At 32.8% G+C, this 144,179-nt stretch overlaps 6 protein-coding genes across 6 annotated transcripts; 4 read left to right on the top strand and 2 right to left on the bottom strand.

The window, feature by feature from the left end:
- Nucleotides 1–91,013: 91,013 nt before the first annotated feature.
- On the bottom strand, nt 91,014–91,985 carry LOC140431229 (uncharacterized). Its single transcript, XM_072519163.1, has one exon. It carries the CDS (start codon nt 91,983–91,985, stop codon nt 91,014–91,016), a length of 972 nt encoding a protein of 323 aa, XP_072375264.1.
- A 13,369-nt stretch (nt 91,986–105,354) lies between these two features.
- Nucleotides 105,355–109,183, top strand: LOC140431228 (uncharacterized). Its single transcript, XM_072519162.1, has 2 exons — nt 105,355–105,553; nt 107,994–109,183. The coding sequence occupies exons 1-2, from the start codon at nt 105,355–105,357 to the stop codon at nt 109,181–109,183; spliced, it is 1,389 nt and encodes a 462-aa protein (XP_072375263.1).
- A 3-nt stretch (nt 109,184–109,186) lies between these two features.
- On the top strand, nt 109,187–109,849 carry LOC140431227 (uncharacterized). The gene has a single exon (XM_072519161.1). It carries the CDS (start codon nt 109,187–109,189, stop codon nt 109,847–109,849), a length of 663 nt encoding a protein of 220 aa, XP_072375262.1.
- Nucleotides 109,850–110,114: 265 nt separating this feature from the next.
- Nucleotides 110,115–111,239, top strand: LOC140431226 (uncharacterized). Its single transcript, XM_072519160.1, has one exon. It carries the CDS (start codon nt 110,115–110,117, stop codon nt 111,237–111,239), a length of 1,125 nt encoding a protein of 374 aa, XP_072375261.1.
- A 12,343-nt stretch (nt 111,240–123,582) lies between these two features.
- LOC140431225 (uncharacterized) lies at nt 123,583–128,847 on the top strand. Its single transcript, XM_072519159.1, has 2 exons — nt 123,583–123,942; nt 125,218–128,847. The coding sequence occupies exons 1-2, from the start codon at nt 123,583–123,585 to the stop codon at nt 128,845–128,847; spliced, it is 3,990 nt and encodes a 1,329-aa protein (XP_072375260.1).
- Nucleotides 128,848–132,446: 3,599 nt separating this feature from the next.
- On the bottom strand, nt 132,447–134,185 carry LOC140431224 (uncharacterized). The gene is made up of 2 exons (XM_072519158.1): nt 134,173–134,185; nt 132,447–133,135 (listed from the first exon to the last, which is right to left on the bottom strand). The coding sequence occupies exons 1-2, from the start codon at nt 134,183–134,185 to the stop codon at nt 132,447–132,449; spliced, it is 702 nt and encodes a 233-aa protein (XP_072375259.1).
- Nucleotides 134,186–144,179: the final 9,994 nt, after the last annotated feature.

Here is a 144,179-nt window from a genome sequence, read left to right as displayed (position 1 = left end):
TGGATAATATACATTTTAAAATTTAGTTGGAAAGTTAAAATTTTGTTAGTAACATCTTTTCATGGTATGTTTGACTGATCCATAGAGAACAGAAAAAAAAACAAAAATAGTGTGATTGAAAAGTAATTAGGAGTTCTTGCTATTATATTAATGGAAGTAGTATATTAAACCTGTCTTGATAGTATGCAACATGTTTTGTATGCAGGTGTATTACGGTGTGTATATGTAAAAGTAAATCTTTATTTTATTTTTGATGTTTTGTCAGTAGGTAACAATAAATGTTGCTCAATTTATCTATGTCTGACTTTTTATTTATACAAGACGTATTAGATTTTATGAAACACATTTCCAAGAAAACACGTTTTGAATGGTTTTTTTCCTTAGCCAGAATACAGAAATCTTCGAAATTAATGTATACACCAATAGCTTAGGTGTGAGAACTGGAATATAGGGTAGGCAACCATACGTTATTTTAGATTGTGGTAGCTCTGATGTGTTCTGTGTCAATGTCTGTGTCAGTTGTCGGACCTCATTATTATGAAAATTTTGGTTGTCAGAAAATTGCAAAGGAAAAGGAGAACCAAAAATGGGTTTATTCAAAAGCCCTGTAGGATAGGAGTTCTCTTGTAGTATAGATCTCAACTTTTTTAGTCCCTTGTCCCTGAACTCGATGTGTGATAAGTTGATAACCCTAGTTTTAAGGGCCAAAACCAAATTTGTTTTCATCTTAGATGGATGTTGAGAATAAAAGTTTATGAAACGGTTACTAAAACAAGATTTACGATACCACTCCGTCCTTAGTATGCCATCACTGCCACGATGTATAAGCATGTCTAAAAACGGAATCATATTATCAGCTTCCTTCTCAACCGTAAACTTTAAGTGTTCACACTGGTTCTGCTAGCGTAGATTTCCTAAAACAATGGGCCAACTTTAACATCAAGCTTGCATCACTCAACAACAGAAGGATTTTCCTTCTAAAATGTAAAAAAATCTTTGTTTTCCTGTACACATAGAGAATGGAAAGTTTAACATCAATAGCTTGTTACATCATAAAGTAGGTAAATTAGGTAGTAAAATTCAAAACTTTAATTCAAATTTAAAAACTAAAATCTTAAACTTGGAAATTTCAGTAACAATAAATGATATTACATACATAGAAAAGAACGTACATCAATTAAAAAATATATTTTAGAGCAGCATTTACCTACTCCTTTACTACAAGAATTCTATAGAAGACAAAAAATCAAATACAATAAAGTTTTTTTCCACATTAGAAATAACAATATCAAAAAATTTAACAAAATAAAAGTAGAACAATTTTCAAAAATAACGCTCCAAGAAAAATGGTTCAAAAATCTAACTAACATCACTTTTCCTTATAATGTCACAAAACTTTTGTCTTTGGGTCCAAAATTTGGCCTATTCCCTAGTGCTAGAGATTTTAAAATGTCTTCTCTTCTCTCAGATATTGAGATTCTTATTTCTGGTCTAGAACCCCAAGAGAAGGACATCTTGAGATCTTAAAGCACTAATGTTATTACTAACTTTCTACACAAAACAAGTAAAGAAGGACACTTTTTGAATACAATATACAATGAGTGCAAACAATTTTTAAAATCACATCCAAAAATTTACATTGTTAGAAGTGACAAGGGAAATGTAACAGTGACAATGTATAAGAATGATTACATTGAAAAAAGCAATAGTTTACTAAATGACACAAAAAGTTACATCAAACTTAAGAACAGTCCAGTGTGCACCCTCCAACAAAAGGCAAACAAGCTGGTTTCGGATTTAGCTTCTTCCAAATCCATAACAACAGAAGTTGCAAAATCTTTGAAAATTTACAATGCAGTTGCACCCAGGTTTTATAACTTCCTAAAGTGCACAAACCCACTTTTCAATGAGGCCTATTGTCTCTTTCATTGATGCTCCTAATAGAAAACTTGCTAAACATTTTACAGATATCCTCACAATTTCCTACAACGAATCCAATGAATTTTATATTAGAGATTCTTTCACATTTAGTAGCTTCATTAATAATGTTAAAGTTCCGAATAACTATATACTAATTAGTTTAGATGTTGTGTCACTATTTACAAACCTACCACTAGATGCTATTCTCAACAGCATCAAAAATAACTGGAACAGCATCTCTCTGTATATCAAGATCAGTTTAGATGATTTCTTAAGAATTTTAACATTTATTTTTGACTCTAACATCTTTTTGTTTAATGGTAATTTTTTTAAACAAATTTTTGGCACTCCAATGGGCAGCAAAATATCCCCCATACTATGTAACTTTGTATTGGATGAACTTATAAGAACATATAAGGAAAAGATACCTTTTCACATACCTTTTATCAAACGATATGTAGATGATTTGATCTTATCGGTCCCTGAAAACAAAGTAACTGATGTTCTAAACACTTTTAACGCCTAGTGTGAACACTTAAAGTTTACGGTTGAGAGAGAAGCTGATAATATGATTCCGTTTTTAGACACGCTTATACATCGTGGCAATGATGGCATGCTAAGGACGGAGTGGTATCGTAAACCTTGTTTTAGTAACAGTTTCATAAACTTTTATTCTCAACATCCATCTAAGATGAAAACAAATTTGGTTTTGGCCCTTAAAACTAGGGTTATCAACTTATCACACATCGAGTTCAGGGACAAGGGACTAAGAAAGTTGAGATCTATACTACAAGAGAACTCCTATCCTACAGGGCTTTTGAATAAACTCATTTTTGGTTCTCCTTTTCCTTTGAAATTTTCTGACAACCAAAATTTTCATAATAATAAGGTCCGACAACTGACACAGACATTGACACAGAACACATCAGAGCTACCACAATCTAAAATAACGTATGGTTGCCTACCCTATATTCCAGTTCTCACACCTAAGCTATTGAACATTTTCAAAAATGTTAGTGGCTTAAAAATTGCAACTAAGAATGTGAAAACAGTGTCGAAGTTGTACATAAAGACAAAGGATTCTTTCACAATACAGGAGTCATCGAATGTTGTTTATTCTATACCGTGTGCCAATTGTAAAAAAGTGTATATCGGAGAATCATCTCGTAATTTTCACAATAGAGTAATATCACATCGCAGCGACATAAAAACCAAAAAGATAAACGCATGTGCGCTCACAGAACATGCATTAACTTTAAAACATGAATTTAATTTCGAAGATTCCTGTATTCTGTCTAAGGAAAAAAACCATTCAAAATATGTTTTCTTGGAAATATGTTTCAAAAAATCTAATACGTCTTGTATAAATAAAAAGTCAGACATAGATAAATTGAGCAACATTTATTGTTACTTACTGACAAAACATCAAAAATAAAATAAAGATTTACTTTTACATATACACACCGTAATACACCTGCATACAAAACATGTTGCATACTATCAAGATAGGTTTAATATACTACTTCCATTAATATAATAGCAAGAACTCCTAATTACTTTTTAATCACACTATTTTTGTTTTTTTTTTCTGTTCTCTATGGATCAGTCAAACACACCATGAAAAGATGTTACTAACAAAATTTTAACTTTCCAACTAAATTTTAAAATGTATATTGTCCATTATTTTAAATGTTATATTTTATATGTGTGTTTTTAATGTTGAGTGTCGTAGCTTTGCAAAAATAAATTCAACGACTAGTAAGTTGTAATGACAATTTGAGATATGTTGTAAATATTTACACTTTCTTCTAATTACAGTGTCTTGAAGAAGGAATAAAAGAATTCCAAAAGCTCGACCAAAAGTCAAAAGAGTGTTTCTATAACATCCCGGCCAAACCTACTGACTGCAGCCCTAATAAACTGCGTTGTTTGTATATATATATATATATATATATATATATATATATATATATATATATATATATATATATATATATAATATATATATATATATATATATATATATATATGTATATATATATATGTATATATATATATATATATATGTTGGAAATATCGGGTATGTGGTCTATATTAAATAAAAATCTTTGTTTTTTCTAAAGCTCAATATTTCGCCATTTATTTAATAGCTTCATCGGGAGTAACTGTAAAAAACAAACATTTCAAAAACACTGACGTACACTTAGATTTACAATACTTACAGAAATTAAAAGATTATACACATAAATAAAATTGAATCATAAAATAACATTATTGTTGATGAAACTGTACATTTAATAAAATGCATGTTAAAATTTAAAATATCTTTGAGCACGTTCGTTAACAATAAATAAGATGGAACAAGTAAAAATTATTTTAAAATGCAAAAAATAACAATGTAAGAAAACATTAGAGGAATAGTATTTCTTTAATTCATCATTAAGGCTAGTTAGTATGATTAATCATTAAGGTGAGTGTAGTTTTAAATTTTGTTTAATATATTGCAATATATGTTGCTTAATTGCCCCGTGTCTGTTTTATAATTTAAAGTTTGTTTATTTTTGTTAATGTGGTACATCTCCAAAAATAACCTATTTTTGTAATTTTCAGTCTGTGCCAAAATACGAGCATTGTTGTAGTCTAACAGATGACCGGTGTTTTTGTAGTGCTCGACAACTGCGCAAGAATTTTTTCCTAAGCGGCAATCACTTTTATGCTGTGTGATACGTTGTTTTAGCCACTGCGATGTATGGCCAATGTAGCTTTACTCACATCCTAGACACGGTATTTCATATACCACATTACTCCTATATAAGGTTGGTACTGGGTCTTTAATTTTAGAAAAAAGTTGTTTGCTATTTATGGTATTGTATTTAGCTATATTAATATTGGAAACATCGTTAAATATGGATACGACAGACTGAGTTAGACGGTTAATAAAGGGGAGTTTTTTGTATTTGATTGACTCATTGTTAGAGTCAAGGACAGGACCATCATAGAAATTACTGCTGTAAATGAGTTTTTTTAAAATATGTTTAGGATAGCCGTTGTTTAGAAAATTTTTGTATAATATGTCCAGTTTTTTTTTGTAACAAATTATCATCAACAATGGATATTACCCTGTTTTTCATACCCAATACTGTATTGGTGGTGTGGTTTGAAAAGTAATTCATATACCTTCCCGATGCTGTTGGCTTTTGGTACCAATCCAATGGCAGAATATTGTCATTTGTTCTTATTACCTTTGTGTCTAAAAATGGTATACTAAGATCTGTCTCGGTTTCAATTGTGAACTGAAGATGTTCATTAAATGAATTAAAAATGTTTAATGTGGTATTGATGTGATAAGATGGAACTGCACATATGATGTCATCGACATATTTATATATAAATGGTTATTCGAAAGGTAATTGTGTGATCACATTGTCTAAGAGATGATCAGTTACAATAGTAGCAAGGATGGGACTAATTGGGGAACCCATAGGTGTTCCAAAAATTTGGGAGTAAAATTTTTCATTGAAACTGAAATAAGTGTTATTAAAAATGAACCTGAGAATTAGTAAAAAATTACCTTTAGATAATGTAGGGTAGTCTTTTATAAGGTTCCAATTTGATTCTATAATGTCCGTGACCATATTTAATGGAATGTTTGTAAATAAAGAAACCACATCCAAAAAAATCAAAACATAATCTTTTGGTAACCGCATTCCCTTAACAGCATCGACAAAGGTAAATGTGTCCTTAGAATTATAATTATTGCGATATTCAAAGGCATCATTTAATATATCAGCAAGAAATTTAGAAATGTTGTACGTAGTGGACTTTAAAGAACTTACAATAGGCCCGAGAGGAACGTCCAATTTATGGATTTTAGGCAAACAATAAAGTTTAGGAGAACATGAGTCATAGATTGTTAACTTTTTTGCAAATTGTTCAGTAAGTTGATGTTGGTTTTTTAATGTTTTTATTAAGTCATTATATTTTTTCTGTATCACTGTAGTAGGGTCTTTGTCCAAACGAATATATGTCGATCTGTCGTTTAACAACGTTAATGTTTTGTCGATATAATCATGTTTGTTTATAGCTACCGTACATCCACCTTTGTCAGATTGGAAAATATATATGTCTGAATGCAACTTCAAATATTTTTGAACATATTTAAACGTTTTGTTTAATGTTGTGGGGGGTTTAGATGTTGAATTGTGTAGATAATTAGTTACTACATTTGTTACTTGTGCCCTAAGTAGATCCTTGGATTCAACTGTCACCTCATCGATGATATTTTCTACATCTGCTAAAAAAATATCTAACTTAAAATCTAGGGGTGTACACTCAACACTAAATTTCGGACTAAGAGAAAGAAAATCATACATTTCTTTTGACAGAAAGTCAACGCTCGACAAGTTTTTAAACCATTTGTCATTGTTTAAAAATAAGTGGTTAGAAAATAAGTTATTAGTTAGATGTTCAAACTTTTTTATGTTAGTAAGCTTAACTTGGTTGAAAACATTGGAAAAACTATTTTTTAACCTTTGTTCATATTCAGTTAATATGTTGTTAGGAACAAATTGTTGTAACTCACACTTAATTTTATTCATATCACTTTTCGCATTTGAGACATTAATAAAAGTTATTTTTATTTCTAAATTCAATGTTTTCTTATGGATCTCATTAATGAATTTATCTACCTTATTATTTAAAAAATTGTCATTACCTGCGTATAATAAGCTTCTTAGATTAAAAACACTGTTACGAACGTGCTCAGGTGTAACATTAGATGTTCTACAACGTAATAAAAAAATTCTCCTATTATTCAATTTTGCTATCCTTATGTTTAACTTCGCCCATTGTTTCATTAAAGTTGTAATGTTTGTTTCATATATTTGGCTGATCTCTTGATAAAAACCCATCATAAAATATTTTTAATTTTTAATTTTTAATTTTAATATAATTTTTGGTCGAAATAATCACGTTAAATATATATATATATATATATATATATATATATATATATATATATATATATATATATATATATATATATATATATATATATATATATATATATATATATATATATATGTAAATACTCTTTTTTTTTGGGTGTGGTAGTCAATAAAAACAGAGCTTTGCTAAGGCGTACTATTTATTCTGAATCCAAGCTTTCGGTGGTTTTTTGCCACCTTTATCAAGGTCTACAAAGAAAATTACTATGTTTTAAACAGTTTGAATGGTGCCACTGTTTAAAACATAGTAATTTTCTTTGTAGACCTTGATAAAGGTGGCAAAAAACCACCGAAAGCTTGGATTCAGAATAAATAGTACGCCTTAGCAAAGCTCTGTTTTTATTGACTACCACACCCAAAAGAAAAGAGTATTTACATATATTTTTTCCAAACTAGTCAAAAATTTTGGACTACTTTTTCTTATATATATATATATATATATATATATATATATATATATATATATATATATATATATATATATATATATATATATATATATTTATTTACGGTAACAATTGACTTCCCACATGTAAAGTTGTAGGTTCAATTGGCTTCCGCTGGTCAATTGGCATCCGGTATTCGGATGCCAATTGACCTCTTCAAAATAATATCAGAAACGCATAGTGGATGATATTATAAGGCTCTTTACGCGATATGAACCCGGAATCCAATTGGACCGTTTTTTGATTCGTAAATAAATCGTAGTTCGAGGCAAAAAATAAGCAGCGCCACCATCGATTTGTGTATATTGAGTTGAAGCGATATTCATGTCGTTACAGCTTAGCGGTTCAATTGGCATCTACAGGATGTGATACGATTTTGGAAGCCAGTTAGTCACTTAGATTGTCTTAGATTCCAGGGTTATAAAGGTTCGAGTAACATCTGGTCGATTCGCGTTTGAGTTTAATTCTTAGAATGGATATTTTTTGTTTAGTTTTTGGATTTACAATATATTATTGGTTTTATCTTACTTTCTTGTTATCTGCAGTCTTTTATTCTTTTTGAAAGGTTTTATAACCTTATTTCTCAGCGCCATGTGTATAATTTTTTGAAGCCATTGCTAAAACGTTGTGTATTAAAAAGCATTTAATGTTAGGGGTTGTAGATGCATTAAAAATGTTGTGAATTTTGAAAATGTGGTTTGGCGCTGTGTTAGTAAGATTCTTTCGTTAAGATGCTTAGTTTTTATCTATCTCTGGTTATGCTTTGTCTTTTTTTCTGTGAAAATATTAACTAATATTATAAATGTGAGTGTAAGGTGTTTGTCGGCTTGTTTTTTTTCAAAAAAAAGTTGTATTTTCAAGGGATACTTCTCGGCAGAAGACGCCATCACAATCGAATCGAGGATAAAAGCTAGTATTTTATATGTAAATGAGAATGCAATCCACACTTAACTGATCAACATTTAATATGTCATCACAGGTGTTCCGTGTGCAATGCTGCTAGGTCACCTATGTGATCAGTTAAGAGTGGATTGCATTCTCATTTACATTTGAGATTCAGAGGACCTTGTCCCCTTAAGCAGAACGGACAACTTTCCAATGGAGAAGCCAAGCGTCACTGATGAGGTCTGGCGGACCGAAACTGCTGTTTGGCGTTTCACACTTGATGGGTTGTGTTGATCTGCGACCATTGGATCAATAGTATAATTCAATGCCAGTAGGTGTATTACCCCTCGGAGTAGTGGTTTTTGTTGATCCAAACATAATTGGTTGGGTTTCGGTGACCTAAACCGATCAGCAAAGGGCTCTTGTTGTTCCAAGTTGTACATGGGTGACCTGGCAGCATTGCACACGGAACACCTGTGATGACATATTAAATGTTGATCAGTTAAGAGTGGATTGCATTCTCATTTACATTTGAGATTCAGAGGACCTTGTCCCCTTAAGCAGAACGGACAACTTTCCAATGGAGAAGCCAAGCGTCACTGATAAGGTCTGGCGGACCGAAACAGCTGTTTGGCGTTTCACACTTGATGGGTTGTGTTGTTCTGCGACCATTGGATCAATAGTATAATTCAATGCCGGTAGGGGTATTAGCCCACGGAGTAGTTGTTTCTGTTGATCCAATCATAATTGGTTGGGTTTCGGTGACCTAAACCGATCAGCAAATGGCTCTTGTTGTTCTTAATATATTTAAATGCTGGTGTTATTCTTTTCTTTTGATCTGTCTGGCTATTTTAGTTAATATATTACCTGTATATGACGTGATCGAGCAATATATTGTATTGGGCTTTTTCTCTTGTGGTGGGAAGATTGATTTAAGGGCTTTCTTGAGTAGTTTTTGCTGTAACATTTTGTTTATTATGTGTTCGTTGTATCCAATATTTATTGCTATAAGTTTAATGATATTCAATTCTACTTCGAAGTTATTATTTGACATTGGGATTTCTGTCAATCTGTGGAACATACTATAGTAGGCTGCTAATTTATGTTGTGCAGGATGGGATGAAGTACTGTGTATGGTTGTGTCAGTATGTATAGGTTTATGAAATACAGAGAACTCGTGTTTGTTTTCAATTCTTATAATTTTTAAGTCTAGAAAATTTATTGACTGGTTTTGTTTTATTTCTCTTGTAAATTTAATATTACTATGGATTGAATTAACGTATGATAAGATTTGGCCAAATTCATGAAACATAAAATAATGCAATGTCAAAACATGTAGCATGTTATTAATTATTCATACTTTATATGGAGCTGCAGAGATTACCTTTAGATATTTATTTAAAACATCATGATTCTCAATCTTCTAAAGAGTTTGAGAAAGTCCTAACAGAAACCGAGAAAATTTTAGTTCACTCTTTAAAACGCATAGTAATAAGAGGTAAGAGAGGTAGAGGCGTACCTGTTCTGTTTGACAAATTGACCAAAAGTGGAGTTGACACTTTAATTAAATATAGGAATAATTTTTTTACCTCTTACAACGAATACCTATTTGGCATACCGAATACTATTAACTGCATCAGTGGATATCATGTTCTCAGAAAGCATGCTTCTAAGATGTTGAATGATGCAAACAAAATCACTACCCTCACGTCAACTCGCCTCAGAAAACACTTAGCAACAATAATACAAATTTTAAAAATGGAAAAGGGTGAACTAGAACAACTAGCAAAATTTATGGGGCATACCTCAAAAACTCATGATGAGTGGTATCGTCTCCCGTCAGACATTTACCAAACCGCAAAAGTTTCCAAAATATTATTGCTCGCTCAAAACACTAATATTGACCAATATAAAAATCGAAATTTAAATGAGATTGAAGTCGATAACGAGATATTGGAAGACGCAGAAGAAGCTGATAGTGACGAAGAAAATACTAATCAACCTATTCTTCAACAAAATGAAGTAAACATCCCGTCACAAAATAGAATACAGGAGAAAGGTAAACGTATTTTAGTTCCATGGACAAAAGAGGAAAAAGAACTTACGCAAAAATTCTTTGCACGTCATATTAAGAAGAAAATTCCGCCAAAAAAAATGGAAGTTTTAAATTTGGTAGAAAAGTATCCAAATGTTTTTAAAAACAGGAAATGGGACACAATAAAAGTATTTGTACAAAATAAATATAAATCACAATAATTCATTCAAGTGATTACGAGTTTCAATAAAATATTCTATTACAATCCTATAGTTTTAATGTATCCTTCATTACTTTCTTATTGAATTAAACCTAATTTTATTAACGTTTTAAAACGTCGTCATATTAATATTTTCTCTTGGATTTTGTAAATCCAATGAAATGTTGTAGATAGAATTTGAGGTTGGACAAACATTCATTTTTTCTTAGCTGTTCTAGTTTTAAAATAAAGTTTCTAACTAGTCTATGTTTCTAATGGTAATAGTGGGTTTTGTACAATTGCTAACGTATAGACTTTACCTATTTTACGTTTTTATCGAGGCTATTTTTTTTTAAATAAACCCGGTGTGGTCAATGTTGATTATTTCCATACGACATGTGAGTCCTAAAGTAACGGATAAATTCAATATTTTTGTAACTAAAAATATTTTGACGAAATCCTCGTACAGGTCGATTTTTGTTTTTTGTTGTGCATTTTTTCAATATAATCTTTTTATACAGGGCGTGTCGTGTAAGAGTGGCCAATACCAACTTTCTTATTTTAAATACAACACCCTGTATATTATTATATTTTTTGATTTCTAAGAATATTCTAGATAAAATTTATATTCAATCTTCTATTCCTATCTTTAACTGTTTTTGAGTAATCGAGGTTGGAAAAGTGACAATTGCTCACAAAATCTAAACAGTTCGATCTAGAGTAAAATGGTTTTTATATTAAGACAAAAGCTTTTTGTATTTACAAAAAGCTTTTGTCTTTATATTGATTCAGGGTATACAGCCAACTATTGGATTTGGTCCATTTTAATTAGTTTTTATATTACTATCTTAGTTTTTAATATGCTATCTAGTGGTATTAAATAAAAATAAAATACGAAAATTGTCGTGGTCGGCCCTAAATTTCAAAATTTGTCATTTTGAATATAATCCTATCATCTCTGGGTTTGATACCACTAGATAGCATATTAAAAAGTAAGATAATAATGTAAAAACCATTTTACTCTAGGTAGAACTGTTTAGATTTTGTGAGGAAAAATACACGAAATGTCACTTTTCCAACCTCGATTACTTAAAAACGGTTAAAGATAAGAATAGAAGATTAAATATAAATTTTACCTAATATTCTAAGAAATTCAAAAATATAATAATACACAGGGTGTTGTATCTAAAATAAGAAAGTTGGTATTGGCCACTGTTACACGACACGCCCTGTATAAAAAGATTCTATTGAAAAAAATGCACAACAAAAAATAAAAACCGACCTACATGAGGATTTCGTCAAAAGATTTTTAGTTACAAAAATATTGAATTTATCCGTTACCTTAGGACCTCACTGTATATAAATCACAATGGATCATTTTATGTACCATTATAGGTATGTGCCATGTATAGCCTTGATAAAGACTTAAAATAAAGTAAAAACATTGGCAAATTTTAAACATTAACTAGGTTTTAATTGTCCCTAACCCACTATTACCATTAGAAGCTATTAAGTGGACACTACTCCTAAAACTTTGTTTACGTTGTAAGCTATGTATCGCCATTTTAAAAAGAGAGACCAAGAAATTTTGTAAATTATATGTTTGCAACTGTGTTTCTTACAAAAACCTTTTGTATGTATATAACTTCTTTATTATTCACTTCTAATGAAGTTAAGAGATAAAATACTGATTCTGAATTTTGTTTAAAAGAAGTGTAATACCTTTAAACATTTGATTTTCAACTTCTTCAAAGTTACAGTAATTTCAACATCTTTTCAATTCTTGAGTACTTCAATTCCCAAGAGATTTCAGTAATTTTATTTTATTTTTTTCTACGTAGGGCAAACACAACCATGAGATATAATCGAGACTCCATATATTTCAAACTAGGTTGATTTTGATAAAATTGGTTTTTGTTAGGTACAGATAATAATTACCTATGTAGTGCCTTCATAACAGGTAATTCTTATTTTTATGTTACAGCCTTAAAATAAAACATACATTATGTCGAATAAATTTTGATATATTATTTATTAACAAACGGTTAAAGAAAAACAAATATGTGTTAAAATACGACTCTTTTTTAATTATTGCTTTTCATAGTATATGGACATAATATTTTATCTCTTTTTAATGTAAAAGAATCTGGTTCGTTTTGATTGTGCATCTATTATTATATAATACCACATCAAACCAGATTCAGTGACGTACGAGAAGTATGGGCAGAGGAAAGAAAAATACACACAGTTGTAAGAAGTCAGATACCAAAAAATAAAGGAGAAAGTTATGTGCACTTTGCGTTCGGCAATAATGTGCCTGTTGTCTTAAACATCTTCACTTGCAAAAATTTTCACAGTGAGTGTTATCAAATGGTCGTATACTCTTATAAGTACTTTTGTTTGCTTTCTAAGTATTTTTCATGGACTTTGAATTTGCTAAAATATTGGAAAGTGTCATCGAAAATGCAAATCGAAGAGAAATACGAACAAGAACGAGAAAATACAGCCCATATAGCCCATAATGCGACGTAACAGCCCAAGACATGAAGTTACAATCATTGTAACATTTAATTTTAACATTTAATCCTACTATACCAGAATTTCTTTAGTAATACCAAATAATTCATTACAACAGAGCTCTTTTACTCAGGGAATAATCAGACTAGAAGTTGTTAAAAGACGATAAAACATTTTTAAATTACTGAGCTTAAAAAATGTAAAATAAAAGTATTTAGCAAATTAAATCAAATTTGAAGCTGTCATAATTTTAAAAGAAAAATATTCAATCTCGAAAAAAGCAATAACTACCTGCCTACAATTTATGGATAAAGAGTAATATACTCTAACAAGTTAAATTTTTAAACATCCGTTTCGACAACAAAATATTACAATGACTGAACAGATGAATTGACTCAGGTAGAATTCCACCGAAACCTTTAGGTATTATTGTCGACTTGAGTCATAAACCAATGGATGCTAAAGGTCCAAAGCCAATCGATGCCAAAGAAACCGCAACAGCGATTGATGCCAATTGGTACCGCAACAGAATTCGCTGTATATTGTGGCCCGTGAATATTCACGGATGCCAAATGGGAATACTTTTCGTCCAGAAGTCAATTGGTACTACAAAGAAATATATATATATATATATATATTTACTGCAACCTTAGAAAATATCTTCCGGAAATTAGACTGGAACAACCAAGGTCTATGTATAGATGGAGAATACCTAAACCATCTTAGATACGCTGATGGCATCATTCTAATTGCTAGAAGTCCTGAAGAATTACAACTAAAAATTAATGACCTTAATACAGCCAGCAATAAGGTAGGCCTAAAAATGAACCTAGCAAAGACTAAAATAATGTGCAATGATCTGATCGCCAACGTGGAAATAAAAATTAATGAAACCTCGCTAGAAGTAGTAGACGAATACATATACCTGGGACAGCTCATACATAAATCAGGATCACTACTTCCGGAAATCAACAGATGAATAAAACAAGCGTGGTCAGCATTCGGAAGAAATTCCATAGTCTTCTAGTCCAAAATGCCACTATACCTCAAGAAGAGAGTATTTGATCAAAGAGCAATGGAAAGATGTATGCTAGGGATAACAAAGAGGGATCGTAAAAGAATTGAATGGATACGGAGGCAAACCCAGGTGACTGATGTAATCCAAAGAATAAAATCCCTGAAATGGCAATGGGCAGGACATATAGCAAGAAGAACAGACAACAGATGGACCACTAGAACAACTATGTGGTACCCCAGGAACGCTAAGAGACCAAAGAGGCGCCCGAATCTTAGATGGGATTATGATATAAGAAAATTAACAGGACCAACGTGGTCTCGAAAATAGCACAAGATAAAAAAATATGGGAGCAAATGAGCGCAAATTACAAGAACAACGAATAACTAAGACATCGTCGAATAATAATAAGAATATAGAATAACATTGAAATAAGGGAGGCTGCACCGTAATTGGAAACATTTGATAAAGCTGCACATGATGATGATGATGATTTGCAATAAATGTATGGCGTATCCATTTGGGCCTTTCAAATATGGCAAAGAGAATAGTTTTACGTATCGATTGAAAGCAGCGTTGCCGAAAATATTGATTAGAAAAGAATACTAAAGCAGAAATAAAATCCTAACAAATCGAATTCGTTGTTTGTACATCACAATACAAAGAATTTGATCGTAAATTCATGTAACAGATGTTGCATTCTTTCACGACCACTATTTTCGAGCACTAGTTTCAATGATATATTCCCACTCCAAGCACACTCCCATTCACACGTTCTCAGCTTCTTCTTTATCGTGATAAATCACTCGCACATCTCACTTCTGCGTGTTTTATGTGAAATATCCTTTCAATATTTCCTTTTTTATGGTTTTTTTGCTATAAACATGCACACATACAAAAGCTATATAGGACCGACATTTCTAGTAATGGTAAACATAAAGTTAAATTTATTAATTCATTTTACTTCTATACTCCTGAATGTAATAATTAAAATTTTATTTTTCTAATTTATTTTTAGTTTGATATAAAACAGAAAGAAATTCACTTGTTTTTCCTGCATTGAGCTAATTTTATAAAAATATATTTATTGCATATTCAAATCACTTTTTTTTGTTTTTCTTAAGTGGCATTAGGGAGGAATCCCATGCAGCCAAAATCATTAATTATATTATTTTAATAAAAAGATTTTACAGGGATTACACTCTTCTAGCCCAGGACATCAGGGCATTTTTGTGTTGACAACACAAGGTAGACCTCGGATGGTGTGGGTATAAACATTTAGGAGAAACATGAGGAGTAAAATAAAAATGACTTATAGTTGAATTTTCGCTTAAAAGATCTTGGTTTGCTTACAAAATCCAACTCGTGCAAAAATTAAAACTACACGATCAACTAGCAACGCGTAGATTCTGTGAATGGGCCCAACGGGATTGTTTAGCGATGAAGCTCACTTTTGGTTGAATGGCTGTGTCAGCAAATAAAAATGCCGTATTTGGAGTGAAGATAACATGGAGAACGAAAAAGCAGATGGTATAGAACAACTAGAACACGTTTTGGTATACCATAAACGAAACCGTTGTGTTGTGTGTTATAAGACCTTAAAAGAATCACATGACAGGAACACTGCAGCGAATACTTGTTCCCGATCAGTTTGGCAATGCAATGGGTGTAATAAGAATTATTGTATTCCTTGTTTTTTTCAGGAACATAAGATGAACAAGAAATAATATTTTTTTCGTAATTTTACATGTTTTGTTATAATTTACTAATATTCCGATGTTTCATATGCTTATTATAGCTTTCCACTAAAACAGAATTTTTACTATTTACATTTTTTTATTCACCTTACCAAAAATAGGTTCATAAAATCAAAACAAACATCCGGCGCATATCAGCCTCTCGTTAAGACGGCTCTTTTTGTATTTCTGTTTTTCTATTTCTATTTTGTATTTCTGAACCGTTTTGTAATACACGCCGTCTAAGTGAAAGTATACCATGTGGTACACTATTTGTGCCACGCCGTCCAAGGATCAAATCGAGTGTGAGACACGTATTGTCTCATGCCGTACGCAACGTGTTAAGGTCTGCTTGTCATTAGCCTAAATTCAGTACTGAATTTAGTACTAAAATAGACATAGTTATGCAGAATTGATTCATCCAACACTATCATAATTTTGAGATAATTAACTTTAAAGAAAATTTAAAATAACTATGTTTATTATTGTTTATTGCATCTTATGTGCGTATTTTAAAAAATCAGGTAATTTATTTTTTCGTTAAATAAAAAAAACATTTGGATCATTTCTGCACAATTGTGTTTCTTGTGGTATAAAGCAAATTTTATTATTTGCAGATATGATCCAAAGCGGTGGTTGTCTGTATAACTGTCAAATTATATTTGTTTTTACCAAAGTCTGTACATAAAACAAAGATTTATTTTTGGTAACATATCTTTATATTATAAAAACATTGAAATATTTAAGTTACGAACGAAGAAACATTATTCTGTAGAACTTTCTTCCAGGGGAAAATCTAGTTCATTTCCATACCCATTTATGTTATCGAGAATATTTTTGTTTCCTGTTAACTGTTTTGACAGTCCTTTTGGAATAAGATCTAACAACGACTTAACGTATTCTTACCTTGGAGCTGAAATCTCTTTACCATTAGGCCATAGACGCAAAAGATTTTCTGGAGTAAATATTTACGTCAAAAGTTTACTTTTAGAATTTTTTTTTATATCTACTTCCACAAATTCACTATCGAACGAATTTTTCATGAAAATGGAATACGGGTTTTCTTTTTTTTTAATTTATTTGGTCTTAACCCAATTTATGGGCTTCTTATCTGTTAATAATTTTCTATTGACGATAAGTTTTTCAAGTTTATGTGTACTATAGAAATTTTTCGTTGTTCATTCTAGTAACCAAAAATTGGTTTTTTCCTTTGAAACGAACGCATGACATCCATGAACTCTTCTGGTGTATAAATTCGCTGCTGAAACTTAAAAGCTGATTCTATTTTGCAAAAATCGGTGTCATTTGGCAAGTAGGAATGACCTGGTTGTAGAAATCTTTGTGAAATTTTCTGTAAACTTGGATGTTTTGACAAAAAGAGTTTCAATAGCAAAACGATTTTAATATTTCTATTTTGCCCCCCACATGAATCGCTCCAAAGTATTAAATGTTTCACATCAGGTTTCAGGTATATTTCCATTTGATTGATTAAACAACTTCCAGTTTATCTTTTCCTTCCATCCATACATAACAGTAACCTTTGTCTTCTGGTCCTAAGTGGATACCACAATTATATACCCATAGTTTTCGTTTATAAAAAACGATGTTTGTAGGTATTCTTAGAAGTGGGAGAGTTTTCTGTAAATCAAATGTGATGCATTCCATTTCCTAGGACATTTGACTTTCTTTTAGATCGTCCCTCATTTTTGCTCTTGCATTTTGCCAAAGTTCAACATGTTTCTGATGTTCGTCAGTTAAATAATTTCTCTCTTCTTCAGTTGCAACGTTTTTTATTTTTGTGTTAAATAAATCACATTTTAAACAAGTATCTTTGTGAAGCGATTTCGTTCGTAAATTAAATTTGTTTAAGTAAATAGATTTTTTAAACAAACGAAACACATTTTCTTACAGGATACTTTTCAACTATCATTGCAGTATACAACTCATACAGTTTTCTTACAGTCAGATTTGGCTGAAGGAATAAGGCATCAGAGCAATTTCCTCTTCTGTAATGTGATGTGTAGACTTCGGCAAATATGCATATTGCATATTTTGCATATTGTGCATATTTTATGCAAATATTTCATATTTAGGCATATTTGTATAAAAGTTTGCATAAAGTGCATAAAAGTTCAGATTTTTATACTGTATTTGAAAATTTTTAAACATACCAATTTATTTCAATTCTTGTATAAAATTTTGTAGTCATTTTAATCAAGAAATGATCTAAGTACGTAATCTTTACAGGTACAAAACATTTACAATTTCAAAGAAGATCAATTTAAGTAGCCCTCAACATTCTTAGAAAGTCTCGGTCACTGAGGCATTCAGTTATTGGATACTCGCTAAGGGTTCGCTCATTTGCATTTTATCATCTAATCCCCAAATCTATCTACAATTTATTGTATCTTAACAGCAGGTAAACGGCTAATAGTTTTGTTCCTAATTTAGGGATTTTCCAAAATCTCCCAGTTTATTGAATTAGGTACCTAAACATTTCTAATTTGATGCTCAGATTTTTAAATCATTTTTGTTTTGATATTCAAAGCGTAAACACTCGTTGTGCGTAACAAAAAGGAAGATTGTGATTTTATAATGCCTAAAACAACCAGTGCTTCAACTTGGATTAAACCTTATAAAGAGCTGTCTATGGATATGGGAAAAATCTACTGTTCAGTCTGTGGCAAAATTTTAAGTATCTAATATTTTTTATTAAATATCTAATATTTCATACATACAGGGTGTTTCCAAATGACACTTACAACGTTTGACTGTAGATACTTCTCGAAAAATTGAACAAAACGATATAGTTAATGAGGGGTCAAACTTATTTACTTTTCGAGATACAGGGTGTTAAAATTAAAAAAAATTAAATTCTTTTAGTTAATAACAACAATAACTTTAAAACCAATAAACGTATTTACTTGAAATTTAGTACTCGTAGGTTGTTTTTAAATGAAAAATAGCTTCCTTTAGTGAGAAAAAATTGTCCATGGTACAATACAATGGTGTGTATTTAGAAAAATTTTTCACCTTTACTATTTTTTATGAAGTCAGCTATTCTAAAACACAATTATTTTTATTGTAATTGAATTAACAAAAAAAAACTTTTGTTGAATTTTGAAATAAGTTTTATGATGTACTAATGGTTAGTAACAAAAACTAATTTGTGGATTAATACTGCATTTAAAACACTTAGCGAGTGTTTTTTTTCCAAACCAGTTATTTGATTAACCAAAAACACCTTGTATATTTTTATATTTTAAAGGTTGGGTTAAAATAAAGGTTTTTATTTTTATTTATATATAGCATGTGAGAAGAAATTTCAGATAGACCAACATGTGAGAACTGCTTCACACATTGCAAAAAAAGGAAAAATAGGAGGAAAACATCAAACTTCAATGGATAAATGTTTCCAATCTACTTCAAAAAAATAAGATGAGCAAGAAACTTTTAATGAAGACTTGTGTCGCGCATTAGTGTCTGCAAACATACCGCTTTCAAAATTAGCAAATGTAAATTTTAGTTCGTTTCTAAAAAAATATTGCAAACTTAATGTTCCAAGTGATCGGTCTCTAAGAAGAAATAATGTGAACGGGCTATACTCGTCGGTGTTAATTAATATTAAGGAAGAAATTGCAGATAATTATTTTTACATATCTGTAGACGAAACCACTGATTCCTCAGGAAAGTATATTGCTCATTTATTGATTGGTGTTCTTAAAGAAGATACCTTACCAAAATCTCATCTTATTTCATGCCAGCAACTTGAGAAAACAGATGCTTTAACAATTTCGCGTTTTATACAAGAAACATTAGCAACTTTTTTTCTTCCGACAACTATTCCTTCTAATAAATTACTGCTTATTTTATCGGATGCTGTTCCTTATATGGTGAAAGCAGGACAAAATTTAAAAATATTTTTTTTTTTTTTTCATTTCTATTCGAAAAGCCAACGAGTCAACACCTCGGCTTCTTCAAATAGTATTTCTTATAAAAAAAAACTTGTCAGTTAATGTGTTTTGTTATCAAGTAATTATTGAAAGTGAAAAGTTTTTTGTGAAACAACTTGGTATGTAAACTTTATAATTGATACAAACACAATAAATAGGCCAGGCATTGCGCCTGATTTTCATTAAATATTTTGGCATCCAGAATATTTAAAAATGCTTCTTCAACCCACCGCTCCAAGCTACGCAGCTGTTACCACATCAAAAACAACAAAACCTACACCGGCGACCACATCATATCCTAGCAGAAAGCAAGCAATAGTATTAAATGCTCTTCCGGATACAGCTCTTCGATTACATTAAGGCGATCGGTGAAATCGTAACACCAAAGCGTATTACCCACGCTTCCCGCATATTTAACCAACGCATTTGCATCTTTCTTGCTTCTATTTCTGACGTCGATATTCTTCTTAAAAACAATCCCACCGTTTCCGTTAAAAATGAAATTGTCCACATCCGCAGACTCATTTCCCCAACTAAAAGATTGTTAATATCTAATGTATGTCCATCGATTCCAAATCAACTTATCGAGCAGGCATTAAAAAACGAACTTGGTCTGCAACTAGCCTCACCTGTATCTCAGATTCGTACAGGCTCATCCGATGAAGATTATTCCCATATATTAAGTTTTTGACGGTCTATCTACGTAATACCAGATAAAGACAATTTCGAAATACAAACCTCCGTATTAATACATTTTGAAAACACTTCCTTCCGAATCTTCGTTACATCAGACAAACTAGAATGTTTCCTTTGCCAAAAAGCCGGACATACGGCTGAAACCTGCCAAAACCCACCGGATACCATTACCCACTCCCGTTTCGCCCAAGTACCTAATGAATCCACCAACAATAGCCCCACCGCACCTTCCGGCACCTCTCACACTTCTGACCCAAATTCTGCCTCCGACAATTTATCCAACATCACACCTCTGCCTTTAGATCAACCTCAACCTACACCTCCTACTATCGCCCTCCTGAAAAGAGCCCATTCAACTGACTCAAGCCTCGATTCTCCCCCTGTAATTGCCATTTCAGATCCTACTACTCACACTCCAATAGATCCACATTCCCTCGATGACACCTCCTTCCGGGCCCCCAAATCAGCCCCTAAAAAAAATCGAAAACCAAAGATACAAAACCATCGGCCACTATCAGCCCGTCTGCCCGCTTAATCATAGAAAATCTTATAGCAGCAAACCCATCATCCTTTTCAATTAACTCGCTACAACTAATTGCTTTCTTGGAAAATTCTTTCGACTGCCATGACCCCTTAGCTGAAGCATACCAATTTACTACGAACATTAACGCCCTTCTTGATGACCTTAAACAAATATACCATAATATCTCTGATAGATCACTTAAAAATCGTATAACTCGCCTACAAAAAAAATTAAGGCTACGATGAATCTAAATGATGTTATTGACACTGTTAGTCTTGCATCTGTTAGCTCTAATGACAGTGACCCATCCTTAAACAAAACCGACCTGCCTTAATTTATAACTTTTATATTCACTATAATTCAATGGAATTGCGACGGATATTATCCGCGCTTAGAACGTCTGCAGCTACTGATATCTCTCCACCACCCCACCTTCATTTGCTTACAGGAAACTAACTTCACGTCAACTAATCTCCATACACTCAAAGATTTTGAAGGGTATCATTACATCAGATCTGTCTGCTCCAGAGCTAGTGGAGGTGCATCTATATTTGCTTCTAAAGACCATTACTCCACTCTTCTTCCTCTGACTACCAATCTCGAAGCCGTCGCCATCACTACTTACTGCCCTAACAAACTTACAATATGCTCTATATACATCCCTCCTGACTACATTCTAAAGGAAGAAGAACTTCTTGATTTAGTATACCAACTCCCCCAACCCTATATAATTGTAGGAGACTTCAACGCCCACAACACTATGTGGGGCTCCTCGCGTACATTCGGACGTGGTAAAGTTGTTGAAAATATTCTTGATTGCACTAGTTCATGTATCCTTAATACGGGATCACACACCCACTTTAACATTGCTTCAGGTGCTTTTTCTGCCATCGATCTAAGCATATGTGATCCCAAATCGGCCCCCAAATTATCCTGGCAAACAGCGGACGACCTTCACGACAGCAACCATTTCCCTATAATTATACGTGACAACACCTATGACCAAGTTTCAGTGAGAAGTTATTGGCGCTTCAACAAGGCTAATTGGCCAGAGTTCTCCAAAAAATCGGAATCCCTAATATGTAAATTACCTAACTCTAATAATATCGATGATTCCATAAAACTATTCTCAGATGCCATAATTAAAGCAGCATTAACTCATATTGGCAAAACTACAATTAGCTCCCGACATAAAGTTGTTCCTTGGTGGAACTCTCAATGTGAACTCGCAATTCGACAATCAAAGACTGCGCTCAATCAATACCGCAAACATAAAAGTCCTGAAAATCTAATTAAGTATAAAAAGCTGAAAGCCAAAGCCAAATACGTTGTCTAACAGAGCAAGAAAACATCCTGGCATAACTATGTATCGTCTTTGAATGATAACACAAATCCCTCCCAAATGTGGAAAAAAATCCGACAAGTTCAGGGACAAAAAACTAACACCAAAATTACCCATTTAATCTCTAACAGCACTTCTTCTAGCAACAGCCAAATTATTTGCAATACCCTGGCTAATACATTTGAGGAACAATTTCACAACAAACTCAAACCCCTAATTTCATCCTCTACACAAGAACCGCTCTCCTACAACCTCACTTCACAGCACTTACAAGATATCGACAATATTAATTCTCCTTTCTCACTTTCTGAACTTACATGTGCTTTATCCTCATGCAAAAATACCTCTGCCGGCCCTGATGATATCCCTTATATTTTTCTTAAAAACCTACCCAACCGCTGCCTCACTTTCCTGTTAGACATATATAACTCTATCTGGTCTTCTCAAATATTTCCTACTCAATGGAACACATCCGTAATTATACCTGTCCTAAAACATGGCCAAACACCAATCTTTCCTCAGTCCTATAGACCGATTTCTCTCACTTGCACCATGTGCAAATTAATGGAAAAGATGATAAACAGACGTCTTTTATGGTTTATTGACAAACACCAAATTTTACCTAAAGAACAATCCGGTTTTCGCCGACATCGTTCCACAAGCGATAACCTCGTCCTCCTTCATACCCACATCGCCGGAGCTATTAATAACAGTCAAGAAGTGATTGCCTGCATTTTTGATATTGAAGCTGCCTTCGATAAAATACATAGACAGGTTATTCTCGATAAACTATTATTATATGGCCTTAATGGTAATATTTTTAAATTCATCAAGCACTTTCTTAGCTCTAGATCTTTCAGAGTCTCTGTAAATGATTGTATATCATCACCACACATCCAACAAGACGGAGTCCCTCAGGGCTCTGTATTAAGCCCCACATTGTTTATTTTATCAATTAACCATATATGCCACAGTCTTTCCTCCCCAGTCAAATTTACTTCATATGCTGATGACCTTGTAATTTATTGCCATGGTGTTGCGACCACTACTACTTGCAAACTTCTCCAAACATCTGTGGACTTATTACAAAATAGATTGACTGCCATCGGCCTGTCCCTCTCATCTACAAAATCACAACTCATTAAATTTACCAGAAAAACACTCTCCACTGCCCCTAAAATCTTAGTGAATAACCACCCTCTCCCAGTCGTTGATCACCGCAAAATTCTAGGACTAATATTCGACTCCCGACTTTCTTGGAAACTACATATTCAGGAAACTAGAGCAGAGTGCCTAAAACGTTTAAATATTATCAAAACACTTTCCCACTACCAATGGGGCGCTAACGAATGTACACTATTAAAAGTATATAGGTCTCTCATTCGCTCTAAACTCGATTACGGCAGCTTTATATATATGTCAGCATCCAAAACATCTTTACAAACCCTTAATTCTGTGCATAATACTGCTATCCGCCTCTGTTTAGGAGATTTTCGTAGCAGTCCAGCTGAGAGCCTCTACCGCGAAGCCAACGAACCTCCTCTTTGGCTTAGGCGCCAATATCTCCTCCTTTCTTACGCTGCCTCTACTTCAGCTAACCTTTCTAATCCAGTACACACACTGCTGACATTACCCAACTATACTAGTACTCACCCTCCTGCTCCACGCATACACACTATCGCCCTCTTACTTCCAACTTTAATACCACATATAAATTTATCCCTAACTAACCCTCTCCCGATCCCGCAGAACTCTTTTTGGACCAAAACTTTACCGAAATTTAATGTGTCACTTACTAAGTTTAGTAAGGCAGAAACCAACCAGGATTTGATTAGGAAATCCTTACTAGAAATTCTTAATTTTAAGAAATTCGATCGGGTACTCTACACTGACGCATCAAAGAGCGAAATGGGGGTTGGTTGTGCGGTTACCACTACGGAAACACTACCACAGCGTTCACACTGGTGAACTGTATGCTATTTACCAAGCCTTCAAACTCTGTACAGCACCCAATCAACATATTGCCATCTGTACAGACTCCCTTGCCTCTATCCAGTCCATCAATAATCTATTTACTAATCACCCTCTTGTAGAAAAAATCCATGATATTTACCAAAATCTTATCATCCACGACATCCATATCACTATCATATGGATTCCCTCCCACATCGGGATTATGGGTAACGACAACGCCGATCGCTTTGCCAAAGAAGCTGCTGTATCCAATTGTACACCACGTAATATACAAATTGCCAGTGACCTAAAAACTAGTATAAAGAAACTCGTACGAAATTACTGGCAGAATCATTGGAACCAATCCACTACATTTTTACACCAAATAGATCAGACGATTGAGCGGTTCGTTATCCCTGGTATAACTAGAAATGAGATGGTTGTTGCTAGAAGATTGCGTATTGGTCACACCAGATGTACACATGGTCACCTAATGAATTCTGCACCTAAGCCAATCTGTCACTATTGCCCATCTCCACTAAGCGTTCTACACATCCTTGTGGACTGCCCTCACTACAATAAACGACGCCAAGAACTGGGCATGGAAGGCGACATCAAAGATATATTATCGAACCAGAGCCAAGTCATCACAGCTATCCAGTTCCTGAAGCTAGAAAACTTATTAAATAGTATATAACTATAGTATATAATATGTAATTGTACCTTTATAATTGTATCCACGGTGCCTCGTGCTAATGGCCGAAGCTGTCACAAGCACGTTAAATTAAATAAAAAAAAAAAAAAAATATTTTTCCCAGATTTAATACATGTTACTTGTGTAGCGCATGGATTAAACAGAGTTGCAGAGGAAATACGAAAAAAGTTTCCTCTTGTAAATACCATGATATCCAGTGTCAAAAAAGTATTTCTTAAATCTCCTATAAGAATTCAACTTTATAAAGAAATGCTACCTAACATTCCTCTTCCACCACAACCTATTTTAACGCGATGGGGAACATGGTTAGAAGCAGCTAATTTTTATGCAGATCATTTTGTTAAAATAAAGAACATAATTGATACGTTAACAGATGAAAGTTCCCAATCTCTTTTCGTTTCTAAACAAACTTTTCAGAGTAACTTGCTTCAACAAGAACTTTCATTTATAAAATCAAATTTTAGTTTTGTTCAAAAAACAATTACTCAGTTAGAATCACCAAAACTGTCATTGTTCGAAAGTACAGCATTAATAAAAGAATTTGCGTCATGTTGTCGGAACGTTAGAGGTAATATTGGAAAAGATATTTTAAAAAAAATTGAAGCTACTATGGAAAAAAATAAAGGTTACCATATTCTTTCTGAAGTAGTCAGTGTTCTAGCTGGAAATATTTCGGAAACAATTAATTTAGAACCAAATGTTTTGGTTAGTTTGAAAAATGCTCCCGTTACATCAGTTGATGTTGAACGAAGTTTTTCCATATATAAATATATGTACTCAGACAGAAGCCACAAGTTTTTGTTAGAAAATTTTGAACACCACTTGATCATTTATTGTTACCATAATTCTAAATAAGTTTATTCATACTTAAAAATGATGTAGTTACTTAAAATAAATGTAAATCTTAATGAATAGTCGGAAATATTTAGTTATGTACACTTTTTTTTTTAAATAAAATTGTTACTATTTTACGATTTTTTTATTTATTTGTATGCATATTTTGTAAAATATTTGCATATTTTCGGGTAAACATGTGCATATTTATGCGCATATTTTCTACATTTTTATTTGCATATTTGCCGAAGTCTAGTGATGTGTAAGTTGGAATTGACTTTAGATGACGTATTACAAGTTTGAGGTCTTCAGAAGGAGTTTTATTCCAACCTCCCTGCTTTTGTCCTCTTTGATCAACAATGCTATCAGAGCGAGCCATTTTTTTTAAAGATGCGGTATTTTTTTGGAGAGAAATACCTTCACTTTTTGGGGATATGTTTTTACGAACATATCACAGCACAACAGAGAAAGAAACGAAAGACAGCAAAGAACAAACAAACTAGACCTGGAAAAACTGAAGACTCAGGAATGTAGAGAGAAGTTCGAGCAAGAAGTCACAAATGAGCTAAGGACACAAGAACTGCACTCCATAGAGAGCAAATGGAATAATATCAAAACAGCAGTGCTGACAGCAGCAGCGTCCACCGTGGGAAACAAGAAAAAGAAGAGAAGAGGAACATGGTTTGATGACGAGTGCAGGCAAGCGATAGAAGAAAGAAACGAAGCGCACAAAATGTACATAACAAGAAGAACACGGGAAAGACGAACATCATTTGAAGTCGCAAGACGAAAAGCAGACAAGATATGCAGAAACAAAAAGAGAGCCTATGAAAATGGACAAATAGAAGAAATGGAACAAAATTTCAAAAAAAAACGAGACTAGAGGAGCTTACGAATACCTAAAAAAGATAAAAAGTGGATATAAACCTCAAACAAGTCTATGCAAAGATGAAAGTGGGCAAATAATCAGTGACCAACAGAAAGTCACAGAAACCTGGAAGCATTATTTTCAGACCCTACTTGGAACACAAGTAGATATGGAAGATGAAATGGGTACGAACCATGTAGAAGAGAACGAAGTTGAAGTAGAAGCTCCAACCATAGAGGAAGTTCTCGAAGCTATTAAGGCCCAGAAAAACAATAAAGCCCCGGGAGTTGACGAGATTCCAGCAGAACTGTATAAGGTAGGTGGCAACCACCTATCAAGTCATATCCACGCGCTTATCAAAGAAATATGGCAAGAAGAGAAAATACCCGACGAATGGAAGAAAAGTATAGTATGCCCAATCTATAAAAAAGGAGACAAACTCCAGTGCAAAAACTACCGTGGAATTTCTCTACTATGTACAGCGTATAAAGTCCTCACGTATATTATAAACCAGCGACTCCAACCACTAGCAGAAAATATTATTGTAGAATATCAGACGGGCTTCAGACGGGGAAGATCGACAATGGATCAAATATTTACAGTCAAGCAGGTCTTGAGCAAATCGTGGGAACACGACATTGATGTTCACAACGTGTTTGTAGACTTCAAACAGGCATACGATTCAGTCAAAAGAGACAGACTATACTATATATTGGCAGAATTAGCAATACCACATAAGCTGATTAGACTCATTAAAGCCACAATGGATGAAACTCAGGCATGTGTACGAATACAAAACAACCGGACAGACTTTTTCAAAATCTCGCAGGGACTAAAGCAGGGAGATGGGCTGGCACCAACATTGTTTAACCTGGCACTGGAGTATGCGGTTAGGCAAATGCAAACTGGACGAGAAAACCTACTGACCAATAAAACGGTTCAACTGGCTGCCTACGCCGATGATATTAATATTATGAGTAGAACATCAACAGGAGCACAGGAAGCATACGCAGAGTTAAAAACACAAACGAAAAGGCTAGGTCTGGAAATTAACACAGAAAAAACAAAGATAATGGTACAGACGAGAAGAAATATAATCCCACAAAACATTAAGCATGAATATGACATTGAAACGGTTGGAAAGTTTACATACCTGGGAGTAGAAATATATGCCGATGGAGCAGAGGATGGAGAAATACGAAAAAGGATAACGCAGGCAAACAAAGCTTATTTCGCCCTCTCCCATATATTTCGGTCTAAAAGTGTCCACCGAAATACAAAGATGAGAATCTATAAAACTTTAATTCGGCCAATAGCATGTTATGGCAGCGAAGCATGGGTCCTGAAAGAAACATCCAAAAACAAACTCGACACATTCGAAAGAAAAGTACTGAGGAGAATACTAGGACCTGTGAGGGAAAACGGAATCTTCAGAATTCGATATAACAACGAGCTCTATCAACTGTATAAGGAAACATCCCTGTCAGACTTCATTAGAATACAAAGATTGCAATGGGCCGGACATGTGATACGAATGGGAGAGGATAGGCTACCAAAACGAGCACTGAACGCCAGAATGCAGGGAAAGAGACCAGTTGGAAAGCCAAGAAAGCGCTGGGAAGACACAGTAAGCAGCGACGCACAAGCACTTTTAGGAGTCCGTGTATGGAGAAGAGCAGCCACAGACAGACAAGGGTGGAGGCAAAAAATAAAGGAGGCCAAGGCTCATTTTGGGCTGTAGTGCCGTAGAAGATAGATAGATAGATCACGGCACACTATTTTTCCTCCTAAAGTATAGGTACGACAAAAATTTTTAATTTTTCTTTGTAAGCCTTCGTTTAATATGGTATAAGATCTTTTCTTTGTGTTTTGTTTTACACAAGCAATTATATACATTGTCTGAGCATTGTATGTACCTAACTCGTGATATTTATTAAATTTCAATTCCCTAGTTTCTTTGGAAATTTGTTGGCATTTTTTTAAACATTTACAATTATATTCAACAAATACTTTAGGTAATACCTTCATGTGCTTTATGTTTGTGTATGGCAAATTTTTATATTTCCTTAATTTTCTTTCAGATCGGTTGTGTTCTCCAAATTTTATTTTTCTACCCCTCTTAGGTCGTCCTGTAGATTCAGTTTCCAATGGCCTGGTCTCTTCTATCTTCCAAGGTAAGAAATAATATTATTTATTTCGAAATCTTTGTCTTCATAATCAGGATCGGCAACATCTTCGCCGCTGTCAATTATTACATTATGACTTTCATTGATTCTAACATCTCTATCTTTGCTAATAACTATAAGACTTTCTTCCATCAGGGCTCTGATTACATACTCGTATATAATTTTTCTAGAAAAAGAAATGTCCAGTTAATATATTTATTAAAATTTTAAGAGGATCATCTGTCGCGAGTTTAATGCTTTTTCTCTATTTAAAAAGTGCACAACGTCGTTAAAGAAGTTTTCAGCTCAAAAATTTATAAATCATTATTTTATAGTAATTACTGTTAGATCTGGCAACATTAAAAATCTTAAATCGTTTGGTGTCAATGTAAAACTCTAAACTTTTAAAAAGTGAACATTTTTTTAAAGAACTATATGCATAACTTAAATACCTATGGTCTTCTAATGAAATTAACGCATTCATTTTTATTTTTAATTTAAAAGAGATTACCTTCATTTTGTAGGTTAGGTGGTACTTAAATTTTTTCCATTTTTGCATGGATGGCCTTTGTCATATTCATGATTTCATCGAGTCTGTTCACTTTCACTAAGTTGATACTTTTTATTAATAATCCAAAAAGGTAATAATAGAATTCGTTAAATGTTAAAAAAAAGCAATACGCTATCCACTTTACTATCACAAGTAGCACCTTGGACAGATCTTTGCTGGCGTTGCGTTGTTGCCGCTTGGGTTTCTTTGTTATACTGCTGTATTATGGAATGTAACACCTCTGCATTTATAATGACCAAAGAAAATTGCGAGAATAGCATTGATTGATTCAAGCGTTTTGTATCATTACAGTGTTAAATACATTAGTGTTATTGGCTTTATTAAATTTTGTGAAAATGATTCGGGCCATTCGGATCATTTTGGTTTAAAAAATAAAGCCTCGTTTTAAAATTATTTTTAAAACGTAATAATGATTCATGTGTCTTGGTTCATTTTTGTAAATTACTCTTAAAAATATTTAAAGATTCAAGTAGCATGAATCATTACTGCACAATCGATTAAAGCTAAAAGAGCGGTTGGACATTTTGCTATTATTACTGTTGTCTTGCATAGAAAAGGTTGGATCATTTCAGCATAATTTAGTTCCGAATTTTACCCATGTAAAGTTGTGTCTAACTCATATTTTAAGAAATTGTGGAATGGATCACTTATGCATAACTACGTCCAAATATTGTATCTACAAATTAAATGCGCTCGCGATTCAGTACTAAAAATTAAAACATGTTTTAATTTCTTATACTAAAAAGGATGAAATATTAACTAAAAGTGAAGTTATTCTCAACTAGTCGTAATAATTGTTTAAACAAATGATTCATTCGTAAAAAGTCAACATATTTAACCCTTAAGTATTATTAACATCTTAAATCAATGGCGTAAACACTAATTAACCGCCTCACAGACGGGTTTGACATTTTAGTGGATATTTTATTTTGTTAAATATTTTAATGCAAAAAAATATTGCGATGACTTACTGAAAGTATTATTTATTTAAAAAACACAATAATTAATATAGTTTATCTGTAATTATTAAAATAAAAAACATTATAACAAGAATGGATCGATTTTTTGTGTACATTTTTACGCCTGAAAAAAGTGTGATAAAAATAAAACAAATTAAAGAATCTTGATAAAAATTTATAATCGGGTTAAGCAACGAGTACGAAACATTAAAATAGTAAGATTTTTAAAAACTGTTAGGACAAAAAAAAACGTGTAGCGCACTCCAAACAAATCTTTTTCGCACATTCCAATCAAATTGGTTTTTGACAATTAAAGCATACATAAGCTGTTCTTCTTTTCTTTTTATTGTGACAGTAAGAACAGTCCTTTTTTTTCTAATTTTTCAACTCTTACTTCTTTACGCCGTTGAGGTTCATCTATACCCAGTATCTCGCATATGCTCAACTTTCAACTCAAAAGAACTTTCTAATCTTCTGTTTATCTGAGGTTGGATAAGTTGAAATGCCAGTTTTTCAATAAAATTGGGCCTTTCTAAATGAGTATTATAAGAGTAAGATAAGGTTTGACACAACCGTCTTATACAGTTACTTATAGATAAACACATTGACAATAAAGACTTAAAAATAATAACTCATCTCTGCTTTAACCAAACAGCAAAAGTCAGGGTAGGCAAAGAACTTTCGGAGGAAGTAGAGATAAAAAGAGGCGTAAGGCAAGGTTGCATACTCTCCCCCTTATTGCTCAATCTTTATTTGGGAGAAATAATTAAAAAATCACTCGAAAATGTATCAATTAAAATAAAAGTCAACGGCAGACCCATCAATAATATCAGATATGCCGATGATAATATACTAATTGCAGAAAATATACAAGATCTACAAACACTTTTAGATAATGTAGTAAATGCTAGTGAGGAAAGCGGACTAACGCTTAATGCTAATAAAACAAAATTTATGACAATTTCCAAAACACAACAACAAGACATTTTAAACATAAGAGGGGTTCCAATAGAAAAAGCAAAAAAATACAGATATGTTGGTACAATTATTAATGGAAATAACGAGTATACAGAAGAAATAAAAATAAGAATTGGACAAGCCAGAGCAACATTTTATAAGATGAGAAAAGTATTTGGCAGTAGAGACTTTAGTTTGCAACTCAAAATAAGAATATTACGTTCATATGTGTTTTCGTTGCTGCTGTATGGGGTGGAGACCTGGACGATAAAGAAAGAGGTGAGCGATCGACTTCGAGGTTAAGCATTCGAGATGTGGACCTACCGAAGAATATTAAAAATAAGTTGGGTAGACCGAATAACAAATGTTGAAGTCCTCAGAAAGATGACAAAAGGAAATGGAAATCATGAATACCATTAAGATAAGAAAGTTACAATATCTCGGCCACGTTATGAGAGGGGATAATTATGTGTTGCTACAAACCATAATGCAGGGAAAAATACAGGGAAAACGAAGTATTGGAAGAAGACGCATCTCCTGGCTCAACAATCTGAGAAAGTGGTATAATTGCAGTTCCGTCGACACTTGTTCAGAGCTGCAATCTCAAAAGTAAAATAGCTGTGATGATTACCAACCTCCTTAGAGGAGACGGTACCTAACGAAGAAAAAGAAGAAATGAGTATTATTTTTAAAAGATTCATAAAGAATATAAACATTTACTGTACTTACATCAAACATTCTGAAAAATATTATCATAGGCCAACGGTGAGTTCGACGACTGCTTGTAAATTTGGCACATTTTTCGTCCATTGAATCGACACCACCCTTTTTTGAATTATAATCCACTATTATGTGTGATTTTGTTAGTGTCTGTATCCTCAGTGGCTGCGTGATGAGATGATGATACCAAAATTAGGGCTTTATTTTTATGTTGATGTAAGGTTAAATGCTCGAATAAATGAACTTTGATAAAATAAAAGGCAGATACCGAGCACAGTTTTATTAATTAAATCTTGTCCAAGTACTTTCGCTCTAGAGCATCTTCAGGGGCATTTCATCAATTTTGGCCTATCCAACAATTAAAGAATGTCATAAACATAAAATTGTACATCACACTAACCTACACAAGGACAAACACTTTTTTTCTTAATTGCTAGCATCATTATTATAATTAAAGCTACTGCACCTAATTGTCGCTTCTTTTTCATAATCATTATTTACCTGTGTGTTTTTTTTACTCTAATCATAAAACAAACTTCTTTGTTAGATGATCAATATTAATACAAAATAGGTAGAATGTATGCCTAGAAGACAGTTACAAACACAAACACACATTTTTCATATTAAATCGACTTGCGCAACTAACTAAGATATAACTAACTAAGCATAGTGGCAAGAGGACCTTATAAAGAAATTTTTGCGATTGGCACTGTAGATCTTATAATTTCGGTTAACTTGATTTATAGAAAATAGACCACATATAACATTTGAGTATTCTCGTTTGAGTAGTTAGGTTTCTGCTGGTAAATGCGGGTTTCCATTTACGGAATGCTCCGCGTGCCTATATGATTCTAGCTTTTACTACTTAGTCGTATGTAATTTCATTCTTTAGTCAACTTCCCAGATATATAACTAATTAAGCTTAAAAACTTATTCCATAGTAGAAGCTGGCATTTTTATTAGTGTTACTAAGTACATTTGATAAACCAAAAATTTTAACTTAATTGCTCGGAAAGCATTTTAAAATAAAATATGAGCCGTTAAAAAGATAAATAAATAACTTTTAATATAACACACGATACCACTTTCTATTTAAGTGAAGATAAAGGCCACCCCTGTTTAGCGTATTTCATTAAAAATAATTATTAACGGCTTAGAGCGTTGTTTATTTTTTTGCATAAATAAAAAGAAAATCTTGATGGTAGATTTTAGTGGAGTACCATATATATTTTTGTTACAACGTCCATGTGTATTAGTAGTAAAACCCAATAAATTATACGACTTACCATTCAGCAGATAATTTGTGTAATAAACAAATAAGTTACACCTAACCAACTTTCCATTTTCAAATAAAACAATATATGGCTACTTACTTCCATAAAATTAAAGTTCTGTTGCATGTAAAACAAAGTAAGCCCACATATATTATTATGCCGGACAACAATATATTTCTACTACTGCATACCATATTCAGTAAAAAGGTGATAAGTGTCTTTAATACATTTTACGTGTATGACTTATTAAAATTTCTCTTTCATATCGACTAGTAAAAACCTTTAAGTACACCTACTTTATTCTACCTGAAAACGAGTTAAAATTTAGAAATGATTACTAAGCTAAAACCATAAATGATCTTAATGGTGTTAAGTTAAAAGATTATGCTAAAATTAAGCATACTATTAAATAAAATTGCTTGTCTTCTATATTTGTGACTAGGAAGAAAGTTTTGAAATACTTTGTTAATAGGTATTAATTAGTTACTTGTTGTGCAATATCTTGTGTTTTTTAGATTTCTTTGAAACTGAAGACAGCAGTTCAATTCTTGATGATTCTCAGAACAATAGTCTCAATGATGGAATCCATTTTTGATAGTGACTTTACAGATGTAGACCCCACATATCAACCCACATATCAGCAGAGGGATCACTCTCTCTAGGAAGTCTATACGAATTACAAACAGCTGACCTTGATAGCCTAAATGATGACAAAGAACCACCCACGAACAATTTAGTTTCAACCAAAATAGCTAGTTGGATATTAAATCTACTGCTTGACAAAGTATGAAAAGACGTACGTCCACTAAAACGTTGGAGAAAAGCTAACTCCAAAGAATGGGTAATAAATGTCGCAAAAAGGAGGCGTGCTAAGGGTTTGCCTTACGAGATAAAAAAAAAAGAATAGACCAGCAAAATTGCCAAAACCAGTTAATTGTTCAGAGTGCGTTTACAAAAATGTGCCAGGTATTTCAGCGAAGATTACAAACAAAAACTCTCTCGTGATTATTGGAAGTTAGAATATATATGCCAAAAAAATTTTCTTATTGCACGTATTAAAATTGAGCCACCAAAGAGAGTCGTTACAGTTTGTCGAAGTTTAAAAAAACCACCTGCATTTTCCAAAAAGTGTTACTTTTCTTTAAATGGTATTAAATAATAGATACGGATAAAAGAGGCAAGCATACACTGCCAAATAAAACAAGCAGTGGAACCCGAAAAATCGTGAAGGATCATATTGAGTCTTTTCCATGGGCCTACATTATATTCGCCAAAGTTCAAAGGTAGGTATTTGGACAAAAATTTAAGTATAACAAAAATTTACCAAATTTATATAAATAAATGACTGTGTACAGAAGAAACTGGAAGCGAAATTACATATCGAAGAATATTTTCTAACGGCTATAGTTTAAGCTTTTTTGTTCCTAAAAAAGATCAATGTTTAGTTTGTAATAAATATGATAGGTGATATTGTAATTCAACTGACAAATCGGATTTAGAAGACAGTTATAGAGAACATCAGAAAAGAAAAGAAGTATGTAATCTTGAAAAACAAAATAATAAGAAAAAATCTAATGAACAACGGGATTTTGTTTCAATTACTTTCTATCTACAGGCCGTACTACAGATTCCAAGCAGATTGACTGGACAACTATATTATTCTCAAAAATTATGCGTCTACAATTTGTGTATATGGAGACTGACAACGGGAACTGAACGAGTTAAGTTCTGTGTGTGAAGTGCCGAAATTTTGTCAATATTTTCGGATATAAACAATACTGTTTATGTATATGTCTAAAATTTGAACCATATAGTTGATGGAACACAGTGAATCGTGAAATGATGTTATAACTGACTCAAAGTGAGTTGTACATTAGTTAATTTACTTTATATTATCTTGAAAACATAACCAACAAAGACACTAGTTCTGTCAATTGTAATAAATATTGTTCTGTGATACTAGCATATTAGAATAGTCGCTAACTTCCTGGTTCGTATAGGCAACCAGTTTTACGGCATGCCGTATTTAAAGTTGCCTATAGCAAACACAACCCACAAATATTAGCGACCAAGCTATTATCGCTTCTGACTACAGGGGCGAGATGAAATCTAATATAAGTTCCCCAACGGCAAATAACAGTAATACAACTGAAAGTAATAGCCCTCCAGTTTCATATGTTGCTGCTGCCAGATCTATACCTAAAACTACGTACCCAACAAAAGAGCAAGCTATAGTGTTCCATATAACTGATAACAATCTTAAATTATTTGACTACGTCAAATCAATTGGAAATATTATTGGGCCGAAAAACATCAGCTTCGCTTCCAGAATCTCGAACAACCGATTGTGCATTTACCTAAATAATATAGAATGTGTGGACCTATTACTCACAAATAATTCTGTTGTTCGCGTAGGAGACGTAGACCATAATATTAGAAGACTAGTTATACCAGCTAAACGTCTAGTTTTATCAAATACATGTCCATCTATTCCACATGAGCTTATCGAGTCAGCACTCAAAGATTATGGCCTAGAGATTGCTTCACCCATCTCGTTCCCAAGGGCAGGAATTCCAGACGACGAATATAACCATATTCTTTCCTTCCGTAGACAAGTCTATATAGTTCCACCGAATGATAACTACGAGATCCAAACCTCATTGGTCATTTTATTTGAAGGTAATGCACATCGCATATTTTTGTCCACCGATAAAATGCTCTGTTTTCTATGCAAACAATCTGGACATGTAGCTAACAATTGCCCAAACACAAATGTCCCTTCAGTTTCTACAGAGAATCCATCAACAACTGAAGAAATACCATCCTCACCTGTCCCTCGAATGAAGAGAGCCTTTTCGAATTCAACACATTCCAACGTAATCAACGTGTCAGAAACACAAAAAGAAATTTCACCTGCAATGCCACCTTCTTATCAAGATACAAACAGAACACCAATGAAACAAGCTAGGAAGAAGTTAAAAAAAGATTCGTCTGATAGTTCCAAAATCACGGATGCCTCAAAAGAAGCAATAAAAGACTGTTTTAGTAAGTCGTCACAGTCTCTTTTCACCTCTGTAGACAATTTCATAAGTTTTCTTGAAAATAGTTACGGTAGTAGCAATCTATTATCTGAAGCCCAACAGTTTACACATGACATCAAATCATTACTCTCTGACATGTATAATGTTTATCCTTTTCTAACAGATAGGTCACTAAAATACAGATTTACACGAATATCAAAAAAACTTAAACAAGATTTTCAGTCTGACACAGCAGACACAGTGAGCATAAATTCCATATCATCACTGGAACCTCCGGATGAGGAATATCTCTCAGATACCTCCCAACACCCAAAAATCCTCTTTGTAATAAATTTCAATCTAATTCAATGGAATTGTGATGGGTTTTACCCTAGAATTAAACACCTTCAAAAGTTAATCGTTGATACTACTGCCGACATAGTATGTTTACAAGAAACAAATTTCAAATCTGACCACAAAAGACTTCTAAATGGTTTTGTAGGATATCATTTCTTGAGAACTGACTATCTTAGAGCTAGCGGTGGAACATCCATATTCATATCCAATGATCTCTACTTCACACATCTTCCCATTTGCACAAACCTAGAAGCTATCGCCATTAACATTTGGTGTCCAAACAAAATTTCAGTTTGTAGTATTTATATTCCTCCAAATTATAGTTTATCCGAAGCTGATTTAGTGGACCTCATATACCAACTTCCTTCACCTTTCCTTCTTGTTGGAGATTTCAATGCCCACAATACATTGTGGGGTTCTGAAAAAACCTTCGGCCGAAGAAAGACTGTCGAAAATGTATTAAATATTACCGATACTTGTATGATGAATAATCATTCTAAAACTCATTTTAATATTGCTACTGGTACATTTTCCTCAATAGATTTAAGTTTGTGCCACCCAAAAATATATCCTAACCTCACATGGAAACCAGCTGACTATCTTTATGACAGTAATCATTATCCTATTTTAATATCTGAAATATCTGCAAAACATTTCGACCCCTTTAAAAAATGGAACATTTCTAATGCCAATTGGGATGGCTTTCGATTATATACTGAAAGCAAATTAAATCAGCTGCAGTTATCAGAAGATGCAAATGAAAATATTGGCGCTTTCAATAACTGTATAATCTCCGCTGCTAAAGCAAATATCGGACAAATAGCAATTTTTCGTCTCGTAAAACAACACCTTGGTGGAATGAAAGATGCTCTCTGGCTTTACAACAAAGTAAGGCAGCATTAAACAAATACCACAGAGACAGTACTAAAGAAAATTTAATTACCTTAAAAAATCTGAGAGCCAAATCTAAGTATATAATTAAACAAAGCAAAAAAGACTTTTGTAAAAAACACGTCTCATTCATAAATACTTATACTCCTTCTAGCAAAATTTGGAAAAAAATTAAACACATGACAGGAAAGAAAACGTATTCAAAAATTTCTGCCATACTTACTCAAAACAGCACAGTCACTTGTAGTCAACAAATTGTTAACATTTTGGGTGAAACTTTTCATAAGAAAGCAACTAATAGACTTACTTCAAATTGGCAGCTTCCCATGTCTACTAATCTAAACTCCAGTTTATCTGATAGAAGAAAATCCCATCAAATTTTTCTAAATATGCCGTTTACATTACAAGAATTATCAGACACATTGTTCTGTTGCAAAAATTCAGCTGCAGGTCCAGATAACATTCCTTTTATCTTTATTAAAAATCTTTCAAGGCCTAGCCTAGCTAAACTGCTGGAAATTTACAATTTAATATGGACCAAAAAATCATTTCCAAATTTGTGGCAAATATCCATAATAATTCCTGTTAAAAAACAAGGCAAACCTTCAACTGATCTAAATTCCTACAGACCAATTTCTCTTACATGTACAATGTGCAAACTTATGGAGAAAATGATCAATAAAAGACTCCTGTGGTTTCTAGAAAAATATAAAATAATAAATTTGGCACAATCAGGTTTTAGATCACACCGAAGTACAGCAGACAATCTAGCAATCCTCCAAACATCAATCATTAACGTCTTTTAATGCAAACAAGACCTAATAGCTGTTTCGTTTGATATCGAAAAAGCATTCGATACTCTGTATACCCCTCTTGTTATAGCTAAACTCGAGGAGTACGGTATATCTGGAAATATATCTTCATTTATTAATCAATTTCTAACAAATAGAACCTTTAACGTAAGAGAAAATGGCAAAATCTCTAGGACTTTCAAACAAACTGATGGCGTTCCCCAAGGGTCGGTATTGAGTCCTACACTCCTTATTCTTGTTTTAAGCGATATATGTAATAAAATTGAGCTTCCGGTCAAGTTTGCACTCTACGCAGATGATTTAATAATTTTCTGCCGAGGCAAAGAAACTGTTGCCACTTGCAAACTACTTCAGAATGCTACTGACCAATTGCTTGAATGGACTTCAGTAAGTGAATTTAACTTTTCTGTTGAAAAGATAAAAATCATTAAGTTTTCTCGCAGGACAGCCAGTACTATAATTCCTAAAATTACCATTAATGGTACTTGTCCACCTACAGTAAAGAGTATGCGGATTTTAGGACTCACATTCGTCAGTAAACTTAATTGGAAATGCCATTTAAAAGATCTCAAAACTAAGTGCATGACAAATCTTAACTTATTAAAAACTCTGTCTAATCATCATTGGGGTGCGGACGAAGACTCCTTGCTTCAGATATATAGATGTCTTATTCATTCTAAAATAGACTACTGCAGTTTCATTTATATGTCAGCTAGCCCATCAGATTTAAAACTTCTTAATTCTGTACACAACACTGCACTCCGAATATGCCTTGGAGCCTTTAGGTCGAGCCCTGCAAAGAGTTTATACAGAGAAGCTAATGAACTTCCCCTCTGGCTACGTCGCCGGCAACTCCTTTTAAAATATTCGTCTCGAATCTCAGCTAATACCGAAATCCCAGCTTATAAATTATTAAGTAATGAACTTTTAAACTCTCATTCTCCTATTAAACTTCAGTATATGCCACAGTATCTCTCACCACATCTGAATAATATCGATCTTTCAGTCACAACTCCAATATTAATATCACCTAAACCTCCCTGGAATAAATCGATAGCAGATTTTAATCTCTCGTTAACTAATTATGATAAGCATCAGAAAAATCCTTAATTTCTAAGGCAAACCTTTAAAGAATTAATTGCTAACAACAGATTTGACCGAATTTTATACACAGATGCTTCTAAGAGTCCTACAGCTGTTGGATGTGCTGTAACTTCAAACACCGATTTAATCACATCTTGTAATCTTCCGCTCTTCTGCTGCATACATACTGCTGAATTATTCTCTATTCTCCAAGCTACAAACTTATTATCTCCAAAATATAAAAAAGTAGCAATATGTACAGACTCTTTAGCGTCTATCTATTCTCTCAAAAGTATGTACACGGTACATCCTTTGGTTCAAACTATTCAAAACTCTTTCGATAGTTTAATCTCAATAGGAGTATCCATAACCATGATCTGGATTCCGTCTCATGTAGGAAACCCAGGTAACGAACTAGCCGACCTCTTTGCAAAACAAGCCTCGTCTTCTAATATGGAGACTGAAAACATACAACTTCATACAGATTTACAGTCGCATTTTAAAAATATCATCCAAATGTCTTGGCAAGATCACTGGAATAAAATCCCTTCCAAGCTTCGTGACATCCATCCCAGCGTTAAAAAGCTTGAGTTTTCTTCCATGACACTAAAAAACAAAATCTTAATTCGCCAACTTAGAATCGGCCATACAAGACTAAATCATAAACATTTAATGACTTCCCAAGATCCACCTACATGCACACACTGTGGTAATATTCTATCTGTTAAACATATTCTCGTAGACTGTCCCCACTTTAACAACGAAAGAAAAAATAATCTTTTGGGTCAAAACCTACAAAATATTCTCAGTTCGCCAGATCAATTCCAAAACCTTATTAATTTCCTCTATGAAACCAAGCTTTACCAGGATATTTAGAAGAAGAAACGTAGTTTAGAATTTGATAATTAATAATTGTACTAATATTTAATGTATTTCTTTATTAATTGTAATGTTACTGTATATTCTTGTAATGTAATATAATAGAATTGTACCTGTGTCAGTGTCGAGCTGTCGAGACACGTAAAGCTAAATAAAAAAAAAAAATTGTGTATATGAAGCCGCATTACCAAATGCAGCTTGCTGTTTTGCCTGGTCAGAAATTAACGGTAGACGAGGAAGTTCTGAAATAGGATGATTATACTTCACTACTTTCCAAAATGTGTTCCAGTATGTAAGTGAAATAAGTTTATTTTCTGATACCTGCTGAGGACAGAATCGTAATCAGCATATTGCAGCCTTTCTATTATGGGATGTTCAAAACATAGACCATTTAAATATTATTATGAGTCTGGACATTCCTATATGGAAGTTGACTCTATGCATAGTAGTATCGAAACCACTAAAAAACACAGATCTATCTATAGGATGCCATATTACTGGTCTATTTTTTAAAATGCAAAAGGAACTAAAAATATCAAGGTTGATGATAAAAAAGTATGTATAGAACCATACAAATGTAAATAATTTAAATACTACGACATTTATGATTTAAAAAATTTGTCACACACTTTAATTAAAAACCGGTCAAAAGACCAAAAGGGTGAAAAAATAATGTGGTTGAAGATAAAAAGAATGAGATTCGTGAAAGGAGAGACAAACAGAATCTATTTTAATTATGACATGTCAACAAGCTTCAATTATTTCTTTACTGATACTGCACGGCAGTCAACAAGAAAAAAGCACGCCAAGTTATCAACTAATACAAGCAATCTTGAAGAACTTAAGTAACTTTATGATGCACATTTGCCAATTATTAGCATAGCAAAAAAGAGAGATTTGGTACAGCTATGTGATAAGGGCATAACGTTGTTTAATCTTTAGTGTAAGGAATAGACGTGTGTAAATTCTGCTCCATAATAATTTCAATTTTTGGTTATTGTGAGTCGATAATTTTGCGTGCAGTGTGTAATAGAAGAATAAAAGTGTTAATGGTAATTATAGCAAAGACATTGGAAGAGAGGTAAGTGCATAACCTCGATAAATTTAGGAAGGCGAAGGAAATTTTATTTACTCTCAACATAAAAAAACTAAAAACAAAACCGGCCCAGGTAATTAACGCTATATCAGTTTTAAAAGCTAGAGGTGGGCGTTGCCACATCAAACCGTTCCAAAGTAACTGACAATTATTTTAATTGAAAATTAATTTATTCAGGAAGAAAACGTGAAAATAAATTACTACAAGCTACTGCTTGAGAGAACCATCTTCCTTCGACGCGTTGAGTGGGGAGGTTGGCTCTATCGCGAGTAGTAGCAGTAGAAATATGGATTCAGATGATACTACATCCGATGACAATCATAAAAGAAATAGAGAAGAAGAGGAACTGTTATTTGGTCCCTGTAAAAAAGTACAAAGAAGTCCAGTTAAAAGTCACAAAGATGATAACAAAATAGATCAAATACTAAATATGATAAAAAATTTAACAATAGAGTTACAAGAATTAAAAACTGATATAAAAGAAGTAAAAACGTAACAAAAACAATACAGAGAAAAAATGAGGGAACTCACAACTTAACTAGCAGAACTAAAACAAGAGAATAGTGAAATCTAAAAAGAAAATGAATAAATCAAAAAGGATCTGAATGAGACAAAAGGACGCCTTGAAAGGCTGGATAGAATAAGAAAAGAAAATAATGTGATAATACAGGGAATGACAATAGAAACTGGAGATAGAAGAATACTAAAAGAAGTAATAGGAAATTTTATGACAAAAGAGCTAAATATTACCGTAAATATAGAAGAAGCAGTGAAACTAGGAGATAAAACATGTTTAGTCAGACTACCAAACAAAGAAGAAATAACAAAAATTATGGAAAACAAAAGTAAACTTAAAGAAGTGAAACAAGAAAAAATATATATAAACAATGATCTAACGACAGAGAAATTACAAATACAGAAGGAAATACGAAGAATAGCAAAAGATGAAATAAAGAAAGGTAAACGTGTCCAAATTAAAGCCAACAAACTTATAATAGATGGTCTAGAAAGGAGATGGAATAGAAACACCAACCAGCTGGAGGACCATCATGGAGGTGGTTCAAAAAACTAGCAAGGGATGAGACGATGCATTATTCGTTAACGGACGAGGCAAAGAAACAGAAAATGACTGCAGATAAACCCGGGTACAACAAAAGTGAAATAAAGAAAGATAGACAAGAAAACAAAAATAAAAGACGAAGACAACAGAACAAAAAAAATAAAGAGTTGAAAATAAGCACATGGAACATAAGAACTATGCTAGCTCCAGGAAAAATGCTAGAAATGGGAAAAGAACTCAAAAAGTATAAAATAGATATTGCAGCACTGCAAGAATTACGCTCGGAGGGACAGGGACAGATTGATAAACAAGATGAAAAAGACAGTCAAGATTTCATTTCACGTACAAATCGTCTATGTATCTGTTTATACGTATTTCGCTTTAATAAAGCTCATCAGAACAGTTATTCATAGGCGTTCCCAACGTGAAAAATAAATCTTTTCTGTCTTTAAGAAGCAACAATAAAATGGCTTCGAAACGGACGCAATAGCGACATCTGATATTAAATCCGTAAAATAGTTTCGAAACACAATTCAGATAACTGCCTTAATCTGAGCCTTCTAAAAATTGCAAGGCATAGCCAGACGTTGATAAAGATGTTAATAGAGACATGGGGAATCTAAAATTTGCATTCCACGACATGTCTCCTCAACTAAGCAGAAATCGTTAGCGAATTGGTTTCTTGTACTCATACAGAGTAGATTCGAATAAAATGAAAAATACAGTCGATTTCTGCTTAGTTAAGGAGACATATCGTGGAATGCAAATTTTAGATACCCCATGTCTCTATTAACATCTTTATCAACGTCTGGCTATGCCTTGTAATTTTTAGAAGGCTCAGATTAAGGCAGTTATTTGAATTGTGTTTCAAAATTATTTTATGGATTTAATATCAGATGTCGCTATTGCGTCCGTTTCGAAGCCATTTTATTGTTGTTTCTTAAAGACAGAAAAGATTTATTTTTCACGTTGAGAACACCTATGAATATCTGTTCTGATGAGCTTTATTAAAGCGAAATACGTATAAACAGATACATAGACGATTTGTACGTGAAATGAAATCTTGACTGTCTTTTTCATTTTATTTGGAACTACTCTGTATGAGTACAAGAAACCAATTCGCTAACGATTTCTGCTTAGTTGAGGAGACATGTCGTGGAATGCAAATTTTAGATTCCCGATGTCTCTATTAACATCTTTATCAACGTCTGGCTATGCCTTGCAATTTTTAGAAGGCTCAGATTGAGGTAGTTATCTGAATTGTGTTTCGAAACTATTTTACGGATTTGATAAACTAGACTTTACAATGTTATATTCAGGAGAAAAGAAGAAAGGGCAAAAAGGCGTGGGATATATCAGTCTTGAATTTATACGCCCCCACAGAAACTAGCAATGCAGACGAAAAAGAAATCTTTTATGATAGGGTCGAAGAGGAGATAGAAAAAATACCCAAAGAAGATGTCATATTTGTACTAGGAGACCTCAACGCCCAGATTGGAAAAGAGGACTTTTTACAACAAATTGCAGGAAAGCATACAATACACGAAAACACGAATGACAATGGGCAAAGACTATGTAACCTAGCAACAAGAACAAATTTGTTAATAAGCTTAACAAAATTTGAACACCCTAAAATACATAAGGTAACATGGAGGTCACCAGATCAGAAAACATATAGTCAAATTGATCACATAATGATTAATAAACGAAAACAATCGTCAATAAAAGATGTAAGAACGTTCAGACGTGCGTGTGCAGATTCAGACCACTCCATGGTCACAGCCACTATAAGGCAAAAAGTTAAAATTGAAAAAAAAAACCAACATAAAAAGTGGAATGTCAATAAAATGAGTAATGAAGAAGTAAGAAAAAAATATGAAGAGGCAGTAACAGTTTAAATAAAAGAGAAATATAAAGCAGAAGATATAAACACAGAATGGGAGACAATCAAAAAATCAATAGAAGAAGGTGCAAATATGCAGATAGGTAAAAGTCAGGCTAAAACAAAAAACGGATGGTATAACCAAGAATGTAGAGAAATAACAGGAAAAAAAGTGCAAGCCAAAAATAAATGGCTAAGAACAGATAAAGAGGAAGACAGAGAAGAATATGAAAAATTAAGAAGGAATGCTAAGAAAGTGATAAGGCAAAATAAAAGAAGATGGGTAGACAAAAAAATGCAGGAAATAGAGCAGAAAAGAACAAACAGAAATACGAAAAGTTTTTACAAAAATATTAAAGAACAAAACAAAAAATACAAGGGCAAAACAAACGGAATAAAAAATACAGAGGGAATAGTGATAATTGAGGACCAAGAATACAAGCAAGTATGGAGAGTTCACTCACTAGTTCACTCACTAGTAGTGAACTAGTGAGTGAACTAGAAGTGACTAGTGAGTGTAGTAGTGTCTGGGGGCTCGGGAGACTGAGACCTCGGAAGCCCTGAAGAAGACATCAGAGAGGATGTCGAAAGCTCGGCAAAATGGATATCGACGCGGTTCAACCCGGAAGACTGGTGAGTTTAATATTAATTTTTATAATAATATTAATCTTAGCTCTAAGTTTAATTGTACTAACCGCGGAAATTTTTCCGAACATTATATATATATATATATATATATATATATATATATATATATATATATATATATATATATATATATATATATATATATATATTGTGACGATTGGGATTTATAGAAAATAATTTATAAGTTATATACTACATAATATTAGATATAAAAAGTATTTGATTATTTTAAGAAGTTATATACTAGAGAATTTAATAAAAATATATTTATGTGAGGGTATTTTTAATAAATTAGCATATAATAAGTGTAAAAAGTTGTATTTTAATGTTGTAAATATATTTAAGTGAGCCATGTGACTAGGCAACCAACTATACAAACTCTGTCTCCAAGTGACATTTTAGGAAATTTTTAGGAATATAAAGTGGGGTTATAATAATATATTGTTTGAAATGTGTATTTTATTAAATTAGAGTGTTAGTTACTGATTTAAATGTTTATTCTGATCTGAAAAGCCTAAATGTCAACAAAATTATCAATGGAACAGATATTTTTTTCGAGAACATCCATATCGAAGAAATAGAACGGGATGGAACATGATCTCTTACCAGATGATTCTGGAATATCCAAAAAGATATAAATACCCGTGATTTGGATTCAAGATGGCAGTTTTTAGTCAGAAGTCAGGCCAGTTCATTATGAAAGTTAGTAGACACATTTAGTTAGTGTAGTAAATTGTTCAGAATTTTCAAGAAGTCAGTCAGAAAAGTTTAGTAAGAAATATGAAAGTTAGTTGGAGTCAGTGAATCAAGTACAAATAGTCCAATTGTTTAATATAATTAAAAAAGGTATATTGGAAGAAATTAAATTATGTTATGGTTGGAGATTAGTATAAATCAACTTATAATAATTGGATATTGGTATATTGAAAAGAAGAATAAATATAAATGCTATTTGCTGGTTTGCTTGGTGGTATATAAATGCTGGTGAAGAAAAATATATCTTAAATTGGTAGAAGCTGATAATTAAAAAAAGAAATTTCACAAAAACAAGGATAACCGAAGTACGAAGACATTCAGTGGTGATTAGAATATATATAGTGGAAAACAGTTCATTTAGGCATTCAGTGACAGAAAGGTACAAAATTTTGTTAATATAATTTAGTTAGTGTTATAACAATTTCAATTTTGAAGATAGTTTGTTTAAATTTAACATTGTCTATAGAATTTAATTAGTTTTATAAGAACATCAATTTAAAGATAGTTTATTTTAAATTTACATTGGCTAGGTTAGATATATATGTGTGTTTCATAATAGTTATAATAAAGATAATTTAAAAAAGTACTTACAAGCTAATTCTTTGAGAACCGCGATAAAAACCCTATATTATTAAAATACTCATTGCTCATCATTCAAACAAAAAACACATCATAACAATTTGGCACCCAACGCGGTGGCTCTCTATTTAAAAGAATTAGTTTGGGAAGATAAGTGCTCTCATATAATTAAATTAATTATCAGTAGAAAGAAAAAGTATAGATTTTAACGTTAATTATATTTGAACAAGTAAAGTCTCAAAATGTCTCAAGGAAAGAAAGGTACAAGAAGCAAAAAGAATGAAGAAGATGTGGAAGTAGAAACACAACCTATACAAGAGGAGAGTTTAGTTCAAGTTCCACAAGATACTGCAGAAATGAATCCAGAAAGAGAGGAAAATGTCAATATGGCAGCTTTGATGTCATTAATGATGCAGATGAACAAGACAATAGAAGAGAATTCAAAAGAAGTCAAAGAAGACATGAAAAAAATGGAACAGAAAATGGAACAGAATACGAAGAAAATGGAAGAGAATACGAAAAAAATGGAAGAGAACACGAAAAAAATGGAAGAGAATTATAGAAAATTAGAAAAGAAAATAGAAGATAATAATAATAAAATTGTAAAGCAAATAGAAAAACAAATGGATAAAAAACTTGAAGCTGCAGAAAAAAAGTAGCAAATGAAATAAAAATTATACGGAATGACTACAAGAAAAGGATAGAAAATGAGAGGACAGAAGTAAAGAGGATTATTCAAGATAATAAGATAGATATAGAACAGAAAATAGAGTTACAGAAATGTAACTTAGAAGTAAAAATTAACGAAGACAGGAGAAACACAGAAGAAAAATTAGACGATATACAACAAAATATCCAAATAAATAGTAATCAAATAAGAAATGTGGAACAGAGAATAGATGATATTTCACAAATGAGAGACATGGGGAGACCTTACTTAAATTTAACAAATGAGACTGGGATTAAATTCTCTGGTAATATAAAAAATTTGCATCCTAGAGTATACATAAATAGTTTAAAACATAAATTAAGATTGGTGAATAATATTAATGATATTAAAGATTATATTAGAATGACATTAAATGACAATGCAGCAACTTGGTTTGCTAGTATTGAAAATGATTTAGATAATTTTCAAACATTTGAAAATAAATTTTTAAATTATTATTGGGGTGAATTAGAGCAAGCCAAGTTTAGAGAAATTCTATATTTTGGAAAGTATAATCAAAATTTAAAATCAAATATGGTAGATTATGCATTGAAATTGATAAAAGTTGCAAAATATTTAGAACCACCACTTAGAGAGGATGAAACAGTCTTAAATGTATCTAGACATTTTGATGCTGATGTTGTGCAAACAGTAACTGTACAAAATATTCAAACAATAGATAGTTTTATTAATTTTATTCAAAGAATACAAAGAGGCAATATGACAAGTTATAATAACAACAGAAAAAACAATAATAACTTTCAATATAATAAAAATGATAATCAACAATATAGACAATCATATAACAATAACACTAGGTATGGTGATAATTTACAAAATTTTAATAATAATAACAGTAATCAAAATAGACAGAATTTTAATAACAATACTAGTTATAATAGACAACATTTTAATAACAGTACTAATAATAATAGACAAGATTTTAACAATAGAAGAAATGCAGAGCGACCTAACTATAACAGACAGGTAAATTGTGTTCGAAGGAATAGAAGCTGCGAAGACAGGGAACGAAATAGTACAAGGCAAGAAAATGTGAGTAGAAGTCATAGTAGGGAAAGACATAGGACATCAGATCCAAGTGGTCAGATACAATCTGACAATTCTAATAATCAAAATTTTGTGCAGTAAACTTTCTGAATTACAAGTTAGGCCATTGCTATTATGAAAAACCTTCTGAATTTATTTCTTTGGATGAAGAGAAAATTATTGAATCTATTAATTTAATTTATATAAATGCTTTGGCCAAAAATAAAATGATTAAAATTATGATAGATACTGGTTCAGAAAGTACATTAGTCTCGGAGAATTTTATTTTTAATACATTAAAACTATCAGATATAATAAAGATTCCAAAAATTAAAATTATTGGTGCAAATAATAAGAAGTTGGGTGAAATTGATAAACTAGCCAATTTTAAAATTAATATTCTTAATAAAGAAATTAATATGCAAGGATTTATTGTCAAGGATTTATGTGTTGATATATTAATGGGAAATGATGAATTGGAAAAGAAGAAAGTAAAGATAGATTTTGAAGAAAAAATGGTAACTTTGGAAGGGCAAATGATTAAATTTATGCAGAAAGATGAGGTAGAAGAAGGAATAAGAGTTGATAGGATATTATTAAAAGAAAATAATGATGTTTATGAAGAAGAAATGTATTTTGATGATAGGGAAATGTCCCAAAAGAATGTAAAGAATAATTATTGTAGTGAATATTTAAGGAATGGAAATTTTAAGCAGATGGATGCCTACGAGGCGGAGTGCGTAAAATTGGAAGCAAGGAATAATGAGTACATAATGAAGAATAATTTTATTTGTAAAGAAGAAGATATGATAAAAGTTTTAAATTGCCCTGAAGAATATAAATCAATAGTCATTTCCATATTGCAGCAACACAAGGGACTTGTCAATAAAGAAAATATAATTGAAAAAAATTATATCCATAGTATAAAAGTTAAAGAAGAAAAAGATTTTAAAACAAAATCATACCCAATACCATATAAATACAGAGAAGAAGTAAACAAAACAATTAATAATATGTTAGAAGATGGGATCATTGAGAAGGCAGACACACGTTTTATTAACCCCATAGTAGTAGTACGAAATAGATCAGGTGAAATCAGGTTATGTTTGGATGCAAGGAATATTAACAAGATTACTGAAAAGCAATTTGAAGAACCAATGAGTATAGATGGAATATTAGGAAGAATTACAGGAATGTCATTTTTCACTAAAATCGATTTACAGCATAGTTTTTGGTTAATACCTCTAGAAAGAAAAAGTAGACAGTATACAGGATTTCAGATAGATGGAGTAGTATATCAATTCAAAGTAGTACCATTTGGACTTCAATCATTTTGCAGTGCTCTATGTAGATGTCTTCATGATATTTTGGATCAATATGAACATTTTGTAATTCACTACATTGATGATATATTAATTTTTTCTAAAACTGCTGAAGATCATGAGAAACACCTAAAAATTATAATAAATAGATTAGACAAAGTTGGACTAAAAATAAATCAAGAAAAATGTACAATTTTTCAAAAAGTAATGATATATCTAGGTTATAAACTTAACACTAACAGCTTACTGATATATCCATTTTATTCAATAGACTTGATTTCTTAAATAGATGGTAGATTTCATTATTTTGAATCAATTTGACATCATATTTATTGTCTGATACATATGGAAATTATTTTGTACCCTAAAAATCATAATTTGGGGTTAGATACAAAATTGATTCTATAAATAAATGTCTTTCTAATATAATAAAGTGGAAAAACTTACCAATTTATATTGATGAAAGTTATTTTGAATGCAAACAATTCCTAGATTCTGTCTATAAATAAACAGAACACAATATAGATTATATTTTTAATTAAGGTTATATTTTATTCTCTTATAAAATCCATTCTCCATTTGACATGACAGTTTGACCATAGAATAGCCGAACTGTGCAGCGTTGTTCTCTGCTTTGACATAGACAGCGAACAGGGATGTATTTAACACATTTTAAATAAAAAAAAAATTTTGATTTATTAAATTTAATAAGGTATGAGAAAATTAATGTTTAAAAAAATAATAAGTCAATTATTTATTTTAAATATTAATTTGGGGTATTGTGACGATTGGGGTTTATAGAAAATAATTTATAAGTTATATACTACATAATATTAGATATAAAAAGTATTTGATTATTTTAAGAAGTTATATACTAGAGAATTTAATAAAAATATATTTATGTGAGGGTATTTTTAATAAATTAGCATATAATAAGTGTAAAAAGTTGTATTTTAATGTTGTAAATATATTTAAGTGAGCCATGTGACTAGGCAACCAACTATACAAACTCTGTCTCCAAGTGACATTTTAGGAAATTTTTAGGAATATAAAGTGGGGTTATAATAATATATTGTTTGAAATGTGTATTTTATTAAATTAGAGTGTTAGTTACTGATTTAAATGTTTATTCTGATCTGAAAAGCCTAAATGTCAACAAAATTATCAATGGAACATTAACGAATTCTCCAGAGTGCAGAGTGTGACCATTGTTTACGGTCGAACATTCTGGAATAATGATTATGTCGGTGGATGGAACAGATATTTTTTTCGAGAACATCCATATCGAAGAAATAGAACGGGATGGAACATGATCTCTTACCAGATGATTCTGGAATATCCAAAAAGATATAAATACCCGTGATTTGGATTCAAGATGGCAGTTTTTAGTCAGAAGTCAGGCCAGTTCATTAGGAAAGTTAGTAGACACATTTAGTTAGTGTAGTAAATTGTTCAGAATTTTCAAGAAGTCAGTCAGAAAAGTTTAGTAAGAAATATGAAAGTTAGTTGGAGTCAGTGAATCAAGTACAAATAGTCCAATTGTTTAATATAATTAAAAAAGGTATATTGGAAGAAATTAAATTATGTTATGGTTGGAGATTAGTATAAATCAACTTATAATAATTGGATATTGGTATATTGAAAAGAAGAATAAATATAAATGCTATTTGCTGGTTTGCTTGGTGGTATATAAATGCTGGTGAAGAAAAATATATCTTAAATTGGTAGAAGCTGATAATTGAAAAAAGAAATTTCACAAAAACAAGGATAACCGAAGTACGAAGACATTCAGTGGTGATTAGAATATATATAGTGGAAAACAGTTCATTTAGGCATTCAGTGAAAGAAAGGTACAAAATTTTGTTAATATAATTTAGTTAGTGTTATAACAATTTCAATTTTGAAGATAGTTTTTTTAAATTTAACATTGTCTATAGAATTTAATTAGTTTTATAAGAACATCAATTTAAAGATAGTTTATTTTAAATTTACATTGGCTAGGTTAGATATATATGTGTGTTTCATAATAGTTATAATAAAGATAATTTAAAAAAGTACTTACAAGCTAATTCTTTGAGAACCGCGATAAAAACCCTATATTATTAAAATACTCATTGCTCATCATTCAAACAAAAAACACATCATAACAATATATATATATATATATATATATATATATATATATATATATATATATATATATATATATATATATATATACATATATATATATATATATATATATATATATATATATATATATATATATATATATATATATTATTGTGATATTTAAAGTCTTGGTGCGCCAAGCAATAATTAGCTAATTAATTTTTTTGACTAATTAAAATTATTTAAATAGTTTTTTATTGATTAGCGATATCTCCGAGCCAGAATCAATCACAATTTTAATCGCTTTATGTTTTATAAATGCATCTAAAAATATTAGATTAGAATTAGAAATTTGTCTTTCGTTTCCTATTGCTACATGATTATGTATATTGCCTGTCTTTATACGGGATTGGATATATTTTCGTTTTACATTTTTCCAAGTATTTTCCCTTTAAAGAAAGTTCATAATTTTTAGCCACTCGGTTTACTTCATTAATAAGATCTCCATGGTTTCCTAAAATCTTCTCTATTTTCTTTCCCCTGTTTTCTCCGCAATTTATTTTTCTTTCATCCTCCTTTTGTTCACATGTGTTCACTGTCCATAATACTTCTTCACAAAATTCTGGATTCTCGTCCATCAGTGCCATTTTTTTTTCTGTTTTCTTTTTATCCTCTAATTCCCTTTGGTATTCCGAGCACCATGTTTCTATTCATTTCATTTCTCTGATGATACTTTCTTTTTCTTCCTGCTTCCATTCTGTTTTATCGTCGGTTGCCAACAATTCTTCTGTACCTTCTATTTCCTGTTTTTCTCTGGTCTCCATCTTATTTTCCTGCTTTCTTTTCGAACTCTTCTTCTTTTTCTTCCTTCTCTTTTTCTCTTCTGTTAGATCTTGTTCTTGTACTTTCGGTTTATCCTCTACAGTCATATCGATTTCTTTGCGTTTTTCCTGTGCATTGATCCTTCCAGAATTTGTTTTCCTATCTGTTTGCTTTTCTTCTCCTGTGTTGTCTGGTTCTGCTCTGATTTCCAGTTTATTTTCCGAAAAATTTATGGTGATATCTTTTTTCCTCAATTCATCAATTCCCGCTATCATATCATGATTTAAATCTTCAATCACCACACATTTCATAATATGGAATTTGTTTCCCACTCTTATCTGTACTCCCAAACCTTCGTTTACTGTCGTCAAATTTTTATTGTTTGCACCGACTAAATCAACCCTAGGAATCTTATACACAAATCTGTCCAAATTTAATTCTTTTACTAGTTTTTTATTGATTAGCGATATCTCCGAGCCAGAATCAATCACAATTTTAATCGCTTTATGTTTTATAAATGCATCTAAAAATATTAGATTAGAATTAGAAATTTGTCTTTCGTTTCCTATTGCTACATGATTCATCTCCCTTCTATTTTGTTGTTGGAAGCTCTGGTTATTTCTATCGTCCCTTTGTTCGTTCGTATTCCTATTCGGAGGATTTTGTGCATCTCTATTCCTGTTGTGATTTTCATTTGTTCTATTTTGTGTATCATTCCGGTTATCGTAATTCTGTTGTCTATTGTAATTATTGTAATTTCTCGGCCTATATTCGTTTGTTGATCTGGGATGTCGGTTTCTCTGGTCATAATTTGATGAATACCTTCTTTCCGGTCCATTATATTGGTCATGTTGTCTTCTATTTCTCATTTCTTTTCTTTTCGCTTCTTTTAATTAAAGGAATTGGCACAAACTATCAATATCTTGATAGTTTCTCAAAATCACGTGATCCTCCAACGTTTCCTCAAAATGTCTGCTGATCATTTCTACCAGCTGTTCGGTAGAATATTTGTATTCTAGATATTTTGAATTGTTATATATCTGCAAAGCATATCTTTCTTCAGATATTCCCATTTTTTCGTGATATTTTCCATTCTGTAGCTCTTGGTTGATTTCTCTCTGTTTATTTTTCCCCCACAAATAGTTGAGAAATTTATTTTCAAAATCTGTCCAATTTTCAAACTCATCTTCCTTGCTTTCATACCATAACGCTGCTCCTTCTTTCAAATGGTTTCTAATTGTTTCTTTGCAATCGTCAAAATATCTAATATGTTGTAATTTGGTTTTCAAATTTTTGACAAACGGTACTGGGTGTGTTTTCCGAATATCCCCGCCAAATTGTATTTTCGCCTCGCTTGTTCCATGGATGATAACTTCTTTTCTCTCTACCCCTCTTAGTTCAATTTCTGCCATTTGTTTTTCATTTTGCTTTAATCTTCTTTCTACTTCCTTCCTGTCTTCTTGTAGCGCATTTTCAAATTTTATTTCTAATTCCTCCAAATTATCTTTAATTCTCATTTCTTGTTCTTTCATATTATTTTTAATTTCATTAATCTCTTCTATTTGTTGTATCAGTTCTTTCTTTATCCCCTCAACACATCCTTTAATTTCCTGTTCATAGTTTTCCAGACGCTGCTCTATATTGCTCATTGTTTGTTTTGTTTCCAGTTGATTTTTATCCATTTTATCCATTTTCTTTGATGTTTCATTTTGGTTTTTCTCTATTGTTTGTGTCTGTATTTGCATTAGTTGTAATATTTCCTCTATTCCTGATAATTCTTTTTTCTCCTCAATTATTGTAACATTTCCTTCATTATCCGATCCTTCTTCAACAATTGTTTCCTCTTCTCTGTTATCCTCCTTCCTTTCTTGCATTTTGCTTTGACTCCTTGTGGTCGACATGATGTTTCTTTTCGTTACTGTTTTTGTCCCCGCCAAATGTGAAATTTTACAACACTTTATATGTTTCAGAACACGACAATATTTCTCCCAAATGTATTCCATTTATCGACAAATATCAAATATGCAATCAGTAAAATTCAAATAATTCAAAATAAATATCAAATGTACGATTGGTAAAGAAAATAAAATCAAATAATTCAATAGCAGTAAATATCCACTAACTACGATCAATCAATAAATCAAATTTATATTCCCTGGAAAAATTGTCAAAATACTTTCAAATTCAAATTCCCTCAATGTTATATGTTTTTATCTCTGGATCACCTGTACTTATTCCAGATCTCTTTCCCTTCCTTCAAATGTAAAGCTGCGATAATTTCAAGCCCCACGTTTTGGAAGCCAGTTATTGTGATATTTAAAGTCTTGGTGCGCCAAGCAATAATTAGCTAATTAATTTTTTTGACTAATTAAAATTATTTCAATGATATGATTATGACTCTATCACAATTTTTAATTCTTTTATCTCAGGGTTAAATTCGTGCTTCAATATCTATGCTATTACTTGTGAAGGGTAAGGTCCAAAGAATACCGGAATAATAAAAAACACATATGATCTAACACTATATATTGAAATAAAAATAATGAAATAATTCACACTCAAAAGTTTTCAATAAACAAATCTCATATAATGATTCTCAAAATTTTGTTCTACGTACGTGAACAATCAAAATTAATGGTACAAACAATATTAATTGAAATCTCAAAATCCCAAACTATTCTAACTCTCCTAATCAAAATATTCATATCCTTTCTAAATTAAGTGTAAAATTTGTGTTATCAATAAAAGAAAAAACTGCAGAAAACAAAAATATCTCTCTCTGATGATGAGTGGTCCAAATCCTTGTTCCTTGTAGACTATATTATCTCCTCTCAACCGCTCCCTATGTAATCAGCAATCTTACAACAGATTGTTGCAAGTATATCGTCCTTAATGATCTCCTTCAAAAGCACAAATCATTCAAATTATGATAGCCTTTCTCCTCTCGATAAACTGAATCTCTCGTTGGCCCGAGTGAAAAATGACTCTTGGAATATCTTCTCTTTACGATAAACTGAATCTCTCGTTGGCCTGAACCGTGACTCTTTGAATATAAGTAGAAAAATATGACTTACAATATTTTGCTGCTTCAGCTTCTGTCAGATACACTAACTCCACAAAAACTCACTAACATTCAACACTACTGCTTGCTACTTCTCGGGAACCGCCAGAGAACAATCACTGTTCCTCTTACAGACTTGGAAAACCAACTGATTATCTTTTCTCTCTCCTAAATCTAGCTAAACTTTCATTCCTACATACCTATCCCACCTTTTTCAATCTCCGCCAATCAAAACTCGTCACAATTCCCCCATTTTTTCATTTCGATAACAAACAAATTTTTACCTATAATTATAAAATTTCCTAAAACTTATTTACAAATAATATTTTTCTATAATTCTTAAAAACTAACAAAAACCTCTTTCTAAAATCTCTTCTATTGTCTCTAATCACTGCATTAATGTATTTGGAAAACCCGGTTCAATTGTTTTTGGATTTCACTTAAAATTATGCGGGTCACTCAAGTATAACAAAGAAATAATTTATGTATAGCTTACATTTTGTTTAGTACAGGTAATCCAAGAATTTAATAACTTTCCTTCTTCGAAATGTTTGTTGGTTAATCCTACTTATCTGAATTATTTTAATGTTTTTGAACTTTGAAATATTTTAATCAACCCAATATTTTTCTCGATTTTACATATCATAACAATATATATATATATATATATATATATATATATATATATATATATATATATATATATATAGTAAACTCTTAAATATTGGGGAAATCTGCAATTGGGCGATCTACCCAACAAAACTGCAGGCGGATTTGAGATATGTTACTTAAGGATGTACTTAATCTGTATTAATTCTTTGATCTGTTTTTTGTTCTCTTTCAGATCTGTTTTATATTAGGTAAATTCTTATTTCATTTCTTAGGTAAATTCTTATTTCAAACCCTCCGGCGCACTTTCAGGTCTACATATTATATAAGTGTTTTATTTTTCTTTTCATTTTACTTTTACCTCTTTTTATACTTACTTTACTTTCCGTGTCCGGAACACCAACAGCTTTAAATTTTGTATTTCCAATGGTTGGCTACATAGATGGCCCTGTCATTCGCTAAAAATAGATCTTCTTCTGTGTAGGTCTCTCTCACCTCTGTGCATGCTAGTAGATTTTTTGTGGTAACAAACTTTATAATCTTACCGAAGGGGCTTCTAATTTCAAAAACTGTTACACGATTACTCTATTTGATATACGTACATTTATGTACTAAATGTTTTAATGCCAATGCATTTTAATAAAAAATACTAATTATTAAAAACGGAAATTTTCGCTTTTCCAAGTTATATAAAGCAAGTAATATAAATTACCGCCTTGCTTATTAAAACTAAAAAGTAAAATAAAGGTATATGTCGGTTAACAATTTATATTTAACTACATAAATTAGCCAAATAGTCCTTAAATTCCTCCATGATTAAATTGATGGATATTGAAATAAATTTCAAGTTCCAGAATGTACCTGCTGTAAAATTTGAAAATCTACTACTAATACAATTATTGGCAACATCGCAGGAGTTTAGAAGTATATGCAATATCGTAAATACGGATCCCAAAAATGGCTTATCCTTTTGTGGAGTTCACTTAATCCTACGTGTTGGTCGGAGTCTACATAAAGCGCTACTCAGATAATAAAATACACGGTGTATATTCTACTGGAGTTAGTATAATACCGTTATATATATATATATATATATATATATATATATATATATATATATATATATATATATATATATATATATATATATATATATATATATATATATATATATATATATATATATATATATATATATATATATATATATATATATATATATACATCTAGCGGTTAATCTGAGCTCCGTTCTAAAACGGTATCATACTAACTCCAGTAGAATATACACCGTGTATAGTATTATCTAAGTAGCGCTTTATTTAGACTCCGACCAACATGTAGGATTAAGTGGACTCCACAACAGGGTAAATCATTTGTGGGATCCGTATTTACCATTTTGCGTACACTTCTAATCTCCTGAGATGTTGCCAATAATTGTATTAGTAGTAGATTTTCAAATTTTACAGCTGGTACATTTTGGAACTTGAAATTTATTTAAATATCCATCAATTTAGTCATGGAGGAATTTCAGGATTATTTGGCTAATGTAGTTAAATATAAATTGTTAACCGACACATAACTTTATTTTACTTTTTAGTTTTAATAAACAAGGCGGTAATTTATATTACTTGTTTAATATATTTTTAAACATAAGAAAGTGTCTATTATAAACGTGGAAAAGTTAAGTTTCCATTTTTATTAATTAGTATTTTTTATTAAAAGGCATTGTCACTAAAACATTTAGTTCATAAATGTACGTACATCGGATAGAGTAATCGTGTAACAGTTTATGAAAGTAGAAGCTCCTTCGGTAGGATTATAATGCTTGTTACCCTATTAATATAATTAAAGAAAACTCAAACAACAGGGAGATCTTTGTAATTTTTGGATTACTGCAGTTTATGACATGCAATGTTTGTTTTATAGCGTAGTTGAATTTAAACTACAATAATTTATAAATCAATCTTGAATAACATACTTTTTTACTGCCTAATTTCAATAGATATGTCGATTTTTAATTAAAATATTTAATGCATTAAAGTCGCGTAGAGATTTTCACTAAACATTTAATTTTAAAGCTATTATTATAATAGTCCAAAAAAAAAGTATAAAAGTCTAGAGAATTCAATATCCCACTATGGATTTGTTTTATAGATTATCGTAAAGCGTTCGACAGACTCAAATGGATACACTTATGACTGATACTAAAAGAATTAGGTGTACAACAACACCTAATTTTGCTTATAACTGAACTGTACGAACACACTACTGGACCATTTAAACTAACATTAAAAGAAGATTGAAAATCAAAACGAAATATAAGTATCTGGGAAAAATTTCTCAAACGATATTAATATTAAAAGGGACTTTAAAGAGCATCTGACAAAGCATGCTAAACCTTAAGGCGACTAAACCACACAAAATGGTTATTTGAGAAAAATTATAGCTCGTTCCAGAAAGAATTGTAAATATAATAACATTAATGTAGATTAAGAAGAAACGCTGAAGAAAAAAAACAGTAGCGGTTAGCCTAAATAAAGAAAGGCAAAAAGAAAATGTAATTTGATGTTTTGAAAAAATCTGATCCGAAAACTGTATGAAAAACATCTCATAGTATAGACATAGAGCGCGGCGGTGCCTCTACCGTCTGGCGGCCTATATCGGAAACTTTTACTACCGTTTGACTATTTGTGTACAATTTTGTGTATGGTTAAGTGGCACACCACAAAAAGTGTTTTTATTTTCTCTTTTGTTCAACAATTAAAATGTATTGCTATACTTCTAGATGTTCCAATACAATAAAGGATAATAAACATAAAGCACAGGGTAAAAATTTTTATTATTTTCTCTGCACTAGTTATTATAAACACATAAGCTATACTACAATTAAAAACTATGACCACTATGAAAAAAATACGGTAGACTATGACTACATTTGTGCTTTAGCACTATAGTAAGAACAAGATAAAATTCTTAATTCCTACATAATTATATTAACGAGAAGTTAATAAAACTTTTGTTCGTTATCAGTAAGAGAAAGCGCATTTCAGAATATATTATGAAAAATGTTGTTGATATTACAATATCAGATGATAGGAATACAAAAATAAAAAAACAACTTACCTTTTCAAAACAACAATCAATCACTTCATTTTATCACGAAAAATTTAAAAATTGCAATGTAATTGAACCCATTTTGCGAGCTATAGTTACATTGATACTTATGTGGCAATTAGCTGTAAAGTCATTAGTCTTTCGCGTCGTATCATATTTTCCTAATATTTTTTGTGGGCAAGCGGTTTAGTTTGTGTAATATAATATCCCCAATTCGTCTCATAATATTTAGTTTTCAAAACAGCTGTAATAATTCGTTCACATTTTTTAAAGCTCTTTGCAGTACATTTGAAAATAAGTCGACAGTAAGATACTTTATTAATTAGTTTATTAGGTAAGCCTAGTTCTGCCATGGTATTTCATAGTTTTATTCTTATGATTATATCAGTGTTTGTTTAAAATCTATAAATAACTAGTTTAATGATTTTTTTGTATTCCCAACATTTCTAATTAACTGCCTAATAGTCAATAATTGATTATTCACTCAATCGTTCCAGGTGTATTAGAAAAAATATTGTATATCCTAATAATTAATAGATATATAGCTTATATATAGCTCATATCGCTATAGTTTGTGTAGTACATTTTATTATCCCTTTTGTGTATGGTATGCTTTTCAGCAAGTTGGTACTTGCTCTTACTTCTAAATTGACAGATCAGCTGTTTAACTGCCTGTGCTTAACTTTCTTCTTCATTTTGCAAATATATATAAAATTTATAAAACTCTGACATACCATTAATTAAAATATTGGATACCCTATACTATTCAATCAACGGAAATACTAAGATCACACGGGGAGAATCTGTCTCTATCTAATTAGCCTTTTTCGGTCCATCTTTGGACATAGGCCTTCCCAATCCTTTTCCATTCTTCTCTGTCTGTCGGTATAGTTATCCACCTAGAGCCCACGTGCTTCTTGATATCATCTGCCCATCTCATTTGGGACCTTCCTCTGCTTCGTTTATATTCCCACGGTCTCCAACTTATAAGAATTTTGTTCCATTGGTCTTCTTTTTGTCTTATATTGTGCCCGGCAAATCTCCATTTCAATTTTGCAACTTCTTGTCTAACATCCCTCACTTTTGTTTTCTCTCTTATCCACTTGTTTCTCTTTTTATCCATTAGTCTTATGTGCAACATTTGTCTTTCCATTGCTCTTTGGGTTTTTATGGTTATGTCCATGTTTGCTTTTGTAAATGTCCACATTTGAGAACCATAATTTAGAACAGGGAGTACGCATTGATTGTATACTTTAGTCTTAAGATGCTGTGGATATCTTTTGTTTTTAAGAATGTAGCTTAGTTTGCCAAATGCCGCCCATGCCAGTCTAACTCGTCTTTTTATCTCTGCTGTTTGGTTTTCTTTGTTACGTTTTATAGTTTGACCCAGATATATATAATCCTGAACTTGTTCTACTTCATCTTGTCCGAACCTCATTGTGATGTTTTCATCTGTATTTGTTATAATTTTGGTCTTGCTGTAATTCATAATAAGGCCTATCTTTCCAGCTTCTACGTCCAGTTCTTTCATCATTTCAAATAATTCTTCTCATTTATCTGTTATCAATGCGATGTCATCAGCATATATTAGATGGTTCAAGTGTTGTCCACAAATTTTTATACCTTTCTCTTCCCACTCTAATCTTTTAAAAATATCTTCCACAGCCTGATTAAAAAGTTTCGGTGATATTGTGTCACCCTGTCTCACGCCTCTATTTATTTGTATTGATTTTGTTTATTCATATACTTTAATTGTTGTTTTGGCTTCCTTATATATATTGGCTATTAGTTCCGTATATCTGTGGTAAATTCTGCTGTTAATCAAAGAACTTTTCACTGCCCAATGTTCGACACTGTCGAAAGCCTTTTCGAAATGTATTAACGCTATATATAGAGGAATATGGTATTCATTTGCTCGTTCTATAAGTATTTTCATACTTAGTAAATGGTCACTTTTGCTGAATCCCTTTCTAAAACCAGCTTGTTGGGTTTCCATCGAATTTTGTCGTCAATCTATTGGTTAAAATTTTTGTTGGGAGTTTATACATTACATTGAGGAGTGTTATGGGACGGTAGTTTTTTTATATCTGCTTTATCCCCTTTCTTGTGTAGGATAATGGTTACGGATTCCTTCCAGTTGATTGGGATTCTTTTTTCTTTTAATATCTTGTTAAAAAGGGAATGTAGAGTGTTAATTACCACTTTTCCACCATATTTCAGCATATCTGCAGTTATTCCATCTTTTCCAGGCGATTTGTTGTTTTTCATTTCTTTCAATGCCTTCTATATTTCTGATTTGCTTATTTCTGGCTGTAGCTCTGAGTTGACATTTTTTACTTTAGCTTTAAGTTGGTTTTTAATTGTTTCTGGTGGTTCCTTTTTTGTTTTATATAGTTCTGAGTAGAAATGGTGGATAATATTTATAATGTCATCTTTAATGTTTGTTTCTAGTCCGTTTTCATCTTTTATTTTGTTTATTTCACACTTACCTAATTTCGGTCTTAAGCATTTCATATTTTTGTATTACTTTTTCTATTTTTATTTCTTGTTCTTTTCTCTTATTTTCTCTTATCATTCTGCTTATTGTTTTATTGATTTCTACATATTCTATAGCTTCCTTTTTTTATCCATAAGCTTCTTTGTTTCTGTTGATATATAGTTGTTCTTTTTTAGATCCTTTTTTGCTATTTCTTTTCCTGATCAGTTAAATAGTAATCATCGTTGCTGTAAGTATGTTGTCTATTTCATCTATATCTTTGTCATCACTGTCTAATTTTTAAGTAAGTTGTTCTTTTAATAGGTCTTTGTATATCTCTTTATATTGCCCTAGTTTGTTTCTATCTACTAGATCCCAGGTTTTAATTATTTTTCTTTTCATTTCGTAGTTACCGTCAACACTAATTTTTGCTCTGACCATCCAGTGATCGCTACCTGTTGTGAATCTGTTAAGAACTGTTACAACTTTAATGATATATCGTTCCGTGGACAGTATGTAGTCGATCTCATTTTTTGTGGATCCATTAGGGCTGATCCATGTCCACTTTCGTTGGGGCTTCTTTTTGTAAAAGGAGTTCATTGCGTATAGATGCTTTTCTTCTAGGTAGTTCATCAAAGTAGCACCTCTATCATTTCTCTGACCATACCCGAAATCTCCTGTTTTAGTTTCTTCCTTGTTTAGTTTTCTACCCAGTTTGGCATTGAAATCTCGAATTAGTAGTATAAGACGATTTTTATGTTCTTCCATAGCCTTTGATATATCTTCATAAAATAGTTCGATATCTTCGTCATCATAAGCTGTCATGGGGGCATATACCTGGATAATTTTAATTGATGTTCTTCTTATTTTAAGTATGACATAGGCTGTATTCGGGTTTCTTCTTTTCGTCGAGTTTCTGATAGGCCTATGATATCTCATTTTATGTTTGTTAATTCTTCTTCCAATTCATGTACTTTTTCATCCGTAGACATTGATCTAATATTGTATGTCCCTATTGACAGGTTGACGGATTTTTTTGATTTATGTTGTGTTCGTCTTAGTGGGTTTTTGTTTTTATCTATCAAAAGCGAATTATTGCGTCTCCCAGATACCGCGAGGCAGACCTTTGAGGTGTGGGATAATATTATGGGTTACTTCTGGTTTCGTCATAATTTACACTAAAATTACTAACAAGAGAGTGCTCTTACTTATACATGTTCAAATTGATATATAGTACCAACAGATGCTAGTTATATACCATCAGTACTAATAAAATGAAAACTATCAAATTAATGTCAATTTCATTGAATAATCAAAACAATCGAAAATATATACCAAAACAACACAATAAAAGTAAAAGTAGAAGAAGAACTAACCGACCCTATTGAAGCTGGTAATGGGATAAGACAGGGAGATTTCCTGAGTCCTTTATTGTTCAACCGGATTATGGATGAAATAATAAAAAAGTAAGAAATAAAAGAGGATACCAAATGGGAGAACAACAAATTAAAATAATCTGCTATGCAGACGACGCAATACTATTCCTTCAAAGTGAAGATGATTTACAACGTATGCTACACCAATTTCATATAACCGCCAGAAAATTTAACATTTTAATTTCTTCAAAAGAGACAAAATGCATGGTTTCAACAGCAAGTTTACTAATATGTTAATTGGAGCTGGAAGGTCAGATAATAGAACAAGTGATGGAGTTTAAATATCTAGGTATCACATTATCTAGCTACGGAAATCTCGAAACTTAAGTGGAAGATCCACTGAATAGAGCAAACAGAGCCGCAGGCTGCTTAAATGAAACAATATGAAGAAATAAAAATATCGGGAAAGAAACCAAAGGCAGAATTTACAAAACAGTTATCAGACCAATAATGATATACGCAGCAGAAAGAAGACCTGACACAGAGAGGACAAAAAGGATGTTAGAAACAACAGAGATAAAAACACTTAGAAAAATTGATGGTAAGACACTATGGGACAGAGCTAGAAGTACAGATATACGATGTAGATACAAGGTGAAGAACATTAAGAACTGGTTAAGAAATAGAAGAGTAGAATGGAACGATCATATAAGCCGAATGACAACAAATGGAGTAGTAGACATGGCAAGAGACGGTTACCCAATAGGAAGACGATCAGCAAGAAGACCACGAAAACCATGGAACGGCAACTTACTGGAGACACATTGAAAAACAGACAGAGTAATGTCTATATAAAAAGAAGAAGAAGAAGAAGAAAAAGATACACAGGATTGACAGGATAAACAATAAAATAGCTGCAAGAAAGAGAAAATGAATCAGTCATATTAATGTAGAATAGCAGAGGACAAAGTATTTGTCATAGCCTTAGACAAGTGCCCAATTGAAAAAAGACCACAGGTCGTTCAAAGAAGACGGAACTCTAGAAAGAAAATAGTATAGATTTAAAAAATAAATAAAAGCATAAACATGTCTTTTCCTACTCTTTTAATATTGAAAATACGCAAATAGAACCTTGAATTAAAATGTAACCTTTGATATCTGTGATAAACCCATCATCACCTGAACAATGGCGCCATGTATGAAGTTGAAATTTTTTACACCTATTTTAACTGTTTATTTTTTTATTATCTATATATGAGTTACGAACGATATCACAAACTTATTTATTTTCCACAAACAGGCTCTTTAATACCTTAAATTATTACTATACAAATCTGATTCGAAATATCGTCAAAAAGTAATACACGGCATGTAAAATTTAAATTTTCAATAAAAAGTAAAATATTAGGCATTACTTACGGGGTTCAAAGAACGAGCCTTTACGAAAATTTAAGTACTAAGAAGATCAGAACAATCGGGCATACCCAGGGTAATGATTAAATAATTAATCGGCTCATTCGTCAGTCACCCCTTTAATATGATTTTGTCAAATTGGTCCTTTTTAGGACCAACTATTCTAATAACATATGTATATAACTGTTAAGGGTATATCTAGAGATCAAGAAACTTTACTTTACTTAAACTTATCAGACATATGCGCTAAATACGAATCTGACTCATTTCTAGTGCAGGAAACACATATAGGGCCTAACGTAGGGTATTTAATATAAAGCTTATCGCTGAAAACCACATTATAGATATAGACATGCTATCTCTGTCGGAAAAAAAGCAAAGAATAACTCAAAGTAAGAAAGGACAACACCAGTCAGTTTTCAGAGAACCTTTCAACGATGTTCAGCTTGGATCCACCATCTACATATTTAATGAAAAATAATACAACTACCTACATTGAGGATCTGAGCACTATTACGAAATCTGTAAACAAAAGTGGCTATAGATAGGGAAGATCATGTAGATTACAAATGCTAAATCTTACCCAACACATCAAAGACGGGTACGAAAAATATCAGGTATCAGGGGTGGTATTTTTCAATCTAAATGCCGCTTACAACACCTTAAATTACCAAATATTTCTCGAAAAACTATATGATATCCCCTTAGATAACAAACTCACTTATATTATTTGCGTATGCCTACACAAGAGAATATTTTTTGTATCACTCAATGTTAAGAATAGCAGATGAAAAACGGTCTTGCTTGGGGTAGCATAAAAGCACCTACACTGTATAACATTTACCCAAACGATCAACTCATACCGGTAGATAATGGGACTAATATTATAAAGACGATACACCTATTATTGCACAATAAAAATAAACTATGAATCAATTTTCAGCCAAAACCCCTGAAAAACTCATGTGCGCTCCTCAATTTCCGTTACATAGACGCTTTCACAAACTGAACATCCAATAATGTCATGAAATTGTTGAACTGTAGACTTCCTATAAATTTCTTGAAAATAGTTTGTATCCCACGGGATCAGTCACAGATCATTGTTTAAAACTAAAAGGTAAATTGAGGACCAGAAATAATATTCTTCGCAAGCTTGTCAGCTAAAAATGAGGCGTACGTCCTTCCGCCTTTAAAACATAGACGCTTGCACTATATGCTTCTGCTGCCGAATATACCTTGATAGACAAATTAACCATTCTTTTTTTTTTGTGCACACTACTACCCATTTAAACACAAAAATATCTATTGCAGCACTTAACCATATTTATTTTGAGATAACCTTCTATCGAGATATCATATGAGTATACAAATAAGACCAGAACTAAAATAATAAAAAAGCTTTATACAAGATATCGCAGAAGAGTAGATGAAATAAAAGTAGTTTTTATTAATCGGGTGCTTACATAAAACGTACAAAGACATAATCACGTAAACAAAATACATTACGAAATTTCTGTAATAAAAAAAAACATCGAATTCGGCATTGAACTAATAAAATTATATTAAATAAAAAAACAACATTTCTAAAAATGCAGAAAAAATAAAACTTTCTATGCAAGCGAACATTCCATTAAATAATAAGCCGAAATCCTTTTGTATCTATATACCTGTTTTTTAAAGAACCAGTTACCTTTTAGTACGTAGTTATACCAGGTAATAAGATATCCTCTGTTACACAGTGTAATGCATATGACATTACACTGTCTACAAATAGTAGATAAAAATAAGGAGCCCATATAAACCGTTCAGGGTATATGTTGAAAATATACGGTATAATCGCACAGTTGCCAAACTCTCAGAGCTTACTTAAACCGATAAACGTATGGTTCAAATATACAATGAAAAAGATCTGAACGACCCCTATAATATATACACGTGAACTAAACGATATACATTTATGATACAGGGGTATTTAGGGGCTCCAAAATTTTTTTATAAATTATTAAACTCTACATGTTGATGAATCGACTGAACCCATATTACGGAATTGTCAAGTGAGCTCCGTATATCGGTATCCACTTGACCACGGAGCTCAATTGAACCTGAATTTTAACATGGGCGGAGTTCACTTAATGCCGTAGATATATATATATATATATATATATATATATATATATATATATATATATATATATATATATATATATATATATATATATATAGAAAAGATATTTAATCTGTGCAGATTAGTTAAATAGTAAACTCTTAAATATTGGGGAAATCTGCAAGAAAGACTCTAATGTGTATCAATTGTTTCGCCGAACGTTTTCGTCAAAGATAATTAATTTGGCTTCTTCAGGGCTGAAAGAGAATAAATTATAATTAGCTACCATATATTATCTATTAAAACATTATTGATCTTACCGTAACTTAGAATTGTAGAGTTAGAATATTAAAAAACATTGCTAGTAACATAGTGGTGTTTTTTGTTACTATGTGCAAAAAAAAAGTTTTTTATAAGGTTTGAAATGTATGGTAGCTTTGAACTTGACACGTAAAGGCTTACCCAAGGTTATTCGAAAAACCCAATGTAACTACATTTAAAAGGAGGTAATTCTTTGAATTGTCGGCAGTAACTAAATTTTTGATTTTCAGACAGTTAAAAGTGAGGTTCTGTTTGAGCCAGAACGCAAGCGCTGACAACTTCATTAGTTCGTATGAATCTTTATGTCGTTAAGGTTCATTGGTAAGAAACGAATGAATTTAAATCCCAGTAAAGGGAAATATTATTTTGATTTTCTTTATCTAATTATATTATATTGTTCATGTACTATCGAATCTTATTGAGATGTATCTAAGAAAAGCAAGGGAATGTTATATATTTTTTGTTAATGAAAATTAATTATAAAGGTATGTTAGTTGTTAATGGATATATCAGTCAAGTTAGTTATCTGTGATATAGTATTGTTCTTGGTATCTGATTTAAGTAACAGGTGGTATATATCGCTTAGATTCTTGATGTCACTCTTAACATTAATGGAGAAATCGTTAAGGAAAATATAAGACATTTCAATGAACTCTCTTTTAGATTTATTGTTCTCACGGTGGAGAATTGTGGTGTTAGTATAGTCCATGAGATGACCAGTGGAATGGACATCTTTAACTAATGCACAACGGTCAGGGTGAAGTCGAGAATCACTTTTGTGTAGTGTAATACGTGATTTTAATAATTGAGATGTTTGACCGATGTAGGAATTGTTGCAAGAGAGACATGGAATGTTGTAGACAATATTACTAAGCCTATCTATGGGAGTCTTATATTTTATCTTAGAATAAAGATTATTAATAATTGTTAGGGCTGATCTACAAGCCACATTAAGTTTAATGTTGTTATTATTATTGCCAAAGCTATTTTCAACACTTTTCAGAATCCTTGTTAACCCCGGAGTGATATCTCTGAAATATGGTAATGAAAAATATTTGTTTATAGGAGTATCCGAGACTGTGTTCCCACTTAAGACATCAGGATCAGCATTGTTAGTCGCGAAGGAAGGTGAAATATCTTCGTCATGGATAGTATTAAACAAAATCTTATTAACTAATGGTGTTGGATAAGCGTTTGAAATAAAAAGTTTCTGTAGGATTTGTAGGTTTTTTGTATGAAATGAAGGATCTGATAGTTTTGTTACTCTATTTTTCATCTGTTTGATTAAGTTGACTTTGGTAGAATTATTATGGTATGAGTTGTAGTTAAGGTATCTACCAGAATGGGTCGGTTTTTGATACCAATCTATTTTGATGTTGTTGGTTTCCCTGATCATCCTTATGTCGAGAAAGGGGACGGACCAATTACCATCTTCCCTCTCTATAGTGAACTGGATGTAGGGGTCATAACCATTAAAAGTATCTAATAGTTCATCTACCTTGTCATTGGGTATAGCCAAAATGATATCATCAACATATTTTTTAATAAATGGAATATTAAAGGATAGTAAAGGAATGACTGAGTCTAATACATAATCCATAACGTAAGTTGCAATGATAGGAGAAATCTTAGCTCCCATAGGGGTACCGAAAGTTTGTTGATAGAATTTATCATTAAATGAGAAGTAAGTGTTGTTAAAGAGAAATTCGACGATGCTGATGAATCTGTCGTAAGACATGGAACAACAACCTCTAATACGGTCCCAGTTGATCTCTATTGATGTCAAACATATTCTTAGATGAACATTGCTGAATAAGGATACAACGTCAAGGCTAACGAGGACATAATTTGATGGTAGTATGTAGCCATTATACTTATTTACCATCTCAAAAGAATCTTTAATGTAATATTGACTTTCATAATTATATGCATTAGTAAGTATGTCTGTAACAAAAGCTGAGATATTTTCAGTGGGTGTTCCAATGGAAGCTACTATGGGACGAACCGATAGTGTTGGTTTGTGGATTTTTGGCAAAGCATAAAACTTTGCAATGTTCCCATTATATGTTGTTAGTTTTTTCTTTGTATTACGGTCAATCTCATTGGAAGAGGCTAAGGATGCGATTAATGTATTGCATTTCCTTTGCAGAGAAGAAGTGGGATTGGATGTAAGTGAAACATAAGATCTATCATTATTTATAAGAGAAGAACACAGTTGTAAGTAGTGAGTTCTTTCTAAGATGACTGTAACATTACCTTTGTCTGCTTTTGTCACTAAGAGCTCAGGATTGTATTTAAGAAATTTTTTAGTTTTAGTATATAAGTTATGAAAAAAAGTATTAGATGATTTAGAAGTATTCAAAATGTGATTAGTGATAATGTTGGTGGTTCTTGATCGGATTAAGTTTTGTTCTAATTCAGATGGCAATAAAGAAATTATGTATTCTAAGTCTGCTAAAAGTGTTTTTACTTGAAAATCTTTTCCTAACTTTGGTTCGATGCTAAATTTATTTCCTAATGCCAAGAAACCTAGAATATCATCAGGAATAGTTGTGGTAGATAAATTTTTAATCCATTTTGGATCAGTTTTAAGAACAGATTTACAACAGGACTGATATAGTGAGTTAATTTTTTTGATATTGTCTGATTTAATTGAATAAAATATTTTATTATATCTAATAGATTGAATATGTGAAAATTGCATCCAATCATATTCCGAGGTTGATCTAATGATTTCGGTTTTTTGTTCAGTGAGTGATTTTTCTAACTGTTTGAGAACTCTATGATTGGTTGCAATCTCAACATTTAAAAGTTTGCTATCTAACCTGATAATTTGTTGACATCCCTGCAATTGCCAGAAACCATTTCTGTGAATATAGTTTTGGACAGAGGAGGTGGCATGAATAATGTGTTTTGGTGTTATACCTTTAGAACGACATGACAATAAAAAAAGTCTCCGATTCCTTTCTTTTGCTAGTCTGACATTAGTTTTTTGGTAATCCTTGAGCAACCTCAACGCCTCAGCACCATAATTAACACGTATGTTGGTATAGAACCCCATGTTCCTCTAAAAAGAAAAGAAATTTAATCTTTGCAGATTAGTTAAATAGTAAACTCTTAAATATTGGGGAAATCTGCAAGAAAGACTCTAATGTGTATCAATTGTTTCGCCGAACGTTTTCGCCAAAGAGAATTAATTTGGCTTCTTCAGGGCTGAAAGAGAATAAATTATAATTAGCTACCATATATTATCTATTAAAACATTATTGATCTTATTGATCTCACCTTCCTTCGCGACTAACAATGCTGATCCTGATGTCTTAAGTGGGAACCCAGTCTCGGATACTCCTATAAACAAATATTTTTCATTACCATATTTCAGAGATATCACTCCGGGGTTAACAAGGATTCTGAAAAGTGTTGAAAATAGCTTTGGCAATAATAATAACAACATTAAACTTAATGTGGCTTATAGATCAGCCCTAACAATTAATAATCTTTATTCTAAGATAAAAGATAAGACTCCCATAGATAGGCTTAGTAATATTGTCTACAACATTCCATGTCTCTCTTGCAACAATTCCTACATCGGTCAAACATCTCAATTATTGAAATCACGTATTACACTACACAAAAGTGATTCTCGACTTCACCCTGACCGTTGTGCATTAGCCAAACATGTCCATTCCACTGGTCATCTCATGGACTATACTAACACCACAATTCTCCACCGTGAGAACAATAAATCTAAAAGAGAGCTCATTGAAATGTCTTATATTTTCCTTAACGATTTCTCCATTAATGTTAAGAGTGACATCAAGAATCTAAGCGATATATACCACCTGTTACTTAAATCACAACCTTAACGACATAGAGATTCATACGAACTAATGAAGTTGTTAGCGCTTGCGTTCTGGCTCAAACAGAACCTCACTTTTAACTGTCTGAAAATCAAAAATTTAGTTATTGCCGACAATTCAAAGAATTACCTCCTTTTAAATGTAGTTACATTGGGTTTTTCGATTAACCTTGGGTAAGCCTTTACGTGTCAAGTTCAAAGCTACCATATATTTAAAACCTTATAAAAAACTTTTTTTTTTGCACATAGTAACAAAAAACACCACTATGTTACTAGCAATGTTTTTTAATATTCTAACTCTACAATTCTAAGTTACGGTAAGATCAATAATGTTTTAATAGATAATAATATATGGTAGCTAATTATAATTTATTCTCTTTCAGCCCTGAAGAAGCCAAATTAATTGTCTTTGACGAAAACGTTCGGCGAAACACTTGATACACATTAGAGTCTTTCTTGCAGATTTCCCCAATATTTAAGAGTTTACTATTTAACTAATCTGCAAAGATTAAATATCTTTTCTATATATATATATATATATATATATATATATATATATATATATATATATATATATATATACATCTAGCGGTTAATGTAAGCTCCGTTCTAAAACGGTATTATACTAACTCCAGTAGAATATACACCGTGTATTTTATTATCTGAGTAGCGCTTTATGTAGACTCCGACCAACACGTAGGATTAAGTGAACTCCACAAAAGGATAAGCCATTTTTGGGATCCGTATTTATGATATTGCATATACTTCTAAACTCCTGCGATGTTGCCAATAATTGTATTAGTAGTAGATTTTCAAATTTTACAGCAGGTACATTCTGGAACTTGAAATTTATTTCAATATCCATCAATTTAATCATGGAGGAATTTAAGGACTATTTGGCTAATTTATGTAGTTAAATATAAATTGTTAACCGACATATACCTTTATTTTACTTTTTAGTTTTAATAAGCAAGGCGGTAATTTATATTACTTGCTTTATATAACTTGGAAAAGCGAAAATTTCCGTTTTTAATAATTAGTATTTTTTATTAAAATGCATTGGCATTAAAACATTTAGTACATAAATGTACGTATATCAAATAGAGTAATCGTGTAACAGTTTTTGAAATTAGAAGCCCCTTCGGTAAGATTATAAAGTTTGTTACCACAAAAAATCTACTAGCATGCACAGAGGTGAGAGAGACCTACACAGAAGAAGATCTATTTTTAGCGAATGACAGGGCCATCTATGTAGCCAACCATTGGAAATACAAAATTTAAAGCTGTTGGTGTTCCGGACACGGAAAGTAAAGTAAGTATAAAAAGAGGTAAAAGTAAAATGAAAAGAAAAATAAAACACTTATATAATATGTAGACCTGAAAGTGCGCCGAAGGGTTTGAAATAAGAATTTACCTAAGAAATGAAATAAGAATTTACCTAATATAAAACAGATCTGAAAGAGAACAAAAAACAGATCAAAGAATTAATACAGATTAAGTACATCCTTAAGTAACATATCTCAAATCCGCCTGCAGTTTTGTTGGGTAGATCGAGTAGCTCGACAGAACTGTTGCCGGTCCCAAGCCCAAATAAAGGAGCAGGGAGTCTACAGCCCGTTTAGCACTCTACTGATAGACTTTAAAACCATACAGCTCATAGAAACAGAATTATGCCTCGGGACAGGAATGATTTCATTACGACGACTAACGGGAGAAAGAGTACAACGAATTTGTGGTAAACGAGAAATACACTTTAGAAAGAGAGCAGAAAATTACAAAAGAGCTTGTAGAAAAAAAATATAGACATGTGTGCGCTAAAAGATACAAAGAAAAAAGGAAAAGGGTCAAATTATTATAGATGACCATCTCATGATTTACAGTGGTGTTGCCAAAGAAACCAGAGCCAAAGAAGGAGTCGCTCTGTTAGTACACAAAAATTTTTTACACCAAGTATAAAAATAGTAAGTGTAAAAATTAAACTGGATGTCAAACCTCTGAATGTGATAGCAATTCATACACCAGAGAACAACAAAGATACCACCACAAGGGAAAACTTCTACGAACACCTTCAGACTGTAATAAACGAGACCCCAAATGATAAATATATAATCATTATGGGTGATTTTAACGCCCGTGTTGGCAATGATTTAGTTCCAGGGATAAAACAGCGATATAACGAAAATATCAGAAATGAAAACGGAAACCTTCCAACGGACCTCTGCAGCAAAAACCAGATACGTAATAATAATACATTTTTCCCTCACAAAGAACAATACAAATACATTTTTGAAAACAGTAGAGGACAAAAATCTATTATAGACTATATTCTGTTGAAAAGAGAGCACTAACATCAGCAGAAATAGAAAGCGATCACAAATTGGTATTGTGCCGAATGAAAACACATATATGTGATAACAAAACACCAAAATACACCACAAAGATAAAAGTCGAAAGCTTACAGGATGACTCCACAAGATACCTATTCCAGAAAAGAAGAACCGAAAAAAACAGAAAAACATATATCACAGAAAGTGATGGAGTCGAAGAAAGTTGGGCAAAAGTTAAGTCTAATATCTTAGCCTCGGCCAAGAAAGTTCTTGGTAAAAGAAATATAAATAAATTGAAGGAAAAATGCAAAGAAAACAAAAAAGCTTACCTGAAATACATGTCAACCAAAACACAAGAGGCATAACATAATTACAAGACAATTAGAAACGAAACACATGCACTTATAAGAAAAATAAAAAATGGTCACTGGGAACGTTTTTCGAAAGAAATGGTACATAATTTTTCTCGTCTGCAAAAGGAAATATAGCGCTTCATCAGACGTCAAAGAACGGAGGTAAAGTTACTAATAGAACTAAAATACATAGAAAATGATACGTGGATTGACTACCTAAAAAAGCTATATACAGGAGAAAAACAAACGACGCTAGAACCGGAAACATCAGAAATTACAACATATAAAGAACTTAATATAAATGTACAGGAAGTTCGGAAAATACTTGAAAACCTGAGGAACAGAAAAGCAGCCGATAAAGACGGGATACCAAACGAATACTGAAATATTGTGGAGCAACAATGACAAATGAATGAAAAATTAACAACATTAATTAATAAAATTATAAAACACAATAAAATGCCGGAAGAATGGAGAAGGAGCGAACTAACTCTACTATTTAAAAAAGGAGATAAAATCAGACAAAAAACTACACAGGTATAAACTTGTTAAATACTACGCTAAAACTTACAACTAAAATTTTACAAGTACTAATTAATCACAATATAAGTTTAGCAGATGAACAACCGGGTTTTTTTAGTGGTAGATCGTGTACAGATGCAAAATTCGTGATAAAGCAAATTACTGAGAAATCACTGAAGTATAATAGACCAGCATTCCTGTGTCTGATTGACCTAAAGAAAGCGTTTTACAAAGTAAGACTGAAAGATGTAATCCATCTTCTGTATAATAGAGAAGCTCCCCTAAATATTATAAAAACTATCGAAAACATCGACCAAAACAACAAAATTGAAGTCAGAATAGAGGGACAACTTACAGAATCTATAGAAATAGGCAGCAGAATAAGACAAGGGGATTCGTTAAGATTTAGCCCCATGCTCTTCAATTTGATCATAGATCAAATCATCAAAAGCGTTAACAAACGAAGAGGATACAGAATGGGAAACAAAGAAATTAAAATACTCCGTTACGCAGATGACGCAATATTAATAGCCCAAGATGAAGATAGTTTGCAAAGACTGGTCCACAAATTTAACATAAGAGCAAAAGAATTTAATATGACAATCTCATCTCAGAAAACTAAAACAATAGTAGTCAGCAAAGGACCACAGATGTAAAATAGAAATTGATGGCATTAGCAGAAACAAGACCCGACACAGCCACAACGCAAAGAATAATGGACGCGGCAGAGATGAGAGTACTGAGAAGAATTACAGGAAATACTCTGAGAAATCGAAAAGAAAATGTAACGTATAGTGTATAAATGAATGGATACAAAATAGAAAAAAAGAATGAAATAACCACATAGGTAATGGAAATAAAATACCTGGCATTATGAATTTATTATGACAATTTCATCTCAGAAAACTAAAACAATAGTAGTCAGCAAAGAACCAACTAGATGTAAAATAGAAATTGATGGCATCAGTATTGCACAAATAATGGAAATAAAATACCTGGGAATTACACTGTCTAGCTACGGAGACCTGGACAAAGAAGTGAGAGATCAAGTACTAAAAGCAAATAGACTGGCAGGATGCCTTAATAACACTATATGGCTAAACAGACACATTAACACTGAGATGATATCAATTTATAAAGCCAGTGTAAGACATATAATGACATATGCCTCAGAAACAAGACCCGACACAGCCACAACGCAAAGAATATTGGAAAAGGCAGAGATGAGAGTACTGAGAACAATTATAGGAAATACGCTGAGAAATCAAAAAAAAAGTGAAGACATTAGAAGAAAATGTAACGTAAAGTGTATAAATGAATTGACACAAAATAGAAAAAAAGAAAGGAATAATCACATAAGCAGAATGGAGGAGACCCGTGACGTCAAAATTGCAAGAGATAAGTCACGAATCGGCAGAAGATGTATCGGACGATCTTGCAAAAGATGAAGTGATAACCTTCCATAGAGGTATTATTCCGCCAATGAACAAGTAAAATTGCTTATAAAGAGAAATAATAACAAGAAAAAAAAAGTAACATCTCTCAGATAAATAAGCGGAACAACAGAAACTGAGTATAAACGTGAAATTCCAGAAATAACATTAAATAAATTACCGCAAATCGTACGAACTGAAATAAGTGTTATTTTCTGCACATATATATATATATATATATATATATATATATATATATATATATATATATATATATATATATATATATATATATATATATATATATATATATATATATATATATATATAATATAATAAGAACTATATATTTAAACCAAGTGACAGAAAAAAAATTATATATACATTTACTTCTAAATGAATAACGTCTATAAAATTATTATTACAGTTAAAGCTTATACAAGCGACAAAATTTTTAAAACAATTAGACCGAACATAATATCATAACTGTAAAACATAATATATACGGAAACAATAAAGAAATAGATATGTTTAGTGGTTATGAAACCGCTTGTCGTCTGCTATGAATTTTATTACAGAATCAAGTTACCATAAGACACCGAAATATTTTGTCTGAGTAATGACTTACTACGATAAAAAGAAATAGAATACTTTTATAATACACAACGTTATAAAGGTGAAACTATAAAAAGATATACATATATAATATAATAATGATATATATGATGATTCATAAACGCATGTTAATAACAATTGGTAATAAAGACATAAAGATACCCACTAGAAAGTTTATAATTTCAAAACGACAGTAAAATAACGTTCAATTCAAAGGTTCAAATCGCGACATAATATGAAATAATTCAACAGCAAGTAAAAGTACTTTTTCTTTACCTATTTCTTTGTCGTCTTCTGAATCTTCATTTCCATTCGTTCCTATCTAAGCACATGTTATCCACAAGGTACTTCTTCATTTTTTATTCACTACTCTTTTTGCTATGGCTTTCGTCATTTTATTTATTCATATCGTTCTCACTCATAACACATATTGGGTAGTTTATTGTTTCATTAAACTTTTTCTGTTTATATCCGTATCATAAAGTTTTCTAGTTATTATAGCGTATATAGTATATGTTAATTCCATTGTATTTCTTATATTTTCAATATATCCAATCAAGATTTTCGAGCAGCTCTGAACCATTGGCCCATTTTTGTTGCTTTTGTCACTGTTTCTCCTTTCTTTTAACTACAACTTTTCTCCACGTTGATCGGTCTTCTACATATCTGCAATCAAATGAAATATTAACTTTTTGAGATATCCGAATATCATTATAAGAGCTTTCTTCATTCAGTATCTGTTCTTAATCTATACGGATTTGTAGCATTATACGAATAAGGCCTTATTTGTTTTATTCATTCTTTGTAATTTGCATCAATATATTAAAATAGGTCTGAAGTTTGTATTATGCTCTTTATTCCTTCAGTGACGGTATTATTAACTGTGATTATTGATCCAATAATATTTAAGTGTTCCATACTTTCGAAATTTCAGTTGTAGACTTTTTGTTTTATCTAGATTTATTTAATTGGTGTCTTCTGTGTATTTGCTTGTATTTTGTTTTCACTTCGTTGATGTTTTAGTTTCTTATGAAGTCGATATCATCAGCATTATGTTAGGAGCTGCTTTGTACATTGGACCGTTAACGGATTACATGTTAAATGGACGTTATATCTATTTTGGTAGGCTGTTCGTTAATTTTTTAACTATTTGATTTAAGAATTTGTATTTTATTAGATCTCTGGTTTATTTATTTTATACGTCTGATGTTTTGTTTCCTGTATCGTTACTACAAGGATTTTGCTGGATACCGACATAGGGAACCTGGTGGTACGTACATGATGTTTTGATTACCAACAGTAGAAAATTTGTCCTGCTGTAAAATCATGATTATTTTACTATAAAATATAATGTTGTTTAATAATAATAAAGTTGTTTCACTTTGCTTTCTCCATCCAGGTCGCAGTGAGACTGCTACCATTATACCTTCTGGTATTTAATATTTTGCCGATCAAGCAACACTTCCTATAGTCATTAACTTGGTACTGATATCTCTACTCCCCGATTTCAGCAAGCAGTCACCAAACTATTAAAACTGCTACATTCATGCCTCCTATTCAGTGGCGGCTCGTGGCTTGAAAGACAAGGTCGGCAAGGTATTTTTTGTCTCCTCAGATAGGTATACCGTCTAATAAAGACTAAGTAAATCATCATAGGAGATTTTTTGTTTTCTTGATTTTTGTTTTTTTTTTCCTATAAATTTAGAACCTAAACATGTTTATAAATTAACTCAAGTCTACGTTGTTTGGAAGTAACAAAATGGGTTATAACGTCATCGTAAAATTTATTAGAGTTTTGGAGAGATTTTAAAAGTGTTTTTTCTATTGACATTTGAGACAAGCTTGACATTCTCTCTTGTTTCAAGGTATTTCGACAATAAGTTTTGATTCTTTTGAGGCAAGAGAAATCTCGTTCATTTGAGGCAGACGTTGGTGGTAATGAGAGAATTAATGACAATAATTTATTAATTTCGGTAACAGTTTGTTGTAATGAATTGCAGTATATAAAATTATATATATATATATATATATATATATATATATATATATATATATATATATATATATATATATATATATATATCTTGTAACTTATCCCATCTTCCGAAAATATTTGGACCAGCATATAAAACTTTTAATTCATTTTCTAATTTTATTTTATTAAAGAATGATGGATAATTTTTAATTAACCTGTCTAATAAATATCTTGGTAATTCTTTGGCGTAACTTTTAAATTTTGAATCGTCAAAGAGGTCAAAAATTTGCAAATCTTCAAAATTCGAAAAACGAGTATCTATTTGCATAATAATAGTATCCAAAATTTCAAAATATACTCGTTTTTCGATATCTGTTTCTGTGTCATGCCTTTGTCTTTTTTTTGGGGGTTCGGAAATATCAAGCGAGTCCAAAACTTCACTGCGTATATACTGGAAATGTATCATTAATCATTACGAAAATCTCTGAGATTTTGCACCAGTCTTGTTATTCTATTTTTGGAATGAATAATGTCAGCTAACTGATTTTGAACAACATTAAATATCAAATCGGTTTGGGTAAACACTTTCTTAAAAATATTTAAAAGTATGTTAAAAGAATAATCATTTAATAAAGTTTTCAAACCGATTGCTTCACAGATCGAGATATCATCACTTTGAAAATCGTCGCATTCAATAATAAAATCAAAAACTTCCAAAAGCTCCAAAAATTTAACTTTTAATACACATAAGAAATAATTATATGCAGAAGAAACACAAATTTAAAAACGTTATCCACTTATTGTACGCAAGAGAGATACCTCTAGGAAAAATCAAAACGACCGAAAATGTATACCAAAATAACACAATAAAAGTAAAAGTAGAAGAAGAACCAACCGACCCTAATAAAGCTGATAATGGGATAAGACAGGGATATTTCCTGAGTCCTCTATTGTTCAACCTGATTATGGATGAAATAATAAAAAAGTAAGAACTAAAAAAAGATACCAAATGGAAGAAAAACAAATTAAAATATTCTGCTGTGCAAACGACGCAATACTACTCTTTCAAAATGAAGATGATTTACAACGTATGCTGCACCAATTTCATATAACTGCCAGAAAATTTAACATGTTAATTTCCCCAAAAGAGACAAAATTCATGGTTACAACAGCAAATTTACTAAGATGTTAATTGGAGATGAAAGTTCAGATAATAAAACAAGTGATGGAGTTTAAATATCTAGCCATCACATTACCTAGCTACGGAAAGCTCGAAACTAAAGTATAAGATCCAGTGAATAGAGCAAACAGAGCCGCAGGCTGCCTTAATGAAACAATATGAAGCAATAAAACTATCGGGAAAGAAACGAAAGGCAGAACTTACAAAACAGTCATCAGACCAATGACATACGCGGCAGAAACAAGACCTGACACAGAGAGGACAAAAAGGATATTAGAAACATCAGAGATGAAAACACTTAGAAAAATTGATGGTAAGACACTATGGGACAGAGCTAGAAGTACAGATATACGACGTAGATGCAAGGTGAAGAACATCAAGAACTGGTTAAGAAATAGAAGAGTAGAATGGAACGATCATATAAGCCGAATGACAACAAATAGAGTAGTAAAGACGGCAAGAGACGGTTAACCCGTAGGAAGACGATCAGTAGGAAGATCACGAAAACGATGGAACGGCAACTTACTGCAGGCACATTGAAAAATGAAAGTCATGTCTATATAAAAAGAAGAAGAAGAAGAAGAAGACACAGGATAAACATTAAAATTGCTGCAAGAAAGATAAAATAAATCAGTCATATTAATGTAGAATAGCAGAGGACAGAGTGTTTAGAGAAAATAATGAATCAGTCATATTAATGTAGAATAGTAGAGGACAGAGTATTTGTCATAGCTTTGGACAAGTGCCCAATTAAAAAAAGAACACAGGTCGTCCAAAAAAGATGGAACTCTAAAAAGAAAATAGAATAGATTTAAAAAAATAAAAGCATAAACATGTCTTTTCCTACTTTTTTAATATTGAAAATACGTAAATAGAACATTGAATTAAAATGTAATCTTTGATAATCTGTGATAAACCCATCACCTGAACAGTGGCGCCGATATATGTAGTTGAAATTGTTTACACTTATTTTAACTGTTTATTTTGTTGTTATCTAGATATGAGTTGCGACCGATATCACAAATTTATTTAATTTTCATAAAGAGGCTCTTGGATTTGCTTGATATGCACTTCGCTTGTGCCGCTGGTTAATAATCAAACTCCGTGCGAAAACAAAACTGACTTTATTTTGAATTACACAATACATGAATATATAAACGCTTATTAAGTATTATGTCCGCTCGCTCTGAATGCTGTGTCACCGATCCTGTCTCGTACTTGAGGGCCGTCTGTCGTCTTTGGGGTGTCTTAAGGGACTCCCTTATCTTCACATATGGCATAATATATCTTCCTACGCTACTATGTTGCCGGATTGTAAAAATGCATAAAATAAACTTGAATTAGATAGAGGCGTGAACATGGCCCCCGCCTTGGCAAACACTGGCAACAAAATCGTCTGCTAATGCTAAATGTTCAAATGTTTAAACTACACTTAGTCCGAAACGGGTAGCAGACAGACCTTGGAAAAAGAACGAGTTATGATACCATTGTCTGTCTTTATCCTAAAAACTCTGGCTACACCATCACTGCCGCGTAAAAGTTCGATCACGCGACCTAACTTAATGGAGGTAAATTGTCCTCTTTTATGAGCACTAACGTGTTTTCCGCAACTTCACCGTTAGTAGTAGTCAATTTCGTGCGTTTTTGTAGTTCGGAGATGTATTCTTTGTTCCATCGTTCCCATATATGCTGAGAAAGCTGCTGAACATGCTGGAATTTTGAGAGCCGATTAACTGGAACATGACGCAAATCTGGATCTGGATTGGTAATAAGTGGTCTTCCGATGAGAAAATGTGCAGGGGTTAATGGGGAGAGATCATTTGGATCACAGGATAAAGGATGAATCGGTCGGGAATTTATTATAGCTTCAATCTGCACAAGCAACGAATAAAATTCCTCGAACGTTAAGTGCGCGTTTCCCAAAACCCTATGCAAATGATGCTTAACTGTTCTTACTCCGCTTTCCCACAGTCCGCCAAAATGTGGAGAATAGGGAGGTATGAAGGACCACGAAATATTATTCTTTAGCAAGGATTCTCTTATCGCGGGAGTGTGCTGCTCTAAAAATTTTCTTAACGATTTTAACTCCGAACTAGCTGCTATAAAATTGGTTCCATTGTCGGAAACCATCTTTTGAGGCTTGCCTCTTCGCGCAATAAATCTTTTAAAGGCCAACAGAAATGATTCCTTAGACAGTTCTGTAACTAATTCTAAATGTATGGCCTTCGTACAAAAACAAATAAAAAGACACATGTAACTCTTTATTAGTTTACAACCTCGACCCTTTCTATCGCGAATTAAGAAAGGGCCCGCATAATCTACACCTGTTACAATAAACGGTGGGCCACCTGCGAGACGCTGGGCAGGTAGGTCACCCATTATTGGCTGAATGGATTTAGATTTTAATCTAAAACATTTTACACATTTATGTACGGTACGCCGCGCTAAATTTCTTCCTGATAACGGCCAGAAAGTTTCTCTTATAGTTGCAAGTAAAAGCTGAGGACCAGCATGCATAAGATCCTTGTGAAAATGATTAAATATTAACGATGTAACTATATGATCTGCCGCTAAAATAATGGGATGTTTTTTGTCATACGTAAATTTGGAATGCTTTAAACGCCCGCCTACTCTCATGATGCCCTGATCATCAAGAAATGGAGATAAATCATTTTGTAAGGTTGGTCCGGCCATTTGAATACTATTTAATGAAATGCCGTTTGTAGTTGGCGCATTACAATCGAACACAACGCGCAAACGTGTCGTCAAAGAATTTTCCTTAATTACTGGATGATGTGGCATAAAATAAAATGTAGTATTTACCCTAAAGTCTGTTGCCGCTTCCGTAATTCTGCATAAACCTTTCATATGTCCTAACTCTTTATATTCCTGGATGAATTCGCTATAAAGAGTTTTAAGATTGGCATCTTTATTCAATTTACGCTCGAGATTTAAAAATCTATTTTTTGCTTGACGAAATGAATCACCGAGTGAACTTATCGGTTCTTTGAATGGCAATGATACTATGAATTTGCCTGTCGCGTCGCGTTTCACCGTATCTTCGAAATGTTTTTCGCATGCAATTTCTTCGCCCGAGAGTGCAGGTTTTCCATTAAAAACCTCTTCAAGTTCCCAGAACTTACTTAGCTGTTCTGTAACTTCGATTGTGTTTGTGAAATTACACTTAGTTATTCGCTTTTCTGATGCTTTGTTTTGGCTGATATACGGCCCTGCTATGATCCAGCCAAACATTGTTTCTTGCATGAATGGTTTATTTTTACCTAAACTAATTCTGTTTGCGCCCAGTATTTGCCAAAATAGATCACTTCCTATCAACAATTCGACCTTTTGTGGTTTATGAAAATGATTATCCGCTAATTTTAGATGTTTAGGTATCTGCAAATCGCTAATGTTTATTTCAGATGCCGGCACGCACCCCGTAATTTCTGGTATTACGAAACAATTTAAAGTTGTATGAAAAGTTATATCGCTACGCGACTGTATATTTATTTCGCATTTAAATCGAACGGGAGATGCAATATTATTTATGCCCATGACTGATATGTTCGCGCTTGTCGTTTTTAATCTAAGTTTATCGCATAAATTTTCGGTTATGAATGAGCTTTGTGAACCGCAATCTAGCAAAGCTCGCACTATGTATGCCTTACCTTGGCCGTCAAAAATATTAACTAATACTGTGGACAGTATAGTTTGATCTGCAGCGCTAACTGCCGAAACTGACAAATTGGTAGTGTTTAAACTACCTTGTATATTATCTGCAGATCGTATATCGCTCGCGTTTCCTACCGGTTGATGAACTAAAGCTGCGTTCTGTTCGCTTGACCTATCTGGATGCAATAACGTATGGTGTTTTGACGCACATTTCTTGCATGTTGATTGTCTACACCGCTTATAGAAATGTCCAGGTTTAAGACAATTCGTGCAAAGATTGACCTGTCTTACTTTATTAAACCTGTCCCTAGATGAAAGTTTTGAAAATTCGCCGCATTGATAAATGGTGTGTTCCCTTTTGCAAATAGGGCAACACTGTGTATTATCCGATTTATTTAAAGTTTCCTGTGATGAATATAGACCGCGAATGTTATATGAATATTTCGTATTCCGTGAATATGCGCCCGCCTGAGAAATATTCCGTGTATTTTGTTTTTCAGCTTGATTTACCTCAAGAGATTCTAAGAGGTCCGCCCTTGATTTTAAAAACGTTTTAAAATCATCAAAACTAGGAATTTCATTATGTGTTTTGCTATTCTCCCATGCGCGTAAAGTTGATGTATCGAACTTACAAGAAATAATATGAATAAGGAGTATGTCCCACGAATCAGTAGGTAGCCCTAGCTGCTTTAACGCGTACAAATGCTTCGAAAAAATGTCAACTAATTGCCGCAATCTATTAGATGACTCTTTATGTATTGGCTCTATATTAAATAAGGCATTAATATGATTGGAAATTAATAATCTCTTATTATCGTACCTTTCCCTAATTAATTTCCACGCAACTGCATAATTTTCGGCGGTAAACTCTAATGTTCGTATGACCTGCGCCGCACCGCCCTGTAATGAACTTCGTAAATAATGAAAACGCCTTATATTGTCTAAGTACTCATTTCTGTTAACTAAAGATTCAAAAAGATCTGCAAAATCTAACCAATTATTATAATTACCATCAAATTTTGGTAACTCGATAGGTTTAAGCTCAATACAATGCCCTGTATATGAATTCTTAGAGCGCTCACTTGCTTTATCGCTTTCTATACAAGCTACTTGTTGATTATCGCGAATGATTTTTAGCGCTACCGCTAATTGTGAAAAATATTTGTTATAGAATTCTTCGCGCTCCGTATATTCATCCTCTAATAATTCAAATTGAACCGTATGTTCTATTTGCCCCTGAACCTCATCGAATTCGCCCTGTAAATGTTCTATATTATTTACCATTTCAATAGCCTGTAATATTTCTAAATCTGAAATCGTTTCACCCTTAGTTATTTTATCATTTAACGCTAATATAAATTTCGAAAATATTGTGAGTTTGCATTTAAAACCGCCCCTTTTTCGCTTTAAATTCTCCATAATTTTATAATGAATTATACAGTAAACAGAAACAGATTATAAATCGCTTGATATTCGACCCTAACGTTCTCAGAATTATCACATGTGCAGAATAAAGGTACAAAGACTGATAAATAAAAGGGAATGTGAAGTGGATATGCTCACCAAAATATTTGTATTCTAACAGCTAGCCTCCTGGCGCCAAGAATCTTCGCCTCAGGTCTTCACAGATTTTAAAACCACAGTTGTCCAATTATGTAACTGTCTTAAGAATAGCGTTCGACAGTCTATAACGCGCTCGGGCCACTATGAATGCACTATTTCGCCCGCTAATTTGATGACACAAATATGAGTTCGGAATTCGGTGAATTTACACTGTTTCAACACAAAAATTTGATGATTCGGCTCGAATAGACCATGGATTTGCTTGATATGCACTTCGCTAATCAAACTCCGTGCGAAAACAAAACTGACTTTATTTTGAATTACACAATACATGAATATATAAACGCTTATTAAGTATTATGTCCGCTCGCTCTGAATGCTGTGTCACCGATCCCGTCTCGTACTTGAGTGCCGTCTGTCGTCTTTGGGGTGTCTTAAGGGACTCCCTTATCTTCACATATGGCATAATATATCTTCCTACGATACTATGTTGCCGGATTGTAAAAATGCATAAAATAAACTTGAATTAGATAGAGGCGTGAACAGCTCTTTAATACCTAAAATTATTACTATACAAATCTGATTCGAAATATCGTCAAAAAGTAATACACGGCATGTAAAATTTAAATTTTTAATAAAAAGTAAAAGATTAGGCATTACTTATGGGATTCAAAGAACGAGCGTTAAGGAAGATTGAAGTACTAATAAGATCACCGCAATCGGGCCTACCCCGGGCAATGATGAATTAATTAATCGGCTAATTCTTCAGTCACCCCTTTAATATGATTTTGTCAAATTGGTCCTTTTTAGGACCAAATATTCTAATAACATATGTCTATAACTGTTAAGGGTATATCTAGAGATCAAGAAACTTTACTTTACTTAAACTTATCAGACATATGAGCTAAACACGAATGTAACTTACTTCTAGTACAGGAAACACATATAGGGCCTAACCTAGGGTATTTGGTATATAGCTGATCGCTGAAGACCACATCATAGATATAGACATGCTATTTCTGTCGGAAAAGAAGCAAAGAATAACTTAAAGTAAGAAAGGACAAAACCAGTCAGCCGAGAGAACCTTTTAACGATGTTGAGCTTGGATCCACCATCTACATATTTAATGAAAAATAATACAACTACCGATATTGAGGATTCGAGCACAAAGCTTATTACGAAACCTGTACCAAAAACACTCTACAATGGCTTATCCGGATGATGAACAACTGTATTCAAATTATGGAGATACCCAAAATTTAGAGACAAGCCAAAGTTGTTACCTTGCTTAAACCTGGCAAAAAAAAGACCGGGTACGAAAAATATCCGGTTACCCACTTACACTGTCTGCGTATGCCAACATAAGAGAATATTTTTTGTATCACTCACTGGTAAGAATAGCAGATGAAGAACGGTCTCGCTTGGGGTAGCATAAAGGCACCTACACCGTATAACATTTACACAAATAAACGATCCATACCGGTAGATACTATTACTTCTATTATATAGACGAGACACCTAATATTGCACAATAAAAATAAACTATGAATCAATTTTCAGCCAAAACCCCTGAAAAACTCGTGGGTGTTCCTTCAATTTCCTCAACATAGACGTTTTCACAAAACTGAACATCCAATCTTGTCATAAAATCATTGAACTGTAGACTTCCTATAAATTCCTTAAAAATAGTTTGTATCACACCGGGTCAGTCACAGCTTATTGTTTAAAACTAAAAGGTAAATTGAGGACCAGAAATAATATTCTTCGCAAGCTTGTCAGCTAAAAATGAGGCGCACGTCCTTCCGCCCTTAAAACATAGACGCTTGTACTATATGCTTCTGCTGCCGAATATATCTTGTTAGACAAATTAACCATTCTTTCTTTTTGTGCACACTACTAACCATTTTAACACAAAAATATCTATTGTAGCACTTAACCATATTTATTTTGAGATAGCCTTTTATCGAGATATCATATGTAGTACACAAATAAGACCAGAACTAAAATATTAAAAAAGCTTTATACAATATATCGCAGAAGATTGGATAAAATAAAAGTAGTTTTTATTAATCAGATGCTTACATAAAATGTACAAAGACATACTCACGTAAACAAAATATATTACGAAATTTCTGTAATAAAAAAAAAACATCAAGTTCGGCATTGAACTAATAAAATTATATTAAATGAAAAAACAACATCGTTAAAAATACAGAAAAAATAAAATTTTCTATGCAAGCGAACATTTCATTCAATAATAAGCTCAAAATCCTTTTGTATCTACCTACCTGTTTTTAAAGAACCAGTTACATTTTAGTACTTAGTTATATCAGGTAATATGATATCCTCTGTTACACAGTGTAATGCGTATGACATTCCACTGTCTACAAACAGTAGATAAAAATAAGGAGCCCATATAAACCGTTCAGGGTATATGTTGAAAATATACGGTATAATCGCACAGTTGCCAAACTCTCAGAGCTTACTTAAACCGATAAACGTATGGTTCAAATATACAATGAAGAAGATCTGAACGACCCCTATAATATATACACGTCAACTAAGCGATATACATTTATGATACAGGGGTATTTACGGGCTCCAAAAAATTTTTATAAATTATTAAACTCTACATGTTGATGAATCGACTGAACCAATATTACGGAATTGTCAAGTGAGCTCCGTATATCGGTATCCACTTGACCACGGAGCTCAACTGAACCTGAATTTTAACATGGGCGGGCATTATATATATATATATATATATATATATATATATATATATATATATATATATATATATATATATATATGTGACAAAGGAGTGATACCGGAGGAATATCACGGGTAGTATCGTAATTTGAAAACGGTAAATGATGTAACAGACATTTTGCTATAGCCTGCTTTCAGTGACGAATCGGACGAGGAAGCCTCATAATAATATTTTTATTATTATAATATATATTATTGTTATTATTATATTCGCAATAAATTTTTTTTTTTCTATAAAACTGCCTTATTCATATAAATAATAGCTATAACTACAAACAACAAAATTTTCAGGGAAAACCAGTTAAATGTCATAAATATCGACCAATACCTTAAAACATTGTTATTACCCAGTAAAAGCCTTATATCTCGATCACAAAACTGGAAAATATTATACTTGGTTTATTATACATATTATACATATTTGTGTTAATGTTATTTGAAAAGTAACTGATTTATTTAGATTTACAGGTAAAACCAGGTTGGCATTTCCAACTTAAATTTAGGACTAGTCAGATAGGTATTTCAACTTTTGTCAAACTTATGATAGAATATCATTTCAGATATATGCATCTTTCCCTAGAATACCTAATATCAAAAACAAGCTGACTGCTTAAATATATATATATATATATATATATATATATATATATATATATATATATATATATATATATATATATATATATATATATATTTAGATATATATATATATATATATATATATATATATATATATTGTTATGATGTATTGTTTGAGAATGATGAGCAATGAGTATTTTTTTAATAATATAGGGTTTTTATCGCGGTTCTCAAAGAATTAGTTTGTAAGTACTTTTTAAAATTATCTTTATTATATCTATTATGAAACACACACACATATATATATATATATATATATATATATATATATATATATATATATATATATATATATATATATATATATATCTAACCTAGCCAATGTAAATTTAAAATAAACTATCTTTAAATTGAAATTCTTATGAAACTAATTAAATTCTATAGACAATGTAAAATTTAAACAAACTATCTTCAAAATTGAAATTGTTATGACACTAACTAAATTATATTAACAAATTTTTGTACCTTTCTGTCACTGAATGCCTAAATGAACTGTTTTCCACTGTATAGATTATAATCACCACTCAATGTTTTCTTCGCAGCTTCGGTTATCCTTGTTTTTGTGAAATTACTTTTTCCAATTATCAGCTTCCATCAATTTAAGATTTTTTTCTTCACCGGCATTTATAAACCACCAAGCAAACCAGCAAACAGCATTTATATTTATTCTTCTTTTCTATATACCAATATCCAATCACCAAATATATTATTTAATTTTAATATTCAATTAATACTTCTTCCATTATCCTCATTTATACATAACATAATTTTTAATCTTCAATAATATTTTCTTTATACTGTTTCTTAATCTTGATTTAACTCACTATATTGAACAATTGTAACTGATTGACTGCCTCTAACTAATTTTCATACTAAAACTGGCCATCATAGTAACTGTAACTCATAACTGATTGACTAACTGAATGGAATTTCTTACTAAAACTGCCATCTTGAATCCAAATCACGGGTATTTATATCTTTTCAATCTTCCAAAACCATCTGGTAGGAAATCATGTTCGATTTATTCCATTAAACACATGTCTGAATTTTCTGGAGACAGTATATGTTCGATCCACAGACATAACCATTATTCCCGAATGTTCGACCGTAAACAAAGGTCAAATTCTGCATTCTGGAGAATTCGTTAATTTTCTATTGATAATTTTGTTGACATTTAGGTTTTTCAGATCAGAATAAACACTTAAATCAGTAAATATATATAAATTAAACATTTTAAACTAACATTATTATTATAACCCCACTTTATATTCCTAATTATTTAAAATGTCACTTGGAGAGTATGTATATCTGTCTGTCACTTACATGTATAGTTGGTTGCCTAGTCACATGGCTCACTTAAATATATCTACCACATTATAATTACTAAAATACAACTTTTTACAATTATTATATGCTAATTTCTTAAAAATGCCCTCACATAAATATATTTTTATAAAATTCTCTAGTATATAACTTATTAAAATAACCAAATTTAATATCTAATATTATCTAATGTGTAACTTATAAATTAATTTCTATAAACACCAATCATATCAATATATATATATATATATATATATATATATATATATATATATATATATATATAATATATATATATATATATATATAGGTATATATATATATATAGGTATATATAAATACATAAAACAAAAAGTGTTGGTCACATTGATACCAGAGGGTGTGTATATATTTATTGTAATATATTCCTATAACTAGTTAGTACGCGTAATAATAAATATCATCCCTTGATATCAGTACCAACGATGAATATAAACATTACGTGATATATGTACTAAACCGAATGAAAACAGTGTCGACGGTTTATAAGATAAGCACCAACGCGCTCACTACGCTCAACATTTTAACAGTCAAGAGTGGGTTCGAATCCTACTGTTGTCAATCTTTTTTGTTTTTTTTTAATTAATTTAATGAAATATCATAAACTGTGATAATTTTAGTATTATGTATTTTTTACATAAGTAATTTAGTATTATGTAGTTAGAAAAATTTTAGATCTAGGGTAAATATAAAAGAAAGATACAAATTGGAAGTAGAGTTCAGAAAAAATTTATCATTTAATTGGTAATAACTGTTGCGAATGAATATTTAATCCATAACTTTTGCCATAAATCACTTTATGCTAATTTTTTATTTCAGATTTAACAAAATTGTGTTTCGTTGTTTCTCTGTTTACGGTAGCAAGTCTGAAATTACATAATATTTCGTTTGTTTGTTATGAATGATAAAGTAATGAATAGGGTTTTCATTTGAGCAACAACAGCTACAAATCGGGTAAAATAATTTGATGCTGAGAACCAAAAAATGTTAACATGTAGGTAACTGGTGCAGTCATTGGCCCCAGTCACCACACCAGAAAGAGTACATCAAAGAAGTATTTGCGTTTTCATCTAACAATAACCAAAATATAGATATTAATTATTTTATGACACGTATATCAAACCAACTTTAACTAAAATTTAACAGCCAAGAATTTAACAAATTAGGGTTATGTTTTAAAAAACGCTGTGTTGATATATGCTACACATATACACGTGATAAGTTTAAAATGCAAAATAAACTTTTTTTACTTCAGTCACACCAGTTGGAGGGATGCCGGTTTTCAACATCCCTTCAGAGAGAGTCTTGTTTGCTAACAGTGTCTCTTTCAGCGGTTTGTACTTGCTGTAAGTCCAATTGTTCCGCTAGCCTTCTAATGCTCAGTAATAGAAACTTAAGTGGACTCTTAAATGTGATTTAGTCTGGCCTGTTGAATAGATTGATAGAGTGAAATAAAACAATAACTTGTTTAGCTAGAACTGTAATTGAAAAAAAGGACAAGAAATAGAAACTTATAAACTGTGAGTGAATAACTAATGGTAAGGAACCTAATTAGAAAATTACAGTTTACGAACGAAAACACCATAACACTTCTCATTACGGGTTCCCGATATATTGCGTAACTTGCGATTGCGAACGTGGAGAAAAACTCTCCGAAACTTGAAAGTAGGTCTAAGCCCTACGACGATCGCTAATTCACTGGCTTCCCCTAGCCCCTCCGAAATACTTGTCTATGCATTTTGAAGGATCTACCGGTTTAAGGTCAATATGGATTAAGGTCAAGGGATTTATTTAGGTAACCGATGCGGCGAAAATATTTTTATTTTGTTTTGAAATAGAATTATTTGATTGGAGATTATTGTTCTCCAACATTCCCCCCGGCGTTAGAGCCTTGTGGTCTAACCTACTCTTCTTTATCTTGCCTAGGGAGAACCGAAATTTTAGAGATTGCCCTTGTAAATTGACCATTGATGGTCTTTAACTTGACCACTCTGACTTTGCCATCTTGACCGGGCATTGTATCAACTACCCGTGCTAGAGGCCATTTTAGAGGAGGTACATCGTCCTCTCTAAGAAGATCTAAGTCATTGACTTTTATGTTATCCCTTGGTCGGGACCATTTTGGAGAGTTTTCTAAGCGGTTTAAGTAGTCAACAGACCACTTTTTCCAGAAACTTTGTTGTACTTTTGCAATTTGTTGAAACGCGGATAGTTTATTTTCCGGGATTTTTTCTAAGTTTTGCTCAGGATGCGCAGTCAGGCTGAAGCCTATTATAAAGTGCCCAGGACTGAGAAAAGTGTAATCAGAAGGGTCGCTGGACATGGCACAGATAGGCCTTGAATTCATCACAGCTTTAATTTGAACCATGACAGTATAAAACTGTTCGAAAGTGAAAGAAGAAGATCCTATTAGTCTACGCATATGATATTTAGCGCTTTTTACTGAAGCTTCACAGATCCCAGCCCAATGAGGAGATCTAGGGGAAATAAACTTCCATGAGATTTGATTTTCAGACAGATATTCCACAATGGTTTGAGAATTTGACTTATTTTTAAAGAATTTGTATAAGTGGTAGAGTTGGTTTCTTGCACCAGAAAAACATGTGGCATTGTCACTGTAAATGACATTTGGGTTACCACGTCGGGAGATGAACCTTTTGAGTGTTAATCGAAAGGAAGAAGTTGTTATATCAGAAACAACCTCAATGTGCACAGCTTTGGTCACCATGCACACGAAAATGGCTATGTATGCCTTGACTTTTGGCGCTTTTCGGAGTGAAGAAGATTTTAACAGAAAGGGTCCACCATAATCTACACCTATTTTTTGAAAAGGTCTTGTTGTAATGGACAACCTATCTTCAGGTAAGTTACCCATAAGCGGTTGTGCAGTAGTGCACGAAAATCGGAAACATGTGGTGCAGTTGCGAATAATTCGTTTTACTTCCTTTAGACCATTGAGAGGCCAGAATTTCAACCGAAGGTATGAGAGAACTGTTTGAGCACCAGCATGTCCCAATCAGATATGCTCATTTTTGATGATAAGATTGACGGTATGATTCTTGGATGGAAGTAGTATCGGATGTTTTTGCAAATAGTCTATGTCGGGACAGTTTGTAAGTCTGCCTCCAACTCTGAGAAAATTAGAAGAATCTACAAATGGTTTTAGTAAAACGATGTTTTTATTTGAAATAAATTTGTTATTTTTAAGCTCCGCAATTTCTTTTGAGAATGCATCACCTTGAATTTGTTTGATGATGAAATCCATAGCATAATTTAACTCCGCCACAGAAAGGGGTTCAGAAATTTTTTGTTTTTTACAATTAGAAATAAAACGAAATACGTACGCTACTGTACGTTTTAAGCGTGAAATATTTGAGAAACGTGAAAAAATTCTCATCCAGAAGTTTTCTACGTTAGAATTTACCACGAGGCTTATTTTTCGTTCCTCGGGCAGGTTTTCGAGCACTTTGTCATTTGCTAGATTGGAAACATTGAAATTTTTATCCCGTAAGCATTTAGGGCCTTGCCACCAGAAATCGCTATTGAGAATTTCAGAACCAGACATTCCTCGAGAAAGAAGGACTGCGGCATTTTGTGCAGACTTTATGTGAAGCCATGTAAAGTTTTGAGTCAACTCTTGGACAAGTGCTACCCGGTAACCCACGAAAACCGACCACCGACTTGAGTGATTTTTACACCACGACAGAGCTACCTGGGAGTCTGACCAGAGGGTGACTGAATGAAATTTTACAGGATGATTTTCAAAGATAGAAATTATTTTTGAAACAAGTTTTGAAAGGAGAACCATTGCGCACAGCTCAAGCCTAGGAAGTGTTACCGTCTTTAACGGAGTTATCCTTGATTTGGAAGAAACTAATGCACAGGATATGGTCTCATTGGCATAGAAAGTTCTCAGGTATACGCATGTGCCATAAGCTGCCAAGCTGCTGTCTGAAAATCCATGAAGCTCAACCTTTAGAATTATTTTTTCAGAAAAGTAGAAACGAGGAATTTTTAAATTTTTTAATTGTGACAAGTCCTGTAGAAACTTGTTCCAATCGTTTAGAATATTTTTGTCCAAAATTTCTGTATCCCAGTAAATTTTTTGCAGATAGAGTTTTTACATAAGCATTTTGCCCTTAACAATGAATGGATTGATAAGTCCCATTGGGTCGAAACATTGTGCTAATGCAGACAGGATTTTTCTTTTTGTTACTGGGGGGCAGAAATTATTTTCGGGGACGGAAATTGTTATTTGGTCTTCCGCAGGGTCCCATTTTAGGCCTAGAACTTTGCTGGAAGTAGAATCTAAATTTAGGTCATATTCCTGAGTAGTATTTTTTGAATGTTTTGGATTGATTTTTTGTAGGAATATGGATGAATTTGAATGAAATTTATGTAATGTAAAACCATGGCGGTTTAGAACAAAATTTAATTGCTGAAATATTTCGAGCAATTCTTCAATATTATTTGACCCACATAAACCATCATCTACGTAGAACTGGGTTTCGAGAAAATGTGAGGCCAATGGGAATTGAATTTTATTTTTATTTGAAATCTCTTGCAAGACTCTCGTTGCAAGAAATGGGGCGCTGCTCGTCCCGTATGTAACAGTTTTAAGTTGAATACATCTTATGGAATCGTGGGTATCGTCCCTCCACAGAATATTTTGTAGAAAGCGTTGATCTTTGTTGATCCACGTCTGTCGAAACATTTTTTGAATATCACAGGAAAATATGAATTTGTATTGCCTGAAACGAACCAGAATATCGAATAGATCAGGTTGCACCTGATACCCTTTTAATAAAATATCGTTCAGACTTTTTCCTGTAGAGCTTTTACAACTAGCATCCATGACGACGCGCAAAGTTGTACTTTTATTTTGTTCGTTGATGACACACAAATGTGAAATAAAATATTTTTTGTCCCAATTTTTATTCACGAACGAAAGCGGTACATATTCAGCATGCCCTGAAGAAATATATATGTCAATGAAGTTTTTGTACTCGAAAAATAATTTTTTATTTTTTTGGAATTTATTTTCGAGCGAGAGAAAACGCCGTTTGGCTATGGAAAATGAATCACCCAGTAGTTGGTGTTCTTGTGCACTTTTTAATGGAATATCTACTTTAAAGCGTCCATTTTCAAAGATCTTTGTTGTAGTTTGGAATATTTGTTCGCCAGTCAGCTTCCGACAGAATAGGTTTTTGAGAAAGTTCTTCCTTGTTCCAAAATTTTGTGAGTAGCTCATCCGTGCTACACGTAGAAAGTAGAGCAACCTATCCAGAAACATTGTTTGCTACTGTGGGTGCCGTCAAGTGAGGAGCTATCACGCCGGCAATTAGGTACCCCAGATGCGAAGCCTGCAAGATTGGAAGCCTGGGGCCAAGAGGAATTATTTCCGGAAGAATTAGGTCGTAGTACAAGTCTGCCCCAACCAAGATGTCTATTTGACTAGGTTTGTGAAAGGAATCATCGGCGAGAAAAACGTCCCCTGGAATTGGTAACTGTTTTGTAAGAATGCGGAACTGTGGACGATTGCAAGTAATATTTTCTAAGATAGCACATGAAATTTTGAAAGACTTTTTATTGTAGTTAGAATGCATTTTTATGTTGACCATCTTCTTTGAAACCAAATTATTTTGACCTATGCCAAAGATATTTAGAGAAATTTTGTGATGTCCTCTCGTGGGAGTCACTATCCGGGTAGCTTTTAGACAGTCAGAGACAGAGTTCAAAATAAAAATAAAACTTTATTGTCTTCCTTAAATTAAATTGACAAAAATCTTATGTACATATATACAATTTGGTTTAGTCTTCTCAGTACCTGGCCTATTTATTCAAATTAAGCTTGACCTTGTCATATGGAACTAGTCTTATCGGCAAGCGAGTGTGTATCTGAAATTTTACGGTAACGTTGTATCGGTTTAATAACAGCGGACGATAGGTACAAAGGAAGGAAAGGAACTCAACACGTCCCTTAAGTGATTCGGGTTAATAGGACACTCCTCGACAGTCTCAACACGACTGCTTCAGAGTATGGGTAGTGAAGAGCTCAACACGCTCTTCGGATAGCGGCGGTATGAGAGACGGAACAACTTGTGAACTCAACACGTCCACAAGCCGGGGTAGGGAAGAAGAGAACCTTCAGTCAACACCTGTCGATTCTCTCTCTATGAGGAAATGTTGCGGTTTATATAGCGGAGCTGTGTAATTAGTTTTGCCCTTTCTACTGTCGATACACTCCTACTTCATGGGTTGGTTCGCGCGCACGCTGGTTTAACGGTGATGGCTTTGACTCATCGTTACACCCCCTCTTCCTGGGAAAAAAAAATTTTGGAACAAAATTTTTTTATTTTTATTCCTTGCCAGGTACTTGGTTACCCTAAAAAAAATTTACAATACATCGAAATAAAAAATGTCCGCCCTAAAAAAAATAAATATCGTCTTCTTAAAAAAAATCGTCTTCCTCTCTCTTAAAAAAAAACGTCTTCCTTCGTGGCACTTCAATTATTGGTTTTTATCCTCAGCACCTGGTTCGGGAGTCTCAGTCTGTATTTTTTTTCCTTTATGCTGCGGCGGAGTTAGTGAGAGCGGCAGGATTGACACTGGAATTGACTGGACTTTCTGAATTTTTGTGATGCCCATGGTTGGTTCATCGAAAAGGTTTTTAAATTTGGACATAGCCTTTATCAGGGGCTCGCAGCCTTTGGCCGGGGTATTAGGTTTTGGTGTGTTCCCCAACGGTGATATTAATTCTGGAACGGTGTATGGTGGCGGCGTAACTGTGCCGTCCATTTCTATGTCACTGTAATATATTTCTAATGTGTCTGACATTATATTTGAAGGTTACTGGAAAACTGTATTAAAATATACTGTCACTACTTGGTGTTGACTGTAAGTGCTTGGACTGATTAAGGAGTAGGGAAATCGGTAAATGCGGGTTTTAGGTCTTTGATATGAGCTGTTATTGTACGGTTTTTATCGTCGTGTTTTAATTTGAATATTACATTAGAACACACTTTTGTTATAGTATATGGGCCTGAAAATTTCGGTGCTAATTTGGCGTTAAAATTTTTGGCGGCATTTGAGAGTTGGTATTCCCTTTTCATGACTTTGTCGTTTATTGTGGGTTTCCACTCTCTTCGTCGTAAGTTTGTACTAAAGCTACTCCTAAACCGTGGTTCGAAGCGTCAGATTGTAAAAAAAATCTTTTCTGGAAGTCCGTGCAGATCAGTATTGGAGCTTGTGTCAGTAGTAATTTTATTTTGTTAAATGCTTCCTCTTGGTCTCTGTCCCAAGTCCAATGTTGTTTTTTCTTTAGTAGCTTTGTTAAAGGGGCTGCAGTTCGTGAAAAATCTTTTATAAATCTCCTATACCATGAGATGATGCCCAAAAATCGGCGTAGTTGTTTAACGGTTTTTGGCGCGGGATATTCGACTATAGCTTTTGTCTTGTTGTCGTCCACTTTTATTCCCGTTTTGTTTACTACATGGCCTAAATAATTTATCTCTTCTTTGCAGAATTTACATTTGTCTATATTAATTCGTAGTTTGGCCTGCTGTAGTCTGTGAAGTACTTCTTTTAAGTTTTCCATATGTTCCTCGAACGTTTTCCCCAGTACTATTATGTCGTCTAAATAGGCGAATGCATTTGGTTCCATTTCTGGGCCGATTATTGTATCTAGTAATCGTTGAAAAGTAGCGGAGGCGGCGTGTAATCCGAATGGAAGTACTTTGAACTGGAATAGTCCTTTTCCTGGTGCTACGAAAGCGGTCAAGGGTTTGCTTGCTTCGGAAAGTGGTACTTGCCAATATCCATTTTTTAGATCTAACGTGGTAAAATATTTTGCAGATTTTAACTTTTCTAGGATATGATTGATGTACGGTAATGGGTAGGCATCTTTTTCTGAGATGTCGTTGATTTTTCTAAAATCGATGCAAAATCTGTATCCGTTGTTATCCTTCTTTTTTACTAGGACGATGGGGGAACTGTACGGGCTATTGGATTTTTCTATCACGTTCTCTTCTAGCATCTTATCTATCTCATCGTTTATGATCTTCTGCATTGCCGGGTTTCGGGGCCTGTATCTTTGTTTGATCGGTGTATTATGTTTGAGTTTTATTGTATGTTCGGTTAGATGTGTTGTTCCTTTAATTTGTTTAAATTTCTCCAATTCTGTTAGTAACAATTCCTGTAATTGTTTTTTTTTCGGTATTGTTTAGTGTAGTACTGATGTCGAGCTGCTCTCGTTTCGGACTGTTCGTGAATTCCGGTATGTATGACGGAATATCTTCGGTCTGGTCGTCGGCCGCGGTATCGGTCGGTAGTCGGTATATTTTCGGTCTGGTCTTCGACCGCGGTATCGGTCGGTAGTCGGTAGGTCGTTTTGTTATATATTTTGCTTCCCTGTTGGAGCGGATATCTTGCGGTTGGTGTTTCGTTGACCCTGGAATTGGTCGGTATTCGGTTATTGTCTGCATTGTACGATCTGAATCCGTGTTCTGTCCTGGTTGGGTATTGTTTTCTCCTTTTTACGCGATTTCTATTTAAGATGTTTGATAAATCAAGGCCCCATCTTGTTATTTCATGCATTCCCAGTACTACTTCTGAAGCTAGGTTTGGTAAAAAATGTAGCTTGGCATTTCTCCAAACGTTGTCTATGGAACATTTTGCTGTAAAACAGATTTCTATGTTGCTGGTTTTACCATCTGCCAGCGTGATCTTTAAAGCTTTTCTGTCGCTTTTTGGTCCACATTGTTCCAATATTTTTTTACCTTTTTGTCCTATAAACGAATTTTGGGCTCCTGTGTCTATTAGTGCTCTTAACTTTTTACCGTTGCTGAACGTTATCGTTGTGTGGGGTCGTTGATCTGTATAGTGTGCGTAGCTGGAGGTTGTTAGGGAGGACTCTAAATGCTGACTGGGTTGCCTCCTTCTTGTCCAGTCCTGTTGGAGTTTTCCGGTCGGCTTCTACATTGGCAGTTATTGGAAGTTGTTCCTCGGGTTCCGCAATGGCTGCAGAAGAGTACAGCGATAGCTCTGCAGTTTCTTCTATTGTGGCCTCTGCGGCCGCATCTCCAACAACAAGTCTGTCTGTCGAAATTCTGTATTTTGTTATTACGACCATTTGCCTGTGTCCAGTCACACCTTGTATTGTTTCTGTTATGTATTTCTTTTTGGACCATATCATATTCTTCCGCTAGTCTGATGATGTCCTGTGTTGACGATACGTCTTGCCCCTTTATATACAACTTGTATTTCGGGTTCATATTGGTGTATATCCTGTTTAGTTCTTCTTAGTGATTGAATTTACCATGTCTTCTGATCATTGTTTGAATATCAATGATGTAGTCTTTTACACCTTCGTTGTTTCGTTGTAGTCGGTTCCGGATTTGAGCTTCCAGAGATTGCGTGAGAACGGAGGAAACGAAGAAATTGCGGAAATCTTGTTCGAAGTCTTTTAATTCGTTCCAATATTTATTATTGTTTCTGTACCATAGTAATGCTTTCCCGTTTAATGTTCCTGGTAGAGCTTGTAAAACGTGGGTGTCTTGTAGGCCGTAAGCTGTCTGGAGTTCTTTCAACCGTTCTATGAATTCTATTGGGTCTCTTGAACCGTCAAAGTGTAACCCCCATTTGCGTACAATTTCCATCTTTCTTTGTCTGTCTCCCATCTGGTTTTCTTCTATTTTCTCTGCCTTGATGATCGCAACTAATCTCGCTCTTAGCTTGCTGAAATTCCCTTCCGTCGGCTGTTCTCTGTTTGTTAATTCGGCTATAAGTTCGTCTTTCTTTAATAGGTACACCCAATTAACCTTCGACGTTTCCGGAGCGTCTGTCATTTTTGAACTGTGAATCACCCTGTCTTTGATTAAAATTTGAAATGTAGTACTGTCTCATGAAAATAAAATTCGGAATTCGGTCGGTATTATTGTTTAAAACGTATTTTTCTGCTCGAGCGCCATTTGTGATGTCCTCTCGTGGGAGTCACTACCCGGGTAGCTTTTAGACAGTCAGAGACAGAGTTCAAAATAAAAATAAAACTTTATTGTCTTCCTTAAATTAAATTGACAAAAATCTTATGTATATATATACAATTTGGTTTAGTCTTCTCAGTACCTGGCCTATTTATTCAAATTAAGCTTGACCTTGTCATATGGAACTAGTCTTATCGGCAAGCGAGTGTGTATCTGAAATTTTACGGTAACGTTGTATCGGTTCAATAACAGCGGACGATAGGTACAAAGGAAGGAAAGGAACTCAACACGTCCCTTAAGTGATTCGGGTTAATAGGACACTCCTCGACAGTCTCAACACGACTGCTTCAGAGTACGGGTAGTGAAGAGCTCAACACGCTCTTCGGATAGCGGCGGTATGGGAGACGGAACAACTTGTGAACTCAACACGTCCACAAGCCGGGGTAGGGAAGAAGAGAACCTTCAGTCAACACCTGTCGATTCTCTCTCTATGAGGAAATGTTGCGGTTTATATAGCGGAGCTGTGTAATTAGTTTTGCCCTTTCTACTGTCGATACACTCCTACTTCATGGGTTGGTTCGCGCGCACGCTGGTTTAACGGTGATGGCTTTGACTCATCGTTACAATTTCATACGGCTTATAGCCCAGCCTACCAGCGAGACACCGGGTACAAAAGCTATTCTGATTTCCTGTATCGAGTAACAATCGGGCCGTTAAAGGGCTCCCGTTTTTGTCGAAAATGGTGACTTTGGCCATAGCGAGAAGTATGTTTGAATTTTTTACGGACAAAGCAGAAAAAGAATTTGTAAGAGGTTCTTGCCCTAGAACTGAAGGACCTTGAAAATTTAAATTAGACGAATGTTCGCGTTTGTAATTGTTTGAATTTGTAGAAGTTGACGGACTTTCATTGTTATGGGTCGTAGAAAAAGTATAATCTTTACCCGAAATGTGAAGAACAGTGTTATGGCGCTTTTTACATATGGTGCATCCATGTTTTGAGGAGCAGTTTTTAGAATTATGCCTACCTAAGCAGTTTACGCAGAGACCTTTTGAATTTACGAATTTAATTTTGTCATCATGCTGAATGTTTTTGAAAAATTGACATATATAAATTTTATGACCTATGAATTATTTTATTTAAAACTTTTACGTTTTTGGTTTGCCTAGGATTTGTATTTTCCAGACTTTCTAGAACAATGCACCTTTTTTCTAGAAATTTAAGAAAAGCATCTAAATTTGGTACATCTGAATGATTTCGCTCAGTTTTAAAAAGTCTCCTTGTTGAAAAGTCTAATTTGCTTTGTAGCAGAAAAACTAAAATTATATCAATGACCTCTGAACTTGAAAATTGCAAATTTTTTAGCAGTTGCATATTTTTTGTTACAGTTGTTAGAAAATTTCTGAGGATCTGCGGTGAGCTGTTTCTCAGTGTAGGAATGTCTAGAATTTCTGTTAAATAAAAATTTATCATTGTGACCTTATTTTGATAGCGGTTTTTTAGAATATCCAAAGCAATTGAAAAATTTTCATTGGTGACTTTCAAAGAATCCACCAATTTTAGAGAATCACCCTGTAGGTAACTTTTTAAGTAAAGAAATCTTTGGATACCAGAAAGGGACTGATTTTTTATTAGCAATGTGTCGAATAGTTCATAGAAGCTTTCAAAATCACTTACGTGTCCAGAAAATTTGTTAATACTGATTTCTGGGAGTTTTACGGCCATTTGTTTATTAGCGCTCCCTATATTGGTAATTTCCAATGATTTAATCGAGTTTTGAATTTTTGAAAGCGTACAAGCGTAGCAAAATAATTTTTTTCAAACAAAGCATGATCAGACTCTTGAGAATCGTCCAGGAATTCAATTTCATCCTGTACCCTGTTGAAGTCAGAGAAAAGGTCTCTTAACCTATCTTTTCGTGTTTTAAATGAGAAAACATCTTTTTCCGAGTCGTGGTTTATTTCTAGCCACGCTTGAATTCTACCAACAGAATCTAGTATAGAATGCTTCTTTTTTGTTAATTTATTTAAACCTTTATTGCTCATTGTAATAACTTTAATTTGTTTATTTTTAAATGAAATTAATTAATTCTGAATTATTAATTTTGAATTTTAACAAGCATGCAATAAGCTAAACTAAAAATTTAACCCTGAATAGTTCTTTAACAATGTTTGACTTTATAAGAACACTAATTTGCACTAGATTTTTTAAATAACTTTTTGAATTTATATAAAAAAGTTTGATTTGTACGTCACCCCTGAGTTCTTAGTACTTGAATGTGGGCTGCCTATCCCTCTCTGGAATTAGCTAGTCCTGGAACAGCATTTCTTGAAGTAATCACTGGTTTTCTTTAAACTATCACTGTTTTGTTTATCGAATGTTTATTTGTCCGTAGAATAAATAACGCACTCACTATGTCTCTAGGAATTATTGTCTATCGACGAGAATATCCGAAACACACGAAACTTTTACTGTCTTTTTGAAAGCACAGAATTACAGAAACTTAAACTAAACGTTTTTAGGCCAGAAAGTCGGCTAGTAGGATCAAAATCCGGCTCGAAGTGAACAAATGGAGGGATGCCGGTTTTCAACATCCCTTCAGGGAGAGTCTTGTTTGCTAACAGTGTCTCTTTCAGCGGTTTGTACTTGCTGTAAGTCCAATTGTTCCGATAGCCTTCGAATGCTCAGTAATAGAAACTTAAGTGGACTCTTAAATGTGATTTAGTCTGGCCTGTTGAATAGATCGATAGAGTGAAATAAAACAATAACTTGTTTAGCTAGAACTGTAATTGAAAAAAAGGACAAGAAATAGAAACTTATAAACTGTGAGTGAATAACTAATCGTAAGGAACCTAATTAGAAAATTACAGTTTACAAACGAAAACACCATAACACTTCACATTACGGGTTCCCGATATATTGCGTAACTTGCGATTGCGAACGTGGAGAAAAACTCTCCGAAACTTGAAAAGTAGGTCTAAGCCCTACGACGATCGCTAATTCACTGGCTTCCCCTAGCCCCTCCGAAATACTTGTCTATGCATTTTGAAGGATCTACCGGTCAATATCGGCGGAGATTAACATTCTAAGAAATAAGTCAATGCAGACAAGGGATTCATTTAGGTAACCGATGCGGCGGAAATATTTTTATTTTGTTTTGAAATAGAATTATTTGGTTGGAGATTATTGTTCTCCAACACCAGTGTTGGTCCATTTTTCCTATTTTTGCGCAAAAATTGTTCTATAACTCTTTTCTATGCAGTTTTAGATATATGAAATGGTACATTATCTTGAAAGAAAAAATAATTACTTTTAAAGTAGTCCAATATTATATTATGAGTTCAGGTTTTTCTATATTATTTCTCCATTTATTTTTAACAGTTTTCATAGTGTCAGTATGTTAGGTGCCAAGTGTCAAATAGTCAAAAAACGTATGTATGCATTATTCCAGGATACTATAACATAACAAGATAAGTCAACGCGCATGTTCTTGCATCTCTCTCGCACACCTGTGATGTAAGCCCGAGACAACTTTAATGATGCCAAGTTAAATGCTCTAGCTGTTGCTATCCTGTGTGCTCTGAAACGTAGTAAATAAGATTTTTATTTATTCATTGATGTAGTAAAGACTTTGTATATTATATTGTTACATAAATTTTGTGGTGAAAACATTCAGTTTACTGTGTTAATATCACCTAATTATTTGGTTGCCATGTTGTATTGCGCAGTGGTGGGTTGTTTAAACAATTATATTAAAAAAAGTAACTCTTTTTCGAAGTGTCGTTTATTTGTGTTTCCTAGAGACAAACAAATGCGTAAAGTATGAGTCTTCAGGTGTTTTTAGCGAGACAAATTTAATGTAGAAACCGCGACAATACGATAAAAACATTTTACAGAAGCTGACTATTGTTTAAAAAAAACTATAGTGGAATATTACTACTAATAGTATAATTAATTATGAAATTGTCACTGAAGAGATATTTTCCTCACTAAACATTTCTAGTGGTGACACAGAAATTAACCCTGAAGATTAAATTGACAGTCATCAAGATTTTATTAATTCAAATATAAAAGACCTGAAATGGGACGGATTGGAAACTTTAGCAGGTTTCATTGCATTTATGTTACAAAAAAAAAGAAATACTTGGATATATTCCGGACGCTAACGATAAATCGTTTACTTGGGTAAACCACGTTTCTGAGGGTGGTTTACTCAAACCAACACTGGAATTTATAACTAAATGTAGTAAACTGGAACATATTTTTAGTAGTTATAATGGTAACAAATTAAAAATAACTAAAAATTATTTAAAAAACCTAATAGATGCTGCAAAATATGTAAATGTTGCGAAGATGTAAAATTACTTTTTCTTTATATGTAAAATGTATTTTAAAACACTAATTCTAAATAAAAATATTAAAGATAATTATAATATCCGCAAGAGAAAAATCACGAAGATTTTAAAATAAATGTCTAAATGATATTCATAAAGTCTAAAGTATGACCACCTTTTCCTTATATTTCAAATTATTTACATTTTACTGGTCTTTTATATTTAATTTATGTTTTGTAGCAATATGTATTTTGTTTGTAATACACACAATAAAATCGAAGATTCATATATTTCTTTAATTAATTTTACAAATTACTAATTAATTTTCAAACCACGTTTTCACAGAAAGTAACTTGTTATGACTTCTTAGTGCAAGATTCGAGGTATACTTACCGTTAACAGTTTAAGTTTCGAAGTTGTTTATTACAGTAATGGAACAACGTTGCCATATGATGCATCATTAAAATAAGATCCACACAAGTCCCCTGGCTTTGTCTCGCTATTACGTCATGCGCAAAGTCGATTAAAATTAGAACGGCAAGTGAGCATACCTTGTTTTTTATAGTATCATGGTATTATCCTGTAAAATTTATTTCTAAATACCTAATTTTGTTCATTTCTCAAACAAATATTTTTTTATGTTTTAAACACATAATATGATTAAAATGTTTTACTTACCTCGGACCAAATTTTTTTAATACACTTTCAAATAAAATAAAATATTTAAATTCTTTTAACTTATTTAGATATATGAAGATTTAAAAGCCACAGTATATTTATGTACTATTTTAGTTGACACGATATTTACTATGATAGTAATAACTCGCAATGTATCGCTAAATATAAATGCAAACTATCGCCTATGGACAAGCCACCCATTAACTATTGATGTAACACTTACCAAGTATCCCAAATCAACTACAAATTCCACAATAATTAAATCTCTATTCATATCCTAATTATTTGCAAATCTTTACCGATGCCTCTAAAACTCCAAATGATCACGCTGCTGTCTACTACAGTAAAGAAAATTCTTATAGCATATCGATACCATCCAACTGCAGTCTACTAACAGGTGAGGCTACAGCTATTTTGGAAGCCCTAATCTTTTTCGAAAAGAGTAGAACGATGAAGTGCATTATCGTAATAGACTCATTAAATGCATTACTGGAACTAAAACAAATATATACCAACAACCCTATTATACAGAGTATAAAAAACGAACTAGAAAAATTTCGATTATTAGGAACGGAAGCGGCTTTTATTTGGGTACCTTCACATACAGGTATTTACGGAAATGAAAAAGCAAACCAACTGGCTAACAAAAGTCTAATGAACTCAAAACATCCTGCAAAATTAAAGACATATCCGTACACCGATCTAAAAAACCTGTTTAAAATCCACTGTATTATTACTTGGCAAAATTATTGGGAAAAATTAGGTACTAACTTAAATGTAATTTGCCCAAAAATAACTGATGTTCTGGAGACTCTTTAAACAGAAGAAACCAAGTCATTATTAATCGTTTAAGAATTGGCCATACTGCCTTAACACACAAATACCTAATAACAAAAGAACCACTACCTATCTGCTACAGCTGCTCTAACCCACTGACTGTGAAACACATCCTGCTTGATTGTCCTCAGTTCAAGGAAAAAAGAAGATCCCACGGATTCACAAATAATGATCTCAAGAGAGTTCTCACCAAAAAAATTTGGACAGTGTTAAGCTATTTAAAAGACATAAAGTTATTCAACTTTATTTAATGTAATATTTCATGTATTTGTTATATCCACTAATAACCCTTAAGGTAACTAACTTTCAAGGATTGTGCAAACTTTCAATCAAAATATCGTTACTTGCATCGAACATAGACGAAACGGAGACAGACGAAAACGAAAAACACGACAATGGAGAAAATATAGAAAGGATATGACACTAAGATACGAACTTGATAAGTTGTTCGACTTGTATAGATCTACAGTAATCGATTATTCTAAAATTGAAACGTCGAATACGGAATTCCTAGATAAATCTCATAAAAATATCTTTACCATTTTCTGGCAAAATAAACTTGAGGAACTTCACGAGAAAATAATGAACGTTATATTTAAGGAAAATGTAAAATACAGTAACTGAAAACTTAATATTGTATCCAGTAAAACTATAAAAGACCGAAAATATTTTATTATACCATTACCTTTTGATCCTGAACGGGTAATATTACACCTGTTTCTCGAACTTTTTGCAAATAAAGACTAATTCGACGAGTCGGAGACTTATTGTGTCGAAAATCAGCAAAGACGAAATCCCTCAGTAAATTATCTGGATCCACAAATGGTGTTAATTTACGAAAAGGTTTTGGCAGTAACTGATTTTGATCAATCTTAAGGAAAATATCAGAAAAAACATCCAGCTGAACATATCGAATAATCGGTATAAGTGAAGAATTTGTTTCTTGTGGAGTAAGGATTCTGTTTTCGTTAACTCTTTAGACCTAGAGTTTTTTATAAACCTTAACACATAAGCTAAAATTCTTTGAATTTTAGGTGTTAAAACTTTCGAGCAACCCCGTATAATATACTTTCAGTCAAATTTTACCCGACCTTTATCTAACACCCCTCGAGAGGGGCTACAGGTAGTTGCGGACAGAAGACAGTCTCATTACAGTCTCATCACAACATTGTTACAATAAGGACGCTAGTTTTAAATTTATCGCTTACGAAATGTTTTACATGTGCCTTTTTTTTTATTTCTTCAATACAGTTTAGTTTAAGTGATTTGTTTTTGTATTACTCTACGTGAAATTCTAATAAGATTTAACTTACATCCCCTACATAAAAGGTCCGTGTTCGAGCCGAATTAACCAGTTATCAAAATATATTTTGCTGTACATTCCATTGGAAGCTGTATTTTTTTCGACGAATTTGCATCGTCCCATTCACACAGTATCGAAAGAAGGCAGGTATAATCTTTCGTCAAAGTCAAGGTTAGTGCATAAGTAATTTCCTATAACTCATTTTAATCTTTATGTTCGTAAAAGGGTATATTTTGTATTTGATTTAATTCAGTGGAAAATATTTATTTTTAAAATCACGTATTTTACTGTTATAATACATTTAGAGATTTCAATATTTTCATTTATACATTAATACAGGAGTATAGTAGCGTCCTTAAACTTATTTCAATTTATTCATTTTCATTTATAAATTTTTACAAAGTTGAAATATTATCTTTAACGTTTTTTATTCACTCGCCAAACTTTTATACACATAACATTACATAATTTCCTTTTAATTTTTTTGCGTATACATACATACATTTTTATTTTTGTGAATATATTATATAAAATTATATTGTCAATATGGCTGACATCGCTACAGCAAAAACTAAACGCTCCTCAATCAAAGGTTCTGTAACTCGTTTTAGTACGTATTTATTTCTATCAAAAACAAACCTTTAGAACAAATTAACTTTAGAGATTTACAACTTAGACTTGATAGAATTGAGAAATTTTTTGATGATTTTGACAACCCTCAATCACTTATTGAGGCCTCTGATGAGGACTATACTGCCAACGCAGATACTATCCATGGTATAGAAAGGTCGTCTTTCGAAACGTCGTTTTTTTCATATTACTAGCGCTGTGCGAGATTTTATTGACACCAATCTTTTAAAACCCCGTGATCAAGCTGCTCAAGCTTCAAATTCGACAATTTCGTCTGAAAACAGTTCATAAACGTCTATTAACATTAGGTTACCCGCTATCAACTTGCCCTCCTTTGAGGGTGATTATGATAATTGGTTGTTCTTTAGAGATACATTTAATTCTATCATACATACCAACACGGAACTTTACAACATTCAGAAATTCCATTATCTAAGATTATCCTTACAAGGTATTACCGCAGAAACAATACGTAACCTGGAAATTTATGAGGCAACATATGAAACTGCATGGGAATTACTAAAAGACAGATTCGAAAACAAATCTCTTCTTGTTAATAATCATATTAAAAATTATTTAACTTACCAAATGTTTCAAAAAATTCACATCATGATCTACGCACCTTACTTGATGGTTTCCAAAGACATTTACGCTCTCTTGAGTCCTTAGACTTAGACACAACATCTTGGGATGCCCTTATCATATATCTAATCACTACAAAACTAGACAATGCTACACAGAAAGAATGGGAACTGTCAATTAAAGACGACAAGATCACATTACCCACTTTGAGTAACTTAACTGAATTTCTAAAAGGCAAATGTAGAGTCTTAGAATCTATTAATCATCAAGAAGAAAAATCTCGTCCCAAATTCCCATCTACAGGCAATCCCAAGTCCAAAAATTTCTAATAATTCTTCTAACTGTTCTTTATGCAAACAAAAACATCTAATTTACGCTTGTCCTGAATTTCTCAAATTAGAAACGTCATTAAGACATAATGAAGCAAAACGCTTACGACTTTGCATAAATTGTCTGCGTAGTGGTTATTTCACTAAGGAATGCAAATCTTCCGGATGTCATAAATGTGGAAAAATACACCACACACTTTTACACTTTCAAGGTAACTCACAAAAGCTTATTGAAACCAATAATCAAACCAGCAGCAGTTTACCTTGCTCAAGTCCAGGTATATCAGAAAGCTCTCATGCACTGATAGCACGTAACATTTCGTTTGAGCACAAATCTACTACTTTGCTATCAACTGTAAAAATAAAAGTCTTTGACATCTCAGGTAACGAATACGAGGCTCGTGCGCTTCTAGATAACGGCTCGGAAAGTAATTTTATTTCCCAGCGCCTATTAAACCTTCACAGGTTTCCTACAACCAAAACACATTTTTCTATTTCTGGTATAAACCAAACACATTCTTTTGTAAGCTATAGAACATCAGTAAAATTTAAATCCAAAATTTTAAACTTTTCTCAAGTAATTTCTTGCTTAGTACTTCCAGAAATTGCAGGATATTTACCTTCTGTCACATTCGATAAGAAAATACTTAATATCCCTTCTAGTATTACTCTGGCCGATCCAGACTTCAATATTTCATCTCCTATTGATCTTCTTATCGGTGCAGATCTCTTCTGGAATTTAATTTGTATTGGTCAGATTAAATTCTCACCTGGACAACCGATTCTTCAAAAAACCAAACTCGGATGGATTATCTCAGGTCCATTATTTCCAAACAATAGCGTTGCAGCCAGAACTACATGCCATTTGTCGACCATAAACAATTTAAGCATTGAAGATCAACTTCAAAAATTTAGGGACATTGAAGAATGCATAAAAACAAAATTTTTGTCCAACGAAGAACTTTCTTGTGAAGATCACTTCTTAAAAACGACCTCTCTTAATTCTTCTGGTAGGTTTGTAGTATCACTTCCCTTGAAATCTTCCGTCGACAATCTAGGCAACTCTAAGACTACAGCAACAAAAATATTTTATTCTCTCGAAAAGAAGCTTAATGCGAATTTTGAATTAAAAGATGATTACACTCGATTTATCGATGAATATTTATCCTTACACCATATGTTCGTTTCACCCTTTGTAACCATAGGATCTGAGTTCTTTCTTCCTCATAATTGTGTCTATAAAGGCAATAAAATTCGTGTTGTTTTTGACGGTTCTGCCAATACAGATTCAGGTATTTCCCTGAACGACATTCTTATGGTTGGACCTAATTTGCAAGATGATCTTTTCACTATCATCTCACGTTTTCGTAAACATAGTTTTGTACTAACAGCCGATATATAAAAGATGTATCGACAAATACTGATAAAGGAGGAAAAACGCTCCTTACAAAAGATCATATGGCGATCTGATCATACAAACTCTCTCGAAACTTATACTTTAAACACCGTAACTTACGGTACTGCTTCTGCTAGTTTTCTTGCCATTAGATGTCTTCAAGAAGTGGCACATATGTATGCAACCGATTTTCCTGACATACCTTTACTAATTTTACGGGACTTTTATGTCGACGATCTTCACGCAGGTGGTTCGACAATAGAAGATATCAAACGCATTCAATCACTTACTTCCGAATTAATGTCTCGTCATGGTTTCCAATTGAGGAAATGGAAGACAAACGCTCCTATTTTAAACTTTAACAATCAAAATAATGTTTCCTTGGAAATTGGAGCTAACGATACTATCAAAACTTTGGGCTTATTGTGGAGTCCAAAATCTGACACTTTTCATTTCAATGTTCAACCTATAGAGCACAAGTGTAAAGTTACAAAGAGACTTATTCTTTCCACTATATCAAAAATATTTGATCCACTAGGTTTGCTTTCGGCTGTAACTATAACAGCTAAAATTATTCTCCAAGATTTGTGGAAATTAAAAATTTTCCTGGGACGAAGTCGTTCCCATGGATATCTTTACGAAATGGGTTACATATCAGACTCAACTGGTTAAACTTAATCAGTTACAAATTCCTAGGCATGTAATTTGTACAAACTACAAGTCAATTCAACTACACGGTTTTTCAGATGCATCCACCACTGCATATTATGGTGCTTGCATTTATATTCGTTCATCTGAAAACTTCGAAAATTTTCGTTGTCATCTACTTTGCCCCAAACCCAGAGTAGCTCCTTTAAAACACATCCTCACGGTACCGCGCCTAGAACTTTGTGGAGCTTACTTGCTAGCTGAGTTGATAGATAAGGTAAAACAACACATGCAATTAGATTTCGAAGAAATCACTTACTGGTGCGACTCCACTATTGTTCTAGTATGGATAAAGACTTCTCCGAGTTTGTTAAAGACCTTTGTGGCAAATAGAGTTTCTCAAATTCAAACTTTGACCGAATCTCAAACATGGCGTTGCGTGAATACACTTGAGAATCTCGCAAATCTTCTATTAAGGGGAATTTCTCCTACATCACTTATCACTTTCGAAACGTGGTTTCATGTCCCATCATGGCTAGCTAAACCAGAAACTCATTGCCCTAATAGAACATTCGAACCTTTTCAACTCCCTGAGCTTCTACCAGCATCAGCCCTTATCGCAAGAGTTCACATGAAATTGGACATCATCACTAAAATATCCTCATTTGTAAAACTACAGAGCATTATCGCTTATGTACTACGCTTTATAAATAATTGTAAATTTTCTCCTAAACGAAGGAACCTTTCTTGTGAGGCAATAGATAATGCTTTAAAATATATAATTCGACTATTACAAAATGAAATATTTTATGACGACTTGACACACCTTAAGAGACATGGTAACGTTGACTCTAAAAGTAAACTACTTACCCTCAATCCGTTCATCGATAAGGATAACCACATTGGTGGAAAACTGCATAATTCTGATTTTTGTTACGATAAAAAACATCCCATTGTCCTTGATTCTAAACACCACTTAACTACTATTCTTGTACGAAATGAGCATCTTACCTTAAATCATTGCGGTCCTCAATTACTATTAGCTTCCATTCGTGAAAAATTTTGGCCCATTAATGGACGTCAAGTGGTTCGCAGAATCGTTCGCGATTGTATTATCTGTTGTAGGGTGGCTCCTAAATTAGAAACCTATCTTATGGGTAATTTACCCTCGTCACGTCTTGTTCCCTCTAGGCCATTCTACAACTGTGGACTTGACTATGCAGGACCTTTTTTGCTAAAGGATCGACACACCCGAAATTATAAAACTATCAAGGGTTACATAGCTCTATTCATCTGTTTAGCAACTAAGGCCATACATTTAGAAGTCGTGAGCAGCTTGACCACGGAAAGTTTTCTAGCAACGCTTTATTTCTCGACGCGGAAAATGCGCCTCCATCCTTTCGGACAATGGTAGTACCTTCGTTGGCGCAAAAAATGAGCTTGTCAAATTTTTTGACACCTCTAGTTCAACTATTAGGGACAATTTAACTACCGAAGGTATCAATTGGCAGGTTATTCCTCCACGATCACCTCACTTTGGGGGAGTTTGGGAGGCGGGAGTAAAATCTGTCAAATTTCACCTAAAGCGTGTCATTGGCAATACAATTCTTTCATATGAAGAGTTTTCCACTGTTTTATGTCAAATTAAAGCTTGCCTAAACTCACGACCACTCTCACCAATGTCTAATGACCCTTCCGACTTACTTCCTCTTACTCCTGCACACTTTTTAATTGGATCCACATTGACCGCAATACCTGAACGGAATTTCTTAGATGTCAAGGACCTTAGCAGATTCCAAAGGCTTCAAAAAATGATCCAAGGTTATTGGACTAGGTGGTCCAAGGAATATATTTCATCCCTCCAGCAGCGAGTTAAGTGGAAAAAACATTTCAACAGTCTTCTTAGAACTGGAAGTCTAGTGCCTGGTGATGGTGCCTGGTGATGGTGCCTGGGTAGAGTGACTCAGTTACATGCGGGTAGTGACGGAATAGTTCGTGCAGTGACAATTAAAAATAATAGAGGTTGTTTCAAGCGACCAGTGACAAAGGTGTGCGTCCTACCCACAGATCAGTGACTTAAGCTTCAGTGAAACAAACGGTGAAACAAACTTTTAACTCAACTCGATTACTTGTTGAACCCCTACAGGCGTTCAAGGGAGGCGGCTTAAATGTTAAAACTTTCGAGCAACCCCGTATAATAAACTTTCAGTCAAATTTTACCCGACCTTTATCTAACACCCCTTGAGAGGGGCTACAGGTAATTGCGGACAGAAGACAGTCTCATAACAGTCTCATCACAACATCGTTACAATAACGACGCCAGTTTTAAATTTATCGCTTACGAAATATTTTACATGTGCCTTTTTTTTATTTCTTCAATACAGTTTAGTTTAAGTGATTTGTTTTTGTATTACTCTACGTGAAATTCTAATAAGATTTAACTTTAATTACAATTTAAATTTACATTAGGCAAATAAGACCATCGGTGGAGTAAATTCAATAGAAAATTGTCATTAGTGACTGTAATTGTAACAACAACATTTTTTTCCTCTTTTTGGACCTCCATTGATAAATCAGAATATGATTCACTTAAACTTAAACTTAAACATCCTAATTTTTAGTAACATATAATGTAACATATTTGTAAATGTATAACATTTAAAGGGTTTTCACCCATGTATTTTAGTGGGTCATAGCATGTACACTTTGTTACACTGATCATGGAATTTACATTCCGAAAACGTTCTGTATTTGTGATATAGCCCGTTTGGGTATTTTATTTATACCTTTTACTAAAAATTTCAAATAATTTTTTTTTAATTAAATAATGTTGTTTTGTTATAAATAAGCGGATAATAACAAGTAACTTTATTTACCTATGAAATTAAAATAAAAAATCAACTAACCTAACGATCCCAACAAAGTAAAATGTAACCGATAATAATAATTAACGCTAAGAATAGAAGAGCAAAGAGAGACAGACCGCTGCGTACCGTTCAATTTCTCGATTCAAAAATACGTTTGAGAATTTACGTTCCACAATCGACTCGTTTTAGTATTGTCCAGTTTTTTTTTAAATACAAAAAAACTGTCTGCTAATATAAAAAGACAATATTTGCCTTTATTGAAGTTTCAATGATTTGAAAATGATGCATAAATAAGCTTATATTTAAAATTAATAGAATTAAGCTCAATCCGGCTCGAAGGACTATAAATGAATACTAATTGTAGGAAATATGAAAACGAATTGGTAAATTTAAGATTGAATTTCAAATAATATGGTTCTACAAATTATGCAAAAAATCTCTTACCTTAAATTGGTGTTCTTTAGGATTTGGTTAATTATGCAGACCCAAATGTGATTACTCGATTCATCACTGCTCCATCACTTCAATGGATTCCTTCCATGAAATTCCTGTTGGATGTGAGACGGTAACGTTCCGAATTTTTAACCTATTTCGTTGAAGGCTGGAAGCGAAGTCGTACCAAAATCTACTCATTGGCACATGCCTATTTGGATATATGAGCGATTTGTGTGCGTCGAAGTAAAATCATATTATATCGCGCTTTGAATGAAATGCGACCAATAAGCACATAAAGTTATTCTGCATCATTTCAAGGAAATATAATTATTAAAGATCTAAAACTTATTCTACCCGAAATAAATTAAGTATTATAATAATATTTAATATAAAATAAAGAAATAAGGATTCCAGAACAATCTATGCGAACTATATGACATAAAACTAACAATTTCTAGTGTTAACTACCCACAATGTAATGGATCTGTAGAGAGATTTCATGGTACAGTCTCATCAAAGATCATTCCTTCACCATACTCCCGTGTACAACAATATGCTATAACAACACGAAAAATTAGACCCATGGTTTTCCACCGTACGAACTTATATTTAGACATACTGCAGAACGACCACCAGAAACTCTATAAAATGAAAAAATGCTAATGTCTATATACATTCGAGACCTGAATAATCGTATGGAATACTGTTACAAAGTAGCAAGAGAAAAGAGAAAAAAAAAAACGAAAAGAACAGGCAAAAATAAGATTTGACGAAAATATTTCAGCACAACAACCTGATTTTAAAATCGGTGATAAAGTTTAAATAAAAGAACCCCAAATTAGATCAAAATCAGAAAATGTTTTTAACGGACGTGTCGAAATTCAAGAACTCTTTACAAATTCCGCAATTATCCTAAACCCCAAACCTAACCAAACTTCCAAAGTAAATTTTGACAGACTAAAACCTTACTTTGAATAATTTTCCTTTACAGATTTTATGGACATTTTTTCAATCGCCCAATCTCAAATTCATCTCACTCATATTAATAACATATTTGGAATATTTTTTCATGAAAAAGAAACTATACAAATATCTAACGATAAATAGACCTTGCTTGTTTACAACGAATGGTTCCCCATCAATATCTACAATATCTAACAATGGCAGAATTTTATAAAAACTACTGGAAATATTTAATAATGCTGATACACCGAAAAAACTTGCATTTCAAGCCGAGGTAAAGACACATGTCAGTCTGTTTAAACAAATTATTAATAATTTTATTTCTCCCATATACTTAATGAACTCATTGAAAGAAATCTCACAGTCATTGTAAAGGAATATATTGCCTCTACCAAACTATAATTATGTCAAATATACCTCAGTATATTGATGTAATAAAATTTCAAAAATCGTTTTCGTCCTCGAAATCCCATTAGTTGATCCCGAAATCGATACCCTATATCAATTATATTCAATAACAATATTAGATACTTAATTAAACTGGTTTTAATCATCTACTTTCAACTGTACATAAACATATAGCGCGAGATGATAATTCAATTTCATATATATTACCCTTGGACACCGAAAAATGCAAACAGATCAGTCAAAACCAAAGCATGTGTGCAGATATTCTTCCATATTCCATAGACACCGATGCCATATGTCAAGCCCAGCTTTTGAAACCTTCCAGAATTCCCCCAACAACTTGCCAAATGTCGATGCTCTTGGCAAAAGGTTACAATGTGCAAGAAATTGACCGAAATTTATGGTTACTAACTATTTCCGATCCATTACCAGTAACAGTAGAGTGTGCAAGAAAAGATGTCACTACACAAATAATCAGAACAAATTAAATTTTAAGATTAATTACCGAATGTACCGCATTCATTGGCAGTACCAAAGTTCACTCTAGAGACCAAATCGAGTAATATCCAAATATCACTTATAGAAGTCACCCAATTAACGTACCCTACAGATGCTGTGACCATTTCGAAACCAAGGGTTACACATCAAAATTAAAACGAATAAAACTCAATAAGATCAACGTAAATAATTTAAACATTTCCCAACACAAATTAGACCAATATTTAGAAGAACTAGAACATATCATGTACCACAGTTCGAATTCGACAAGCTGAGTGAGTGGACGTATTCGAGTGCTGGTATTTTTATTTTTTGTTAAGATAACTATATTACCTGTCATAATTATATTTTTATTGATATATTGAACCTCGTTTATTTTTCAAACTTAGCTTTGGTTTGACTAATTACATATTTTATTTTGTATTAACTGATAGAATTTCAGATATTTTAAATTTAGAAGCTGTGTGATAAAAACGTCTTAAATTAGTTAAACCATGGGGGAAAATACGGGCGGGGAACCGCCCGATTTAAATGAATGTACGAACAATATTGAAAGGAGAATTACAGATGATTATAATAATATTATTGATCTAGAAAATCGTTATAGACCAGGCGATAAAGGTCCTTATTTCGTGTTTGTTGAGCACAAAGAAAAAAATCTTGGAAGACTTTTTCCAACTAAAATCGGTCACTACCTACTTCCTGTTGAAGCAATAAGTAAAGAAGTATAGGATATAAAGTCAGTAGGAATAAACCGCGTGAAAGTTATATTTAAAACTTTGGAATCGGCTAATTCTCTAGTTAATGATTATGTCATTAACCCTCTATTGCACACACCATTTTAGACAGCAGCAAAAAAAATTTAAGGTAAATATGGGAAAGTAAGGTAATTTAGACTAGTTTTAGGTAGTTATTTATTTTTAAAAGTTTTTATTTCTTTGAAAAAAAAAAGTGTATATTCAGATATACATTGTGCATATATTATTAAAAAAAATTGCAATTCTATACCTTAGTCAATACAGATTTTTCATAGACGGTTCTTACGATAATATAAAGAAAAGCAGGCACAATATCTAGTAATAATAAAAAATATTAAAACTATTGATGAAAATCTAGGAAACAGTTTCTGTCTGGAACAAAACATAGGAAACAGTTACATTTAGTGCATTTTACTTTTGTTATTTTTTGGCATTTTTTATTCTTACATCTTCCTGTCTTTTTTTCATAGTGGGACCAATGGTCCATTCTATCAGCAATACAGTCTGTGTTTGCGGAGACACAAGTTTTAATTATTTTTTTGTCCAATGATGGTGTACTGCCGGATGTGCGACCTCTTTTTGCTAACTTACTAGCCCAACATAAACTCTGAGCAACATCTGCCTTGAAGTCATATAAAGACAGCTGTTGTTTTTTAGGAATTCCACAGTCATCTAGCTCGCCTATACATAAGCCAAGCAATTATGACGCTCATGTCATTTCATTAGATGAAACAATATTCTAAGATAATATTTTCTGGACCGAATCTTTGTTCGGTAAAGTGCCAAGAGAGAATCTATCAAATCCACTCCCCCCATAAATTCATTATATAAAATAATAATACTGGGGCATTTTATTGTTATACTTTCCTTTTTTTACGCTACGCTTTACGCTTTTATACGTCGTACCTCTGGACAGTCGTTTCAGGAGAAGCACTGCCAAATGTACTTAGCAATGTCACTGCCTTATTGTCATACCATTTGACAACTCTGAGTGTTGTGCTGTTATGGACAGCAACCTTTTCCACACAACTCCCTCGACCTTGCTTCATTAGCACTTTATCTGCTGGCAGCTTGTTTTTGGGAACCCTGTTTGTACGAACTGTACCCAAATTCTGGATGCCATTTTCAGATAATTTTATTTGCAACTCAGGACTGCAAAACCAATTGTCATAAAATAGCAAAAAGTTTTGGTTTTTTGGTATGCGTTCAGCTAAGCGAATAACAACATTACTGCTGGCACTTATATCTGGTAAATCATCTGGTTGCTTCTGAGCTCCACAATAAACCTCAAAATCATATACTATGCCGCTCGCACCTGCAAGACAAAATAATTTGTAACCCCATTTCTTTGGCTTTTTGGGATTATATTGCTTTAGTCCGCTACGTCCTTTATATGGAATAATTTGCTCGTCGACAGATAAATGTTGCTCTATTGATATGGACTTCATATTGTGCCTTATGATTTTAATCACGTTGCTTATTTTGAACAAACGATCTGGCGGATTTGATGGTAGTTGATGATTATCAGCAAAATGTAAATTTTTTTTATTTGCTCAAATCTTCGTAACGGCATTACATCAGCGACTTGAGAAATTCTACAAGCATTACTCCAATACCTTCTAGTACCTGGTACTGATATTAGTGACATATAGAAACAAGCTCCTAAAAACTGTTCCAGATCTTTTGAATCCATAGAAAAGTTTCCAGATATATCTGTTTGTGTAGCATACAAATTTGATTGCTCCACTATATAATCTAACAAAGCTTTATCAACTAATTTATAAAAATATTGGACGGGAGTTTTCACTTCTGTTTCATCATGTAGGTGGGCACCCCAATGAGGCGTTTGAGCTGCCTCATTCTTTGAATTTGTCCATTTCAAAACTATTTTCTTTTTTCCATAATTTGAACAAATGGGAATTTGATTATTTGTTAGGTCTGATAGAGATAGCGGTCGGTCTTCATCATCAGAAGAATCCGCTTGCTGACCCAATTGCTCACCTTCGACTGTTTCATCATCACTACTAGATGTAATTTACTAAAAAAAGTTGCAATATGCAGGAAAAAAACTTATCTTGTAACATATCTGGTAGATAAGTTTCATCTGTTATGCTATCATCGCTGCTATAATCAAGATCGCTGTCAATATGTGGTAAAAGTATATTTGTTTCCTTTTGTTTGCCATAAAAACGTGTTGGATCCATGATGAAAATAAAAATACCGAGTACCAAAAAATGCAGTCACTATTGCACAGTGTATAGTGTATATTTGAATATACAGTTGTAAAATATGCACTACTTCTTCTCACGAGTCGAAGATTGAAACACAAAACACACCTTGCTATTCAAAAGACTTTACAAGACTAAATACTAAATTTTATTTCTATTTTTACCTGCGTAAAACCCCACAAATAATTCACTGAAGTGGGCGGTCCTCCTAGCAACGTCATTAGACAACCTCCTCGATGTTGCCATTTTTTTTTATCGCTGTTATTTGGAATTTTTGTTATTTTCTATAGAAAACCTACATAATACAGTTGCTGCAACATGTATTTTAGAATATACAATGACCAATTTTGTTTTAAGCTCGATATAAAGCAATATAGACCAGAGATAATATTTGTATATTTAAATATACATGGTACCATAGAGGGTTAAACAAAATAATCTAGTTGCATATGTCCCTAAATTCTACACCCACAAAGATGGTATCATAAGAGTGGTTGATACTTTTTTTACCGATGAGTACCTACTAATACAGTCACACTATCATCCTAATACGCTGATCAGCTTAAGTCACTAACTTTCTAATGTCCTAATCAGCTTAAAATGTAATACTGGTAGTTCTGTTATGACATTGTCAAGTCAAACTCAATTCCTAAAACGGTGATCGACTTAAGTCACTAATTTCCTTATATGGTCACGAGTAGTTCAGTGATGACATATAAACACAGCGGAAGGCGATAGATAATAAATTGGTATCCTAAGTTCGTGGCAAAAAGTAATAAATATAATTTGGTGTAATTAATTCTGACCAATGTGAACGAGTTTGGTTAATAAAATAAATATATTTGCGTAAATAAGTGTTTTAACTATTTTAATAGACGATATCAGAATTATATTAAAAGACCTACGGTTGTTGCCGAGAGGGGGCATTTGGGCCTGTAGGACCCATCGCCGGCTCTTCGGGCTTCTTCCTATCCCCGGAATTGGATCGGGTATTCACCATCTTTGGTTTGTCGCTGGTAGAAAGGTTAAATACTACCGCTGTTATAAATAACAGTTCCAGTGACAAATATTTGTTATAGGTAACGGTTCCAAGGAACAGTTACAAAGTAACAGAGCAAAAATGGGAAAACAGATAGGTTAAAATGATCTAAGTATTCCTTGACTTACGAAAGGAATAACTTAGTAAACAATTAAATTAAATGGTATAAAAATATAATGCAAAGAAAAAAATGTTTCTAAGTGTTTCTTGACTTACGGAAGAAACAACTTAGGACAGAAATATAGATAAATGAAATATGTAAATGTGAGAGTAAAATATGGAAATATTTCTAAGTGTTTCTTGACTTACGGAAGAAACGACTTAGAGTGGAAAAATAAAATACTCAAAATATAAAACGAGAAATGCAAAAGTGAAACAGATTATAGAAATATGTCTAAGTGTTTCTTGACTTACGGAAGAAACAACTTAGAACAGAAAATAAACAAGAGAATCAAATATAGTAAAATAAATGCACAAATATTTATAAGTGTTTCTTGACTTACGGAAGAAACGACTTATAATAGAAAATAAGAAAAATCAAATATAGAAAAGATGTGAAAATATTGCTAAGTGTTTCTTGACTTACGGAAGAAACAACTTAGCATAAAATAGAAAATGAAAGAAACAAATGTATTAAGTATTTTCTTAACTTAAGAAAGAAAATATCTTAGATAAAATATCGGAAATAATAATGCGATATGAAAATATTTCTAAGGGTTCTTTTGACTTATCGGAAAAGAACGACTTAGACACACAATAAAATAACAAGTCAGATATCAGAGAAATACTTATAAGAGCTCTTTGACTTACCGAAAAGAACTACTTAGATACAAAGTACAAAATCAAATATATAAAATAGAAAAAGCAAGATAAATATTTCTAAGTGTTCTTAACTTACGGAAGAACAACTTAGACACAAAATACAAGAAAAATAAACAATCAAAATATTCAAATAAAATATCAAACAATCAGTACATGAACAAATATAGATTAATATAATATTCTAACCTGAAAAGGTCTGAATATACAATAATGCTAAAATAAAAAAAAATGGTATATAGGAAATCAGAAATAAAACAATAACTTAGTTGGAACAATAATAGCACCGACTAGGTCTACAGTAGAAGAGGCAAGCTCGACTGACCGATGAGAGAAAATCTACCTGTTTTTATGTAAAACAAATCCTTTGTTTTACGTAGCGAAAGTGGAATTTCTCTGCATCAAATCAATTAGAAATTTGGATTTGGCCAACCTTGGAATTCCCAAGTATTTTAACCGATATCCAAATTCCTTGATGCGTCGAGGACACGGTAGAGTTTAGTGAAATATTTTTAATGTTAAGTGAATGAAAGTGTCAAAAATGCCAAAAAAGAAAAAGTCCAAGCGAAATAGTAGTTCAAATAGTGAAGCCAGAACTATTTCGTCCACGGATTCTTCGCCGGGAAGGGAGTCAAGGCATACGAAAACGAAAAAAACACGTCAACAAGTCAAGAAGTAGATAAAAAAATTCAAAAATAAATAGAACCTATACGCTTTCGCCTTTGCCTCAAATTAAAGAAAATGCCACAATAATAAATTCACCATCTACATCTTATAATTTTACGAGTAGAAATATTGAATCCGTCAGTTTTGTTCCTGAATTTTATCCACTAATTGGAGAAATAGATCGATCGATTGAAATAATAGAGCACAATGCTAAGACGTATCGTTGGTCTGATAATTACATATTTCAAGCGATTTTTAAGCTTAGAGGTATCGCTAAAACATGGTACGCTAGCTTTATTGAAAATGAAGTTGCATGGTCTCAATTTTCTTGGGCAGAATCAGTGTTGGAAAATACTTTTTAAAGTACACGAAATACGTATAGTCTTTTTATGGACGTAGCCCATCATAAACCAACAGAGGGTTCTTCATTATATGAATTTTATTTTGAACATTTAGCAAAAATTAATAAACTTAAAGTAAATTTTTCTGTAAAGTAAAGATTTTTTTATAATTGGTGCTATTGGAGACAAACATATTAAATCTGCTATTGAAGTTGCTCAAATCAAAGATGTCAATTTATTGGCAGTTTATTTAAGAAATAAGCTTTATCACAAAAGTCCAGAAAAATTGTATGATTTAATAAATCAAATTGTTTTTTCCAAATCAAAATTTGTACATACTAACAAATTTGTTAACAACGTTCAGGGTCACTTAAAAAAAAGATTGTCACCACAGATACCAAATATGCAGATTTTGTAAAATTAAAGGTCATATTGAACAACACTGTTTTAAAAAGAACAAGGAATGTCAAGAGACAAAAGTAAATAAAATGAACAAAAATTCATCAAAAAAGAGTAATTCATCTTTCGCAAGCCCTTCTTTTTACATTGATAAAAACGATGGTCAAAACCGTCTGGTGGTAGATTATAGGCATGTAAATACAATTTTAAAAAAGATACCTCCGACAATGCCAATAATTGAAGAGATAATTAACAACTTATATAATTATAAATATTTTACGTCCTTGGAATTGGCAGCAGGATATCATCAAATTCCTATGGCAGATAACTCAATCAAATACACAGCATTCGTTACTATAGTCAAGGAAATTATGAATATTTACGCTGTCCCTTTGGGTTATCTAATGCACCGACTGTATTTCAAGAAATGACAAACAAAATCTTTGAACCATCTAAACAAAACAGTATTACTCCGTATTTGGATGATATCTTAATTCCCTCATAAAGTATTGAGGAAGGCCTAGAACTATTAAATAAAATTTCAATTACAAGTATTAGAAGATTATGGTTTAACTGTAAAGATGTCAAAATCAAAATTTTTAATGACAAAAATTACCTACTTGGGATATGAAATTTCATTTAATAAAATTTCACCAAGTAAACATCAGACTGAGTCAGTAAAAAAATTTCCTTTGCCAAATAATCAGCATCAATTAAGGCAATTTCCTAGATTGATATCATTTTTCCGAAATTTCATACCAAATTTTGCAAGACGGACTGCAAAATTGACGCAATTACTAAAAAAAGATTGTAACGATAACGATGCAACGTTGTTGTACGTTGAGCCGTTTAGACGTTAACAGCTTAGTGCCGTTTTGACACTGCCACCATCTTTGTTTTTTGCTTCAATGTATTCGTTACTTCCTCCCCTTTCCAACAATACCTCACACGTCACGATCCGATGAGTCGTTTTACCCCCACCACGAAATGAGCCAAAAATGACCAGAATGGACCTTAGCGATTTCTTATGGGATTTAACATGGGAAAATACGCCGAACTGTCAGAACCTTTACTGAAATCACAAAATAAATACGTCTTGGTTTTGATTCATGCCTTTTCTAAATTTGTGTTTGTTGAAGCTGTCCCAGATACATCAGGTGTTGGAGAACAATAATCTCCAACCAAATAATTCTATTTCAAAACAAATAAAAATATTTCCGCCGCATCGCTTACCTAAATAAATTCCTTGCCTGCATTGACTTATTTCTTAGAATGTTAATCTCCGCCCATATTGACCTTAAACCGGTAGATCCTTCAAAAGGCATAGCCAAATATTTCGGAGAGGCTAGGGGAAGCCAGTGAATTAGCAATAGTTGTAGGGTTTAGACCTACTTTTCAAGTTTCGGAGAGTTTTTCTCCACGTTCGCAATCGCAAGTTACGCAATATATCGAAAACCCTTAATGTGAAGTGTTATGGTGTTTTCGTTCGTAAACTGTAATTTTCTAATTAGGTTCCTTACGATTAGTTATTCACTCGCAGTTTATAAATTTCTATTTCTTGTCCTTTTTCAATTACAGTTCTAGCTAAACAAGTTATTGTTTTATTTCATTATATCAATCTATTCAACAGGCCAGACTAAATCACATTTAAGAGTCCATTTAAGTTTCTATTACTGAGTATTCGAAGGCTAGCGGACCAATTGGACTTACAGCAAGTACAAACCGCTGAAAGAGACACTGTTAGCAAACAAGACTCTACGTGAAGGGATGTTGAAAACCAGCATCCCTCCATTTGTTCACTTCGAGCCGGATTTTGATTTTACTAGCCGACTTTCTGGCCTAAAATATTCAATTTATATAATTCTGTGCTTTCAAAAAGACAGTAAAAATTTCGTGTGTTTCGGATATTCTCGTCGATAGACAACAATTCCTAGAGACATAGTGAGTGCGTTGTTTATTCTACGGACAAACAAACATTCGATAAACAAAACAAAACAGTGATAGTTTAAAGAAAACCAGTGATTACTTCAAGAAATGCTGTTCCAGGACTAGCTGATTCCAGAGCGGGATAGGCAGCCCACATTCAAGTACATACTAAGAACCCAGGGGTGACGTACAAATCAAACTTTTTTATATAAATTCAAAAAGTTATTTCAAAAATCTAGTGCAACTTAGTGTTCTTATAAAGGTAAACTTTGTTAAAGAACTATTCAGGGTTAAATTTTTAGTTTAGCTTATTGCATGCTTGTTAAAATTCAAAATTAATAATTCAGAATTAATTAATTCAAAAATAAATAATAATTTCATTTAAAAATAAACAAATTAAAGTTATTACAATGAGCAATAAAGGTTTAGATAAATTAACAAAAAAGAAGCAGTCTATACTAGATTCTGTTGGTAGAATTCAAGCGTGGCTAGAAATAAACCACGACTCGGAAAAAGATATTTTCTCATTCAAAACACGAGAAGATAGGTTAAGAGACCTTTTCTCTGACTTCAACAGCGTACAGGATGAAATTGAATTCCTGGACGATTCTCAAGAATCTGATCGTGCTTTGTTTGAAGAAAATTATTTTGTGACGCTTTCAAAAATTCAAAATTCAATTAAATCATTGGAAATTACCAATACAGGAAGCGCTACTAAACAAATGGCCGTAAAACTCCCAGAAATCAGTATAAACAAATTTTCTGGACACGTAAGTGATTTTGAAAGCTTCTATGAACTATTCGACACACTGATAATAAAAAATCAGTCCCTTTCTGATATCCAAAGATTTCTTTACTTAAAAAGTTACCTACAGGGTGATTCTCTAAAATTGGTGGATTCTTTGAAAGTCACCAATGAAAATTTTTCAATTGCTTTGGATATTCTAAAAAACCGCTATCAAAATAAGGTCACAATCATAAATTCTTATTTAACAGAAATTCTAGACATTCCTACACTGAGCAACAGCTCACCGCAAATTCTCAGAAATTTTCTAACAACTGTAACAAAAAACATGCAACTGCTAAAAAATTTGCAATTTTCAAGTTCAGAGCTCATTGATATAATTTTAGTTTTTCTGCTACAAAGCAAATTAGACTTTTCAACAAGGAGACTTTTTGAAACTGAGCGAAATCATACAGATATACCAAATTTAGATGCTTTTCTTAAATTTCTTGAAAAAAGGTGCATTGTTCTGGAAAGTCTGGAAAATACAAATCCTAGGCAAACCAAAACCGTGGAAGTTTCACATCATGCATACAGTAATAACACATCAGAGGATTCAAATAAAAATAATATTTCAAATAATTTAGTTTCTGACTTTTATTGTATTTACTGCAAAAAACAAGGTCATAAAATTTATAAATGTCAATTTTTCAAAAACATTCAGCATGATGAAAAAATAAAATTCGTAAATTCAAAAGGTCTCTGCGTAAACTGCTTAGGTAGGCATAATTCTAAAAACTGCTCCTCAAAACATGGATGCACCATATGTAAAAAGCGCCATAACACTGTTCTTCACATTTCGGGTAAAGATTATACTTTTTCTACGACCCATAACAATGAAAGTCCGTCAACTTCTACAAATTCAAACAATTACAAACGCGAACATTCGTCTAATTTAAATTTTCAAGGTCCTTCAGTTCAAGGGCAAGAACCTCTTACAAATTCTTTTTCTGCTTTGTCCGTAAAAAATTCAAACATACTTCTCGCTATGGCCAAAGTCACCATTTTCGACAAAAACGGGAGCCCTTTAACGGCCCGATTGTTACTCGATACAGGAAATCAGAATAGCTTTTGTACCCGGTGTCTCGCTGGTAGGCTGGGTTATAAGCAGTATGACATTTCTCTAAATATCTCTGGCATAGGCCAAAATAATTCGGTTTCAAAAAAGATGGTCAACATAAAAATGCATTCTAACTACAATAAAAAGTCTTTCAAAATTTCATGTGCTATCTTAGAAAATATTACTTGCAATCTTCCACAGTTCCGCATTCTTACAAAAAAGTTACCAATTCCAGGGGACGTTTTTCTCGCCGATGATTCCTTTCACAAACCTAGTCAAATAGACATCTTGGTTGGGTCAGATTTGTACTACGACCTAATTCTTCCGGAAATAATTCCTCTTGGCCCCAGGCTTCCAATCTTGCAGGCTTCGCATCTGGGGTACCTAATTGCCGGCGTGATAGCTCCTCACTTGACGGCACCCACAGTAGCAAACAATGTTTCTGGAGAGGTTGCTCTACTTTCTACGTGTAGCACGGATGAGCTGCTCACAAAATTTTGGAACATGGAAGAACTTTCTCAAAAACCTATTCTGTCGGAAGCTGACGAGCTGGCCGAACAAATATTTCAAACTACAACAAAGATCCTTGAAAATGGACGTTTTGAAGTAGATATTCCATTAAAAAGTGCACAAGAACATCAATTACTGGGTGATTTATTTTCCATAGCCAAACGGCGTTTTCTCTCGCTCGAAAATAAATTCCAAAAAGATAAAAAATTATTTTTCGAGTACAAAAACTTCATTGACACATATATTTCTTCAGGGCATGCTGAATATGTACCGCTTTCGTTCGTGAATGAAAATTCGGACAAAAAATATTTTATTCCACATTTGTGTGTCATCAACGAACAAAATAAAAGTACAACTTTGCGTGTCGTCATGGATGCTAGTTGTAAAAGCTCTACAGGAAAAAGTCTGAACGATATTTCATTAAAAGGGTATCAGGTCCAACCTGATCTATTCGATATTCTGGTTCGTTTCAGGCAATACAAATTCATATTTTCCTGTGATATTCAAAAAATGTTTCGACAGACGTGGATCAACAAAGATCAACGTTTTCTACAAAATATTCTGTGGAGGGACGATACCCACGATTCTATAAAATGTATTCAACTTAATACTGTTACATACGGGACAAACAGCGCCCCATTTCTTGCAACGAGAGTCTTGCAAGAGATTTCAAATAAAAATAAAATTCAATTCCCATTGGCCTCACATTTTCTCGAAACCCAATTCTATGTAGATGATGGTTTATGTGGGTCAAATAATATTGAAGAATTGCTCGAAATACTTCAGCAATTAAATTCTGTTCTAGACCGCCATGGTTTTACATTACATAAATTTCATTCAAATTCATCCATATTCCTACAAAAAATTAATCCAAAACATTCAAAAAATACTACTCAGGAATATGACCTAAATTTCGATTCTACTTCCAGCAAAGTTCTAGGCCTAAAATGGGACCCTGCGAAAGACCAAATAACTATTTCCGTCCCCGAAAGTAATTTCTGCCCCCCAGTAACAAAAAGGAAAATCCTGTCTGCATTAGCACAATGTTTCGACCCTCTGGGACTAATCAATCCATTCATTGTTAAAGGCAAAATGCTTATGCAGAAACTCTATCTGCAAAAAATTCACTGGGACACAGAAATTTTGGACAAAAATATTCTAAACGATTGGAACAAGTTTCTACAGGACTTGTCACAATTAAAATATTTAAAAATTCCTCGTTTCTACTTTTCTGAAAAAGTAATTCTAAAGGTTGAGCTTCATGGATTTTCTGACAGCAGCTTGGCAGCTTATGGCGCATGCGTATACCTGAGAACTTTCTATGCCGATGAGACCATATGCTGTGCATTAGTTTCTTCCAAATCAAGGATAACTCCGTTAAAGACGGTAACACTTCCTAGGCTTGAGCTGTGTGCAATGGTTCTCCTTTCAAAACTTGTTTCAAAAATAATTTCTATCTTTGAAAATCAACCTGTAAAATTTCATTCAGTCACCCTCTGGTCAGACTCCCAGGTAGCTCTGTCGTGGTGTAAAAGTCACCCAAGTCGGTGGTCGGTTTTCGTGGCTCACCGGGTAGCATTTGTCCAAGAGTTAACTCAAAACTTTACATGGCTTTACATAAAGTCTGCACAAAATGCCGCAGACCTTCTTTCTCGAGGAATGTCTGGTTCTGAAATTCTCAATAGCGATTTCTGGTGGCAAGGCCCTAAATGCTTACGAGATAAAAATTTCAATGTTTCCAATCTAGCAAATGACAAAGTGCTCGAAAACCTGCCCGAGGAACGAAAAATAAGCCTCGTGGTAAATTTTAACGTAGAAAACTTCTGGATGAGAATTTTTTCACGTTTCTCAAATATTTCACGCTTAAAACGTACAGTAGCGTACGTATTTCGGTTTATTTCTAATTGTAAAAAACAAAAAATTTCTGAACCCCTTTCTGTGGCGGAGTTAAATTATGCTATGGATTTCATCATCAAACAAATTCAAGGTGATGCATTCTCAAAAGAAATTGCGGAGCTTAAAAATAACAAATTTATTTCAAATAAAAACATTGTTTCACTAAAACCATTTGTAGATTCTTCTAATTTTCTCAGAGTTGAAGGCAGACTTACAAACTGTCCCGACATAGACTATTTGCAAAAACATCCGATACTACTTCCATCCAAAAATCATACCGTCAATCTTATCATCAAAAATGAGCATATCAGATTGGGACATGCTGGTGCTCAAACAGTTCTCTCAAACCTTCGGTTGAAATTCTGGCCTCTCAATGGTCTAAAGGAAGCAAAACGAATTATTCGCAACTGCACCACATGTTTCCGATTTTCGTGCACTCCTGCACAACAGCTAATGGGTAACTTACCTGAAGATAGGTTGTCCATTACAACAAGACCTTTTCAAAAAATAGGTGTAGATTATGGTGGACCCTTTCTGTTAAAATCTTCTTCACTCCGAAAAGCGCCAAAAGTCAAGGCATACATAGCCATTTTCGTGTGCATGGTGACCAAAGCTGTGCACATAGAGGTTGTTTCTGATCTAACAACTTCTTCCTTTCTATTAACACTCAAAAGGTTCATCTCCCGACGTGGTAACCCAACCGTCATTTACAGTGACAATGCCACATGTTTTTCTGGTGCAAGAAACCAACTCTACGACTTATACAAATTCTTTAAAAATAAGTCAAATTCTCAAACCATTGTGGAATATCTATCTGAAAATCAAATCTCATGGAAGTTTATTCCCCCTAGATCTCCTCATTGGGCTGGGATCTGGGAAGCTTCAGTAAAAAGCGCTAAATATCATATGCGTAGACTAATAGGCTCTTCTTCTTTCACTTTCGAACAGTTTTATACTGTCATGGTTCAAATTGAAGCTGTGATGAATTCAAGGCCTATCTGTGCCATGTCCAGCGACCCTTCCGATTACACTTTTCTCAGTCCTGGGCACTTTATAATAGGCTCCAGCCTGACTGCGCATCCTGAGCAAAACTTAGAAAAAATCCCGGAAAATAAACTATCCGTGTTTCAACAAATTGCAAAAGTACAACAAAGTTTCTGGAAAAAGTGGTCTGTTGACTACTTAAACCGCTTACAAAACTCTCCAAAATGGTCCCGACCTAGGGATAACATAAAAGTCAATGACTTAGTTCTTCTGAGAGAGGACGATGTACCTCCTCTAAAATGGCCTTTAGCACGGGTAGTTGATACAATGCCCGGTCAAGATGGCAAAGTCAGAGTGGTCAAGTTAAAGACCATCAATGGTCAATTTACAAGGGCAATCTCTAAAATTTCGGTTCTCCCTAGGCAAGATAAAGAAGAGTAGGTTAGACCACAAGGCTCTAACGCCGGGGGGAATGTTGGAGAACAATAATCTCCAACCAAATAATTCTATTTCAAAACAAATAAAAATATTTCCGCCGCATCGCTTACCTAAATAAATTCCTTGCCTGCATTGACTTATTTCTTAGAATGTTAATCTCCGCCCATATTGACCTTAAACCGGTAGATCCTTCAAAAGGCATAGCCAAATATTTCGGAGAGGCTAGGGGAAGCCAGTGAATTAGCAATAGTTGTAGGGTTTAGACCTACTTTTCAAGTTTCGGAGAGTTTTTCTCCACGTTCGCAATCGCAAGTTACGCAATATATCGGGAACCCTTAATGTGAAGTGTTATGGTGTTTTCGTTCGTAAACTGTAATTTTCTAATTAGGTTCCTTACGATTAGTTATTCACTCGCAGTTTATAAATTTCTATTTCTTGTCCTTTTTCAATTACAGTTCTAGCTAAACAAGTTATTGTTTTATTTCATTATATCAATCTATTCAACAGGCCAGACTAAATCACATTTAAGAGTCCATTTTAGTTTCTATTACTGAGTATTCGAAGGCTAGCGGACCAATTGGACTTACAGCAAGTACAAACCGCTGAAAGAGACACTGTTAGCAAACAAGACTCTACGTGAAGGGATGTTGAAAACCAGCATCCCTCCATCAAGTAAAACATGTTATTCGTGCTTTAGAAGAAATTTTTAAAATATTCGGTAACACCAAACGAATGATATCAGATGCAGGATCAACAAAGGGCAAATAAAACATTACTGGATACCATTGCCACAATGGGTGCAAAATTTGAGTCCGATATGTGGGATAAGAATTTAAAAAACATTCAACAATGAATAAACGAGACAAAACACCGAATAACTAAATCTTCTCCCAGTGAAGTGTTTTTTGGAAATAAATTGAGAGTTGATGGGGACAAATACATAGTTGATAATGATATGGACATTATTGATGTAGCGTCATTGAGAAAGGATATAGCTAAACGATTAGACGAAAATAAAATCAAACAGAATAATGAATTTAATAAAAAAATATGCTCTCCAGTGAAATATGCTGTTGGTGACCTGGTATTGACAAAAGTTACAAGTTTTCCAGCAAAATATACTTAGAATATACTTATAGAAAAGTATAGAGGGCCATTCAGGATTGTTGAGGTTCTACCAAATGATAGATATCGTGCAAAAAAAAGATGTACATTTATCAAGAACAAGGCGTCCCTATCAAGGAGTTGTTGGTGAAGAACACATCAAGCGATTTAAGATTTAAGGATCTTAAAATTATTTAGGTTAGTTACATGACAGTTTAGCCATTATTTTAATTGTCATTGTCAAATTCTGGTCATTTTTGGCTCATTTCGTGGTGGAGGCGCGACCTCTCGTCGGATCGCGACGTATGAGGTATAGAACATCCCAGAGGTACTTTTCAGTGCGTCATTAATTATGACGTCATAGAATGAATTAGGTGTGTCGAGAATTATTTCATATAATTATTGAAGAATCTGGCAGATGCCAGGATCGTACTTAGCCACAGGGGTTAATCCCGTATATAAATAAAAAGTAAACAATATTATTTATTAAATTTATAAATATGGAAACATTTAAAATTGACGACAAAATTTTATTGAATTTTTGTATCTTCTTCTTCTCAAGGGGCTGTCTGCGCGTCGAAAGTTAGCAATCATCACAGCGATTTTTAATTTTGAGACAGCGGCTCTAAATAAGTCGTTATTACATGAGTTACGTCTCCTTCCTATGGATCTTTTTTTCCGGATTTTGTCTTCAGTCTCCTTACATCAATTTTCTTCAGTGTCCACGCTTCCATCCCGTATTATAATACGGATAGCACGTTGCAACTCAGCAGTCGTATTTTTAACTTAAGGTTTAAGTTTCTACAGCAGAAAAGCCTCTGTATTCTTGTAAATGCGCTTCTGGCCTGTTTGATTCTGATTCGTATTTGTTGAGAGCTGTCATTGTTTTCATTAATAGTTGTATCTAGGTATTTGAATTCTCTTACTATTTCAATAGGCTGATGCTGTACATATATCTCACGAATGTCCTGAGTTGTCTTTGTTATTATCATATATTTCTTGCTCTGTTGAGTGATGGTCCATATTCTTCTTCGCTTTCTGCGGTCACCTAATTAAGAAGTATCTGTAGGTCTTCATGTGATTCGGCTAAAAGAACTGTATCATCATCGTATCTCAGGTTATTAATGATTATGTCATTAATTCTAATGTCTACGTTACGTTAATCCATTGCCTTACTTAATATGTCTTCCAAGTATATATATTAAATAATACTGGTGTATGTATACACCCTTGTGGAATAACTCTTTGTACTTCTATTTCTTCTGTTATTTCTTCTATTCTCACTACTGCTTTTTGGCCATAGTATAAGTAACACAAAAAAGACTGTTTTCAAAAATTTATTAGGTAACTTAAAAATTAATTACATAAATAAAATGTAATTCTAATCATAAAAACTATTTACTCACTAATGCGTAATAATAATAGTTTATTGAAAACACTGAAAAGTAGAATTTGAATATCAGTGTAATAGAAAATTATAGAAAAATACTGCCAGTGGAGAGTTTCCTTAAAGATATATCCTTAGACCAATTCATGGTGAAATATTTCGGTCATAACCTAACAAAACATTAATTAGAGAGGTGCCAGTCAGATTTGGATATAAGAATTGGATGATAACTGGTTCCACTGGATATGATTATGGTTTTCACGTTTGTTGCGAAAAAAAAACGAATGATATTGAAGATAATAAAAAAATACCACTTGGAGCTAAAGTAGTAATTGATCTATTGAAATACCGGCCTGAACCATCTAGAAATTAAATTAGATCAGGTCATTGGATGAGGACCTAGGAGTTTACTGTGTTTACAACGTTTTGAGCAGAGTCAAGTATTTATAAATAACAAAGTTTGTTCATCTAGCGGATAATGTCAAAATAGGCGATTCTACAGTTTGTATGTACAAAATTAGAATTTTAGCAGATACAATTATAGAAAAATACTGCCAGTGGGGATGTTTCCATAAAGTTATTTCTTAGACAAATCCATGGTCAAATATTTTGGTCATAACCTAGCTAAACAGTTAATTAGAGAGAAGCCAGTCAGATGTGAATATAAGAATTGGGTGATGACTGGTTCCACTGGATATGATTATGGTTTTCACGTTTGTTGCCGAAAAAAGCAAATGGTACTATTAAAAAAGACCACTTGGAGCTAAAATAGATTTTATCTCCGCTTGGATTAGAAACTGACATGGAAGACACACATAAAAGCAAAAGGAAACCGACTTAATCTGAAAGCCCTTGGAAGATTGAAACGAATCTGGCCAGAAGACCTACTTGAGTAACTGTACAGAGAGGGAGAGCCATTGCTGAATGGTACCCGGCACATGCATACTACAAAATACAAACTATTTACTTATTACTCTAAATGTTAGTGTGGAATATATTGTGAATTTGCAATGAAATAAATAAAAAAATCTCTATGATAGCCATATTAAAGGGCCAGTCTATCCAAACTGTAAAACAAAATATATAAAAATGCCATTTAATAAATAAATTCTTATACATACTTAAATATTTTTTCTGGTAAATGCTTCTTTACAATAGCCATTAACTCAAACTTCATCATAGACATTGAATAATTGATATTTTGGTTTGTCAACCATTCTATTAAAGAATGTTTGGTCCAACTTGCATTTGGAATTTTTTCAAGTAGAGTTGAATGGTACGATGCATTGTCCATTATAATCAACGAAGGTTCTTCTAAGTTTGGTAAAAGCTGATGCACAAACCATTTTTCAAAATTATCTGAATTCATCGAATCATGGTAGTCACCAGATTTACTTCCACTTTTGAAAATGAGTTCACAGTTATTAATAACCCCATTTTCAGAACCTGCATGAAGGACAATGTATCGTACACCTTCTCCACTCTTCTTTCGGACTGCATAACTACTGCCATCTTGCCAGCTCTTCCGGAATCCTCCTTTACTAAATATCCACGTCTCATCCAGGAAAACTGGTTTAAAGGGGTATCCATCCATTTCATTCTCTTTGTACGCTTTTAAGAACTGGAGTCTCTTTAATGTAACATGTGTTTGCTCCATTAAATACTTCCTGTTAGAAATATTACAATTCACCCATCTGAATTTTAATACTTTTAAAACTCGCTGAAGTGCAGAAATCGAAATTTTAACCTCATCCACTTCCTCAAGCTTTTGTTTTAGTGTATAGAGAGTTACATGCTCACCTAAAATGAACAAAGTAAAATTAATAAGACACTATAGTGATTCTTCTAGAAACAATATTTGGAATGTAAAGTAACATATTAATTGTAACATTTGGAATTTATCTATTTAAATGGTATATGCAACAAACAGTATTCCGTTCATAAATCGTAGTAAGCATATTTGAATAATTCAAAGTGTAAGAGCTATAAAAATATATCTATATATTTTCCTAAAATGTATGATGTAAATGGACAAACTTCAGCAAAAAGGCAAAGAGGACTCTTAAATCTTTATTACAATATTGTAAGTAAGTTTACCAATTTACCACAGAAGTTTGGTACTTATATCAGTAGTATTCTTTTTATAAACACTTTTCACTTCTATATATTTTATATAATTATGTAACTAGTTGTCTGTAACAATTTAAAAAAAAATGTATCTGAAAAGTTAGTTGCTCATGCCTTTCTACATAACAGAAATATGATAAAATATTTTAACTACATATATTATTATTAATTATATATTATCTGTGACTTGGAATAAAAAGGGCGGATGTCCATTTTTCTGGATTTTAGGTTAATATCATTTCTATAGTAAGGACATGAGATAGTTTCATTTAAAAAAATCAGATGTCTGTATCTTTTAGGTTTTTACCTTTTGCAAAACATAAAGGTGTAAATAGATAAAATAAGGATAAATAGTTTAATTACTATTAATAAACACAAATACAACAATCATATGGTTCTTCTACAATGGGTGGACGAACAGCATTAAGTGTCATTTTATTTTATGTTATTTATAATATTTCTAGCATACAAATTGTTTCAAACATAGGGATATTCCAATATTAACTTTTATAAGTATATTGATACGTATTGTACATATTGAGTCATAAGCTTTTAAACTACAATCAAAGGTGGTTACAATGTGGCAAAATACAAACAATGGCAGATTACTGGAGTTTACATGTTGTGACACCAGCCCTTTTTATTCCAAGCCACATTATATATATAATATATATGTATGTATGTATATGTACATATAGATTTTAACTTACCTTTACTAAACATTCCGTATATACGAGTCCTAATGGTATGCTCGTATTTATTTAAAATCAAGTTAGGTTCACAACTAGTGGCTACTGATTCGCTTACTTTATTGGTATAATCAGAATCTTTTTGTATTCCTTCATTTACTAATCGCCTTATCGTTGGCAAAGAAATTTCTAACGCCTCAGCAACACGCTGAAATAAACAGTAAATAAAACAACTTTATTTTCAGGGTAATTTTCAACTTACTTCACGAACAGCAGAAATTGGTAATAATGTTTGTCCAGCTTCCTTTTCCAATTGAAAATATTTCAGCAATTTTAATATTAGTACTTGTTCTTTTTCAGTATATCTTGTCATCTTGTACAAATACAAATAAAACCACAATCACAATACTATGTAAAACAAAATACAAAATAAAATTAAGCGTCTATATTCTTTGATAAAATTATAATTATACAAAACAAATACTGACCTGAACGACAGCCGTCACTAGCTGTTCGAACGCTTCGAAAGAATGGCCAGCATGGACGAAGTTTTACGTCAACTGTCAGTAATAGGCGTATTTGATTGGCTAGCGAAAGCGCACATTTAAATATCAACGAATCAAACGTAGGTTAGGAAAGAGCCGCTTATGTATGTAAGCTTATTCTAACGCTGCAATACAGTTCTGTTTAATCACGGAACTACCGCTTTCTCCGTCACATCCAATTTAATGCATTAGAAAGAAATCGAAAAACTGTGACGCACTGAAAAGTAACTCTGGGATGTACTTTATCGTCGGAACCGTACGCGCAACGGGTTTCGCGCAGCTATGGGTAACACTGTTTTGGCTACAGGGCGGTGGCGGTAGGGCGAATGGCGGCGAGAGGGGCCGATCGAGGGGTGCGGGGGGTACTCGAGGTGTCGTCGATACATGAAAATAGCGTTAATTCTTCTTCTTTTGTGAAAAATCGTCCAAACGTAAAGATAGAGTGAATTCTTCTTCTTTTCGTATCGTTCAAACTTGAAAATAGCGTCAATTTTTTTAAAGCGTAACAGGGGCTGTTGGTAAAAGGGTGCGTTGGCTCGGCGGATCGTGACGAACAAAGGGGTCGTTGTAAATGGGGAGGAGGTAACAAATACATTGAAGCAAAAAACAAAGATGGCGGCATTATCAAAACGGCACTAAGCTGTTAACGTCTAAACGGCTCAACGTACAACAACGTGCAAGGTATCGTTGGAAAGGGGAGGAGATAAAGAATACGATGAAGCAAAAAAACAAAGATGACGGCATTACTAAAACCGCACTAAGCTGTTAACGTCTAAACGGCTCAACGTACAACAACGTGCAAGGTATAGATGAAAATGTGAGGAGGTAACGAATACGTTGAAGCAAAAAACAAAGATGGCGGCATTGCCAAAAGGACACTAAGCTTGTAGCGTCTAAACTGCTCAACGTATAACAATGTGTAAGGTATCGATGGAAAGGGGAGGGACAAACGAATACGTTGACATGAAAACAAAGATGACGTCATTGCGAAAAGGACACTAATCTTGTAAAGTCTAAACAGCTCAACGTACAACAACGTGCAAGGTATCGATGAAATTGGGAGATGGTAACGAATATGTTAAGACAAAAAACAAACGCAAAGATAATGCCAAAACGGCACTATACCATATCTCCATCGTTATTTGTCAGATTACTACGCAAAAAACGTTAAATGAAAGAGGAGGGGATATCGAATACGTTAACACAAAAACAAAGACAAATTGCCAAAAAGGCACTACACCGTATCTTCGTTTCTATTGAGTTCGATCTTCGCGAATGAGGGCTCGTTGGAAAGAGGAGAAGATATCAAAAGATTTTATCATAAAAACAAAGAAGAAAACATTGTCAAAATGGCACTATATCGGATCTTTGTTGCGATTGATCGAATTTTAGCATAATAGACGTTAAAGGAATGGAGAGTAGTCACTGAGGCTAACAGAGAAACAAACATGACAACATTGTGAAAACGACGCTAAATCATATCTTTGCTGCTATTGAACCTATTTAGAAGGGGATTCCACGTACATTACAGTTCATCATCCCGTCTCACCACCTGTAGGTTTCATCCTTTAACTATGCCCAAACCATCTAACACCTGTCATCATAAAAAGACACTTCTTTAGTTTATCGCTTCTTCTTTCTCTCTCTCTCTCTCACGAAACAATCGACCAATAGTGGTATAGGAACATCCACAAGTAAACGCCTGAATTGTGATATGTCAACGTCCAATGATGACATGTAAACGTCCCAAACCGTGGTGTTACGTATTCTCATATCACCAGGCCCTAACCAATACGTACCCTCATGCACCACGCCCCAACATGTATCGACCAATGATGACATAGGAACGGTAAGTAAACGCCTTAATGGTAACATGTAAACGCCCCTCGACACAATGAGAATGAAGTCATGACCAAAGAGATTCCACCCCGAGGCGCGCAGTCGTGTGGGATAAAAGTCGACCTGATAGAGGTTACATGATTGAATAAAATTCTGTATGTATCAAGCCTTCTAAGAAGTAAGATGGATAAAATCAAGTTGTTCAGAGGTTCGAACGTAGTCAGAAAAATAAAACGCTTAAATTTAGATGACATACTTATTGATCAATGGATGACAAACACTGAAGTTACCTGCTATATCTTTTATATCAGCGGAGAACCAGTATCGTTTGTTCTATAATAAAAATGCGCCTTTGATCCACTCAGACAGTATGATGTACCAAGAGTATTAGATTACGTATATACATTACCTCATCATCGAAAAAGAGGATACGCATGCAAACTTATAGAACATGTAAAGAAAAATAACCAATTCAGAGCATTTTGCTCCAACACAGAATCGGAACGGTTGTTTGGTAAATGTAAATGTGTTCATCATGGAATAATGAAGTATACTGTAATGTTTAGATATCCATAATAAAATCGAAATAAACATATAAACAACATATCGTGTTATATTTCTTCCACACTTATTGCAGTCTACCAGACTGTACTCTGTAATAACGGAATAGATAATAGAATATAGAAAAACGTGATATTCTCAAAGGACATACGATGGGTATATCGCATCAGAATGACTAGAAAATAATTCACAGTTAACCTATCGATGTTTGGCAATTTTAAACTTCGGACAACAACATGTAACGTACCCTAACTGTAAACGAACTGTAACAGATATCTAACGCGATCGAACATATAGCAGACGTATACCTGACACTATCTAACGCATATGCGATGTATAGCAGACGCGTTCTAACTCATATCAGACGTATAACAGTTGTAAACTAGACTCAAGATAGGACAGAACAATCGCTAAAGAAAATCTGTAGGAAAAAAAAACGAAATTTGTCAGAGTAAGAAATGAAAGAATCGTAAGAAATTATGTGCGTTAATCACAGAATAACGAAGGACATCGCAACTACACTGGTATGGACACGTCCACAGAATGGGCGACAACAAAATAACAAAAAAGTATTATATTGGACACAACAGGAAAGACGGAAATGTAGGTCATCAACTACTATACATAAATATATAAATCTCATCTGAGCAGTCATTACAAGTATCCTCCGAACAGTAACTACTATACACAACTCACAAATACGATTATTGGTATGCGATAACGTTTTATTGCATAATATATTTTATCTACAGCAATTACTATTTTACAACGATATTCAGATATAATCCAATTATAACGAGGACTAAAAACGAATTTACCATTCTTCCAGTATGTTCAAACAACTAACGTATATTACTCAACATAGATATGAGTTGGATGATCACAAACCGACAAGGACCTAAACGTTCTCTACAAGCCACATCTGAACGACCACTACTATACACAAATCTCCACTAAACGTAAAATTGGACAAGAGTCTCCGCTGAACACTCACTAATACACACAGATCTCATCTGAACGTATACTTAGTCAAGAGTCTTATCTACATATCCACTACTATACATAAATCTCCAAGATGACTATTTTCGATTTGATGCATATTATAAGTTATCTACAACAATTACCATTTTACAATGATAATTAGATATAATCCAATTATGACGAAGACTAACCAACGAATGATTACCATCCATAAATTATGTTCAAACAAACTAACGTGCCGAAAGACCATTACTTTATATCTTCGTTGTTACTTATCTGATTTTGACGTACAAGGCGTTAAATGAAAGGTGAAAGGAAAGCGTAAATATGTGCATACTATAGTTTATCTACGACGAGCAAGTAATTTATTGTTTTAATGTGGATAATGAACATTGGTCTCTGTAAGAATATATGTTGGTCATAGACGGTTCTTCAATAGCCATCAGGCAACAATTTCCCCTGATCATGTTTATAAAACATACGGAATGCACTGTATATACCTAACCCTAGTTGACAGCGCACTTTGCAGGTCTCGTCTCACGATCAACTAATAGGTTTAAGTACAACTCCCTTCGTGAAGGTACACAGGCGTGAATCCGTGCGGGAAAATGTCGACCATCCTTTTATACTCCGTAAAGGACCATCTAATATTCAACGTGAAAATATTTCAGGTGTATAAACAAAGAAAAATTAAATTAAATACATTTTAGAGTATATATAGTTTTAGAGTATATACTTTGGATGTGAAAATTGAAAGTAAATATATTATGTTATATAAAAGAAAAACTCAGCCATCGGGTAAAGGCATGACTACCACAATACGCTACGGTAACTCTAAGACAGAAATGATGTACATGAAATGATAGAAAAACATGTATAAAATATCTTATATAGAACCATGTAAAACAGAAAGCATGGACAATAATGATGGAAAATGTATAAAATATCCGACATAGAAACACGTAAAAAATAAACGCTGTACATAAAATGATACAAAATGTGTGAAATATCTGAAATACAAACACGAAAGGCAGAAAGCATGGACAATAATGATAGAAAATGTATAAAATATCTGACATAGAAACATGTAAGACAGAAAAGCTGTACATAAAATGATGGAAAACGTATAAAATATCTGACGTAGAAACACGTAAGAAAGAAATGCTGTACATAAAAATGTATGAAATACCTGACATAGAAACACATAAGACAGAAAGCATGGACAATAATGAATGAAAATGTATAAAATATCCGAGATAGAAACACGTAAGGCAGAAAGCATGGATAATAATGATAGAAAATGTATAAAATTGCATGTTTTAAATAATACATAAATTAATAAACAATATGAAAAACTTGGAAAAAATAATGGATAACAAATGTGGTATAAAACCAAAATTTTAAAATATTTTTTGTATGTCTCTATTTTTTTAATCAACAATTACTTTATTATTTGTGAAATGCACTGTTCCATTTTAAAAACGAGAAAATTAAACAACATATTTACAAATAATATTGCATGTTTTAAATAATGCAGAAATAAATTACATACATAATCACAAACTTAGAATGATGGTGTATAAAATCAAATACAAGCCCTCTAAAATATATAAAATAGTACTACTTTTTTAAATTGTTTTACATGTAGCACAAAACGAACACGTTATTACAAAGGTGAACTGCAGACTGAGTATAACAGAATGGATTTGTTCATTAAATAGGCAGGCTGGTATGACGTAACTCGACTGGAAATTATCGAGAATTGCAAGCTGAAGCTTGTTTATACACACGTGCACCGGATATTGTCGACTGTGAAAACGCTGAATCGTGAGACAATGTTAAAAAGGAATGTAAGAATATCGGCTAAAGTTCTCGTTAGCAGTATTTCGCATCATATTACGTCCAGCCGTATGTGTATACCTATATGACTAACAAGCTAATTCTTGAAAAAAAAATTGTTGCACATGTTTCCGACGACCGTGTGAGAAATATTGTTCTGAAGCTATGTTAAATATGTTAAATTTTAAAGTGAGAAATGTTAAAAGAAAATGCACATCCGCTGGTTGGAATATTTATAAAGATTTATTAGTTTAATTATATAATATACGAAGTTACTCGCAAATTACTAGTAATATATAAATTGGAAAATCAACGAATTTTTGCTATTACATTATTCGTTGTGGATAAAATATATACGAGGTTGATTAAAAACTACTCGTAAAATATAAATTAAGAAAATTTAAAAGTTCTTAGAAACACGTAAAAAAGAAATGTACATAAAATGATAGACAATGTGTGAAATATCTGAAATACAAACACGTAAGGCAGAAAGCATGAACAATAATGATAGAGAATGTATAAAATATCTAAATAGAAACACGTAAGAAAGAAATGCTATACATAAAAATGTATGAAATATTTGACATAGAAACACGTAAGAGAGAACGCATGGACAATAATGATGGAAAATGTATAAAATATCGAATAAAAATTGAGAAGTACTGGAAAGGATGATAGAAAATGTATAAAATATCTAACATAGAAACACGTAAGAATGAAAGCATGGACAATAATGATGTAAAATGTAGAAAATATCTCACATAGGAACACGTAACAAAGAAATGCTGTACATAAAATGACAGAAAATGTGTAAAATATCTGACATACAATCACGTAGGGCAGAATGCATGGACAATAATGATAGGAAATGTATAAAATATAACTGCTGTACATAAAATGATAGAAAAAATCTGACATAGAAACACGAAAGGCAGAAAGCATCGGCAATAATGATAAAAAAATCGGTTGCCTGTAAAGTCGGTTTTACGGGCGAAGATTTTACGTGACAACGTCTTTTTCTCGGTAGAATATTTATTGATATGAATATTATTAAATTGCACAATAGGAACAAGGAATTGAATGAAAATAAGAATTGCACAAATTTTAACTATAGAAATATATTTTGTTTACTAAAACATTGTACATGTAAACTTAAACTTAACTAATTTCTATTTGAGTGATTTTGTTGAGGATAGGACGATGATAGGAGAAATAGCATCGCACCAGCGGACCGATTATGTTTGAGTGGGAGAGAGACGCAAGGCATTCGCCGGTCCGGCGGGCCTCTCTCTCGTTCGGTGACTCATCGTAACAGACGTGAGCGGGCGTTACACTTTTTCATGAGTGACTCCGAGCCACAACCTAATTTAAGACGTTGTCACGTCAAAAATGTATAAAATATCTGACATAAAAACACGTAAGGCAGAAAGCATGGACAATATTAATGGAAAATGTATAAAATATCTGACATAGAAACATGTAAGACAGAAAAGCTATACATAAAATGATAGAAAAATGTGTAAAATATCTGACATAGAAACACAAAAGAATGAAAGCATGAACAATAATGATGTAAAATGTATAAAATATCTGACATAGGAACACGTAAGAAAGAAAATGTCTTAAATATATGGCATAGAAACACGTAAGGCAGAAAGCATGGGTAATAATGAACGATTTACATGTAAAATTTGCTGAATAGAGAATAATTATATGTCGAAACCAGCAGAGTCTAACATATTATTCAATAGCCAACAATGAGCATAGATGTAAACAACAAAAAAATCTTTATTATCCCCATCACAAACATCGCTAACACTGAATATTACCAACAGGCAAAGTGTTGCGATGAAAAAAGGGGTGTGTAAAAGTAAATCGACGTCGGCATATTGTAAGGTTACTCTAGAGTTCAAATACGACAAAAAAAATGGATATTGCTGTAATACAGATGCTAGGATATAAATAAAAGTAATGTTTAAAGCATTTGTTTTTTTTTGTTTATAACTCAGTTGTTGAAATGACCTATTGTAAATACGAAGAAAATGTTCTAATAGAATACCTGCGGGAACACTTTACAACAATATTTTTAACAAAATATGGTGTGCACAAAAATATTAATCAGCAAAAGAGTGAGAATTTTAAACGTAATACGAGAAAATTAAACATATTGACAAATAATATTGCATGTTTTAAATAATGCTGAAATAAATTAACAATATGACAAACTTAGAATGATGGTGTAAAAAATCAAATTCGAGCCCTCTAAAATATATAAAATAGTACTCACTTTTTAATATTTATTTGTAGCACAAACACCAAACGAACATGCCATCACAAAGGTTAACTGCACACTGCGAGTATAAAAATGTATTCGTTCATTAAATAGGCAGGCTGGTATGACGTAACTCTACTGGAAATTACCGAGAATTGCAAGATCAAGCTTGTTACACGTGCACCGGATATTATATTGCGAACTTCTCGATGTGGGAATGAAAATAGCGATTGGAATTTAATTACATCCGGTGACGTCAGATAGCAAACAACACATTTTCTTTATAATAAAATATTTTAAGGAATTATTAGGATGTATGAAAACTTTTATTAGTAATTATACCGGGGGTAATTAAAAATTATGAAGTAAAACTAATTTTAACGTTATTAATGAATATATAGTAACATAGGAGATATATGACACCACTAATATTATTATATATGCTGTAATATACATGTTAATTTATTGATATGAAGAAGGCCTCTGACTAAGCATTAAATAAACAAACCGCCGAATCCATACATACGACACATCCAAGGAAAATAGGATGATATTATGAATATGTTGAGATATAAAAATAGATATGGAGACTCCTAAAAGAGCGCTACATACTATATTGATTATTTATGAAAGTATAGCGACATATGTGACATCATATAATACAATGGACGGCAATAGACACACTATAAGGTAAATTTGTATTTATTGACCTAAAGAAGGCGTCTGACGCAGTAAAAAACAAAGAACCAGTCGAATCCTAACATGTGACACATCAAATGAAAGAGGAAAATTTAACGAATATGCTAAGATAGAAAAACAAAAACATAATAAATACTAAAAAGGCACTATACACTATCTTTGATATTAATGACAGTATAGTGACATATGTGAAATTATATGATACTATGTACGATAATAGAAACACTATAAAGTAAATTTGCATTTATTGACCTAAGGAAGGCGTCTGACGCAGTAAAAAACAAACAGCCAGTCGAATTCTAACATGTGACACATCCAATGAAAGGGGAAGATTTAACGAATATACTAAGATAGAAAAACAAAACACATTGATTACTAAAAAGGCACTATACACTATCTTTGCTATTAATGAACTTATAGCGACATACGTCATACAATATGATGCTATGGACGATAATAGACACACTTTAATATCAATTTACATTTATTGACCTAAAGAAGGCGTCTGACACACTAAAACAAACATAGAGTCGAAACCTAACATGTGACACATCAAATGAAAGGGGAAGAGCTAACAAATATATTATCATAAAAAAACAAAACATGACCACCAATAAAAGGGCACGATACACCATTTTTAATAATAATAAAATTATAGAGAAATACGTTATATAATAGGGTACTAATGATGGTAATAGATTTATCCTATAAGACAAATTTTAATTTATTGTCTCGAAGAAGACCTATGACTGAGTATAAAATAAAGTGATAATTAAGCGTTGAAAAGCGATGAAAAGCGATCACTTTTCATCGTTTTACATCACTTTTTTAACATTTTTAAAAAATTTCTATTTATCAATGATTTTACATGTCTCTATATGGGATCATCAAGTGCGTAAAACGATGAAAAGCGACAGTTTTTTCATCGCTTTTACCACGTCACGCCCCCGTCAAATGTCAACGTAATTAAGTTTAGACAGAGTTTCGATAGGTAATTTATTAGGTTAACTCGTGTCACGCGTCACGTCAAAACGTCACCACATATCATGTATAAACGGCACATTTTTACGTGAAGACATCACGCGTCACATCAAAACGTCACGAATCACGTCAAAAACGTCACGTTTTAAAGTCAACACGTCACAACTTACATATGGATAACATGGGAGTAAAGCGTCTTTTCGTCTCTTGAGTAAAGTTAGCGATGGTTGAGCGATGGTTAATTTATTAGGTTAGGTGGTGCCGCGAAGCATATCATCTTATGTACAGCAGTTATATTTTATATATTTTCT

The sequence above is a fragment of the Diabrotica undecimpunctata genome, unplaced genomic scaffold (genome assembly GCF_040954645.1).
Source record: "Diabrotica undecimpunctata isolate CICGRU unplaced genomic scaffold, icDiaUnde3 ctg00000595.1, whole genome shotgun sequence".
In the NCBI taxonomy this organism is placed as follows: domain Eukaryota; kingdom Metazoa; phylum Arthropoda; class Insecta; order Coleoptera; family Chrysomelidae; genus Diabrotica; species Diabrotica undecimpunctata.
The sequence above is the reverse complement of the archived record's forward strand: the minus strand, read 5'-3'. Positions and strand labels throughout refer to the sequence as shown.

Excerpts from the sequence above, each read along its gene's own strand:
- LOC140431229 (XM_072519163.1), bottom strand. The coding sequence starts at position 91,985 with ATGGGTAACTTACCTGAAGATAGGTTGTCCATTACAACAAGACCTTTT.
- LOC140431228 (XM_072519162.1), top strand. The coding sequence starts at position 105,355 with ATGACACTAAGATACGAACTTGATAAGTTGTTCGACTTGTATAGATCT. Across the intron at positions 105,554-107,993 it reads TAAGGAAAATGTAAAATACA|GTAACTCACAAAAGCTTATT; the intron begins GTAACTGAAAAC and ends TACACTTTCAAG.
- LOC140431227 (XM_072519161.1), top strand. The coding sequence starts at position 109,187 with ATGTATCGACAAATACTGATAAAGGAGGAAAAACGCTCCTTACAAAAG.
- LOC140431226 (XM_072519160.1), top strand. The coding sequence starts at position 110,115 with ATGCAATTAGATTTCGAAGAAATCACTTACTGGTGCGACTCCACTATT.
- LOC140431225 (XM_072519159.1), top strand. The coding sequence starts at position 123,583 with ATGAGCAATAAAGGTTTAGATAAATTAACAAAAAAGAAGCAGTCTATA. Across the intron at positions 123,943-125,217 it reads TAAACAAATTTTCTGGACAC|TTCCGCATTCTTACAAAAAA; the intron begins GTAAGTGATTTT and ends AATCTTCCACAG.